Source organism: Ceratotherium simum, chromosome 22 (genome assembly GCF_057802395.1).
Source record: "Ceratotherium simum simum isolate JZ-2026a chromosome 22, ASM5780239v1, whole genome shotgun sequence".
In the NCBI taxonomy this organism is placed as follows: domain Eukaryota; kingdom Metazoa; phylum Chordata; class Mammalia; order Perissodactyla; family Rhinocerotidae; genus Ceratotherium; species Ceratotherium simum.
In genome coordinates this window covers 50,527,852-50,647,612 of record NC_141921.1, presented here as the reverse complement: position 1 = coordinate 50,647,612, position 119,761 = coordinate 50,527,852, and the positions used below count along the sequence as shown (strand labels likewise).

General features: G+C 62.5%; 11 protein-coding genes across 32 annotated transcripts; 4 read left to right on the top strand and 7 right to left on the bottom strand.

Moving 5' to 3' along the window:
- Positions 1–5,025: 5,025 nt before the first annotated feature.
- C1QTNF12 (C1q and TNF related 12) lies at positions 5,026–10,093 on the bottom strand. Of its 2 annotated transcripts, XM_004426049.3 has the most exons (8): positions 9,564–10,093; positions 7,208–7,324; positions 7,018–7,129; positions 6,752–6,903; positions 6,138–6,246; positions 5,780–5,870; positions 5,484–5,562; positions 5,026–5,255 (listed from the first exon to the last, which is right to left on the bottom strand). In XM_004426049.3, the coding sequence occupies exons 1-8, from the start codon at positions 9,729–9,731 to the stop codon at positions 5,157–5,159; spliced, it is 927 nt and encodes a 308-aa protein (XP_004426106.1). In that variant the 5' UTR covers positions 9,732–10,093; the 3' UTR covers positions 5,026–5,156. The 2 variants fall into 2 exon arrangements, with proteins under 2 accessions (XP_004426106.1, XP_087303170.1); XM_087447044.1 differs by having other exon boundaries at positions 7,018–7,324.
- Positions 10,094–12,287: 2,194 nt separating this feature from the next.
- On the bottom strand, positions 12,288–28,998 carry UBE2J2 (ubiquitin conjugating enzyme E2 J2). Of its 4 annotated transcripts, none has more exons than XM_087447039.1 (7): positions 28,849–28,998; positions 24,420–24,550; positions 21,967–22,007; positions 15,755–15,857; positions 15,534–15,672; positions 15,003–15,083; positions 12,288–14,347 (listed from the first exon to the last, which is right to left on the bottom strand). In XM_087447039.1, exons 2-7 carry the CDS (start codon positions 24,548–24,550, stop codon positions 14,063–14,065), a joined length of 780 nt encoding a protein of 259 aa, XP_087303165.1. In that variant the 5' UTR covers positions 28,849–28,998; the 3' UTR covers positions 12,288–14,062. The 4 variants fall into 4 exon arrangements, with proteins under 4 accessions (XP_087303165.1, XP_087303166.1, XP_087303167.1 ...); XM_087447040.1 differs by lacking the exon at positions 28,849–28,998 and adding an exon at positions 28,509–28,670; XM_087447041.1 differs by lacking the exon at positions 28,849–28,998 and adding an exon at positions 24,641–28,115.
- Positions 28,999–35,870: 6,872 nt separating this feature from the next.
- Positions 35,871–40,175, top strand: SCNN1D (sodium channel epithelial 1 subunit delta). The gene is made up of 12 exons (XM_014783720.2): positions 35,871–36,421; positions 37,336–37,543; positions 37,636–37,826; positions 37,973–38,061; positions 38,136–38,299; positions 38,407–38,505; positions 38,684–38,801; positions 38,908–38,986; positions 39,067–39,124; positions 39,269–39,327; positions 39,444–39,519; positions 39,637–40,175. The coding sequence occupies exons 1-12, from the start codon at positions 36,051–36,053 to the stop codon at positions 39,952–39,954; spliced, it is 1,830 nt and encodes a 609-aa protein (XP_014639206.1). The 5' UTR covers positions 35,871–36,050; the 3' UTR covers positions 39,955–40,175.
- A 420-nt stretch (positions 40,176–40,595) lies between these two features.
- ACAP3 (ArfGAP with coiled-coil, ankyrin repeat and PH domains 3) lies at positions 40,596–56,733 on the bottom strand. Of its 10 annotated transcripts, none has more exons than XM_004425476.3 (24): positions 55,575–55,737; positions 51,738–51,795; positions 50,855–50,974; positions 50,603–50,656; positions 49,403–49,461; positions 48,509–48,692; positions 47,979–48,023; positions 47,765–47,860; positions 47,616–47,690; positions 47,120–47,131; positions 46,364–46,476; positions 46,225–46,276; positions 45,916–46,016; positions 45,734–45,845; positions 45,252–45,460; positions 45,096–45,165; positions 44,881–44,975; positions 44,600–44,802; positions 44,284–44,391; positions 43,020–43,118; positions 42,700–42,926; positions 42,399–42,508; positions 42,201–42,311; positions 40,596–42,064 (listed from the first exon to the last, which is right to left on the bottom strand). In XM_004425476.3, the coding sequence occupies exons 1-24, from the start codon at positions 55,619–55,621 to the stop codon at positions 41,917–41,919; spliced, it is 2,508 nt and encodes an 835-aa protein (XP_004425533.1). In that variant the 5' UTR covers positions 55,622–55,737; the 3' UTR covers positions 40,596–41,916. The 10 variants fall into 10 exon arrangements, with proteins under 10 accessions (XP_004425533.1, XP_087303149.1, XP_087303151.1 ...); XM_087447023.1 differs by having other exon boundaries at positions 42,670–42,926; positions 44,284–44,388; XM_087447025.1 differs by having other exon boundaries at positions 44,284–44,388.
- PUSL1 (pseudouridine synthase like 1) lies at positions 56,402–59,668 on the top strand. Of its 2 annotated transcripts, XM_087447036.1 has the most exons (8): positions 56,403–56,532; positions 56,776–56,833; positions 56,990–57,177; positions 57,351–57,500; positions 57,588–57,758; positions 58,607–58,661; positions 58,744–59,109; positions 59,333–59,668. In XM_087447036.1, exons 1-8 carry the CDS (start codon positions 56,456–56,458, stop codon positions 59,666–59,668), a joined length of 1,401 nt encoding a protein of 466 aa, XP_087303162.1. In that variant the 5' UTR covers positions 56,403–56,455. The 2 variants fall into 2 exon arrangements, with proteins under 2 accessions (XP_087303161.1, XP_087303162.1); XM_087447035.1 differs by having other exon boundaries at positions 56,402–56,532; positions 56,776–57,177.
- Positions 59,638–72,162, bottom strand: INTS11 (integrator complex subunit 11). The gene is made up of 17 exons (XM_004425477.3): positions 72,044–72,162; positions 69,120–69,217; positions 68,572–68,645; positions 67,082–67,310; positions 63,927–64,025; positions 63,795–63,829; positions 63,367–63,505; positions 62,766–62,830; positions 62,073–62,262; positions 61,729–61,812; positions 61,194–61,283; positions 60,924–61,086; positions 60,692–60,799; positions 60,541–60,602; positions 60,321–60,463; positions 60,115–60,244; positions 59,638–59,987 (listed from the first exon to the last, which is right to left on the bottom strand). Exons 1-17 carry the CDS (start codon positions 72,069–72,071, stop codon positions 59,922–59,924), a joined length of 1,803 nt encoding a protein of 600 aa, XP_004425534.1. The 5' UTR covers positions 72,072–72,162; the 3' UTR covers positions 59,638–59,921.
- Positions 72,163–72,367: 205 nt separating this feature from the next.
- CPTP (ceramide-1-phosphate transfer protein) lies at positions 72,368–76,491 on the top strand. Of its 3 annotated transcripts, none has more exons than XM_087447038.1 (3): positions 72,368–72,386; positions 74,453–74,587; positions 74,827–76,491. In XM_087447038.1, the coding sequence occupies exons 2-3, from the start codon at positions 74,466–74,468 to the stop codon at positions 75,347–75,349; spliced, it is 645 nt and encodes a 214-aa protein (XP_087303164.1). In that variant the 5' UTR covers positions 72,368–72,386; positions 74,453–74,465; the 3' UTR covers positions 75,350–76,491. The 3 variants fall into 3 exon arrangements, with proteins under 3 accessions (XP_087303164.1, XP_087303163.1, XP_004425536.1); XM_087447037.1 differs by lacking the exon at positions 72,368–72,386 and adding an exon at positions 72,407–74,236; XM_004425479.3 differs by lacking the exon at positions 72,368–72,386 and having other exon boundaries at positions 72,407–74,587.
- A 156-nt stretch (positions 76,492–76,647) lies between these two features.
- Positions 76,648–82,688, top strand: TAS1R3 (taste 1 receptor member 3). The gene is made up of 6 exons (XM_087447031.1): positions 76,648–78,427; positions 78,542–78,842; positions 78,931–79,713; positions 79,856–80,059; positions 80,207–80,327; positions 80,815–82,688. The coding sequence occupies exons 1-6, from the start codon at positions 78,243–78,245 to the stop codon at positions 81,777–81,779; spliced, it is 2,559 nt and encodes an 852-aa protein (XP_087303157.1). The 5' UTR covers positions 76,648–78,242; the 3' UTR covers positions 81,780–82,688.
- DVL1 (dishevelled segment polarity protein 1) lies at positions 82,653–95,363 on the bottom strand. 4 transcript variants are annotated; one of them, XM_014783783.2, is made up of 16 exons: positions 95,108–95,362; positions 89,489–89,558; positions 89,195–89,316; positions 88,816–88,919; positions 88,430–88,568; positions 87,669–87,762; positions 87,509–87,578; positions 87,152–87,291; positions 86,996–87,072; positions 86,851–86,918; positions 86,547–86,699; positions 85,737–85,868; positions 85,494–85,661; positions 85,210–85,416; positions 82,948–83,959; positions 82,653–82,816 (listed from the first exon to the last, which is right to left on the bottom strand). In XM_014783783.2, exons 1-15 carry the CDS (start codon positions 95,275–95,277, stop codon positions 83,571–83,573), a joined length of 2,103 nt encoding a protein of 700 aa, XP_014639269.1. In that variant the 5' UTR covers positions 95,278–95,362; the 3' UTR covers positions 82,653–82,816; positions 82,948–83,570. The 4 variants fall into 4 exon arrangements, with proteins under 4 accessions (XP_014639269.1, XP_014639271.1, XP_087303159.1 ...); XM_014783785.2 differs by having other exon boundaries at positions 86,622–86,699; positions 95,108–95,361; XM_087447033.1 differs by lacking the exon at positions 86,547–86,699.
- Positions 95,364–98,374: 3,011 nt separating this feature from the next.
- Positions 98,375–102,997, bottom strand: MXRA8 (matrix remodeling associated 8). The gene is made up of 10 exons (XM_087447020.1): positions 102,845–102,997; positions 101,675–101,698; positions 101,252–101,557; positions 101,048–101,149; positions 100,445–100,915; positions 100,033–100,191; positions 99,799–99,838; positions 99,643–99,715; positions 99,456–99,540; positions 98,375–99,238 (listed from the first exon to the last, which is right to left on the bottom strand). Exons 1-10 carry the CDS (start codon positions 102,891–102,893, stop codon positions 99,213–99,215), a joined length of 1,335 nt encoding a protein of 444 aa, XP_087303146.1. The 5' UTR covers positions 102,894–102,997; the 3' UTR covers positions 98,375–99,212.
- A 14,913-nt stretch (positions 102,998–117,910) lies between these two features.
- AURKAIP1 (aurora kinase A interacting protein 1) lies at positions 117,911–119,467 on the bottom strand. 3 transcript variants are annotated; one of them, XM_087447017.1, is made up of 4 exons: positions 119,346–119,467; positions 118,943–119,023; positions 118,177–118,622; positions 117,911–118,081 (listed from the first exon to the last, which is right to left on the bottom strand). In XM_087447017.1, the coding sequence occupies exons 2-4, from the start codon at positions 118,992–118,994 to the stop codon at positions 117,980–117,982; spliced, it is 600 nt and encodes a 199-aa protein (XP_087303143.1). In that variant the 5' UTR covers positions 118,995–119,023; positions 119,346–119,467; the 3' UTR covers positions 117,911–117,979. The 3 variants fall into 3 exon arrangements, with proteins under 3 accessions (XP_087303143.1, XP_004425537.1, XP_087303145.1); XM_004425480.3 differs by having other exon boundaries at positions 119,326–119,452; XM_087447019.1 differs by having other exon boundaries at positions 119,360–119,421.
- Between the last annotated feature and the right edge of the window lie 294 nt (positions 119,468–119,761).

Genomic DNA, 119,761 nt, shown 5'->3' with positions numbered 1-119,761 from the left:
CTCCTGCTGACCCAGGGCCTGACCCAGCCCGGTGACCCGAGGAGAAGGAAACCAGTCCGGCCCCTCCCTCCGGTGGCGTCTGAGGGTCTCGGCAGCCCTGAGGGGCCCCTGCACCCCCTGCTGCAGCCACCCACCTGACCCCGTGCAGGGAGTGATGGATGGATGGCCAGAGCCAGGCTCAAGTGTCCGGCCCTCCAACCAAGTTCCCAGAGAGGCCCCCGCCCTGTTCTCCGACCCCCAAGAAGCCATCAGGCAGTCTCCACAGCGATTGCCTGGAAGTGCCTTCTCGGGTCTGGCCTTGGTGCAACCTGCTGTGAGGGCCTCCCGCAGGGCCTGGCGTGGGCACCAGTGCAGGACGGCTGTGGGGCTGCAGCAGGGGGCCGGGGGGCGGTCGGGAGGTGGGCCAGGGGCTGCTGGGAGCTGAGGGGCTGCTTCTGGAGAGTTCACTTGAGCGGTGGAGTCTGGCTTGGCTCTTTGACACCCTTTCCTGTTTACTCCTGTTCTCGCCGCCACCCCCGCACATACCCAGGTTCCGACAGAGCAGCCTGGAGGGGCTGTGGGCACAGGTGGGGGTCCCTCCTGCCCTCGCCACTGCCCTAGGTGTGTGTGACATGCCGACTGTTGCAAAACTGATGTTATCACAGCAGAGGAACCTGTGAGTCACTGCCCCAGAGCAGGGGCTGCACCCCAAATCCTCCCAAACAAAGGCCCTTTGTCCCCGAGCCCCCCAGGGCCAGGCCCAGTGTGCACACCGTCAGACATGCAGGCAGGCAGACATGCCGATGGTGACGGCAGGCACAGACACGGGTCAGGGGTGTGTTCCCAACACCCAGACATGCTTCCCAGCCCGCCTCGACCCAGCTCCAGGGGCCAGGCCTTGGGAGACCCCAGGCTGCTGGAGGCCTCAGCTCCCAGGTCAGCTCAGGTGCCCAGGGCTAGAGATCCAGCACCTCGTTGACCCTGGGGCAGGGCCCTGAGGTTTTGCAGAGCTGGGAGCAGCCTGAACTTGGCCCAGAGGGCACACTGGCCAAGCCCAGCGAGTGAGCGAAGGCCCCAGGATGCAGCACCCCACCCTGCCCCCCAGCTCATCTCATGAGGGCCTCCTGGCCACAGCCCGGGCCTAGGTCAGTGCTCTGTGTGCAGGACGGAGGCCTCGGAGGAGACAGGCTCCCTGCCCCCAGGGAGCTTCTGCCCCAGAATAGGGTGTTGATACGCCTCTCCTTTGACCCCATCACTCAGAGTCCCTGGCTCTCACAGAGTCCAGCTTGAGGCCCCAGAGAGCAGCACTTCCCCACCCCCAGGTCCAGGGGTTTTGTGGCCCCCGCCCCAACCGTCTAGCATAACGGGCTCCCTGGCTGGACCAACGCCAGCAGGTCTCCCTGATGCCAAGGACCCCGACCACAGCTATTCCTGAGCTCAGCAACTGGCCAGCCAGGGACTCCGGCCACCTGCCCTGTGTTTGCTCCCGAGGGGCCTAGCAATTCCAGCTCAGCAAACAGACCCCTGGTCCCAGGGCAGAGACAGAGGAGACACGGACTCCACATGCACCACACACCCAGGGGTACAGGTGCAGCTGCACTCTGACCACATCGGAGTCAGAGACACCATCAGCTACCACAAGGACCCTCGGGGTCAGCAAAGGGAGCCCAGGAACATGCAGACCCAGAGGAGCACAGACACGTCCCCCCCACCCCCATGTCCCAGGCTACTCTGGTCCTTGACCCCGGTCACAGGAGTCAGGATGTCTGGTCTGGATGTGAGAACCTCCCAGGTGTGCAGGGAGGGCCCTAGCTGGGGACAGGCAGCCCAAGGGCCTTTAGAGCAGACCCCCTCCCAGCCCAGGCCCAACGTGAGGAGGGCCAAGTCAGACCCAAAGCTGGGCCCTGGCCACCAAGGGCCAACCTGTCCCAGCTACACCCCAAGATGCACACTCCACCCAGGTACCTCAGGCCCAGGCCAGACGGGCGGGCCTCCTCTGCAAGCCTCACCCCTACCCTGTCCCATCCCGCAGCCCCCAGAGGGAACCATGGTGAGCAGGCCCAGGCAGCCCCCTACCCTGGCCCCCCCGCTCTCCAGCTCCTGCCATGGGCGGGGTGGGGCCCAGCTGCCGAGCTGGCGGCTGCTCCTGCCCCGAGAGGACTTTCCAGCTGCCCTGAGCCAGACGCCCACATTCCTATCTGCACTCAAACCGGACACACGCAGAGGGCGTTGGGGGAGCAGGCCCTGACCCAACATGGAGACAGCCGCTCCCAGAGCCCCAGGGCCCGCCTGGGGGCTGGGAGTGGCCGGTCAGGGGCAGCCAGGCTGCGGCCCCAAGACCAAGGCTTGGGAAGCATGGGGATGGGGGACACTGGAGGAAGGTCCCCCTCCCAGGAGCCCCCAGAACAGCAGGTCCCCCAGCCCCAGCTGGCAGGCGGCAGAGTCAGATGGAGGTTCTGAGAAGTGAACCCTAGACGGAGTCACCAAGGTCAGCTGGGCACCTCCTGCCGCTGCATGGCAGGGCTCGAGGTCAGGGGTCAACCCCGGGCCATCCAGCGCCTTGCCAGCCATTGTGGCTCTGGCCCCAGCCAGACATTCGGGGTACCCCAAAGCCACATCCAAAACCAGAAAGGCCAGGCCAGGAAAAGAGCCCCAGTGACCCCAGGAAGCCCCTGCCCTGAACAGCAGCCCTACCTGGCATGCACCCCACGGCAGGACCCCCTGCTCAGGCTGGGAGGCGTGACCACAGGGCCCACGGCCCCTTGGGGCTCCAGACCCCCCAAGGCCCTGTGGAGCTTCCCAAACACCCAGTTTGGGTCAGGCTCAGGGACAGTGGGACTGAGAGAGATGCAGCTGGGTCTGGGGGGGGGGGCCTTTGGGGGCCTCACCTGCACTAGCCCCTTGTGCACACTGAGGGGCCAGCCTGTGTCCTTGAGGGTCGGTCTGGGCCTGGGGCCTAAATCCCAGGCCACCCCAACTCACGCCCCTGGACCCTCCTATGGCAGCCTCCGCCATCCACTGGCCTCCCATTTCTTTCTCCTGCACCCCCAGCCCTGGGGGCTCAGCTCAAGACAGCACATTCCAGGGGACTTGTGTCATTAGCTAAGCGGCTAATGACCTACGATTAGGGGGCAGAAAACGGAGGAAGACGAGACACACCAGGAGGCAGGTGGAGTCGGGCGCCGGGATGCGGGCCCTCCCCGGCCCTGGCCACCTGCCCACTGTGAGCTCCACGGAGCTGGCCCGGTTCATCCTTCCTCTCCTGTCTCTCGTCTCCTTGTCTCCTCGTCTCTTGTCTGTCACTTTCTGAGGGGCCCTGGCCCGGCCTCTGGGTCTGGGTCTCCATCTCTGTCATCACAGCTCCTGCAGCAGCTCAGAGGGAGGTGAGAGCTGGCCCTCCTGGGCCAGGCGAGGCAGGGGGATTGGCTGGTGTTGAAGGACTGTCAAGAAGGCCCCGGATGCAGTGGGGCCCAGGCACGGCTGAGAGGGTCTGGCTGGGTGCCGGCTGTTGTTGCTCAGCATCCCTCCCGACTGCGCCCTGGGCAGCCCCGCCACTGCACAGCCTCGGTCTCCCCCTCTGTAAACAGGCGAGCACTGACCCATGCCTACGGCCAAGCCAAGCTGGAGCTCCAGACCGGGGCCCCAGAAGGCCGCGCACGAGAACTCTGTGATGTAAAGCGGGGACAGTGACCTTACCGAGCCCCTGCCTCCCGTGCCTGCCTCTCGTCTCCTAACCTCCATGGGGACCCCAGCGACCCGTGCCCACCCTCAGACTGCCTGAACGTCGCCCTCGACCTGGCTGGCGCCTGCAGCCGCTGTGAAGCACAGACCTCCTCTTGGCCCCTGACGCCACCCTGGGGGGACCAGGGAGAGATGAGGACAGGTCAGTAGCCAAGCATGCCGCCACACGGACCTGCGCCCACCTGGCACCAGTGCTCTCCTGCCTCATTACCCAGCAGGCTGCAGGGAGGGGCCCGCCTGTGGCCCCTCAGGCAGGTCAGAGTCCGGCAGAGGGGATGGGTAACGGCCCTCAGGCTCCAGCCTCCACCTGCCCCCCTCCCACCCTTGCCCTGAGCCTGCAGGCAGACCCCACCTGCAGGATGGAGACCCTGCCCTGCTCAGCCCTGGAAGCAGGGTCTCCAGGCCCTGCTGCTGCGGAGCTGAGCCCCACCCAACCCCTGTGCGTCTGCGGAGGGGTCAGGGGCCGGGGATCCAGCTGGGGCCACCTGCTGAGGGCCCAGGTGCCAACCAGAGATGGTATCTCAGTGGCTCTGCAGAGGCCCGGACAGCCCAGGACCAATTTACATTCTTTGGTCTGGGTTTGCCGGAGCCAAAATGGAGTGGGGGAAGGGGGCCCTGAATCCACAGGTCTGACCCCGTCTTTGGGGTGAGTTGTTTACACCGCCTGGTGGGGCAGCAGCCAAGGGGAAAGTGGCGAGAGTGAGGTGCCTGCCGGCCTAGGCCTGGACAACCTTCGCCCAGCCCCACAGGAAACGTGTGCCTCAGCGCACCTGGGCAGCAGGGACACTCTCCAGTTCATATGCAGTCCTGTGTGTGGCTCGCCCACGTCTGCTCCCCGCACCTACCCCGCAGGTGAGGCCCTCCTGAGGGCTCCCCACCTCGTCCTCTGCGCCCCAGACACGCACAGCACACGGCATCAGGGCACTGTCCCGCTCACCAACCTCTGAGTCTTCTAGTTCCCCAGACTGAATGGGTCTGGGCCCCTGGCCCTGCAGGGGACCAAAGGCTGCTGCCCTCCAAGGCTGGACTGGCCCTGGGTGAGCAGAGGGGCAGTCCCAGGCCGTGGGCAGAGCCAAGCAGGGACCAGGATGGACACCTGTCCTTGTACTCAGCAGGCACAGGGGCTGTGGGGCTGCACCCGGCGCTGCCAGGACGCTTGGCTGGAACCTCCACGTCCAGAGCAAAGCCCACCAGCCTGCCCCCGCCCTGGCCCAAGGAGTGAGTCCTAAGGCCACACATCCCTCCATGGCTGCACTTCTGGCCCTGCCCTCACCTCCACGACGATGACACAGTGACCAGGTGACAGAGAGGGCTCGGGGTGCTTTATTGCCGTGACCACAGATAACAGAGGGCAGTGGGGGGTGGGCTGGGCAGCCCCTCCACAGCCTCAGCGAGTCCTCTTTGACGGCAGCTTCTCCCAGCCCTGGCCGGTGCTCTCACATGCCCAGGAGCAGGCCAGAGAAGCTAGAGCTGCTCTGGACGGTGAGGGCTGCCCCAGAGCCATTGTCCACGAAGACGGAGGCGTATTGTCCAGCCTGCAGATACCCACAGTGGACGTCAGCCCCCAGAGGGCCTCCGCGCCCTGGAGTTTGTGGAGCGACAGAGCCCCAGCCCCACCGGGCGGCACGCAGCCCAGGCCATGCGGGGCCAGGAGTCCTGAGTGGCCACTGTGGCCAACCTCCACTCACTCACTGGGCTGGGTGGTGTCCAGGTGAGGCTCGGCGGCCCCAGAACCCCCTGCCCTGCCGCCCCTCCAGCCTCACCTGCAGCTCCAGCAGCCCCTGCACCTGCACCGTGAAGACCCTGCCGTTGCTCTCCAGGCCCGAGACGGCCTCCAGGGACCTGGACACAGTGCCGTAGGGCAAAGGTGAGGGCAGGGCTGGCCCGTGGACAGGACCCTGGTGCCAAGACCCCACGACCCACCCCAGTGCTCACTGCAGGCTTCTGTGCTTGGGACAGCCCCTCCCCTCTCCAATAGCAAGATGGTCCACACTCAGGCACCCACCCCTGTCCCCTGCAACCTCCTGGCGCCAAGGGTGGCCCAGGAGGGCCCACTCACGTGTGGCGATGGCACAGGGACTCGATGCAGATGAGCACCCGCACGGTGTCCCGGACCCGCAGCCGAGCCCTGCCCTGCAGCTCCCTGTGGTCTGCAGAGACAGGCTAGGTCTGCAGTGGTCCTCGGGGAGGACGGAGCAGAGAGGGGCAGGGGCAGGGGCTGGGGTCTTCAAGCCCAGGAGCGGCTGTGGGCTGGGGGAGGGTGGGCGTGAGGCCCCATCCAGGCCCACCGTGGGAGCTGGGGTTGGAGCAGCAGCACCTCTGCAATGGGACCCAGGCCTGGGGCCTGCAATGTCCTGTGCCCACCCGGGAAAGCCAGTTCCCAGCCCACCACACGCACCCGGGCCTGGCCCACTCACCCACGTGCAGGCTGGCGGAGAACTGGAAGATGGCGCTCACCGGGGCTGTGAACCGGCCCGAGGCCAGGCTCAGGCCAGACCCCCGCAGGAAGGCGCCCTGGGCTGTGGGCTGGAGGGGCAGCAGGTGTACCATAGGGCCTGGACTCTCACCGTGCACACCAGCCTGGGGCAGGAGGCTGCGACCAACAGCCCCCAATCCCAAGCAGGCCCCCAGGACAGACGGGACGACATGTGTGCCTACATCCCTGAGCCTCTGGGCACAGGCTCCAGGCCCCAAAGGGTGATGAGGCCCCGAGACCCCACATAGGGGAGGGTGTCCCTGCCTCCTGGCCACTTCAGACCCCACCTGAAGTCTTGGTGCACACAAGTCCTCCCAACCCGGACCCAGGCTGCTCCCCCGTGCCCACTCCCCCAGGCCCCACTGCATGTGTGTACTGAGTGGTCACCCCATGGTGGCTGTGGGCCCGCTCACCTGTGGGGGGCTGACCCAGCATCCTGCCCCCCAGCTGGTCCCCGTTAGTGCATGAGCGCCTACGGGGATGCCCCTAGAGACAACCAGGGCTTACTGGGCCCCTCAGCCCCGCCCCCCGGGCCCACCCCCCATGCCCACTCACAGCCTGGAAGCCGTGTAGCTCCACCAGAGTCTTCTTGTCCACCAGCACAGGGCCCTTCAGCCGGCAGTGGAAGGCCTCAGCCACCAGCCGCCTGCCTGTCCCCTCAGGCAGCAACGGGCCCAGCAGCCCTGAGAACCGACGCTCGGTGGCCTCTGTGGGGACACGGGCAGGGGCAGCAGCTTGGAGTCAGCATGGGGTCACCCCCAGGCTCAGGTGGGGCCCTCCTGAGCCTCTGGGAGGAGTGGGGTGGGGGGTGGGCGACTCACCTTTCAGCATCTCCTGAAACTCCCTCAGCAGGGCCTCCTGGGTGACTTCCACACCAGGGGGGCCTGGGGGGCCAGGGGGCCCAGGAGGCCCTGGAGGGCCAGAGAGGCCTCGCTGGGGGGAGGCAGGAGAAAGTGAGAATCCCCGGGCAGCCACAGCCACCCCTCCCTGGGCACAGACCCCGGCGCTCACCAACTTTTTGTTCTGGCCTCGGCACCGTTTCTTCGAGGCCCCATCATCCGGCCGCCGGACAAAGTTCAGCCATGTCATGTGGGCATCTGAGAACTCAGGCCCCAAGGCCTCAGGCGGCTGAAGGGCCAGGGGACAGGGCTAGTGAGCTGACTGCCGGGCCTGCTAGGTCCTGCCCCGCTGCCCCCGTGGAGAGCAGGAAGCCTCAGGGTCCAGGTCACCTCAAGCAGGACTCAGAAAGGACATGAGAAAGATGCCGACAGGGCACTGCAGGCCACCCCCGGGGACTCAGACCAGATGACAGCAGGGCCAGGGCTTGGGCCCCTGCGGGTGCTAGTTCTGTGTCAGAGCAACCGGGTCCCCTCCCGTGGCGCCCTGTTCCCACGTAGACGGGCACACCCATGTGCACTCGGAGCCAGTCCCACGTGTCCTGACAGGGTTTGGCCCTGGCGGAGGCCGGCGATGCAGGGCAGGAACGTTTCCAGAGCCACGCTAGGCAGGGAGGGGGTGGGCGCAGGCCCTGCTCTGTGCTGGGCATCGGGTGTGCGAGCTGGCAGCTTCAGTGCTCCGGCGGGCCCTGCTCCTCAGGCTCAGACCCATGCCACAGCAGCTGGCCCACCTTGCTGTTGGAGCAAGGGCCGGGAGGGGTGGAGCAGAGCGGCCTTGACGGAGTCCCCCAGCCCTCCAGCCACCCCCTCCTAAGCCCAGGTTCTGCACCAGGCAGGTGGGAGAGGCCAGAGCACCCCCAGTTCCAAAGTCAGAGAAGGAGACATGGTACTAAGTAAGGGGCCGTGGGCCCGGGAGGGAGTTAGCCATCTGAGGAGGTGTGTGCCAGGCTCAAACAGGAAGCCCATAAAACAGGCAGGAGCGTAGCAGACACGGCCTGCCTGGGAGAGAGCCACCATCACGAGGCCAGCGGAGCTCTGGCCACTCCCGGAGAGCCGTCCCAGGCAGGGCAGGCTGAGCGGTCGGCCCTCAGCCCCAAAGAGAGTGGGAACTAGGCTCCGGGGGCAGGTGCAGCCTCCTGACCAGGGGAGGCCGGGGCTCCTTCCCAGTGGACAGGCCTCCATCCTGGGGGGCTAGGAGGAGCAGGTCCCCTGATGCCTCGCACATCTGCTGTCTGCCTGTTCCCCTGGCTGCCAACGACCCTAGCTGCACCTGAGGAACTTAGGGGTTCTGGAGGGCCAAGTGCATCAGTGGTGTCTGGGGGCAAGGGCTGCGGGAGCAGGCAGGTGGAGGACGAGCCCACCCCCGGCAGGAAGGGCAGGGGTCCCGCCATCTGGGGAGGGCAGTCCTGGAGCACAGGCCAAACGTCCCCGTCCGGGATGGAGGTCCACCTGCCTGTCCCCAGACTGCTCTGTGCCCTTGCTCCAGAGGGGCAACCCCAGGCAGGGGGGCCGGGCAGGGCGGGGAACCGCCACCAAGGACCCCTCCCCTGGGTAACTGGCTGGGATTGCTCAAGACTCTCTGGCCGGCCCCAGAACCTGCCGGCAGCCCACTCTTCCCTGGCTGGCCAGGCCCAAGCACTCCCTTCTCCTCAGCCTGCCCATCTGGAAAACGGGGCTTCAGGCTCCAATGGGGCCACGTGGGCCAGGAGCAGCCAGGCTGGCCGCCACGGAGACGCCCTTGGGAGGCGGGAGGCCAGGATCAAAAGCCTGAGGGCTGGCAGGGGGCCTGCCCCAGCAACTGCTGCTCCCCTCCCAGTCCTGCGGCCCCTAGATGGGCAGCTGCAAGAAGCCACCAGGCCTGCACTCCAGGCCCCTCAGGAGACCCTCAGCCCAAGAGGGTGAGGCCCAGGGCTGAGGTGGGTGCAGGGGTCTCCTGTCTCAGAAGGGACTCTGGCGGCAGGCTGGGGCTGGAGGGACTCTGAGGACAGGAGCACGTCCCATGCCAGAGGCCACAGGAGGTGCTGGCTACACAGTGCAGAGTCAGGGCAAGGACCTCCAGGAAGCACATGGTCCAATCTGGCCACAGAATTGTGGGGCACCTGGTTACCAACAGGGAGTCTGCTGGGCAGCCATGGAGCAGGCTGCCTGAGTTCCCCCACCCCTCCTGAATTAGCAATTACACCTAATGCAGCAGGTTTTCCGGGCACGGTGGGCTTCAAAGGGTTCAATGGAACGCTGCTGGGGAGCTCCTCCCCTCCCCCAACCCCATCCCAGGCTGAGGGTGGGGGGTGGAGGGGGTGGGGGGTGCCGAGGCCGGTTCCCATCCAGCTGCTGCGGATCCTGCCCAAAGCACCACCCCACCCAGACGGGCTGGGGTCCTGGAGAACCCCGCAGGGCAGAGCCTGCCAACAGGAGGGCGACACCCCTGCAAGCCCCAAAGTGGCGCCCACGTGCGCCTGGCCCAGGCGTACCTTGCGGGAGGCCGGCAGCCCCTCGCTGTTGGACACGGTGGCGTTGGGGGGCTCGGTGCGCTGACCCGGCTGCCGCGGCCTCTTGGGCTCCTGCTGGGCCCTGACGTCCCCGAGGAGCGCGAGCTGCGGCCAGAGGAGAGCCACAGCCATGGCCCAAGCCCAGCGCATGGCGACCCACGGCTCCGGACCTCGGCGGCTCAGCGCTGTGAGCGGGGGCGCCCGGGCACGCTCATGGGGGCGGCGGCACAGCCGGCACTCAGGGCCCCCATGCGGGGACGCAGCCCCGGGGGGCGCCTGGCTGGTGCATCTCCACGCGGGCGAGCGGGGCGACAGCACCACGGGCGGGCAGGATGCACTCTGTCTCCGCAGGCTCGCCAGCTCCCCGCGCGCAGTGCCCTCGCCGCCTGCGCCGCCGCCAGATAAACCCTCCCCTTCCCCAGAGCCGCGGGGTCCAAGGGGGAGGGCTCGCACGCGGAGGACCGTCCGCCGGGCGCCCAGGCCGTCGGGGGCGTGCACGGGGCGGGAACCCACTGACCACGCGCCGCCGCGCTTCTACTGAGGAGCCGGTGCCGGGCTGTCCGAGAGGCTGTGCCTCCCCAGGGCCCCCAGGTCCTAGGAAACAGCCCCAGGCTGGCCTTCCCTGGGGGGAACCTGGGAACCGCTATGCGGATTCGCCCCGCCCCGCCCGGCATCTCGCAGGCAGCCCTTCCAGGGTAGTGGCCAGGGAGCACCCCCCTGCGCCGCGGGGGGCACACACGCCATCAGGAGTTCACAGCCCCCTCAGCCCCTTCCTAGGACCACCTCACTCAGCTCTCCCAGGTTCTTCCGGCCCTGCCCCAGGTGCCCCAGCCCCAGGGTCCTGCTGGCACCAGGAAGCAGGACAGATGACCCCCTGGGGTCCCCAGCTTTGTCCCAGCCTTGGTGATCACGGGTTCTACTCCTCCACTGGGGTGAGCATGGCCAGCAGGGGAGGGGCTGGCTGACCTCGAGCAAAGGCGTGGCAGGTGGCCGAGGCTGCCCCAGAGCCCTGCCCCCTCCTCTTATGGGGCATAGGGCCACCCCTCACTGCCTGAGGGGCTGCCCTCCCCCAGCTGGCATCCCACAGTCCTGAGCCAGCAAGGTAAAGGGAGTTCCCAGGCCCATCCTCTGGGAGGGCAGTGCAAGAGCGAGCCCCCAGGTGGCTGTGCACTGCCAGATGAGCCCATTCACTCCACAGCCATCGGCCCCAGGAGAACAAGCACATTTCCTTCCAGTTGGACCTGAGTGACAGTGGGCAGGTCCCCAGGGAGACTTGAGGTCCTTCCTTAACTACCTCCAGATGTGGGGCAGCAGGACGGCTGGGGCCAGGTCAAGTCGACAGGCCCCACAGGCACGGTGGGGGACCCTGCTGCCAGCCACCCTTCAGCTGGTGTGGACCGAAGCTGAGAACAGTCAGAGCCATGGCTGGCTCCCAAAGGAGCCACTGCTTGCAGTCCAGCCTCAAGGAAGGTGGGGCACAGTAGTCCCAGGGCAAGCAAGAAGAACCCTCCAGACCCTCCCCAATTTCCAGATGTGCACGGGGAATGATGCAGGCAGCCAGGCAGGAGACCTCAGCCCCGGGCCACATCCATGGTCACCGCCCCAGAGACAAGCTGGACAGGGAAGATGTAAGGAGCATCCACCCAGGACACCCGTCTTCCCTCCTAGCTCAGGCAGAGGTCACCTCCAGGGACAAGAGCGGCCAGTTCTGGTGAACCCGGGTGAACCCGCCGCAGCTCCCTTGTGTGTCCGACGGTGAGCCAGCTCCTGATGCCTGCATCCTGAGGAGGGCCACAGTGAAGACCCCTTTGCGCCCCGCCCAGCTGGAACCCTAGGCGTGACCTGCGCCCAGCACCGGCTCAGGAAAGGCCGCCCAGGAGCCTCCTGCCAAGCTGCCTAACCCCTCCTCACAAGCTGGGCAGTTGCTTCCTTGTGTCACCTGCATCCTGACAGCATGCCGGCAGAGTGCTGCTGGCAATGTGCCGACTGGCTGCTGTGTGGACACTGCCAGCTGTGCCAGCCTCCAGCATGTTCCTACAAGGTCGATGACAGGAGTGGGCTCCCTAGGGTGCGCTGTCCACACGACACCCATGAAGCCGGTTCTCTGCTCCCCAGGGCCCCTCCCCCACACCCCGGGGGTCCTTCTGGGCCAGCTCCCCCGCGAGCACTGGAGCCACTGGAAAACACATCCGCACCTTCCCACCACAGCTGCCAACCACCCCCCGAGAGAGGCTCAGGCCAGCTGCTGGTTCTTACCCACCCAGCCCACAAGACACTGGACGCCCCTACTCCCTGGGACAGGCCGTCCGCCTGCTGCCCTCGCAGGCGGAGCTGCTCCAGCCTCTCGGACCAAGACCTCTGGGCTGCATCTGCCAGTACTGAAGCCTTAGACTCTGGCCTGGGGGACCCTTCTTCGGGGAGAAACACAGGAAATACTCTTCTCCAAGACCGCCGTCCATCCATACCACCAAGACTGCTTTACACGTGTCTGCGGAGCATCGACGATCAGGGGTTCTTCTCCCTTGATTGGGACAGACTTCACTACACAGTCCGAGTCACAAAGGGTTCGGCTGTGCCAGCCGGGGGGACACACACATTCAAGGGGTAGTCTAAGGATGCCCGACGGCCCTCCACCAGAGACTCCACACAAGAACGAGGCGCCCGTGATCCCCTCAAGGGAGAGCAACATGGACACGGGGTCAGACGCATAGTCCAACAGGACAAGATCATCTTTTATTTCAGGTCACTCGAGACAGCATGCCGCCTCGGGCACTGGCGAAGGCTCTGTACAGCACAGATCAATTCCCAACACTGACTAAGGGTTTTTAAAGGTTGAGATTTCACGTAGAGAAAAGAAATAACACATGTTAAGTAAACTCTCTATCTGCTAAACATTCTGCCTCCCAGAGCCTCAGGAAACATCGAGCGTGTGGAACAGACGCTGGCCTCCAGACGTGCCCTCGAGCCGGCTGCGGGCGCAGGGTGAGGCCTGGCAGGGCATGCTCCTGCTCCCACTGCATGCAGGGGTCTGGGCCCAGCAGCATGGCAGATACAGCAGCTCCGGCTCCTCCACAGGCCAAGCCAGCGGCCTGCCCATGGGCTACCCCAGCACGGGGCTGAGATGGACTCAAATTTCCACCAGCACAGACTCAAACAGCACAGAATGTAGGAACAAAGCTATAATGAAAGATTTTTTTCACAAGAGTGGGTTAAATACACACAAGTGGTAAATTATAGAACAATTTTAAATAAACTGATCAACAAAGTCAGATAGATGCACAAGTGCACGGCTGCACTTGGGTTCCCCGTCCTCTGAGTGCAGGCACAGCGTCTCCTCTGGGGCTCACACAGGTGCCTTCCACACCGCGTGCAGGGGAGATGATGAAACAGACATCAAGGGGGAAGACGCTGGCGATCCGGGGAGTCCTCGGTCCCAAAACTGAGGCACTGCCCACTCTGCCCCTGACCTTGAAGTGTCTTTCCAGGGCAGCCTGTCCCCTCCTGTAATGCCCAATCTTGCTATGTTGTCTCCCGGGAAGAGCCGACACCTGACATGGACCAACTATGAAAAGGAGCGTGTGAGCCTCTCTAAGGTAAACCAGACATGGAGCGCAGAGCCTGCCTGTCGGGTGGGGACCCCTGTGGTGCTGCTGGGGTTCCACCCTCCACCAGCACAGGAGGGGCTTCTGGACCACGGGACACGAGGGATTCAGAGGAAAGGCTCTGGGATACTGAGGACCACCCTCCGAAGCAGCAGCCTGGAGGCGACTGTGGGGGCTGCTCTGCAGCCTCCATCCTCAGCCATGGCTTCAAGTAAAGGACGACCCCTAGTGGTCAAGAATGAGCAGATGCTTAACTTCAACTTCAGCAAAACAAAGACCACACACTTTCCTAGGAGGAATCTGCTTCACTCTAAGTGAACACAAGCACATTTTAAAATGCTGAGGCCAAATCCCACGTCTCCTGGATCCCGGTCCACTGTTGTCTCTGGCCAGCCGGCCCCTGGGCCCCACCGCCAGGACCCTCGCCCACGCCAGCCGAGCGCAGTCACGGGACTGGCTCCTGTCTGCTGAGTCAGAGCTGCGCTGGACTAAGAACGCACGCAGAGTACTGATAAGCATCGAGTTTTATATTTTAAGTGACCAAATCTAATAAAATGAAAAACAGGTTTACTAAAACAGGTCCAAAGACAATACAGGAGATGAGCTATAAAACCAAAGCGTGAGGCCCCTCCTCCTCAACACCTGAGCCCCACAGCCCCCGACAGACCCAGGGTGAGAACAGGGCATGAGAATCTCGAGTCTCCTCCAGACCCAAACCACACACTTTGGTTTCTGTTTTCCTTTTAAAGGTTTTTAAAAAGCTTAACCCCAGGAGTCAGGCGGGTCCGCCCTGTGCTCGGAGGCACGTCCAGCCAGCCCGCTTCAAGCTTAGGCCCAGCATCCCCATTTCCAACGACCTGTGCAGCCATGGCGCACAGCTCACTCCTGCGCTATGCTTCTCAGCACGTACTTGACCGTGTAGGCGAAGGCTGCAAACCCAACTATAACAAACAAGTTCGCCAGGGCACCGCCCAGGAGTCCATGGTGCCGGTTGGCCTGCTGGAGCCCCGCGAGGTGCGGCCCGGCCCCCGGTGCATGCCCATTGAGCAGCTGAAGCCCATGCTGGCCAAGGTGCGTCTCCCCATCAGGAACCACGTCCGGTAGGGGGAGAGCCTGGGGTCGGCTACTGAGGTCATCTTGTGCTTTCTGTTTCTGTTTAATTTCCTAAGAGAAAAACAGCAAGAAACAACGGCTGGTCTAAACAAGCCGGTTCCTTTAGGACCAGGGAGGGTAAAGGGTCAAGGCTGCTAAAAGTGTTCAATCCCGACACCCGCCCTGGGAGGTGGGCGCTGCTTATGTTAACCCTGTTTTACAGATGTATGGGCCAAGTGACCTGCCAGAATCACCAAGCCTGCACCTCACAGGCCCTGGATGGACCAAGTCCCAGCGACACAGAATCGCCACAGCCTCGATCTCCGTGCGGTCTAGCCACCCCTGTGCACAGCAACATTCTCTGCTCTAGTGCCAAGACCAGAGAGCATTCCAGTCCCTCATGGCAGGGCCCCCCCCTAGAACCTCAGCAGCCCACCCAGAACCTCTCCACCCCTTGCTCCCCGGTGGAGACAGGCCCAGTCTCCACTTTCCCCAATCTCTCCCCAGCTCCAACCCTACTGTCCAAGCCCCCAGGTTTCCGGGTGCCTTGAGAGAGGCAGGTGTGTTTGCACCTAAAAGCACATGTGGGGCCAGTCGCCCCTCGGTGCTCTGTTTCTGCGGTACAGGGACACACAGGCATGCACGTTTTCTCTCTGGAGAGAATTGAATCTGAAAGTGTTTCTGACATGGGGAAAGCAAACCTGATTGCCAACTTCTGCTTTCTTACCTCCACGACTTCAGGAAATAATTCACAAAAGACTTTGTCTTTTAAATTAAACGCTAAACTCTGTGCAGCCAGTTGTCTCTTCTAGGAAGAGAGAGAAGGGACACATCAGCCCAAAGGCTAATTTCAATTCTTTCAAATTCTAAAAAAAGATTATTTTGTGGTCAAGAGCTGCTGTTACGTTGTTGAAAACACTCCGTAAGCTGGCTCTTCACGACAGACTAATTTACAGTCTTATAAAGGTGTATCTTCCCATTGTCATCAATTAATGCCATCAATTAATGACGTTCAACTTGATTCTGACTTAAACACTAGAAAACTAAAACCAGCTAACAAGAAGGAGGAGCCACCGTGCCCATGTGCGACACCCTCGCTGTCCACAGAGGAGCTGCATGCTGCCCACCCCTCCACGGTCCCGAAGAAGTGCGGCCTGCTGTCCCCACTACTGAGAACAAGGAACTCCAGAGTGGCGGGTCTCTCTAGTGGTGCCTGGGGGGCAGGGACACAAGCGGAGCAACGCTCTCCACCCCTCACCGTGAAGTCCGAGGTCTCTATACTGCCCAGGGTGGGGCCCTTCTCCACCATGAAGCTAAGGAGCCCAGTCAGGATGGTGGAGACGGACCAGGCCGGGTTCCACGTGTCTGGGTGGAAATCCGTGATGGAAAGACACAGCCTGCAAAAAAGGGACCACTCAACAGAGCACACACTTGTCACGACCACAAGCACACGTAAGAAGCACCACAAAAACGCCTTACCTTGTATTGCACTTAAACCTTCCATTGGGAGTTATCATATAAATACTAGGAGGTTTAAAAGGAAATTCTCTGGGGAAAATTAGTTTTCCATGATAATAGCCACCTATATCAAAACAGAGAAAAAGCCTCATCATCATCCACAGCACGATTCCTCGCCGTCTCGACCCCCAGCACCCACCCCCACACCGCTGCCATCACTACCTGTCGCCTACCGTCTGCCGTGCCCCCACCCAGCTAGGTCTCCCCACCTCCGTGCCCATCCCCCAGACCATCCCTGGAACTCACAAGTCTTGCTAGCAATCTCACTGTGGGCTCATGACCATCGGAGCAGGCCCTTGCCCACCATGGCCACTGTAAGCCCCTCCTCGACCCTCCTGTCCCCCACTCACCAAGAGCAGAGCATCAGAAGAGAACTCTTCTTCTCTTCTGATAGGGCTCCCCCCACCCCAGGCCCCTTCTCTCCCACACCAGCCATTTCTCCCTCTTCACCAAACTACACCCAGCAGCAAGCACACCTGCCATCATTCCTCCCATCTTAAAAACCACAAACAAAACACACAACTCTGACCACCTCCCAGTTCCTGCCCACTGTTCCCTTCTCCTTCAGGTAAAACCCCTGGAGAACTATGTCCACGACTGCCATGCTCTCAAGTCCACCCTGACAAGGCTCTTCTCACCCCAATCCCCCACACCTGACCTCGAGGTCACCAGACCTCCCCACTGGGGTGTCTGACTGCATCTCAAGCCTCACGACCACTCCTGACCCCTCCTCCTTGAAGCCCCACCCTGGCTTGGCTCCCTCTTCCCGTCTTCATCCCCTCCTGCCCAGCACAGGCCACCCAGCTCCACCTGGTGCTCTCCCCACCACCTGCACTTCTGGGGTCACAAGGGTCTTACGTGACATGGAGAGTACCGTAATGACTCCAACCAGCACCTCCACCTGGACCTCTGGACTCCTCCCCAAACTCCAGACCCAGGTACTGACCAGGCAACACTGCCCCAGACGGGTCCAAGACATAATTCCTGCTATTTTCCCCAAACAGCAACTCCATCCTCTCAATGGTTGTTCAGACTGAAATCTGGGAGGCTCCCTAACCCCGTATCACATCTACTCCATCGGCAAATCCTGTTGGCCCCAACTTCCACCAGATGCAGAGCCCAACACTTTGATGACCTTGCTGGCCTCACTGCGTCCACCCCTGCCTGCTCAGCTCAAGGTCCCACCAGGCCAGTCCCTGCTCGAGGCCTCACAGCCTTGCTCTCAGGGAGGCAGCTGGGAGCCTGTGGGAAATGCAGAGCCTCAGGCCCACCCTAGACCGGCTGAGTGGAAGGTGCATTTGACGAGATCCTGGTGATGCGTGTGTACTTGTGTGTGCATGTACAGTGAGGTTTGAGGAACACTGCCCACCCGGGCTCCTTGCTGCCCCCCAGCAACTTGAGGATGATCCTACCTCAAGGACTGGGACACACTAGTCCCAGACTGCCACAGGTCTCTGCTCCAATCACTCTCGGGTAAGGCCTCCCACCACCTCACATGGGCTGCCGCACCCTGGCCGCCTCACATGAAGGCTAGAGGGATGACCTGAGCGAGGCCTGCTGGACAAGCAGACAGGCGCACCAGAGACAGACTAACAGGAGACATGACATGCAGAGTAGACGCACACTCAAAGTCACCAAGAAAAGCCAAACTGGAAAATAAACAAGAGATATAAACAGGCGATTTCCCAAGAGGAAGCAGGAACAGCCACCATGCATGTCTGGCTCAGTACTAACCAGGAAGTGACTTAAACAGCAGGAAACGCGCCATTTTTAGCTTCGTGGAGGGTGGTGGGAAGGTGGGCCCTGCCTTGTTGTGCAAGTATAAGCCTGCTTGTACCCCTGAGGGCACTGGCCAGGAAACAGAATTCTAAACACACGCAGACCCAGCGGTTCCAGCTCGTTATCTACCCGAGACGCTGACCAGTGCACGGAGAACAACACAAAGTTGTTCACGGCCAGTGAAAACCAGCAAACGCCCGCCTGTCCTCAGAGGGAAGGGCTCCGTGAACCACTCGTGCGCACTGTGGAGTCGGTGCAGGAGCTAGACAATGCAGGAGCCGGCGGAGCGAGAATCCTACAGGGGCAAACGACCAGCAACACAAACTGAAGGAGAAACTGCAAGTTGCAGGACATGCACAGTAAGCTGCTTCCCTCAAACCACAGCAGCATGCCGTTCTCCACGTCCAAAGACGTGCACTCTGAACTGCAGAAAAGTTTTGGGAGAAGTCATGTTTCAGGGGAGCCCAGGAGGTCTCATCCTGAGAGAGGCAATGCAGGGCACACGGGAGGGCGGAGCCTCACCCAGACGTCAAAGTGCTGAGCCCGGCCCCTGGGACCGCACAGAAGTCAGTGCGTGAACCCCTGTGCCAGCAGCTCCCACCCTCTTCCAAGGGTCCCCAGGGGACCGAGCCATGAGCACCGCCTTGGCCAAGACCAGGCGACAGAAACCGCAGAGAGCGCCACGGCCCTAGCACAGCACTGCGCTTCCTCCACTGAACTGTTTTTGCAACTTGGTCAAAAAGCTGTCGGCCACGGCTGTGCGGGACTGTTCCTGGATTCTCTACTCATTCTGTGGATCCGCATCTCCCCCCACAGACACCACACCATCTGATCACTGGAGTTACACCACAAGTCTCAAAATCAGGTGGAGTGACTCCTCCCATTTTATCCTCTTTAAAAATTGTTTCGGGGCTGGCCCAGTGGCATAATGGTTAAGTTCACACGCTCCGCTTTGGCGGCCCAGGGTTCACAGGTTTGGATCCCGGGCGTGAACCTACACAACGCTTATCAAGCCATGCTGTGGCAGGCATCCCACATATAAAGTAGAGGAGATGGGCACGGATGTCAGCCCAGGGCCAATCTTCCTCAGCAAAAAGAGGAGGATTGGCAACAGATGCTAGCTCAGGGCTAGTCTTCCTCACAGAAAAAAAAATTGTTTTAGCTATTCTAGGTTCTTGCCTTTCCACACACATTTCAGGATAAAAATTTTAGAATATGCTTCTGTATGTCTACAAAAACCATGCTAGAGGGCTGGCCCCATGGCTTAGCAGTTAAGTGCGCGCACTCCGCTGCTGGCGGCCCGGGTTCGGATCCCGGGCGCGCACCGATGCACCACTTCTCCGGCCATGCGGAGGCCGTGTCCCACATACAGCAACTAGAAGGATGTGCAGCTGTGGCGTGCAACTATCTACTGGGGCTTTGGGGGAAAAAAATAAATAAATAAAAAATTAAAAAAAAAAAAAAAAACGTGCTAGGGTTTTGATGGAATTATATAAAACCAACAGATCAACTTAGAGACAGGAAGCCAATTTTGAACTGTCTGGACTGTTGTGCCTGGAGAACACCAGGAGCAGCAAAGCCATAGAGCCCAGAGCAAGGACAGGGTCAATGGCCAACCAACACTGAGCCAGACAGATGTGGATGTGGGAGAGGAGCCATGAGGGACTGGGAAGGGTCAGAACATCCAGAAGCCAGAGGAGGACCAAGTGAGGAGGAAGCCAGAGTCACCACCACCATCAGAGTCTGCAAAGGCCCAGACACTGAGGCCTGAGAGCCATTCCTTGGATATGGCAATTCAGAGGGGTTCCATGGACACCCTGATGAGGGCAGTCAGCAGAGGATGGGGCTGCAGACAGCAGAAGGTGGCCCTGAGCTGAAGAAGGGGAGAAGGGCAGCAGAAGGAGGGGAGAGGAGGGGAGCAGAGGGAGGAGGGCAGCAGGGGGGAGGGGCAGCAGAGGGAGGAGGGCAGTGGAGGGAGAGGGAGGAGGGCAGCAGAGGGAGAAAGGGAGGAGGGCAGCAGCAGCAGGAGGGAAGAGGGCAGAGGAGGGAGAAAGGCAGTAGAAGGAGGAGGGGAGGAGGGCCGTGGAGGGAGGAGGGCAGTGGAGAGGGGAGGAGGGCAGTGGAGGGAGGAGAGAGGAAGGGCAGTGGAGGGCGGGGAGAGGAGGGCAGTGGAGGGAGAGAGGAGGAGGACAGTGGAGGGAGGAGGAGGGAGGAGGGCAGCAGAGGGAGGAGGGGAAGGGCAGCGGAGGGAGGAGGGGAGGAGCGCAGTGGAGGGAGGAGGGGAGGAGGGCAGCGGGGGGAGGAGGGCAGCGGAGGGAGGAGGGCAGCTGAGGAGGGGAGGAGGGCAGCGGAGGGAGGATGGGGAGGGCAGTGGAGGGAGGAGGGCAGCAGAGGGAGGAGGGCAAGGGCAGTGGAGGGAGGAGGAGGGAGGAAGGCAGCGGAGGGAGAGGGGAGGAAGGCAGCGGAGGGAGGAGGGCGGCGGAGGGAGGAGGAGGAAGGGCAGCAGAGGGAGGAGGGGAGGAGGGCAGCGGAGGGAGGAGGGCAGCGGAGGGAGGAGGGGAGGAGGGCAGCGGAGGGAGGAGGGGAGGAGGGCAGCGGAGGGAGGAGGGGAGGAGAGCAGCAGAAGGAGGAGGGAAGGAGGGCAGCGGAGGGAGGATGGGAAGGGCAGTGGAGGGCGGGGAGAGGAGGGCAGTGGAGGGTGAAGGGAGGAGGGCAGTGGAGGGAGGAGGGCAGTGGAGGGAGGAGAGGAGGGCAGTGGAGGGAGGGGAGGAGGAGGGCAGGGGGAAAAGCTTTTTGTCTCTGAAGAGAATATTCACAGGAGGGTGGGCATATTTGCAGCCTGCGGGCCAGGACCAGCAGAGAAGTACAAAGGAGAGAGAATAGGACAGCCAAAAGCAGGAGTGGGTCTAGAAAGGGAGCACGCCTTTCTGCAGTCAGCCGATACCAGGCTCGCAGGGGCTGGGGGGACACGGGGTCTCCTGCAGTCCCAGCCCCTGCACACCTCCACTCAGGGCCTGCCCTCCCCCCTCTGCCACCTCCACCCGTCCAGAGGTCAGGCTCATTTCAGCCAGCAACAGTCCTGGCCCGTCTTGGGGGTGGGAGGGTGTGGGGTCTGGTTACAAAATTAATACATGTTCACTATTTATTTGGAAAGTCTAAAACCACAAAGTATAAAAAAACTTAAAAGAGAACACTGCTCATTCTTGGTGTCCATGCTTCAAGTTTGTTAAAAACATACATGTATTTAATAAGCATTTTAATATGAGCTGCACAGACCGTTCTGAAGCCCATCTTTCTAGGAACCCACCACAAGGTGTCATCAAGCCCATACCCTGCTGCTGGGCATTTGGGCGGTCCCCAAAGTAACGTTCTAATAATACGCCCACCCTACAGATGGATGCTTCTGCACACTTGTTTCCCCAGGGCAGATCATCCCAGAATGGGGATTCCTGGGCCAAAGGAGAGTCCCCATAAGACTAGCGACACATCTGCCAAACCACCTTCCAGAGAGCTGGGCCTTTTCCATTCTAACTACCCAGCTCTCCTCTGAAGATCCAGAGCAGTGGTTTTCAAACTTTCTCGTCTAGCAGCAGAACTAGTTTCTAGTGAAATCTTATGCAAAACCCGGACACGAACGCAGACCAAACTGCTGCTTTGGCCACCTGAAGTCACGACCCAGTGGCTAAAGAGCTGAAGGCACTGCCCACCTGGCCTGGCTCTGCCCACCTGGCCTGGCTCTGCCCACCTGGCCTGGCTCTGCCCTGGGCTTTCCTGCCACAGCTCATCTCTCGACCTGGCATAAAGCCCAAGGCTCCCCGCAGGCCCCCAGAGGCTTGCTGATTGACAGCTCCCAGGCCTACCTTGTAAACGACACCAGAGGACCCTACGAGGCGTCACAGATCAGCCTCGGCAGCAGTAAGGAGAGCGGAGGTACTCAGCCGCCCCAGGTGGGTCCTACAGCCTCCGTAGGCCTCAGTGCCCCGCCCACACAGGGGGCCACCACTTAGCTCAGAGGACTGGGCACTGCGTGAGCAAGCACTCCATAAACACACTTTTCTCTCCTTTAACGACACTCGTCCCGGTCTTACGAAACGGGAGGAGCACCTGGCAGGGTTTTACTGTTTACCCCAGTCTGCGTCCCAGCTCTGAGCCCAGTGACATTGGACACCTACAATGGTCCCTGAAGACTGAGACACGTCTGCAAAACAAAATTTTCAGCAAACGCCTCTAGGACTTGGAGAAATAATAGGATAAGTTCCCAATAAGTCCAATCTAACTAACCCACATCCAAAACAGAAAGCGTGCTATTTACAAATGAAAGGTGTTTAACAGGCAAGGTCTATTCACAATAGAAAAACTGCCTCTTGTTCTTCCCACTCAGAGCAAAGACTTACCTTCATAAGGAGTCATCTCAGGGCCTCGGACCACATAGTGCCTGAGGGAGAGAAGAAAATCAGGTGGCTTTGGGAATGGCAAATTCTCCAAAATCTGAAGCACTCCAAGGCTGGGGTTTGTAGGGCCCGGCCCAAGCTGGACGTTCAGACTCTCAGTAAGTGAACAACGGAAGGTTAAACTCCGACCAGCAAGGCAGCTTCAAAGCCCCGCAGTCTTTGTGCTGTAGGTGCGTTAGTCACTTTGTAAGAGGATCTTAGAAGTTGAACTAAGTTTTCCACAAAGTACTTTTGTGTCCACAATACAATATACAAGAAGTTAATCCTCTCTAACCACCACCATCAACTGAAAATTTTTAACATTTTAATTTCACAATACATTCTTGAGATGTACTTGAAAATTCATATTTTTCAGTATGTCCAAATATCACGCAGCAGGCTAAACAGGGAACAGCTGGTGACAGGAGGTGCCTCTGTGTCCCCCAGCGCTGATGTCCTGGAAGAACCAGACACAACCTCAGAGCAGCCGTCCTCAAGCAGGAGGAACAAGAACAGCCCGTAACTGTCACCAAAGCCTCACACGGAACCCAAGCCCAGGTGGGCCCGTGTGCCTCAGAACAAGAACAGTGGTGCCCAGAGGCTCCGCTCTCCCACGCAAATAAAGGAGGCTTCAGCTCTATGTCGAGGTATGTGGGCTTACGGATTTTCAAACACAACAGAGAAGCACAAAGAAGAAAGCAGAACTACCAGAATTGCCAGACCAGACACAACTGCCCACATCTTGACGACTATCCCTCCCCCCAGGATACACACATACCTCATTTTGACACAGTGGATCACACAACACCTGCCATCTGCTATGTTTGACTCAAAAAATCCTCTCACCTGTCAGTGGACCAGGAACAACCCTCAGAGCTAAGCACGTGACACACCTAGGAACGTGGCCTTCATCATCCGTTACTGCTCCCAGTCTGAGAACACTGGGAAGGGACAGTGAGCAAGCGCCCTGTGAGTGCCCAGCAGCCCTGAGGGGGCAGAGTGAGGACAGGCCTTTTCTAGAAAGGTGCTTCTCTTCTCTCAGCCAGGGGGAGAGACACCCATGGCTGGGCAGAAGAGCTCACACATGAGCCCCACTGCTCTCCTCAGCTGCTATCCGAGAACTGGACTGGGGGGACGGGGTCTCACCACCCCAGTGATGCCTAAACTGTGCAAACAATGTGGATATTATGCTGAAAGGAAACCTGTTTTCCTGCTGGAGTCTGGAATATTGGTAGGCACCAGCAGAGGTGCCTACGCCACCTGCCCACATTGACAACCCTGGGCACTTGGTCTCTCATGGGCTTCCCCAGTAGACAGCACCTCACATGGTTGTCACAGCTCACTGCAGGGGAACTTGGGGGGATGGGAAGCTCAGGCCTGGTCTCTTGTAGACTCTGCCCCTGTGCCTTCTCCCTTTACTGATTTTGCTGTCTTTTCACCATAATAAAACTTAGTGGTGGGTCTTCCTAGCCAGTGATCAAACCTGGAGACCCTGACTTGCACGCAGGGAGGAGTTCCCCACACAATGAGGATGTTCCCCCAATTGCTGTGGAACCCGGCCCTCCATCTGCCAACCACGTCCTGGGGGCCCCACAGGGTTTATGTCGTTTGGGGACAGGGAGAGCTCTGCTGTGACACCGACTCTCACTCACACATGAGGCCCACTTCACCCTGAGAATCCTCCACTCTCCGCCAGAGGTGGCCCTTCTCTGTAAACCAAGAAAAGTGGACGCAGAATCCTTGAACACCTGTCCGATCTGGAAACTACTTCTTGTTAACTCAGATCTCTTTTCTCTAGATTTAAAAAAATTAAAAAGTACTTTTTAAAATCAAACCATAAAATACCCTCCAAACAAAGAGAAAATGCTTCTTAATATCTCAGCTCTATTTCATCTCTCACAAAATCACCAGCAAAGCTGACAACGGAAGCATTTCTGTCAAGGCATGCAGCCTTGTAACAACACTTAAACACAACGAAGAAGCTACTATGAAACGAATGTTCACAAGGCACAGATCCTCCCAGGGAAGTGCCCGGGCCACTGCCAGGAGGTGGAGTATCAGGACCCCTGTGCCCCCATCACGAACTCTCCAAGGGAGGACAGGCCACTTTACAGCGCCAAGAGGCAAAGTGCACAGAAGAAGAGTCTAGAAATGCAGCTTCTCCTCCAACAGCTGTGAGACCTGACCAGCCCATAGCACCCCCTACAAACCCTGCAGACCTATCCACCTCCAGGAAGGACTCTCCAGGCCCAGCGTGCAGGGGTCAAGGAGGACCTGTTGTGTCCCCAGCTGCTGCCCGTTATAAAGATGACCAGAGCGTGTCTGTGGGCCTCACAGTCTGCTCACACCTGGAGCTCACACCCCACCCAGCCCAGCCAGCAGAGAGCCCAGGAAACAGTGAGTGACGCAGGCCTTACCATTCAAGAATGTTGGAAGGGAGGGGCTCAGCGCAGATGTAAGGCACTGGGTCTTTCTTAATTCGCAGGTAGTCCTGCTTCAGTCGCTGGGTGGCTGTTGTCGGAGCTCTCTTATTGCTGTTGTTGCTCATCTGTCAAAAACACACATTTACATTTACAAAGGACAAGGGGTAGCCCACCACCGCCTTCCCCACCCACACACAGCTTTAGAAGCCACGCACCTCTGCAGCCCATCGTGGGTGCACATTTCACCCCAGTCACCCAAATCGAGGCGCGGGGGTTGTCCGACTTGCCCACCCATTCAGATGCCCGCAGGCCTCGCAGATCCTCCTTCTCTACCTGCCGTGCCGCAAGCTTCACTTATGCAGTGTCAGGCGCAAAGATGAAAAAAAACCCTGAAGTCTCACTCCTGACCTCAAAGAACCCAAACAGAGAGAAAGACGCCTAAGTTCAAAGGGCCATAAGCAGAGGTGTGCTGGAGTCAGCGTGGGGCAGCACCCAAGTGGCTGTGCTCATCCCCCCAATCCCATGCTTGGCGATGCCACGACGACAGAGTGTCTACACCACAGAAACCAGGATGCACCCCCAAACCAGCCCCCGCGAAAGGCCATGGTTAAACACTGTCCAGCACGTCCACCACTGGTCCCAAGTGGGTGGAAGGAACAGGGGAGCAGAGAAGAGCCTCTCTCTGAGACTGGAGAGAGAAATGGGGACCCTTGAAAGACTCAGATGCATGTGCTGGGCAGAGGGGAAGGAGCGCCTACCAGGCAGAAGGAGCTACAGGTGGACAGGCAGAGGCCTAAGAAAGCGTGGTGTCCAGGGTACAGCACTCAGTCACTGCGTCAGGAGTCAAAGCACAATGAATGGTGGCTGATAAGACTGGCCAGGGAGGCAAGTGGCCAAGCAGCACCCCAGAAAAGTTTTAGACCCAAGTCTTGAGGTAAATCAGATCTTAGGTCACTCCAGTGGTTCAGTGTGAACGGCAAGGACAATATGGGACACACAAGATGGCATGGCAGGGACAGCACCAAAGGCTGGGGACCGGGAGTGAAGCAGTGACCATCACTCAAAAGAAGAGACACGGGCGGGATGAGGGGACCCTGGACACCTCAGCTATGCTCTGGGGAGGTGGGGGTGGGTGGTGATGGGAGAGACAGGGCTCCCCACTCTCACAGGCACCAGAACAGCTCCAACTTGATCTGCTTTATATACTGGAGTTTCTCATAATGTAAGATGGAAAAGCAAAAAGTTCTACTAATAAAAATAAAGTGTGGGGGTCAGACCAGTGGCGTAGTGGTTAGGTTCACGTGCTCCACTTCAGCGGCCTGGGGTTCACGGGTTCGGATCCCAGACGTGGACTTAAACACTGCTCATCAAGCCGTGCTGTGGTGGCGTCCCACACACAAAATAAAGGAAGTTGGGCAAAGCTCTTAGCTCAGGGACAATCTTCCTCAGGCAAAAAGAGGAAGAGCGGCAACAGATGTTAGCTGAGGGCCAATCTTCCTCACCAAAAGATAAATAAATCAAGTGTGAACGCCACTGGTCTAAAATCTGACAGAGAACATGCAGGGGCGGAGAGGAGCATCCAGGCTACAGTGGTGGCAGGTTGGCTACAGGCCTTGAGAGAGGAGACACAGCCGTCCCCCTCACCTCCACACCACATACACTGCCACTCAGGGTCCCCAACCTGCCTTGCCACAGCACTGGACACCAGTGGCCAGGATCTCCACCCTGACCTCGTGGCCAGCACAAACCTGAAGTCACTCCACCCGCCACTGTGCTTGTTCTCCTCCCTCAGCCTCAGGTCCCTTGCACTTTCAGTTCCCCGGGGACAGCCACACACACTCACTCCTTCCCTCCCTTCACTCTCTGCCTACACCTTACCTCATCAGTGGGCTCTATGGACTCCTGGCCCCTTTGCTGGTTGTATGCTGCTCAGAGCACTATCCCCATCAGACTATGACCGGGCTTGGGGGGCTCACTCCATACCCCCAGGGCCTGCAGAGTGAGGTTCAGTCAGGGCACCCGCAGGGGCCCTACTGTGTGCACCACTGCCCACCTCTGCTTCTTGCCCTGGGGTCCCTGAACCTCAGGATCCTCGTTCCCCTCCTCTTTCCAATTCCCACCCACCTAATGCAGCGTCTCATTACTTTTCCCATCAACTACCACAACAGTCTCCCCACCTCAGTCCATCTTGCACACTTAAGTCAGATTAACTTTCTCAATGCACAGTTCCGATCACAGCCCTTCAAGATTCCCCAATAGCCCAGCAAAACCTCCCTCTACGTGCCAAGCCCTCTACAAAGCAGCCACCGCCAGCCCTCCTAGTTCCCGACTCCCAAGGCCCCTGATTCGCCGAAGTGCCAAACCCCCTTCTCATCCTAATCATGTGGCTGCTTCCCAGCCCAGTCTCTGCTGGCAGAAGATTCACCTAGGCCCTTTCCGGGCTAGCTCCAGAGCCAAGTCCCTCAAACGCCTTCCTGATTTCCCTGGTCAAGTCTCCACACACACATGCAATGGCCTCCCTGCGACCCAGCTCCGCACCACACAGGCGCCTGTCAGGCCCCAGCAGAGACGGCTGGTGCGCCTGCAGCAGAAGCAGGCCACAGACAGCCTGGGAAGGGAGTGCTTCCTGCCCAGCACTGCCCCCAAGCTCCTGGCCCAAGAACCAAATGGCCAGGTAGCTCACCTTGGGCCAATACCTAGTAACAAACACAGCAACAGCCCAAAACAGAACCACCACAGAAAACTCGTTCTGTTTCTTTTAAACGTTCACCCTAAAGTTAACACTGTCATGCACAAAACATCTCACTGGTTAACTCAAATACAGATATGTTTGGACTCAGTTAAGTGTCCAGGCTGGATGCTGAATGAAAGTCAGCCGAGAGCCACACAAAATAAAATAAAACAGACTCTGCCTGACCCATCACAAACAAACATCTCTCGTTCTTGCTTTCAAAGGTATAATCTCTAAAATCGTATTTATGATTCCACCACTCAGTTCACAAACAGAAAGGGTGCCCTCAGAGCAGGCTCTCAAGGCCTTGCAGGAGATTTCAGGTGAGACAGTCTCTCCCAATTTCCCACCTACATACAGTCCACCACACTTGCAGACCATGAAGCATGTCCCAGGTTCCCTCCACACCAAGTCCCCACAGACAGAGCACATGAGGCGTATTACACTGAAGGAAATAGAACGTAGACATATGAGAAAATGACATGGATAAAAAATTTTAGTACAAGAGCTGAGAGAGAGCAGCTGACCCAACATCACAAAGCACGGGTCCTCCAGCCTCACACTGAGACAGATTGGTGCGCCCAGCATCCGTTCACCCTGCTCCCTTTTCCCTGGACATCTGTCCCACTCTGCATAGGAGAACTTAGGTGATGGTGTGGCATGAGACCTTGGCCCGACTGGCCAGATGGGCACGTGACACACTCGCGCCCGGGACTTTCGCGGAAGTCTCTCCCTTCCCCACCAGGATTGCTTCATAGGCTAGATGGACGGCCAGGGCTGAGGGAGGCAGTCCCAGCACCACTCACGCACCTGCCCGAGAATGCAGCTCACAGAGGTCAGTACTGCCCACAACTGCGCATCACTGACGGCAAGTTCCAGGCACCACGATGCAACCGTGCCTGAGGTCTACACACGGGCCTCTCCAAGCAATGAGACCCTCAGGGTCCTTTCTGCTGAAGCCCGATGACGCCAACTCGCACTCACCTGGAGCGAACGGAGCGCTGCACCATGTGCGGGCACTTTCACGCACCCGTTACACCTACTCCCGCCGGCTGCGGCCTTACCTCTCTTTAGCCGTTCCTGTTTGCGCCCGCCAAGGCGGTGAGAACCGGATTTGAAGTAAACACAGATCAGCTAAGTGGTGTTAACCGAAAGAAAGGCTACAAGTTTACCCCCGACCGGCGGCGGAGACGGCGCGGGCACTCAGCAGGCGCGGAGAGCGGGGCCGCCACAGCCGGAGAAGCGGCCCAGGCCCACTCTCCCCCAGGGCCACGGAGCCTCCCGACGCCGGCCCCGCTCTCGGCGCCCGATTTTCCCTCATCGCCCCGGGGCGCAGTCCCCGGCACACTCACTCCTGCTGGCCCTCAGGACCCAGTCGGGGTGCGGAAAGCAGCGGCGGGCAGAGGGCCCCGCCCAGCGCGGACTCCCGGCACATCACACACCCCGGTCGCGGCCGGCTCGTCCCGGAGGCGCCCGCGGGGCCGCTCCCACGAGGCCCTTCCGCAGGACTCCGCTGTGCGCCCGCCCGGCCCGGAGCCCGGGCGCCCCGCCGTAACCGACCCCGGCTCCGCGCACAGAAGCAGGGGCCGCGCCGCGAGCGGCGGACCGGGCCGTGGGAGGCCCGGTGTCCCGCGCCCTGCTAGGGCCGGCTCCGGCGGGGCGGACGCGCGGCGAGGCCCGGCGCGCGCTCACCTCTCCCCGTCGCCGCGCGTGGGCCGCCGCCGCGCTCGGGCTCGCCGTGGTCGAGGCCGGAGCAGGGAGCGGGGAGTAGGGCCCGCGCCGGAGAGCCACACCGCGCCGGGACGGAGCCCACCGACGGCCGCCGCCGCCGCCTCAGCTTCCAAAATGGCCGCTCGCGGGGCGGAGCCGTCCTCGCTTCCGATTCCGGTGTGCGGCTCGCTGGGGCGGCCGCTCTAGGCGGCCGGGAGGACGTTGCCTGCATCTCGTTGGGCGGTGGGAACCGTCAGCGCGTGCGCACTGGCGAGCAGCTGCGCGGGGCGGGGCCCGAAGCGGGGACGGTTGGCGCGTGCGCACTGGCAGACAGCTCCGTAGGTTTGGACTCTGAGCTCTTCTGCCGGCGGTGACGTCGCCACGGCTTTGCCGGCCATCCGTCAGCCCGGGCGCTGTCCGGGACGCCGGGAGCAGTCAGCGGCCACAGGCGTCCCGGACCTCCACCCCGCACACTCCCCTCCCCACGACCCAGGGCAGAGGGGGTCCGGCCGAGTGCGGGGCGCCTTTCCCGGATGAGAGGCCCAGTTCAGGAGTGACCCGGGTGGTGCTGCCGTGACTCCCACCCTGAGCTCCCCGGGACCCCGACTCTCCCGCCGGCCACCTTCCAAAGGACCAGCCCAGTCCGGCCTCGGGGGCCTAGTTCTCCTGCCCCCTTAACAGAGCACGGGAGGCCCTCGAGGCCCCGGGCTCCCGATACTCCAGTCCTGGGTCGCTTTGTCTGGCCGCCAGTGAGGCGTGGGGACGGGGAGCCCTGGCGGAACCTGTGCCAGGTGGGGTCTGCCGTGGGCAAGCCTGCCCAGTCCTGGCCCATGAGGAAAGCCGTCCTCATAAAAATAGTTCTACTGTTTCCCGACCGAATTTTCCACCCAGCCCATGAATAGGGTCATTATGCACCAGTGGCCGCTGCACGGAGGATTGCTTTCCCCTCCCACGGTCCCCTCCTGGCCCTGGGGGAGGGGGAGGCAGAGCTTGGCCACCTGGCCATGTGAGTGGGGCTGTAGCAGGCAGGTGGGGCTGGCCGGGGACAGCATGGAGAGAGCCCTGACCAGCGGCCTGGAGCTGGTCCTCTCCACCTCCTCACGTCTGCCTTGGGGGACGGTTTGGAGGGACATGAGAATGGCAGACAGGTGGGGGTGGCACGGTTGGTGTCTGAATGAGAGAAGGGCTGGGTGGCTGGGCAGGCCAGCACCCTGACCACTGCCCTCCCTTGAGAGGCAGCCCAGGACAGGGCCAAGTGGGATGTCCCCCCACATGTTCCACCAGGGGTATGTTGCATATTGACTGAGGCAGGTGGTGGTCATAAGCCTGGACAGGTCTGGAGGAGCCATCGCTGTGCATGGCTGTGGGCTCTGTGCGGCACAGTGGGGGTCCAAACCTTGAGTCCTCACCCTTCTCCACAACCCTGACTGCCTCTCAGGATAGACCACTGGTCAACAAGGTGATTGACCACACAACTGACAGTGGACATTAGGCACTGGCGCCTCCAGGCGTGGCCACTGGTTGAGGGCAGGCAGGTGGCCACCCTTATCCCTGAGTCTGACCCACCCAGGGCACCATAGGCAGGTCTGAGTGGCCATTGCAGGGCTGGCCCTGGACCCCGGGCAGAACACAGAAAGAGCATCCTTCGTTCCATCACTCCGCAGTCAAGCAAGTCAGCCTGTGGGAATCCAGCCTGCTTCCGCTCCCGCTGGTCACCCAGCCCTGGCCCTCCTTCCTTCTGGGGAGGCCTCTTTCCTTCTGGTGGTCCCCCTGCTGCAGCCCTCAGAAGATATCTCAGCATCACACCTTCTCTCTACCTTCTCAGAGGGCTCTGCCGCCCCACGCAGGGCGGGCCCAGCTGTTTTTACCACGTGGAGAATTATGTAAGGAAAGTCACCTGGGGGTTCACGCACAGGCGTGTCTGGAGCACACCTGCAGAGCATGGGCAGTGACATGCAGGGCTGGGGTCTTGGGCAGATAGAGACCTTTCTGCCTCAGTTTGTCCCTGTGTAAAAGGGGGATGCCAGCCTACGTGGAGCCTCTCGATGAGAAGGCTGTAGAGGGAGGCTCAGCTCACAGCCCTCCTGCTCGCGAAGCACCCCTGAGTCACACCCCGAGGAAGAAGGTGCCCGAGACCTCACAGCCCTCACCCCACCAGCCCCACCTATGCTGCCTTCCAGTCAGCAGGACCCAGGCTGCCCCGCCCTCTGGCCGTGGAGCTGGCGGCTGCTGCAGTCGGGATGGGAGTGGGCAGCTAGGCTGGCGGTGGGTGGTGACTGGGACCTTCATAAACCCCAAAGCTGCCCTTCTGGAGCAGGAGAGGCTGGGACTGGCCCTTGGGAGGGACTTCCTGCCAGCAAGCTCTGCAGATGGCCAAGCTGCAGGAAGGAGACAGTGGCATTCGCTTCTGAGCATCTTGGATGAGGGGCCACCCTCCGTGTCGTAGGAGCTGCGAGGAAACTGAGAAGGATTAGAACCGAGAACCACCTCCACCAATTGCTGCTACCCCCTCCCCAGTAGGACCTGAGACCTCCTCTGACCAGAATGGACTATCTGGCCAGGGCTCAAGGGAGGGCACCATCGAGCCAGCCTGGAGGTGACCGTGGAGCAAGTGCACACACACCCCACCCCTTGCAGCAGGAGATACCTGGCCAGACCCTGAGCCCCACACAGGCAGCATCACACACTCTGCCCACCCCAGCAGCTGGGGGCACCTGCCTGACGCTGTGGGCAGTGCTTGGGCGGGGGAGGCTCTGCAGTTGCACTGAGGAGGCCCCTCACCCACCTAGGGGCAGAGCTCCAGATGGGCCAGCCTCCAGGCCCAGGAAGGACGACCCCAGCCTGCCTGTGCCCACCAGAAACCCAGCAAGCAAGCGGAGCCTGTGGGCTCAGACTTCACATCTGTTGCCCCAGAATCCCTGCAAGGCCAACTCTGAGCTGCCCCTGAGTTTCCTTGGGGACGCCCAAGGAAACTGAGCCGGGGGGTCCCAGGAGACGCCAGGCACCTGCAGTCTCCAGGGCAGCCCCGGCCTGGAAGGGGACACCTTGTACTCCTCAGCCCGGCCTCAGTGAAGGCCACCACTCGAAGGCCCGATGGGCTGTGCTCAGCAGGGTGGGCCAGCCGTCCTTCCGGGAGCCGACGGAGGACATGGGCCATCGCCTGTGCCTTCCCTCTGGCATTCTCACGTTGGTACCACATACAGCTATTGAGGAGTGAGCACATGGGGCCACATTGTGCCAGGAGCTGGGGATGTCCTGTCCTGCCCCAGCCTCCACTGCCAGCTCCTCCAGGGGCCAGCGAGGCCTGGGAGGCAGGCAAGAGGACAGGCCGGAAGGGAGGAGGGGGCTGCCGGCCTCACTGCCGCTGGACATGGTCTCTGTGTCCTGGCGAGGCCCCCGGAGCCCCCCTCTGCCATCCTAAAGGCAGGCTCTGAAGTGGCCTGCTTCCCTCCCACTGGCCCGGGCACGGGCACAGACCCTGATGCTGACCCGCAGCCCCCGAGCCTTCTGTTGGCGCCTTGGTGGTCCTCACATGTTCCTCCAGAAGGAGGGAAGGAGAGTTTGTACTCCTGTGTGGACAAGCCGTGACTCGAGTCCCGAGGACAGGGTCCTCGCAGGCTAGCCCTCGCCCTGGCCAGGGCTCCATCTCCCACAAGAAGGCGGGGGCTCCTGCTCCCGGCAAGCTGCCCTTGGCTGGCTGGGACCCACCAGCCAGACCTGGGCTCCTATGGCCCCTCTTTCTAGACGGCTCCTTTTGCAACCTCTGTGACGCTAAGGATACAGGTCGCTCCGGTTCTGATTACCCAGAGCGCCTGGGGCCTTCCTCCTCTGAGGGGCTTCCCCAGGGTGGCGTGGCCTCGTCCCCTTGATAACATGGCCCTCCCCCTCCAAAGGAAAACCACTCGGGGGTGGAGAGCCTGAGACGCCCCAGGCCTGTACTGAATCTGGGGCTCTGCCACTGGCCCAGAGAGGGGTCTGTGCACCAGTGACATCAACTGGTCCCACCTCTGAGCCTCGAGCATGAAGAGGAAACTCCATTTTGCACTTGAGGAAACAGGCTCAGAGAGGTTGAGTAACTCGGGCAAGGTCACACAGCTGGTGAGTGACAGAGTCGTGATTCGCACCCACACCTGGGTGAGTCCAGGGCCAGCTCTTCCCCAAGCCTGACTTCCCTCTCCCAACATCACCAGTGACCATCTACCTCCTTCCCAAGGCATGAAGCCAGTGACCTCATCCTCCTCAGAGCCAAGGCCTCCCGGCAGGGCCTAGCAGGATGTAGGCTCCCTTCGTCATCCCAGCCCAGGTCCTCAGCACTGATTTAGGGTGGGATGTCAGGAACCCAGAGCTGGCCCTGAGGATGGGGCGGCAGGGCCTGAGCCAACCCCTCAAACCTGGGCTAGGCTGAGGGTCTGGTCATCTGGGATGGTGAGGCCCCTGGGTCATCCTGGAGACATGTTAGGTCCCCCAGTGGGCCGAGATGGGGGGATCTCCCTGGGCCAGGGGGCTGGGTGCCTGTCTTCAGCACACCGTCCACCTCACACCCGAGTGTGGTGTGTGTTCTTAGCGTGTGTGTGGCCATGACATGTGGTGTCATCTTCATGGGTGGTGTGTCATCTTGGTGGGTGCTGTGGTCAGTGGTGGCCTTCATGTCCGGCGGGGAGGCTGAGCCACATGCCACAGGCCCCAGGTGCCGTCTCCACACCCAGGCCCCAGGTGGCTCCCACAATGAGCGCCCATCCCAGTGGCTGGGTGGCTGGCCCTGAGGAGACCTGGATTCTGGGAGTGGAGGCCCCTGTCCAGTGTCCCTTGGCCACAAACATCTGTGGTCAGAGCTGGCAGTGTGGGCCAGGCAGGTAGTGGCAAGCAGGTGTCCCTCCCAGGCCTGGCAGGACAGCGGGCAGGGAGGTGAGGGGCCAGGGCCTGCTGGGAGCAGGAAGGGCAGGCGTCTGACCCGTGGGAGATCCGGGCATCAGGAGCAGGGAGGGTCTGCTCGGGAAGGGGCGGATCTGGCATCCAAGGGGGCTCGGCCCACAAGGGCCTCTCCTCTCCCTCCAGAAACCGCGAGCCCCTCACCCTCAGCCAGGGAAGAGGCCCAGGCCTTGCTCCTGGGCCCCAGGCAAAAAGGGCTCACCCAGGGGTGAGGGGAGAGCCCCCGGTGTCTGCCTCCAAAGATTTCCTCTTCTGGGTCCAGAGCGGGCGTGGCTGCCCCGCTGGCAAGGCCCCTCCCCACAGCCTTGCCCCACACCCAGCCGGCCTGTCATAAATAGGAGGCTGCCCAGCCAGTGTCAGCCACATCCCGCCTTGTCGCCTGCTGGAGCCACCACCGTTGCGGCCGCCCACCACGGGGGAATGGAGGCGCCTGCACAGGGAGGCTCCAGCCTCGAGGTACCGAGGGGGCGTGATGCGCTCCTCCTCCCATGCGGGGCCGTCAGGCAGGTCATCTCCTGGGGACCCCCTCGCCTGAAGCGGAGGGGCTGTGTCCCACACGTGACCGCAAGCGGACACACACAGGGCGAGGGCAGGAGGCTCACGTGGCCCCCACTGACTGACGGCTTGGTGCGTGTGAAAGCAGTGTGTGTGCATGCACACACCCCTGCTCCTGCCATGTCTGAGTGCCCACATTCACCCCGGGCATCTTGGGGCCTCTTTCCCAGGTGTGTGGACCCCACCCCATCTCGGGAAGCCCTGGAGGCTCTGAGCTCGCCCTCAGGCCCTGGCAGCCCCAGCTAGCAGGGAGGGGGCTCACCTGTGCTACACGTCTGGGGAGGGGAAACGTGGTTACTGGAGTCAGAAAGAACCTTCCGGAGCCCCTTTGCCTCACCTGTAACACACAGCTGAGGGTCTTGCCTTACCTGCGAGGGGTCACCGTGGTTATGGGGACATACGTGGGCAGAGATCTGTGCCGTGTGGGACCCACCATCAGCACCCCGTGCTGGCACACGTTCCTGGCCAGGCAACCGCCAGGCATGTGGGGGGCCCATAAACCCGAGGCTGGGGCAGGGGAGCTTGACCCACCCCCACTTCATACCTGGGGCCCCATGAGCCAGCTAGCTTGCTCCAACATGTGTGTTCCCAGAGCACATGGAAGCAGCCTGCTCGGGCACACCTGGCCGGGCACCTGCGGCTGAGATGCAGCAGATGCTTCCCCTGGCTCAGGCCCCCAAGGTGCCGGCCCGGGCCCAGTCGCCGGAGCCCAGGAGGCTGCGCCCCAGGCGCAAGAGGCCTAATGATTCAGACCAAGATGGGAACAGTGTGGGGAGTCCACAGGAAGCCTGTGCAGTGACTCAGTGCGTGTCTGGAGCCAGCAGGCCTGGCCTGGTCAGGGCCCCATGTCTGGTGCACTCGGGGAGCTGAAGGTCTGGGGGCCCTGGGTCCTGGGACACTGGAGCCTCCAGAGCTCGACTAGGGGTCAGGCAGGCCGTGGCTCCACTTCCCTGAGGCCCTCAGGTCCCCACCACTGGCTGGCCCACCAGTCCCCTACCCACTTTTCCTGAAGCCCTAGGTCCATGAACAGGGATTCCCCAGGGGCTCAGCTGGGTAGACGATGCTGCACCCTGGGCCCACAGCACTGAACAACCCTCAGGCCTGACCCTTGGCCCAGACACGGCTGGACCAGCCTGGCTCTGGCAGTCCTAATCAAACATGGCCGTGCTGGCCGCCGATGGTTGGTGGAGGCCTTTGAGGCTGGTAGTTGAGTCTTCCCAGGGCCTCCAGACCCCCAAGAGTGGGCTCTGAGGACACAGACACAACGGTCTCCACCCCGAGCAGGTCACCTGGCCTGCACCTCCCCAGAGGCCCCTGTCCCACTCGGGAGACGGCAGCAGAGACCCACCCAGCCTCAAGCCAGCCTGCAAACAGGGTCAGGTGGAGCCCGGATGCCACATCCCCTGCTGTCCCTGCCCCCACCACCCAGGCTTAGCTCTAGCCATGATAGGACATGCCAGAGGAGGCGGGGGGTGGCGCAGGGTTGGTCCCAAGCATGGACAAGCCTCTGACGGGGCCTCTTTCGAGCGTCAGCAGGCTGGGCCGAGCCGTTGGTGGCCAAGGAACACGACTCTCCCGGGAGTTCCCGAGGACAGAGAAGGGAAATCCAACCAGCCTGAGGTGGGAGACCTGGGCGGGGGTCAGGCGGGCAGCAGGCTGGGGCCCTGCTGAAGCTCACTTCTCAGACGCAGGCTGGAACCATGGTCCAAGCAACCGGTGGGGGACTCGGGACCTGGAAGTACCCCCAGGCCCAGCCTCCACCGCCACCATCGCCCGAGGACAGGCGAGGGGAGAGGCTGCTGGAGCTGCACGCCTCCTTCAGGGAGCTGTTCACCTTCTTCTGCACCAACGCCACCATCCACGGCGCCATCCGCCTCGTCTGCTCCAGCGGGAACCGCCTGAAGACAGCGTCCTGGGGGCTGCTGTTGGTGGGCGCCCTGGGCGCACTGTACTGGCAGTTCGGGCTCCTCTTCGAGCAGTACTGGAGCTACCCGGTCATCACAACTGTGTCCGTGCACTCAGAGCGGAAGCTCTTCCCGTCGGTCACTCTGTGTGACATGAACCCACACCGGTGAGGGCGTGGGCCTGGCTGAGGGACAGGGTGTGGGGACGAGGGGTGGGGTGTGGGGACGAGGGGTGGGGGGCCCGGATGAGGGGTGGGGAGTGGGGGCTGGGGGTGGGGACCAGGGGTGGGGTGAGGGTGGGGGCGGGGGTGAGGGGCAGGGTATGGGGACGAGGGGCAGGGTGTGGGGATGAGGGGTGGGGGGCCCGGATGAGGGGCGGGGTGTGGGGTGAGGGGTGGGGGGCCGGGGTGAGGGACAGGGTGTGGGGTGAGGAGTAGGGGTGGGGATGAGGGGTAGGGGGCCGGGGTGAGGGGCAGGGCGCCAGCTTGAGGGTTCCCGACTCTTCACCTCTGTGGCCTGCAGGCATCTCCCCAGCTGTGGTCACAGAGGAAGCCCCACTGGCTCAGGAAACCCCGGTCATTCATGACCCCACCTCACCCCACCCCTGTGCCCAGTCGGAACCTCTGAGACCTCTGCCCCTGGGGTGGGTGTTAAAGGACAAAGAAGAGCCCGTTGGGGCTTGGTGTGATCGGTGCTGCCCTGGAGGGACACCAGGCGCTGGGCACCTGGGGAGGGTGAGGGAGGTAAGGGTGCGCTTTCCAGAAGTGCAGCCTGGAGCTGGGCTTCACCATGGGGGCCCAGGAGAAGGTGGCAGGGCAACAGCCCAGGTGGGGAGGCAGCAGGAGGACGGTGGGGTCCACAAGGGTGGCCAGGCCAGGCTAGGCTAGGGGGCCTGACTTCTCCCTGCAGCCCTACTGCAATTCCAGGCGTGCGAGGAGGCGACGGGGCTGCTGTCCGCTGACCTTTGGGGTCAGCACCACGGGGGCCAGCGCGGCTCTCCCCAGCAGTGCCCTGTGACTGATGTGGGGACCTTGGGGGTGTCGCTCTGACTCAACGACCCCCTCCCTCACCGGCCCCTCAGGCCCAGCCCTGTCCACCGCCATCTGCAGGCGCTTGATGAGTTTGCCCAGGAGACTCTCTACGCCCTGTACACGTTCAACTTCAGCGAGAGCCAGGAAGTCCCTGGTGCCGCGGACCTGGACCCCGAGCCCGCCTTCCAGCTGGACCGCAGGATTCACCTGCAGCGGCTGAGCCGCCCGGGGGGTCAGAACAAAGTGGGTTTCAGACTGGTGAGTGCCCCTAGCCCGAAGGGTCCCCCTGCAGGTGAGTCGGGTGTGGGCGGCCTGGGGGCTGTGTGGACCTGATCCCGCCCCCCCGCCAGTGTAACAGCACCGGCGGCGACTGCTTCTACCGGGTCTACTCATCGGGCGTGACGGCTGCCAGAGAGTGGTACCGCTTCCACTACATCAACATCCTGGCCCTGCTGCCACCTACCCATGAGGACAGCCACCGGAGCCACGGCAGCCACTTCGTCTACTCCTGCCGCTACGACGGCCGGCACTGCGAGGCCCCGTGAGTGGGGGTGGGGCAGGTGGGTGCCACCCCGAGGGTCCAGCTAACAGCTCCCTCCAGAGATGAGGAGGGTCGTGGGCCCACAGGTCGCACCGTGGGTGATGGTGGAAGGCATGTGCTGGTCTGAGTGTGGCCCCTGGTTCCAGGCACTTCCAGACATTCCACCACCCCACCTATGGCAGCTGCTACACCTTCAATGGTGCCTGGGCTGCACAGCACCCAGGTATCACCCACGGTGAGTGCCCGCCCCGGGCCAGGCGTGGGCAGGGGCGTGCGGGCCATCCAGGCCTTACCCTTGGCCTCCCCCAGGGATCAGCCTGGTCCTCAGGACTGAGCAGCAGGACCACCTCCCTCTGCTGTCCACGGAGAATGGCATCAAGGTCATGATTCACTCGCGGGACCACACGCCCTTCCTAGAGCATCGTGGCTTCAGCATCCGGCCAGGGACCGAGACCACCATCGGCATCCGAGAGGTGGGCCAGCCCAGAGGTGGGGCAGAGGAGGGAGCCCAACCTCTCTGCTTAACTGAGGGGCCTCAAGGGTGGGGCTGGCGCATCTGAAGCAGCCCCCCTCCCCCCAGGACGAGGTGCACAGGCTCGGGAGCCCCTATGGCCACTGTTCGGACGGCGGGGAGGGCGTGGATGTGCCACTGCTGTACAACGCCTCGTACACCATGCAGGTGAGTCTGGGGCCATTGGGGGGTAGGGGTGGGGTGTGAGTAAGGGGGCGGGCAGAATGGGGGAGAGCCCAAGGAGGGCGGGCAGGCCGTGAGGGAGGTGAACTGGTGGCAGGCAGGCCCTTGGAGAGGGATAGCCACCCACGGCACCCCCAGCTCCAGTCCCCTGCTGTCCCCCCAGGCCTGCCTGGTTTCCTGCTTCCAGCAGCTGATGGTGGAGACCTGCTCCTGTGGCTACTACCTCTACCCCCTGCCGGTGGGGACTGAGTACTGCAGCTACACTCGGCACCCAGCCTGGGGTGAGCCCCCGACCTGCTCACCACAGCCCGCGGGCCCTGTCAACCTGCAAAACTCCTGCCACCCCTGGGTCACTCCTAACGGGCTCACCTGTGACCCCCTCCCCAGGACACTGCTTCTACCGCCTCTACAGGGACCTGGAGACCCACCGGCTTCCCTGCGCCTCCCGCTGCCCCAGGCCCTGCAGGTGAGTGGGGAGTGTTGGGGTCGGGATCCAGGCACCGCCCTGGGCACCACAGCAGGGTGTGACGGGATCTATCTCTCCAGGGAGTCTTCATACAAGCTGTCTGCTGGGACCTCCAGGTGGCCTTCCTCCAAGTCGGCCGTGAGTGCCCTGAAGGGGTGGGTGAGGGGTGGACAAGCAGAGCCCACTCTAGACCAGCCTCTGCCCCTGTGGTCCCTGCTTTACACTTGCCCATGCACCGAGCGCTGGGATGAGCAGCGGCCACAGCGAACCTTCTGTGCATAGGACTGGACCCTGGCTGTGCTGGGCAAGCGGGGCCGCTGGATCCCTAGCCGGAGCCCCAGGTGGGTGCAGCCCTCCTCCTCCTGAGGCCCGTCCTGGCCGCCCCCGCCAACCTCGCCCTTCAGTGCCCGGCCATGCAGGTCCAGGGCCTGGCCCCTCACACCTCTGCCTCCCCCAGGAGCAGCGTCGCCAAGATGAACATCTTGTACCAGGAGCTCAACTACCGCACAGTGGACGAGACGCCCGTGTACTCAGTGAGCTGGCCAGGGACCACGGCCTGGGGTGGGAGCAGGGCCTGTGGCTGGCCAGACCTGCTGGGCGCTGCCCCGGCAGGGACCTTGGCACCCACTCACTGCCCACTGATGCCACAGGTGCCGCGGCTGCTTTCGGCCATGGGCAGCCTCTGGAGCCTGTGGTTCGGCTCGTCCGTGCTCTCTGTCCTGGAGCTGCTGGAGCTGCTGCTGGATGCCGTGGCCCTTGCCCTGCTGCTGGGCTGCCGCCGGCTCCGCAGCGCCGGGGGTGCCCAGCCGGGGGCGGCCAGAAGGGCATCCCACCTTGGGCCAGAGGCCACCCAGTTGCCCAGTGACTGCAGGCCTGATGTTGAACGTCCAGGGGCCCGGCTGGCCTCATCTCCTGCGACGCTTCCAGGGGCTCCGGCAGGGGCCTCGGCTAAGGAGTCTCGGCTGTGAGAGTGTGCATGTCTCCACAGGGGAGCGTGTCAGTGTCTTGTATCTGCACGTGTGTTTCTGAGCGTATTGATGACGTGTGTCTACACCTGTGTGTAGGTGTGTGGGTATCAGGCCGAGGCTCCCGAGGCTCAGGGCAAGTGGGAGGGCCAAGCCGAGGCGCTTGGTGACTTTGGGCTGCTCTGTAATAAAATCACAATTCCACCTGGAGATTGGCATGTTTCTCCCCAGTCACCCTTCCCTGAGGAAGCCGAAAACCTCAGGCTGCACTCCACACTCCTTGGAGCCACAGACATGTCGTTGGGGCTGGGGGACAGGAGGACACTTGCCCAGGGGACAAGCCCAGCCCAGAGCATCCTTGCCAGTTGGCGTCCATCCCCACTCCCACCAGAGGCCACAGTCTAGGCCAGAGAAGGGCAGGGGCCAGAGAAAGGGGCCTGGGGTGTCAGGAGCCAGTTTTCATCAAAGAAGCCCCTGCCTCCCCGCAGGCCCCCGGCAGGCGGCAGCTGCGTCCTGGCTGGTGGCATCTCTTTGGGCAGTGGTGCTACCCCACTCAGGACCACCCCTCGGGGAAGGCAGGGGACCCAGAGACCCCCCTCCCCAGCTGAGACAGAGCGAGTGAGGCAGGTGAGCCGATGACAGGCTGCAGGTGCAAGCAGTTTATTAACATGATCTGGAGCAGGGGCAGTCCCGCCAACCCGAGGCCCAGGGGTGAGGCCCTGATGCAGGCAGCAGAGTGGGAGCTGGGGGCAGAGCTCAAGCAGGGAGAGAGAAGGAGTTATTCTGCTCTTTAGGAGTTACAGCCAGCAGGCGAGGGAGCGGGCGCCGGCCAGTGCTCACCCTGCCACACATGGAGCCTCCCCGGGCAGCCTTTGCATAGTGATCAGCCGACTGGCCTTGGCCTGACCAAGGGCCCAAGTTGGGGAGAGGCCCGGCCCTGCCCTTGGGCTTCAGGAAAGGGGAACGCATAAGGCATCGGTGGGCCCTGGGGACTGAGCTGAGGGACCCCTGGACCCATCTGAGGGCCCCGCCAAGGGGCGAGGCTGGCGAGGGGGCAGGGCAAGGGGGCAGGACAGGGCTACAGGGGCTGCCCCTGCAGCAGGCAGAGCCGGGGTCACGGTGGTCCTTGCAAGTCCACAGAGAAAGGACGTGAGACAGAGAACGAGGTTGTGGTAGAAAATCCACTCACTTGGTGACAAAGAACACCGGATGTGCGGGTAGAAAGTGCCAAGGTCCTTTATGCACCGGCTCTGGGCCAAGTGCCTCTGCAGGAGGCAGGGACAGGTTTGGCTGCCCAGACAGGGGCCTGTGTGGCCAGCCATGTGGCCTCGGACGCCCGCGTCCAGCCAGGGCCAAGGCTCCAGGCCAGAGCCCCAACCAGCACCCGAGAAGCCCAGCCTGGACACTGGTCACTAAGTGAGGTACACAGGTTGATTCCCTGGATGGGCGGCCCCCCACCCTTGCCTGGTGGCCAGCCACCAGCCCCGGTGCCTAGTGGAGGGGCTCTGGGGGTGTAGGAGGGACCCAGCTAGCAGGTCTGTGTTCTGGGGCAGTAAAGGCGGGTGCACAAGGTGACACAGGCCCTGAGGGCAGGGAGGGGCACAAAGTGACATGGGCCCTGGGGAGGGGGTCACAAGGTGACATGGGGCCTTGAGAGTGGTTTGTGACATGAGTGACCTAGGCCCCCCGAGGAAGGGGTCACCTGAAAACATGAGGTGAAGGGCACCATCCCCAGGGAAACATGGGGCTTGAAAAGACTCAGTGCTGGGGTCCCTCTCCTGGCCCTGGGGTCGGGGCAGCTCTGAGGAGGGTGGACAGGCAGCAGGGGCTCCAGGAGCACCCCACATCACGGCTCTCGGGAAATGGGCCCATGGTCGTCCGGGCAGGGCCGTGGCGGCCAGGCAGGGCGAGCGGGGCCGGGCAGGGATCCCCAGCGGGGTCATGCAGGTGCCCGGCCCCCCCGCCCTAGCTCTCCTCCAGGTGGAGGCTGATGAACTCCTGGATGCACCTGCGGTACTGGAGCTCCGTGGGGCTGCTGCCCGCCAGGGGGCCTGGCTGGCCTGGGGGCGCCTCGGCCTCACGCATCTCCTCAGTCATGCGCGCCAGACGGAGCCTGGGGGAGGGACAGAGTGAGGCGCCCCCGGCCCCCCCCACGACACACCACCTGACCCCCCAGGTGCCCCCTGCATGCCCCCAGTGGCGTGTCATCGTCTACCCCGCGGCCCCCTGGTGCCCCCACCCTCGCTCACAGCGTGACGATGTCAGCGTTCGCCTCCTGGACCGCAATGCTCAGCGGGTCCCGCTGCTCATGGTCCAAGGCGTGCTGGTCTGCCCCACGCTTCAGGAACAGGCAGACCTGGCTGAGGGTGGAGGGAACGTGTCGGGGCAGGTGGGGGCACTGGTGAGAGGGAGACCCTGGTCCGCAGTGGAGGGGCGCCGTGACTCACCCAGTGTGGCCCAGGAGCGTGGCGTGGTGCAGGGGTGCCCGGCCCCGGCTGTCTCTTTGGTTCACGTCTGCTCCATTTTGCAGGAGGAATTCACAGACGATCAGGGAGCCCTGGGGAACAGGGGCAGTTCAGACTGAGCCTGAGAGATGGCCCCTCGCAGGGCCCCTCGGCGTCCCCAGCCAGCACGGAGCCCGGTCTCCAGGGGAGAACAAGGGGCCCTCGTGTGCGCGCCCCAAAAGAGCAGGCCCTGCAGATGCAGTGCCAAGTGCACCTGTGCCTTGCGCAGCCCCACGCCGCTCACCCCCAGCACGGCCTGCACCAATGGCGTCTTGCCCTCGTCCTCCGTGTCGGGCCAGTTGACCTCGGCCCCGTGGGCCAGCGCCGCGGCCAGTGTGGGGAGGTCGCGGGTGCGTGCTGCGCGGTGCGCCAGGAGCCCAGGGTGCAGCTCGCGCACATCCGCCAAGCCCCAGGCCTCGGCCTCGGCCTCCCCATCTGCCTCGCCGCTGGACTCCTCCGAGTCTGCGCGCTCTGCGGGAAGGGGGTTGGTCAGGGGCTGCGACCTGGGCCGGAGTAGGGGAGGTGGCAGAGCGGCTGCGGCGAGGTGGGGAGATGCACACCCACCCTCCTCAGTGACGCTGTCCACCACAGAGCTGGTGCTGAAGGCCAGGACGTCCGAACTGCCATCGGAGCTGCCCCCTAAGCCGCTGTCGCTGCTCAGACCTGTGGGGTCAGTGGGCAGAGGGGGTCCTGAGTGTCCTTGACTCCTCCCAGAGCCCTGGGGAAAGGCTGGACCCCCACCCATCCTCCAGGGATGCCCCAGGGCAGAAGCAGCCCCTACAAGGGGGCCCAGGGGGGCCCTGCTCAGGATGGGAGGAAGCAGGGGGAAAACCAAGTAACAGCTCAAAGGACCACAGTTGCCCCCCGGGAGCACTGTCCTGCATGGAGGTCCACTCTCTGGCCGGTCAGACCTAGCAGGATGGGCAATTTGCAGGCATTCAGCCCTGACTGTGGCCAGGGCATGCTGGAAGGTCACTGCGCAGCCGTGGGGTCTTCGCGGAGCCCTGGAGATACCGGCCCCAGGCAGCAGGAGCGAACTCTTGCCCAGCTCACCCAGCAGGCCTTGTAGAAGAGCCCCAGGCTTAGGGACCATAAGGCAGCGCCCTCTGCTGCCCGCGGTCGCCCCTTTGTCAACCCCATCAGCCCTGCCAGTTCTTGGCCCTGGTCCATGCCTTCTGCCCACACTGCCCAGGAAGGCTCAGCATGTGCCCCAGGCTGATGAGTGGTGTGAACCGTCAACAGGCAGCCTTCGGAGGAGAGCCCTGACTTGCAGCGTCTGCCCCCCAACACCAAGGGGGGTTGGGCAAGATGCCCACAACCGTCTCTCAGGAGCTGGCTCCAGCACACAGCTGTCCAGACCCCAGCACGCACATGCACACACACGGGCCCCTCAGCACACACGTGCACACGCACATTCACACACCCATACTCATACAGCTGTGTGCACATTCACTCACACACATTTATAGCCACGTGTACGGTCACACACCCACACATGTACTCCTGTGTGCACTGCTGACGGTCGCTGTTGACGGTCATGGCCATGGTCTCCAAGTCAGCGGCCTGGTTACCCCAGCCCCTCGAGAAACTGTCCCAGCTTTAGCCCTGCTGGACCCCCAAATTCTCCCACCCCCAGACCAGCCCCCTGTGACACCACCTCTCTAGCCCAGTCCCTCCTGCAAGGAATGCCTGTCCTCCCATTCCCGGAGCAAGTGGCATGGCTGTCCACACTCGTCCACCCTCCAGGTGAGCCACGCCTGGCCCCTGCTCTGCCGCCCTGGCAGGCTGGGGGGTAGACAGAGGGGGCTGGGGCCCTCATGGCACTCACTGCGTGGACCGGCCGCTGCAGCCGCTGTATCAAAGTAGGAGAAGAGGGAGTCCAGCTCGTCCGGGCAGAAGAGGGAATCCCTGTGGAACCTGCGCTCCACAGCGCCTGCTGCAGGGGGACAGGGGCCCCAAATCATGATGGGTGTTGAGCAGCGCTCGGAGGTGCCCCTGTGAGCCCCTGCCTCCCTCCCTCTGTCCTACCCTCCTTGACCTCCCTGGGGCCCAGGGTTTGGTGGCTCATCCCCCCCGCTGGAGCCCTCTGCCCACCCCTGCCCAGGTATGTGGCTGAGGGTGCAGCCTGCAGGCAGCCCTCCCACCTGAGGACAGAGTAGCCACGGAGGGCAGGATGGGCTCCAGCCGGACCTTGCGGCGGGCAGTGGGGGCGCGGGAGGAGCTGTGGTGGCGCTGGCACTTCTGTGCACGCCAGCGCCGCGGGGCCTCCCGGGCCGGTGCTGAGGGCAGCTTCCGCAGAAACTTCTTTTCCACATATTTGTCCTTGATCCAGGCCTCCTTGTCCTGCCTGGAGCAGGGGCGGACGTGAGGCTGCACTCACAGGCTGGGGCTCCCCAGGCCCTATCTAGGCTGCCCCCCACCTCACCTGGGGCTGCTGGCCGTGGGCTTCCTGCTGCCCAGCCCCTCGCACTGGGCCTCATAGATGTGGTTCACGGTGCTGTTTCCAAGCTCGCACATCAGCTAGCAGGGGACAGGGCATGCGGGCATTAGTCCAGCTCACAAACCCCCCAGCTTGCAGACCCGGCTCCTACCCCCACTTCGCCCCAGCAGCCCGATGGCCTGAGACGGCGCCCCACGCACCTTTAGCAGCTCTGGCTCCCACGAGTCCAGAGTCAGGGACCGCACCTTGGAGCAGTGGACACCCAGGCTCCTGGACGGCAGGGGGCAGGGGTGAGTCAGGGCAGGCGTCAGGTGCGGACCCACCCCTGTGCCCCGTCTGCCCGCCTGGTGGGCCACCTGTGGATGCCTGAGCACTCAATGCAGAGCAGCACCCCCAGGTTGATGCTGGCCCAGCGGGGGTCCAGCTGGCCGCAGTCGCTGCACTGGCTGTTGCCAGCCACGCTCTGCACGCGCTGCAGCACGCTCTCGCCCTTGACGCTGCGCTCCCGAGAGTCTGTGGCTGAGTCGATGCTGCTTGTGGACGGGGATGCCGTGCGGTCCAGCCTCTGGGGACGGTGTGAGGGGCCACTCAGCCTGACAGGAGCTCCAGCCTCAGTTTCCCCGGGGACCCCTCTTCCTCCCCAGCCAGAGATGCCAGCACAGGCTAGGGCCCCGAAGCACACGCTGCACATGCGTGTGTGCGCACACACACGCATGCACACGCATGCACACATGCATGCTTGCACTGCACGCACACGCTCGCATGCAGCCTGCAGGGGCTGTCTCCCTGTGGCACATAGGTGTGTGCACGCATGTGGAGGGTGCTGGGAGGGCCACACCTCGCTGTAGCAGCTGTCTGGGCTCTCCCAGTAGGCAGAGGCGATGCTGGCCTGCACGGCGTGAACCCAGGCCTGCCGTAGCTTCTCGGAGTCGGCCTGCAGCATGCAGCTCCTGGGGGGAGGGGCCGTCAGGCTGGGCGGCAGGGCCCCTCCCCACCCCTCCCCAGGCTGGTCCTCCTCACTTGGTGGGTGACACGACCTCAAAGCAGAACCTCCGCTCAATGTCCTCACACGGCTTCACTGAGCACAGGCGGAGGTCATCCACCACCACGGTCAGCACGTCCTGCGGGCGGGACACCACGGCCCTTGTGGTCAGCACCCAGCCCTGACTGCCCGTTTATTGCATTGCCTTAGAGACACAGACCATCTGAGACCCAAGGGGTCTCTGTCCCCTGACCACTCAGGCTTTGGTGCCCATCAGCATCCTCTGCTCCACGGACCAGCCCGCCCCAGGGTTCCAGTGGGCACAGGTCCAGCAGCCTTCAGCGCACCTTGAGTTTCTTCTGGTAGACCAGCTGGCTGTTCTGGATGGAGAACCAGCGCCTGGGCAGGTGGATGGGCCAGGAGGGGTCAGGCAGAGCCAGCCCCCACGGCCGCCCTGCAGCCCCCAGAGGAAGGCCCCTCCCTCACCGGTTCCACGTCTTGAAGGCGTTGCTGGCCCTCTTGAAGAGGTACCCCTCCATCACCACGCCGCTGGGCGCGTCCACATCAAACTCTGCTTTAGGCTCATCATAGGAGAAGTCCTGGGAGCGGTTGGAGCCCGGTCCCAGTGAGCGCCCACCCCTGGCTGTGAGGACATTGCCGCCCTCCCAGGGCCCCCAAGCCAAGGCTGAGGTGGGGCACTGCTCTTCACAGCCACTTCCTGACCCCAGCAAGGCACCTGCCCCAAAACCCCCACAGGGGCAGATGCCTCACATCACAGCTGGGGCCCCGAGAGCTCCAGCCCACCCCAGCCTTGTAGGGAAAGCAGGCTCTGGGATCAGGAAGGAAACTGCCTCCCCCTGTCCTGAGTCCCCATTCATGTCGCCAGCTGGGCCTGCTCCGCGGCCTGACAGAGCTCCATTCACACGGGCTGGGGAGACACTGAGTGTTGTCCTGTGTGTCAGGCGGCAGGAGAGGAGGCCCAGCCACCTGCTCCCCTGGCTGAGCGGGGGCAGGAAGGGACAGCTGCTGCCACTTCCATGGGGGACGCAGTCCCAGCTCAGCTCAGGTCCTGCTGGTGCCAGCCACCGCTTACAGGGAAGCGCGCACAGGTGCCAGGGGAGCTCTGAGGCTGGTGGGAGGTGTCCTTGGTGCTGAAGCTCCGTGGGGCGGGAGAGGGCAGAGGCCCCGCCGCCTGGTCCTCCCCCTCCCCACACCCTTCCCCCAGGGTGGACGCCTCCTCACCTGCAGCAGCGTCTGAGGGGCCGAGCAGGGGCGGGTGGGAGGAGGGAGAGACAGCCAGTGAGCGACGGCCCCCCGCCCCACCCCCAGGCTCCCTGTGGTCCTGCGGAGGCAACTGTCTGGCGGGCAAGCAATGGGGCTCCAGTAGGAGGCCAGTGACTGAGGCCCTGCAGGCCACCAGTGGCCTTGAAGGAAGGAGACCCTGGGTCGCAGCTGCAGCCCCAGCATCTGTCCGCCGAGGGGTTGGCCCCTCTGCCCACCCAGCCCTGGCCTCTAAGTGACCACAGGGCCGCTCCCCGACTCCATCACGTCGAGGCCCCTAACGTGTTCTGAAGAGAAGCAGTGTCAGCCCTGCAGAGGGGGCCGGCCTAGAGGAAGGGGCGGAGCATGTGTGTGAGCAGGTGGGCCTCCCGGGTCAGCTGCACGGAGAGAGGGTGAGGGGTGGCGGCCTTTTGGGGTCTCCCTCCACACAGGGAGGTCAGGGGCTGCAGGGCCTCACCCGCTGCTGGATGGCAGCGTGCTTGCGTTCCATCTCGCGCTTCTCCACCGCTGAGTCGATCACCAGCTGGTCCAGCTGTGGGGGCGGGGCGTCATGGAGGGAGGTGACCCCCGCCCCCTGACCCAGCCCTAGCCCTCCCGCAGGCGCACCTCGGCAGCCAGCCTCTTCATGTAGGGGTCCAGCTGGTGCAGCAGGCTGTAGCCCTGCTGGAAGAAGCTGTGCTGGGCGAGCATGAAGGTCAGCATCTGTGGGGCAGGAGCCCGCCCTCAGCAGCAGCGGCCGCACGCACACCTCACTCAGCACCCGCTGCACACGCCTGGACTCAAGGGCAAGCCCCTGGCCCGGCCCTCACCAAGCACTCACAGAATCCAGGATCTCAAACTTCTTCTTGGCTTGGAGGACGTTGATCTGCCAGGGGAGTGAACAGGCGAAGGGTGTCAGGGCCAAGGCAGCCCATGCCTATACCTTGTCACGGCCTCCACTCAGGCTGCTTGTGGTACCCTAAGACTCCCAGCTCATCTTCACCTCCCTGAACTTGTGCCAGCCCCACCCTCCCATGGTCCTGGAGTACTTCCCCATGTCAAGACATAAGGTCCCTCCCCTGGGCAAAGCCAAGAATTCTCATCCCTGCTCCAACTCCCTCCAAGCCCTCCCTCAGCAAGGTCTTTGAGGCCTCTGCCCCCTGCAGCCCACAGCCCCAGGCTTGTCCCAGCCCATCTCTGCCTCCGGGCCTTTGCCTGGGCACCTCCCCCACATCCCTTCCCAAGATCTGGCATCTCAGATTTTCTAGAGCCAGAGGGGCCCTCCAGACGCGGGCTCCACCTGTCTGCAGGAACACAGGAACAGCTCCCACCCCACTCCAGGACCCGACCACTCCAAGCCCAGTGGCTGACCTGCAGCACATAGTCTAATGCCAGGTGGCGGAAGCACTTCCGGGTGAGGCTCAGCGCACCCGTGGCCTCCTCCACCTCATGGGGCCGGTGCCGTGGGGCCTGGGCGTTCCTCACCAGGGACAGCTCCATGTCCTCTCGCACTTTGTCAAACTGCTTCTTGGTCTCCTTGAACTTCCGCACGTCCCTGGGGCCGGCGGGTGTCAGGTCAGGGTTTGAGAAAGGGCTCACACAGGGTTTCCCACCTTCATAAAATGCCCTCCCTCTGGGACCAGCCACTCTCTGTGCTCCTGGGCAGGGCCTCCCCATCCTGGCCCCCTCCCCCACGTCCTGCAACCATCACCCCCCCACCCCCTCCTCCTCCCCTCCAGCCAGGCCCCTTCCCTGATTCAAGGCCTCCCTTTACCCTTCACCACCTCACTCCCAGGGTCAGTCCAGCCCAGAGTGACCTCCAGCCTCACCCCGAACTCCAGACTCATGTACCCAACTCAACTTGACATCTGCACTTGGGGGTCCCTAGGCACCCCAAATGCACACACAGGCGCCCAGCTCAGACCCCTGTGCAGCCCCACCTCCTCCCACCACGACCCTGACTCCCTCCATGGTCCTGCCCTCATCCCTGGCCTGAGGCCCTCCTGGCTGTCCTCTGCTCCCTGACCCCTGCCCTGCCCTCCAGGCACGCTGTGTTTGCTCAGCCCCAGCCCTGTCCCACCTCCAAACCTTCGCTCTTGCTGAGTCCCCCCTCCCCAAGCCTTGAGGCCTCAGCCCCAGGACCCCTCCAGATCAAGCACAGCTGCGTCTGCTCCCTACTCCCGCACAGGTGTCACTGCTGACCCCTCCCAGGGCCAGGAGAGCCCAGGCCTCCCTCGGGGGTCTGAGGGTTGCGGGGCCACTCACTCTTTGATGAAATTGTGGAGTTGCTGCCGCACAGACCTCTGGGCCTGGTCAAACAGGATCTGGGGGCCGAGGGAGGGTGGGGTGTTGGGTTCCAGACCCTATCCCCCAGGTGAGAACCAGGGAAAGCCCTGCCCACCCTGCCTGGGCCCCAGCTGGTCCCTCGAGCAGAACCAGTCTCGCAGGGTCCAGGGGAGTGGGTGCCGCCCCCAGGCCTGGGTTGGTGCCCAGAGGCAACAGCTGTGACCACCTGCCCACCTCCCCCACGTGGCTCTTGGACTAGAGGCCCAGGTGTCCCAGATGGCCCCTCCTATTGCTGCACCCAACGTCGGCCTGAACGGCCTCCATCGCCTCCTGGCCCTGGGAGGTCACCTCGAGGATGACCAGCCCCGCAGTGGAAGGATGGGTCAGAGCCTGGCTCTCGAGGGATCTGGCCTGGGAGAGGGTACAGTGGTTGTCAGGAGCTGGAGGGGCCCCCCAACAGCACTGACTGGACCCAGAATCAGATCCTCCTTCATGCGGGTAGGGCTGGGCCCTAACCGAGAGCAGAAAGACAGACAGACAGGGCAGGACGAGCTGTCCTGAGCGGGTTTATTTCTGAACTTATTTCTGAACAAGGAGCGGGGCCCCTTGTTTAGTCTGGGGCTCTGGTTCCAGGCCACTGGCCAACGTGTGCTTCAGGCCCTGTTCTGCGTGTCCACACTGGGGGCCCCCGAAGGGCTCAAGGTGACCCAGACCCAACCCAGGTAGCAGTGAGGTCAGGAGTCATCCAGGGGCTATGCGGTCAGGCTGGAAGATGCTTCTGCCACCTGGCTGAAGACCCCTGCCTAGTTGGGGGACACTGATGAACCTCTAAGGCCTCCCCCACCTCGAGACCCCACTGCCTGCAGCCCTGGGCTGTGTTGCCACCTCCCTCCACCCCCAGGATCCAAGCACCTCCCCACTATCTGGCCCTCACCTGGGACATCGCAGAGCACCTCACTGACGGCCCCCCACTCCCACTAAGACCACGGAGCAGAGACATGGCCTCCTCCCACAGCCATCCGCCAGCTCAGCTCCCTCTGAGCCAGCCCAGTGAGAGCATTCCAGGCTGGGCAGGGCCTGTGGGGAGCCGGTGGGGGGGGCTGCCTGGGACAGGCTGACAGCAATGAGGAAGCCGGATGGACGTGCCCTTGGACAGGCCCCCACCCAGCCAGGGCTTACCATGTGGTAGTTGACCATCTCCTGCAGGCTGTCTCCAAACCTCTGCAGACACTCCTGGGGGAGGTGGGCAGATCCCTCACTCAGATAGGGCAGCCATGACCCAGAGCGCCCAGCACCTCCCCACCCACAGGCCACAGAGCCACCCCTGCAGCCCAGTGCAGACGCCCACCGGCTCCCAGGGCCTGGGCACCCTTGAGGGGCTGCCTGCCCATGCTGCCCCTGACTAGAGGTCAGAGGTCAGCTGCCCCTCACCGAGATGGCGGTGTCGCCCTGGCACTGCTGGGACAGGTCGCGGACGCCACTCACGAAGAGCCTGTTGGTTGCAACATAGGCCTTGCCAGCCTCAATCATGCCGCTGCACAGCTTGACCAGCTACGGACGGGACAGAGGGAATAACACTTGTGTCTCCTGCGAGCACCAGCACTTACCACACAGAGGCCAGACCACAGAGACGGAGACCCACCAGGGTGGCCAGAATTCAGCTCAGAGCCTGTCAGTGCCCAGAACACAGCTGCCCCTGAGCAGCCCAGGGCTGGAGAAGGGCTGCCACGGCCCGCCCGCACCTGCCTGATGCTGGAGGACAGCGTGGTGCTGCCCAGGCCTCGGCTCCAGAGCAGGGGGTTGGAGCAGGACAGGGAAGCCCCAAGCAGGGAACCCAGGGCTGGGGTGGGCGTGTGGTCCTAGCCAATGGTCAGCAGGAGCAGCCCGTAAGGGGGCTCAGGGATGCTGCCCCTCCTTCCTTCCTCTGGCTTTGAAGCCTCTTCCCTCCTCCCCTGCCCTGCTTCCACCCTCGGACCCCAACCGAGTCACTCAGAGGCACAGCCCCCCCGCCCCCAGCAGCAGCCCTCACCCCAAAGACAGCTGAGGGGACTCTCCAAGGCCCACCCCCGTTAACTCGAGGAGACCCAGGGCAGACATGTGTGCGTGTGGCACGTGCACCCCGAGACAGGTGGGACAGGCTACAGCTGGGGTGAACGAGAGACAGACTCATGTCCTGTGCACGACACACGCAGGCTGCAAACCCACGTAGAATACACGCATGCTCACGTGCACACACACGGGTGACTGCATGAATTGAGCACAAATCAGGAGGCAGAGCAGGACCCTCTGTGCACACCCAGTCCCTTCCTCTCACCTTGTCCAGCTTGGCCTCGATCTCAACTACATCCGTTTCCACCTCGTCGATAGTTGCCCTGCAATAAGAGTGAAGATGACTAAAGATCAACTGGGTCAGGCTGGGGCTTCATCTCCCCAGGCATCTCCCCGAAGGGGTCCGCAGTGGGAGGGGGCTGCTCGGACGATGGCTACTTGTTCCTGTTGGCCCACCTGCCGTCCACACCCCTCAGACAGGCCAGGAGATGGAGGCTGGGAGAGGCAGATGCTGCCCTGGGAGGAGGGGCAGGACTGGGACCCAGGTCCAGCTGACTCCAGAGCCGCCCAGGCCCACCACCACCCCAAGCAGGAAGAGGCCCAGTTGGCTGTGATGCCCCCATCTGGGGTCTGGCTACTGTGTCCCGGGGGAGAGAAGGTCAGACAAGCCCCTGAGGACAGAGGGAGGGGCCGGAGCCCCAGTGGAGGTGCACATGCAGGGCCGGGGCCAAGCCTTGCTGGCCACCCCCTTGGCCTGGCCCCCACCCCTCTCCAGGACTCAGAGTTGACCCCAGACCCCATCTGGACCCCAACCCTTGACCCTTCTGCTCCTGCTGCAGCCCACCCCGGCCTCGGCCCAGGGGACCCTAGAGCAGACCTGTCTCAGCCGGAACCCATGAGATCCCCACAGCTGCGGAGGGGTGACACCTGACTGCCCCCACCTCAAAACACCAAACAGCACAGTCTGCCTGGAAGGAGGGGTGTGTCAGCCTCAGAGGAGCCTATTCCCACCTGGGCAGCCTGACAACGGGGTTGCCTCGGGGACAGAAGAGTTAATGTATGACATCACCAGAGAAGCCACTGGCCGGAGAATCCCCAGAAGGCGAGAGGCAGATGGATCAGGCACGTGACCACCCCGCACTCCCCCCCCCCCCCCCGGAATAGGAAATAGGGAAACAGGGCCAGGATCCCAGCGCCCCCCCGCAACCCACTCAACTGGCTGGGAGCTGGGCCCATCTGGCCTCCTGGGGACAAGGGACGATGGGGATGGGGCTCAGGCCAGGCAAGGGCAGGCCGCCAGGGACAGGTCTTGGGCAGGGTCGGCGACGGGAAGCCTCCCAGTTCTAGTGGCCCCTTGCTGTCCCCGTGGCTGGCAGGGGAGGGGTGTGTTCCAGGGTTTCCCAGGCCTGGGGAGAGGGACCTGGTCCCTCACGTGGGGTGTAACTCAGTGTGCCCTCAATTAGGAGCTGTGGGGAGAGCCCCAGGTGGAAGGTTCCCACTGTCCTCCCTGGCAGGACATGAGCCCCTCTTTGAGCAGCCCTGAAGGGGACTCTGAGTCCCCAAGCACAGAGGAGTGGAAGGGACATCTGCCCAGGCCCCAGAAGGATGCCCTGCAGCCCACCCAGGACTGTCCTTCAGCTGCCCAGCCCAAACCGCGTGGAGGAGTGGCCTGAAGTGTAGCCAACTGCGGGAGGCTCGGACCCCAGTGCGCCTGACCACTCCTCTCCCACTCCGAGGGTCCCAAGGCAGGGAAGGACCACCCACCCAGGAGACGATGCTGCAGAGGGAGACACAGTCCCCGGAGCCCCAGCCACTCCAACAGCCCTGCAGGAGAGACGCCGTCCTTGGCGGGGGCGGGGGGCGCTGCTCCCTGAAAACCAGCAAGGAGGTGCTGCACCGGATGCTGACAGATGTACTCAAGGAGGCAAAGTGAGTGCTCAGCAGAGAGCCAGCCCCCTGTCCTGGGGGCCCCACGCCACTCAGCTCTGCCCTCCACCTCCTCTTCTGCCCTCCCTCCAGGATTTCCTCAGCAGTTTGGAGGGTGGGGAGAAGAGAGGTTGGCTCCCCTACCCAAGCTGTGACTCAGCGCCTGAAGCCCCACCCAGGTGAGGGGGCAAAAGAACAAGGGGCGGGCAGCTACAGGCCTGTCTGGGAGAGTCTGGAACCCCCCAGCCACATGCATCCCGGAGCTCTGGGGCTCTCCCCAGGCCAAGAGCATAGAGGCAGAGTCCCCCTTCTCAAGGCTGGGGCCACCTGGCCTAACATCACTGACCACATCCTCCAGCCTGGCCCCACGGGGGCCGGCCCCAGGCTGGCTGCCAGGAAGTCCAGGTTACACCCTCAGCAGCACCTGAGGGTGAGGGGACGGGGAACCTCAGGACAGCCTCAAACCCCTTAAATCTGAGCCCAACCCCAAAACCACCCAGTGCAGCTTCTGTGGCCCAGGGTCTGGGTGAATCTCTTCAGCCTCCACCCCAGGCCCGGCTGGCACTTTCCCGGGCAGCCCCTCCCTGCTGGAAGAAGCATGGCAAAGCCCAGGCAGCCGCCACCCCCATTGCGGGTGCCACAGGCGGAGCAGGCTGGTGTGGGAGGAAAAGTCCAGAGGGGAACCGGGTGCCGGTGCCGCCAATCTGACAGGGCAAGGGGGGCCTGGACCCCTCCACGCAGGAGGAGGAGGAGCATGAGACTTCTGAGTGAGGGTCCAGGGCGAGGATAGGGTGGCTCAGCCAGAACCAAGCCCCCAGCTGGGGCCCTGGAGGACAGTGGGCAGTGCTGGGGCCAGGACCGTGGGTGTCTGAGTTGCTCACGTCCCCTCCCTCAATCAGTGAGCAGCAGAAGATGGGAGAACAAAGAGGACCGCCCCCAGCCCCTCTGCTCAAGGCCTGGGGCCACTCTCTTGACCTCGCACCCCCAGCTGCCCCAGGCCTTTGTTGCTGACTCCCTTGTGAGGCAGTTGTGCAAGGGGCTGGCCCTAGGGATTCAGAGGTGGGAGCAGTGATGCTAAGGCCCACAGGAGCACCCACACATGGGTCCTCTTGCCGGCATGCCCCCAGAGACCCAGCACACGCGCGCGCGCACACACGACCACAGAGGCACTGTAGACATGCTCATGTGCAATCAAGCGTACATGCATGCAGTGGCACAGCACACACGCAGACGTGTGTACTCATGGATACTGTGCACACGTGCCTAGATGTGTACCACGGCTGGGATGCACAAGAACAAGAACAAACTAATAAGTGTGTTTAGTGCCGAAACTCATACGTTCACAATGAACACACAGTACGTACACAATGAACACACAGTCCGTGTACGTATCCACAGCAAGAGGCGACGCGTACACACGCTTGCAGGCACCCATCACTAGTCTACAGGCAGGCACCAAGCACCCCAGGGCAGGGGTGCAGCTCACCCACACATTCACACAGGGTCTGGCATCTCAAGGAAGGGTGCAGAGGGGCAGAGCTCACACGTGTACACCTGGCACACGGGAGGTGCTCTGTGAGGGGAGATGCACATGCATGGAAACATAGTGGACATGGATAAGCACTCCGGCACTCCCAGGAAGGTCAGAACACAAGCCCAGAGCTGAGCTCCCACCGGTCTGCTCAGCCCAGCCCCCACCCCTCCCAGCCCCCAGGTAGCCCCTGTCAGGCAGCCGGCCCCAGGCCCTAAATGTGGCTGCCGCTGCCTGTTCCCCCAGCACTGCTCTGGGCACACGGACCAAGGCAGATTCCAGGGACAAACGCCCCACGCACGCGGACAACCCCGGCCGGAGCCGAACTCCGGGCCCAGGAGGATGTCAGCCCCGCAAGTGGCCAGCGCGAAGGTGCAGACACAAAGCAGGGTGGACGCTCCGCGGGGAGGGGGCCGGCCGCCCCGCCCCCACGCACGCCCTGCGCGGTGCCCGGCACAGGGGCATCTTTTGTTCGGGTCCCGGGGCCGCGGCGCTGCGGGCGTTGTCCGGGCGGGTCCTCCAGCTCCCGTCTCCAGCTCCCGCGCCCCACAAAGGCGGCCCCGACGCTCCCGCCCGCGCCCGTCCCCAGCGGCCCGAGGAGTGGCCACTCCGCCGACCACAAAGGCCGCGGCGCCGCGGGCGCACCTGAAGCGCGGCGAGTCCTTGATGCACTCCTCGAACTCCACCGTCATGGCTGCGGCGGCGCGGCGCTCAGGGGCACAAGGACCGCGGCGCCCCGAGCTGCATCCCCGGCGGCCGGCCCGCTCCGCGTCCGCTCGCGCTGGACGCCCGCCCGCCCCGGAATGAGGCCGCCGCGCCGCTGCCCCGCCCCGCCCCGCCTGTCACCGCCGGGGAGCGTCGCCAAAGTCCGCCGCCCGCGCGCGCCGCCCGCTGTCACCGCCGGGGAGCGTCGCCAAAGTCCGCCGCCCGCGCGCGCCGCCCGGGAACGTCGCCAAAGTCCGCCGCCCGCGCGCGCCACCCGCCGTCACTGCCGGGGAGCGTCGCCAAACGCCCCTGCCTGCGGCCGCCCCAACATCCCCCCAGCCCGGGTCGGGAAGCTGGCAGGCTCGCAACAATCGGGCTTCGGAAGCCGTCGGGCGGGCCGCGGGGCGCCGGGAGGACGCGGGCCCTCCCGCTCCAGCGATCCTGCCGTTGCGCAACTCGGGGCGTTTGCAAAATCCGCTTGTCCGGAACGCGGCGGACGGAGACGCTCCGGGAGGACGGGGGTGAGCGGTGGGCGAGTGGCTGAGTGCACGCGGGAGCCCGCGGGCCAGCGCGAGGTTGTGAGACCGTCTCCGCGCGCGCCGTCCCGGGATCCGGCCGACGCGCTCCGCAGCAGGCCGGCACTTTGCACGCGCTCCCTAAGTCTGCCCCCGCCCCCGGCTCCCCTGCCCTTGGGGGCCTTGCCGGGGCGGGGCGAACGCAAAGGCGCAGGCGCGGGGGTGACCGGGGGCGTGGCCAGGCTGCGTGCGCGCGCAGGCAGCTGCGCTCCAACCGGGTCCCGCTCCGCCCGGTCCGGCCCCGACATGAGCTCGGGCGCGGCGGCGGGTTCGGTGCGGGTGCGCTACCTCGTGTACTTCCAGTACTTGGGCACAGACTTTAAGTACGTACCCGGACCTCCCGCCGTCCCCGCGCCCCGACGGGTAGCCCGGCGCCGCGGGAAGCCCCGGAGCTTGACCCGGAGAGCAGCGGCCTGGCGCCCGGGGGTAGAGCGAGAGCCAAATTCAGGGCCCGCCCCGCCCGCCTCGGGCCGACACGGGGAAGTGATGGCCGCGTTGGGCGCAGAGGGCGGGGCAGGCCTGAGGCGGTGGCCGCGCGCGCTCACCTGCCCTGCCTCTGCCCGCAGCGGGGTCGCGGCCGTGAGGGGCGCCCAGCGCGCCGTCGGGGTCCAGAACTACCTGGAGGTGAGCTCCGCCGGCGGCCGCCGGGATGAAGGAGGGCGACCCCGGGGAGGAGCATATGGGAGCCCCCGTGCCTGGGGGCTCGGGGAGCCGTCCTCCGCGGCTCCGGGTCTTCGCCCCGCGCTGCCCGCCCCGCCCCTGGCGGCTCTGTCCCCGCAGGAGGCCGCAGAGCGGCTGAACTCGGTCGTGCCGGTGAAGTTCACTATCTCCAGCCGCACGGATGCCGGGGTCCACGCCCTGAGCAACGCGGCGCACCTGGACGTCCAGCGCCGCTCAGGCCAGCCACCCTTCTCTCCTGAGGTCCTGGCCAAGGCCCTCAACACCCACCTGAAGCACCCGGCCATCCGGTGAGCACCGCTCTGCTCTCCACCCCACCCCTCATTTGTCCACTGCACATGGAGGCCGCAGGTTGGGAAAGACTTTGTGTCCGGAGAGAACTTCCCAGGGTTGATGGGGAGGATACCAAGGTGTCACTTGGGCTGACACAGTCACAGTCGCATGCCTGACCTCGCTCCCGCAGGGTACTCCAGGCCTTCCGCGTGCCCAGCGACTTCCATGCCCGCTACGCAGCCACTTCCAGGACCTACCTGTACCGCCTGGCCACCGGCTGCCCCTGGCCTGACCAGCTGTCTGTGTTTGAACAAAACCGGTGCTGGGCACTGCGGGCAGAGTGAGTGTGGGTGTCAGGGTGAGCGGGAGGGGTGCCAGGCCCACCTGCTGGCCATTCCCTCCTGACCACTCACCTGGCTCCCTGCAGCTGCTTGGATGTGGCTGCCATGCAGGAGGCTGCCCAGCACCTCCTGGGGACGCATGACTTCAGCGCCTTCCAGTCAGCCGGCAGCCCAGCCACGAGCTCGGTGCGCACGCTGCGCCGAGCCTCAGTGTCCCCTGAGCTGTCCAGCCCCTTTGTCCTCCCCCAGGAGAGCAGGTGAGGAGGGGTGGCCTGCACGCTCATCTGGAGGCTGCAGGACTGGATTGATGTCCAGCATCTTCCTTGGCGAGGGCAGTGCAGAGACAGGACATGGCTGGACTTGGGGATCCCTGGGCACCCGTCAGGCCTTGTTGGGGGTGTGCTGGGCAGTTGAGTGGCACCCATGAACCTGCAGCTGTGCCCCGCCCCTGGGCTGGGGTCCCTGCCAGGCTGGGAAGAGGACAGAATGCTGCCTTTCTCCGAGGGCACCCTGCCCTGCCCAGAGCGCACTGCCTAGCGGATGGATCTTGGCAGCCACTGAAAAGGCCCCACTGGGGAGAAGCCCCAGGCTAGTGGTTTCGGCCCAGCCTGGCAGAGGGTTGGTTCCACTGCCCCCAGCACTGTCCGGGGGGGCCTCTCGCCAGATGGTAGCTACTGACTTCCAGAACCTTTCCAGTTTGGGCCAGCACTGAAAGGAGGGACTTCTGCATGGCCAACCTTAGACTCACCAAAGAGCCTCTGGCCTGAACTTGGGGTCTCTAGCAGATGAGCTGGCTGTGCTCCCTCTCCTCAGCTGCCCCAGAGGCTGGACTAGGACCTCAGCCTCAGCAACATCTCCACCTGAGGGCCCAGTCCCCACAGCCAAGGCCCCCAAAAAGCCCTGTTCTCAAAAGCATTCGTTGTCTGGTTTTAATCTTCCTGCTGGTTTCGTTTAGGGGTGGGGTGGTCAGTGCAGGCCCCTGGGGTGGAAAAGAGGGTGGCAACCAATCTTCCCCTGCCCCCTGCCCAGCCTCCTCCCTGTCAGAGGGTATACTGTGGGCTGGTGTTGGCCTTGGCCCGGATGTCACAGGCGCCTGTGTTTCCAGGAGGTTGCGGTTCTGGAGCCTGGAATTTGAAAGCCAGTCCTTTCTGTACAGACAGGTGGGCTCCGTCCTGGGGCCTCCCAGGGGCGGGGTGTGGCGGGAGCTCAGGCCACCATGGCATTCTGGGCCTTGGGTTGCAGGTGCGGAGGATGACAGCTGTGCTGGTGGCCGTGGGGCTAGGGGCTCTGACGCCTGCTCAGGTGAAGATGATTCTGGAGAGCCGGGATCCCCTGGGCAGGCACCAGACACGTGTGGCCCCAGCCCACGGCTTGTTCCTGAAGTCAGTGCTTTACGGGGGCCTTGGAGACCTTGGTAAGCCCTGCCTGCACCTACTGATTGATCCCCTCTCAGTGCTGACTCCTCGCTGGGGTAGGGGGCTCTTGGTGGCAGTGCCATCACAGCCCTCATCTGTCGTCTTAGCAACTGGAAATCCAGCCAGGGCCCAGTGCGAAAGCCAGGGGCCAGGGAGGCCCGATGACCTCAGGCCAGAGACCAGCAGCCCAAAGGCAGGCAGCCTGGAGTGAGGTGCCCACTTCCCCCGCAGCCACAACCCCTCGGCCCAAGCCCCACTCCTGACCTGGTCCCTCTAAGCAAGTTCTCAGTGGGGGAGGGTACCTGACAGGGGGCTCCAGGAGGCAGGGGGCAGGGGCTTGAACCCTGGGGCAAAGGCGGGGCCCAACCCCTGCAGAGAGCACCCTGTCCCCAAGCTGACCTAGCGTCTGTCTACAGCTCCTGCGGCCCCAAAGCTCCTGGCCTTCTATGTCCTGCAGGGTCCACAGCATGGAAGCCACAGCTGACCCTCAGATGCCCAGCACAGGTCAGGGTAGCCATGGCACGCTGGACCCTGCCCAGCTCTGCCCACCACTGTGCCCGGCAGGGACCAGCCCTGAATTGTCATACACTCTGCCACCTGGGGCTGCAGTGGGCCTCCTGCCTCTCATAGGCCTGTACCTGCCTGAAGTCCCCACCACCTGGGTGCCCTGGGTGGGCTGCCATGGGGGCAGGGGGCAAGCACTAAGAAAGGGACACCCAAGCAGCCTTGGTTCTGTCTTTACTGCAAATTAATACTCTGGGAGCCCCCACCCAGAAGTAGAAATAAAAGGTGAAGAGGCCCCCAGACTCTTTCATTTCTTCAGCCAAAAACAGCCACTCGGGCAGGGACGTGACACTGTGATCTTGTCCCCGAAGACAAGGGCTGTGGTTCACACTGGGACACACAGGGAAAACCCAGGGCACAGACATGGTCCTGGAGCGGAAGCCCAGGTTCCTCCCCCAGCTGAGCAAAAGGCAGAGGTGGCCGACTAGCGGTCAGCTGGCCTCAGCTGGGGGCCTGGGGCAGGCCTTTCTTGAGTAGTGCCGTGAGGTAGCTCCCCAGCTCTTCGTCCTACGGAGGCAAGAGGGCTGTCGTCCATCCTCCCCATCCCGCCTCACCCAGGCAGCCCAGGGCGACGGGCTGACCCCACTTGTCCCAACCCACTGCCGGATGCAGGACCCCTGGTCATGTCTCTTACCTGGTATGTCCAGGAGACCAACAGCACCTTGGTGCCTGGGTCCTCCGAGTGGGCTGCAGCCTGGACGAGGATGGACTCCACAGTCACGGAGCCGTCAGGAAGGTGCTGCACGCAGTGGTCCTTGAGGATGCTGTGGGAGGCACGGTGAGACCCCGCCTCCCGCCCTCCCTCATGCCCGGCCCCCAGGGCGGGGACAGGGTGCCCACCTCTTGAGGTGGCTGTAGACGCGCGTAGCCGTCTCCTGCTCCTTGCGTGAGTCATGCAGCTGCACGCGGCAGGTGAAGCGCAGCTGGTGTTCCGCCAGGCCCAGCTCCTTGAGGGCTTGCTCTGAAGACACAAGCCGGAAGCTCTGCGGGGCAGGGGCGGGGACAGGTCAGGGAGTGCGGGAGAGCCCCCCACCCCCAGCGACCATCCATACACACTCACACTGTCTTTCACGATCAGGGTGCCGTGCAGGAGCCGGGGCTTTCTGGTGTCGGGGAGCAGCCCTGAGGGGAAGGGGGCAGGGATCGGAGCTGTCAAGGGGGCCTGGCTCTGCCACTGCCCTGCCCCCAGTGCAAGTACCTGCCCAGCGTACCCTGAGCCATCTCCCGCTTCAGCAGCCCCAGCGAGATGCCCACGGGGATGCTGGGGCTCGTGGGCAGCGTCACTGTCTCACCGTTGGCCGGCATGTAGCAGTTGACCCCTAAACCAGGGGGCAAAGAGAGCTTCAGTCCTCCAGCTGGCCCTGCCCCCTCTGACCTTGTGGGTGGGCCCTGCCCGCAGCCCCTCTGCATTGGCCGAGCCCACCCTCTGCCTGGGCTGCCTACGGAATTCCTGCTCGATCTTCTGCTTCAGGAACTCCATCTTCTTGGCCTCGCCATGCACCAGCAGCACGCTCTCAGGCTCTGCCTGGCCCACTAGCTGCATGATGCCCTTGGCGTCTGCGTGGGCACTGAAGGACATGTACTCCACCTGCATCTTGACCTCCAGCTGCAGCGTCACAGCGCACACGGGCCGTCAGCACAGGCGGCAGGCATGGAGGCCCCACCACCACCGAAGAGGGGGTCCAGAGCTGGTGGGGAGAGGTGGGGACTCACCACCTGCCGTCCCTCCATCTCCAGCTTGCGCTGCCCGCTGAGGATCTTGTGGCCCACAGTGCCCTGCACACAGTAGCCGGGCATGATGACCTGCGGGGGGAGGGGAATGGAGCTGGTGGCTGCCCGTACCCCGCATGGCCTCCCACCTCGGGGCTTCCTCCCAGGATGTCCCCCCACACCACCCTTCCTGCCTACCTGAAGCTAAACCCTTGGTGGAGGCCCCTTCCCCTGGCCAGCAGCAACCCCTTCCAGGCCCTGCTGCAGACCTGGGCAGGCTCAGGCATCCTCACACAAGCCCGCCCAGGCCTGACCACCAAGTTGGCTGCTCACGAGGCCGAGGGGCCTTCCTGCCTGGCACAGACAGGCCGAGACATAGTGCGAGTCTGAGCTGCCTGGGTCAGATACCAGACCCCAGGGTACTGAGCCCTTCCTGACAGTGGTAGTGTCCCCAAGCCCAGGGGAGCCCCCACTCTCCAACCTCTGCCCAACCTCATAGGCCCTCCTGGCAGCCAGCCCCGGGGCCCAGACCCCTCACCATGTTCTTCTCATTGCCTGCCCACTTCCGGAAGATCTGCAGAGACTGGCCAGCATGCAGCATCCCTGGTGTGGCAAACACGACCTGCGGGATGTGGGGAGGCAGTCAGAGCAGCAGGGGCCCCGCTCCTCCTGTCCTCAGAGCCCTGACCCTGTCCCTGCCACAGGTCCCACTCTCTGCCCTCCTGTCTTCTCCCCAGCATGGTGCACCCCACTCTCCCCGGCAGACCTGCAGGACCCCTCGTGTGCTCCAGACAGGGGATGCGTGTACACGTGCACACCCAGCACCAGCCCTGGGCACCCCAGCACAGGACAGCCGTCACGCCCCTCTCGGCCCAGGCTCACCATGGGACCTGGGTTGTCGGCAAATGCACGGTCGAAGGCCTTGATGTGCTTGAACTCGAACATGTTCCTCTGGACAAAGGTCTTCCGGATCTTCTGGTTGGTCCAGGTAATGAAGAGCTTGTAGTAGTGGTTGGCCTTCTCCGTCAGGCCCGTGGAGAAGTAGATGGGAGCCTTCAGGTTCATGCGCTCCCTGTAGACAGTGCAGGGGCCATCGTGGAGGGCAGGACTGGGGCAGGACCGCCCGGGGCCCACCCACACCTTCTGCCTGGGTTGACTCCAGTGGAAGGAACTGAGCTCCCTGCCGTCTCACCCCCCACAGCCTGGGCGGTGGCAGGCTCAGCCCGCTTCCTCCTGTAAAACGTTGGGGCTGACAGAGGGGACATAGCACGTGTGTGCAGGGCTCGGTGCAGGATGACGGTGCCTGCATGTTATCACAGGACTCAGGCCCGGGGGTCACGTGGCAGACAGGCGGGCTCCCCCAGGCGCAGGGCATCCTGACCTCGGGGTGCTGCACTGCACTCAACAGCTGCCAGTGCTGCCTTGACTTTCCTGCAGCCTGTGCTCTGCCTGGAGCCGAGCTGAGGCCCCCCCGGACATGGCTGTGTGGACAGCCCAGCTCTGACAGGCACAGGCGTCCGATCTCTACTGCCCACTCAGGCCGGGGCTCCTGGAAGCTGTCCAGGCCGCACCTACCAGAAGGTCTCTAGCAGGATGCAGAGCTCCTGAGCGCGGCCCAGCGCGAACACAGGTATCAGCACCTGCAGGGGAGGCCAAGGCTGGTTCCCAGGAGCCCCAGCCACGCCGCTCACCCTGGTCAAGCCCACGTCTGAGCACAGCGGGTAGGCAGCTGCTCCCTGTGGCCACCTTTGCAGGGAGCAGCTGCTGCAAGACTGGCACCTCTAATGGCCAGAGGCTGTGTCCACTGAGAGGTCATGGCCAGGTATCCCCGAAAGCCAGAGGCCCAGCGTGGACTGTAGGCAGGCCCCCCCACATTCTGCCCCCCAGTCTTGCGCCCAGCCACTGTCCAGAAGTGACCATGGGGGACACTCTAGCTAGCGCTTCATTGGGATCTGAGATATGAGGGGCAAACAAGCACCCACCAAAGGGTCTTCAGAGGGAATTTTTCCTCCCAATGCTGAGCAAACCTTCCACCCTCCAAGCCCAGAACACACAGCACCCCTGTCCTGACAACATATCAGGGGCAGCCCACGCTACCAGAAGGACCCGTGCCACGTGGTCAGGGTAGGCACGTGGCCCAGAGCCCTGCCTGGGGCCCCTGCCCACAGCTGGCTACCTTCCCACCACGCTCCACGGTCTCGTGGACCTTCTTTAGGAAGTCTCGCTCCCGGCAGCGCTTGGAGTCCCGAATGGTTGTGGCGTACGTGGACTCTGTGATGAGCAGGTTGGGGCGGCATTTGTCAATCCAGGCAGCTCTAGAATAGAGGTGGGTGGGGCCCAAGGTGGACCATCCACACGGCTGCAAGGTTGGGAGCAACAAACAGGACCCCATCCCCATAAGCAGCCATGGCCTCCTGCACAAGCCCAGCTGCCAAACATCACGGGCAGCACTTGAGAGACAAGAAGAGGGAATCCGCCTCGCTTGGGAGGACACATGGGGGACACTGACATGCTGACCACTTGCTCAGGTGCCCAGCACACCCTCGAGGGTCCCTGCGCTCCTGGGCAACCCTAAGGATGAAACAGATACATCGGCCTACTTACCCCAAATGCCGGTCTGGGGTCATGTTATAATCACCCTGGCAAAGAAGGTGGCAGTAAGGAGGGTGCTCCCTCTCCCCGGCTAGGCAGTCCCTGCCCCCTCCTCGCCCCTGTGCCCCAAGTCCCTCCACTGACCGTGTAGACCACAGACTCTGAGCCCACTTTAATCTGGAACATGGCTGCCCCCAGCACGTGGCCCGCATAGTAGGCCTTGATTTCCAGTTCATCATCCACCTACAGAGGAGAGGGCTGAACTCAGGCCTCAGGCTGTGCTGGGCAGGAGGTCAGTGGAGGAGGACAACAGAGGGGGAGGGAGGTGGAGACTGGAGAGGTGGTGGGCAGAAGTAGGTGACATTGGTCTCAGCCTTCCCTTATTTCCTGCTTTTCACACATGACATCTAGTTCTCAATAAAAAGCAACCAGACAAGAGATGACACACTACGAATAGGAAATAAGAGCAACAACAGTCCAGAAAAGCAGATGCAAGTTTCCTGGAGCTCAGACACGGGCCTTCAAAAGACTGGGATTAATATATTCAAAGAGATGAGAGATAGGATTAACAATGTTGGCAAACTATTAAAAAAAGTGGAGGGGCCGGCCCCGTGGCGTAGCCGTTAAGTGCGCCCGCTCCGCTGCTGGCAGCCTGGGTTCGGATCCAGGGCTCGCACCAACACACTGCTTGTCAGGCCATGCTGTGGCGGCATCCCATATAAAGTAGAGGAAGATGGGCACGGATGTTAGCTCAGGGCCAGTCTTCCTCAGCAAAAAGGGGAGGACTGGCATGGATGTTAGCTCAGGGCCCATCTTCCTCACACACACTAGATAAAAAAAAAGAAAGCATACTATATTTAAAAAAAAAAACAGGAAATTCTAAAACCAGAAACTGTACTAACCCAAACTAAGAATTCAATGGATGAGTTCACCAGCATATTATATATAAGCAAAAAGAGTATTAATGAACTAAAATATAGGAGGGAGGGCCGGCCCAGTGGTGTAGTGGTTAAGTTCATGTGCTCCGCTTTAGTGGCCCAGGGTTCACGGGTTCAGATTCCAGGTGTGGACCTACACACTGCTTATCGAGCCATGCTGTAGCCGCGTCCCATATAAAGTAGAGGAAGATGGGCACGAATGTTAGCCCAAGGCCAATCTTCCTCAGCAAAAAGAGAAGGATTGGCATCGGATGTTAGCTCAGGGCTAATCTTCCTCATACACAAAAATAATAAAATATAGGAGGGAATATCCAGCATGAAGCACAGAGAGACGAGAATGAGGGAGGGTCTAGAGTGAGAAGATGGAGCACTCAGCACTCCAGAGCCCAATGTGGAGGAGAACAAGAACAGACAGAAGCAGCATTGGAGGAACCCGACAGGAGATCCGAGGGGCCTCACACCCTGAGCTGAATAAGGAGGGCACACCATGTAGGTCACCATAGCACACTCGCCAAAACCCAGAGAAAAAGACGTAATCCTACAAGCAGTGCAAGAGAAAAGATTCTCTTCCAAACAGCAGATGGGAAGACATATTCAAAGTACTGAGAGAACCTACAATTCTATTTCAATGAAAAAGCCCTACAAGAATGAGGTAAGGGGCTGGCCCAGTGGCGCAGTGGTTAAGTGTGCACGCTCCGCTGCGGTGGCCCGGGGTTCACAGGTTCAGATCCTGGGTGCGGACCGACGCACCACTTACCGAGCCATGCTGTCGCGGCGTCCCATATAAAGTGGGGGAAGATGGGCATGGATGTTAGCCCAGGGCCAGTCTTCCTCAGCAAAAAGGGGAGGACTGACAACAGATTTAGCTCAGGGCTGATCTTCCTCACCAAAAAAAAAAGAATGAGGTGAAACAAGCCCATGGGAGAAAATTCATCACCAGCAGATCCACACTGGTGTTCTTCAGTCAGAAAGTAAATTATCCAAAATAATAAGTGGAGAACACAGGAATTAGAGAGGGGTGACGAGAAGGGCAGACACAGCAATGACTTCAGCAGCACGGGTGATGGCATCCTGCTGGGTCCCCAGATACGGAGGGGATTAAAATACATGGAACAGCAGCCTGTAAGTCAGGGGAGGGGTACACATGTTTAAAATGTCCCGAGACTCTTGCATCGTCCAGGAAAGAGGCGAAGTCCCAAGTACTACCTTAGATTTTTGTTGTCATGGATGCATTTTGTAATTTCCACCACCAAAAGAATTAAAAAGTATATAGTTACCAAGCAAACAAAAGAAGAAATGGAACTTTAAAAAATCAACCCCAAAAAGGCAATAAAAAAAAAGAAAAAAACACAGACCAGGAAGACAAATAGGAGGCAAATAGGAAGAGGGTACAGCTCAGCCCAAAGTCATCTTACTGAACGTGGAGTCCAAATGCTCCATCTACAGGACAGGTAATCAGGCTGAATTAAAAAACCCAAACTACATGCTGCTTAAAAAAGCCACATTTAAAATACGACGCACAGGGGCCGGCTCCGTGGCTTAGCGGTTAAGTGCGCGCGCTCTGATGCTGGTGGCCCGGGTTCGGATCCCGGGAGCGCCCTGAGGCACCACTTCTCCGTCCAACGTGAGGCCGAGTCCCACGTACAGCAACTAGAAGGATGTGAACCTATGACATACAACTATCTACTGGGGCTTTGGGGGGAAAAAACTGAATAAATAAAATCTTTAAAATACGACGCACAAGGTTGAGAGTAAAAGACAGAAAAAGATACACCACGAAACACTAACCGAAGGTGGGGGTGGGAATGGTGTAACGATGTCACCAGAAAAAGACTTCGAGGTAACAAGCGTGATTCAAGATAAACATGTACACTTCATGTTGACAAAAGGTTCAACCAGGACGAAATGACCCAAAATGTGGGGGCACCTAACATTTTGGCAGCAAACCCACAGACTCAGAGGAGGAAGACAAGTCCACAAGCTTTGTGATGACTTTTACCAATTCGGTATCACCTGCCTGCTTAAAACCCTCTGCTTCCTCCCTGACCTGCACTCAAGTTATCGAGACGAAGCCCGAACTCCACAGCCCGCACTGGGCGCCCTGCAGGTCTCGCCCATCTCCCCACCCGGCTGGCATGCCCAGACCCCATGGTGCTCAGGCGGCACAGATGTCCCTCTCCAGCCTCTTCAATGGGCTCGGGCACAGAGCTGGGTGAGGGGCAGCCTCGACAGGCGCTCGGCTCACAGCCACCCAAGGGCTGGATCTGGGCTGGGACCCTGGGTGCTTGCCCCCCGCCGCTGCCTGGCGGCCCACAGTGCTGGACAGAAGAGCACGTGAGCTGGGTCTGTGCAGGCCCTGACCTGGACCGTCTGGTGGAGGCGGACGGCCACCACTTTCTTCATGCAGTCCTTGATCATCTGGGAGGTGAAGAAGTTGGCCTCGCCCTTCTTGTCAACGGCGATCTTGCGGTAGTCCTCCAGCAGGATGGGGCAGATGGCCTGGGTGGGGTGGGTCATGTAGATGGGCCCATCGTAGCCCACCATCTCGCTGAAGTAGGGGAGCGCCCCACAGTGGTCCAGGTGGAAGTGGCTGGGGGTGCAGCACTGGTCAGCCCAGGGCAGCTGCTTCCCCACTGAGCCCCACCCCTCCACAGCCACTCCACACCAGCCCTGCGCTCATGGTCATTCACTGAGTGCCCGCTGCGTGTCACTGTCCTAAGCACAAGAGCGAGGAATAAGCAGAAGACACAAAACCTACCATCTTCCCGGAACTTACAGTCTAAATAGCTAGTAAAGCAAGAAGCAAACACTTAAAACGTGTACCACATGGTGACATTCCGTGAAGACAGAAAGCAGCTAAGGAGAGCGTTATCAGGAGAGTCGCCATCTTTGGGAGGGTGGTTGGGAAGACCCGTGTGGCCCCTGAACTGAGGCAGGAAGGAGCTGGGACAGCACCAGGATGAGGCCTGGAAAGGCACCACAGCAGGGGGAATGGCAGTGCTGTGCCCGTCCACGGATAAAGAGTACCTTCAGGCATGACCCCATGCCCGAGAAGGAACTGACCCAGAGGAGCCTCAGAGCAGCTGAGGATGCAGCTGCCTGGGGTTAGCAGATCCTCTGGCGGTTGGGGGGGGGGGGCACTGTGGTCATGCAGGCAAGGCTAGAGTGGTCATCTAAGCCATATGGTAAAGATCAGGGTTGTGACAGGGGCTGGATCCCATAAACGTTTGTGGACTGTGTGGGCAGAGTGTAAAGTGAGAGGAGGGAAAGAAGGAAGCCAGGTCGGGAGGTCGACTGTCACCAGGGAGGCCTGGAGGTCACGGACAGGGTGGACGAGGACATCTGGGAAGGCCCGTGAGGACTGAGGACCAGCAGGGAGGGTGCGGTCACTGCTCCCAAACACTGTTGAGAGGCCTGAGTAAGCGGAGTCCTGAGAAGCGGCCCCGGGGCTCAGCAGGTGACACTCGCCATCTCTGCGCTGGGAGGGACAGCCTCCCAACCACAGGCTTGCTGCCCTGACGCAGCCTCATCTTCCTGGGGCACCTGGGGCTCTCGCCCATGACTCGGGGGGCACAGCCAACAGACACACACAGCTTCTCCGGGCTGACTGTGAACACCTGTGACCTCACACAAAGATGCCACCTCCAGGACCAGCGTCCAGAGGCAGAGAGGGCCAGCCCTGGGGTAAGCCACGCAGGTGACCTGGGACAGAACCCAAGCTGGCAACATCCCACGGCCTGTAGCCTCCACAGGCCCCAAGCGGCTCTCCTGGGCTCCTGAGGGTCCTCAAGGTGGGGAAGGCATGAGCTGGCTCAATGCGGCACTCTCGCCAGCTGCCGACGGATGCCCACCTGATGATCACGCAGTCCAAGAAGTCGGTCAGCCGGCCATTGCGGGTGATGTAGGAAAAGTCGGGGAAGCGCCTCTGAGAAGCCAAGAGAAAGAGTCAGAATGCAGCAGGCTGCCCAGGTCTCCAGGTCGCAGCCCTGGAGGAAGGGATCAGGGCACAGGCAGAGCCTGGACACCGGCACCCCCACCCTGGTGGGCTGCTCTGACTACTCATGACCTCCCAGACCACAGGGAGGGGGGTCAAGCTGCCAGAACCAGTAACTGAGCCAGAAGCCCAGCCTGGGGTGCACCAAATGCGCCCCACGTGACCCTGCAGAAGCCTGCGAGCCCCTACTTTGTTTCAGACTGAGCCCCCATGCAGGGCGCCCCATCTGTCAAGTGATGGTGGGGGGCTGCCCAGGAATACCGTGACCTTAGACCCACCTGCCTCCTACCACCGCCCCCGTGCTCACTGTCCCCACTCCATGGGTCAGAGCCAGAGGCTCCAAGGCCTGGAATCCTGCTGCAGATGGCAACAAAGAGCTGTGGGCTGCCCGCCCGCTGGACTCACGTCGTCGTTAAAGCCCATGTGCATCCCACAGTCCAGCATGACGTTCTTGCCCGCAATGGAGACCAGGATGCAGCTTCGGCCCACATCCTGGCCGGCCCCTGCACAGAAGAGTGAGGTAAGAGGCGCTGCCTGCCCTTCTCCCTTCCCCCCGGCCCCTCCCCTGCTCCTGCAAGCAATGGCCCCAGCCCCAAGGCCAAGGCCCAGCCACCCGCCCCAGACTCCACGGGGCGCCCTGGGTCCCTGGCCCAGTAGAGCCCTCAGGAGACTGGGGAAATGGCCCCAGGGATGCAGTGTGGACGACGTGTGAGCCAAGAAGCATCACCACCTCCACATGCGGGCAGGCAAGGGACAAAGCGTCAAGGCCACCAAGTGAGCTCTAGCCCACATGCGCCTCTGCCACTACTGCCCAGGGTCAGGTAGAAGAAGCCCCTGACCTCTCAAGGTCACCGCCTTGAGACTGAGTCGTGGGTGCTAGACTGTGGTCTCAGCACCAACAGAGGCAAGCCGGTGCTCTGTGGAAACTTACCATCCCTCCTGAAACCTCGGCTGGGGTCACATCTGGGCTGTGATGCCCCCTCTCCCAGGACCTGTCCCCAAGAGGGGTCAGGTGCCTCCTGGTGGTGCCACTGCAGAGGGACACCTGTGTGGCTTTAGCCCTCAGCCCAGGGGAAACATGGCCCCAGCTGTCCAGCAATGGCCACAATGCAGACACCTCACCCCAGGGCACATGGGCGACACGAGCTCACCACTGTGCCCCTCACGGCGCCCCCCCAGCCCAGACCGTGACTTAAGTCCCATCCACGTTCCTGACCTCCAAGCCCTGCCCAGATGCTCCAGGCAGTGAAACCTCCCCCTGGCAGGGCACATCCTGGCCACCTCATATGGCCATCGGTCACCTCCTCTGGAGTCTGGGGACCCAGAAGGAAAGGGACACGGTCTTGCAAGCCCTGATGACACCAAATCACCTGGTCTCCATCTTGAACCCTACCAGCCTCCCTCTGCCGGCCACCTGAACCTTCAGGTAGCACCACACACACCAGGGTGACCAGGCCACGGCCCAGAGTGGGACACAGGCTGGTCCTCGAGAAGCTTCAGTCACCTGTGAAAACAGCAGATGACACCAGCCAAGAGCTTCGCCTGCCTGCCTCAAGCAGCCCAGCCACAGGTGGCAGCCTCCAGGTCTCTGACAGGCCTGCTGCTGTGCCCACTAGGACGTGCCTCCCTGAGGGCAGGATCTCAGCTGTCTGCCACCTGCTGCACCTCCAGCCCAGGAGTCATGCCTGGCTCAGAGGCCCTCCAAACATTTGTGAGAGGGGAAGGGCCACTCCTCTTTACAGATGACGTGGAGCCACAGAAGACACAGGATTGACCCACAGGCACATGGCTCCTAAGCATGGGGCCAGGGACCGCGTTCTAGATTTCAGAGCCCAGCTCTTAGGCGCTGGCTGCCTGGTCCCAACAGCACCCACAACAATCCCAGGGAAGAGAGAGAGTGGCTGAACTGGGCAAAAGACATGGGGGACAGAGTCGAGGGCACACAAGAGGAGACAGGACTCAGGAGAAGACAAGGGAGACACTCTGTCTGCGGGGAGCTGACGATCCAGGGCAAGGAGACAGATGACGACCACGTAGGTAGGACACACGCTGAGGGCGTCAGGTGGAGATCAGCACCATGGAGAAAAGTAACGCAGGAAAGGGGACACAGAAACTTCCAAGACCACGACAGGCAACTCCTCCCTGAGAAGACAACTTCCGAGCAGAGTGGAGAGAGACAGCCAAGATGGGAGGAGCAGCTGTGCAAAGGCCCCGGGAGTGACCCGGCAAGACTCTCCAAATCTGGCCCAGGTGACCAGGGAGCCCTCAAGGCAGAAACTGGTGAAGGGAGAGAGTGGAGCAGAAGTGTTTCTGCTTTGATGGCGCTGTGGCTGAGCGACCTTCGGGGTGCACCTAAATGCAGATTTGGGGTAAGAGGACAGTAAGACAATAGGACTGTTTAAGGACAGTGAGTGGCGAGAAGAGGGGCCACATGGGAAAGGGGCTGGTAGGAGGGTCCCACAGAAGCCCCTGGAGAGGAGCCAGGGGCAGGGGAGGGCACGGGGCGGTGGTGACCCCGTGCCAACAGTTAGGAGAGGCCATGGGGGTGATGATGCATATAGCAGCATGGGACGTGCAATCTGACGCAGCAGGCCAGGGGCAAGGGCATTCACCACGGTTGTCAACAGCTCAATGTCCACACCAAGGGCAGGGTGGGCTATTCCAGGGAAGACCTCACACCCTGAGAAAGCACGTGGAACTGTGTGGGACATCTGTACCGGAAGATGCTGGCAACACAGGGCCCAGTGAAGGAAGCAGGCTCCCAACCAGCGCATGCCATGCATGCACCAACAACGCCCAGAGACGCCGGGAGGGCTGGCGACCTACACGATCACCCTAGTTGTTACTAGGACCCTGGATTCTGAGTGGTCTTTCCTCCTTTGTACTGTCTTGTACTGCTCGGGCTTTTAAAAGTGCGCATCTATACCTTTTACAAAATGCAAAACAATTTTTTTAACGTGGCAAAAATCAAGTAAAACAAGGACTGAACCGAGGGTGGGTCTCCAGACTGCGCACGTGGGAGGCTGCAGGTGACCGGGCGGGGACGGACGGAGCGGGTGGCAGGAGAGCGAGCGGTGAGGGCAGAGGCGCCAAGGGGCCTGGCGCGCCAGCCGCGCGCGAAGTAAGGCGAGCGCGGGCGCGGCGAAGACGGAGACCCTGTGCCTCCACGGCACGCCGTCCAGGGGCTAGGCCCGGGGAGGGCTGCTCGGGCGATCCCGTCCTCCCTTCACGGCCGGGAAGCGGGCCGGGTCGGCCCGACCCCGAGCCCACCCGGCGCGCTCCCCGGCCCCTCCACCGGCCGGCCCCCGCCCGCCCCGCGCCCCACTCACCCAGGGGTGTGACCCTGATGTCGGGCATCCTGCCGTCCGCGCCCCCGGCCCCTCGCCTCTGCGTTCCCGGGCAGCCCCACGAACCCAGCGGCCGAGCGCGACCCGCGACGACGCACTGCGCAGGCGCAGTCCCAAGGCGCTGGCTTCCGGTGTGCCCGCCGGAAACACGGGCCCGCGCAACCCGGGCGGCCGGCAACCAATCCCGGGAGGCGGGGCGGAGGCCGGGGGCGGGGCGTTGGGTCCCCTGGCGGCGGCGGCGGCGGCGGCGGCGGCGGCGGCGGCGGCGGCGGCGGCGGCGGCGGCGGCGGCGGCGGCGGCGGCGGCGGCGGCGGCGGCGGCACACGTGAGCGGGGGCGGGGGAACCGAGCTCAACCGAACCGGCCGGGCGGGCCTGGGCATGTCCGAGGAGCTAGGCGCGGGACCCCGGGGCGGGAGGGGGTGGCCGAGGACCTGGCTCCCGCGCTGACCCGGACCCCGGGCCCCTGCCCGGTCCCCGGGCCTCCAGCTGGAGCAGGACCCGCTCAGGACTGGGGACCTGCCCAGTGCCGCTTGGAGCCCCCTTCCCGGAAGAGACTTGAAGGACTTCCTGGGCAGGGCTCCGTTCCCACCCCCTAATCCTGGGGTGCCGGGGTGGGTGTCCCCTTCTCTTGGGGGTCTCCAGTCTGCTGGCAGCACAGGGTTCGGATGCTCAGGCCACCCTCGCGCCGAACCCTGACCTTGGGGCCGTGAATTAGCCCCTGGGAGAGGCTCGGCGGTGCCCTGCATTCTCACCTTCCCAGAGCTGGCCAGCTGCCAGTGCCCAGCCGCAGGGTCACTGCCCTTCCTGTTGTTTCCAAGCTCTGAAAGGCCCCTGGCAGCCCCTGTTGGCTGCTGGCTCTGCGCAGAAACTCCAGGCCCACAGGATGTCTGGCGGCTAGGAAGGTAGCCCTGAGGGCCTCAGAGACCATCTGCTTGGTGGACGCAGAACCGAGGCCCAGAGCAAGGGGAGGGGTGTGCCAGAAGTGTCCATAGCACCATCTTCCTGAGGCCAGGCACAGCTGACTCACGTACCTGAAGACAGGGTGAGCTTGCTCTGGGGTCTCCGCCTGATGCCAGACATGCAGCCCAGCCTGTGGGGCCTGCAGGGCCTCAGCACCTGCCAGGCCCCACCAGACACTCCCAGCAGCCTGAGCGGTGGGCAGGACAGGGTGTGCTGGCCCATTTCCCCCAGAGATGAAGGACCAGGTGTTAGGATGGCAAGTGACCTGCCCACAGAGCAGAAGGCAGAAGCTGCCCAGGTACCAGGTGTCCTGCTCCTGGCTGGGGCTCTCGCCACAGCTTGGGCGGCCTCCCTCCCTTGCCAGGTGTCCCGCAGGGCTCCAGGCACCAAGGGCACAGGAGCACCCGGGCCCAGTGGGGTGAGAGCTCATCCTGGACGCCAGGTGCCCTGGGCCCGTCGCGTGCTGGCCCCGGGAGCTCAGGGAGGCAGGGGCTGGGGTGCCCAATGGCACCCACTGAACACAGCACTTGGATGTTTGTGGAGTGAGTGTATGAATGTGAGCAGAATTCAGAGCAGGACTCTAGCCTGGGGCACTTCCGGAAGGTTCTCTGGGGCTAAGGGAGGACCTTGTGGATGTTTTCAGAGTGTGGAAAGATCTTTGGTCCATCCGCCCTTCTGTGTGGGACATGTACGGTTTCAGTAAGAGTGAAAAGACTGGTGTCTGTCCATCCATCCAGCAAATGCTGACCTTGCAGCCTCTGCTCTGGCTTTCAGGATGCAGCAGTGAGCAAGGAATGGTGTGGCCCGCCCCACCACCCTCCCCGGCCCTCCCACCTCACTCCACTGTCTTTTTTTCCATAGTGTTTACCTTCTGTTACCTACCCTGCTGGAATTTCCTGTCTTTGTTATTGTCTCACACCCACCACACTAGAATGTCACCCTGACAAGACAGGGCTGTTTGTCTCACTCATGGTGCACCTCAGTGCCTGGAAGAGGGCCTGGCTCTAGGCAGGGACCAAGCAAATATCTTCCAGCTAGTAAAAACAGACACACTCTAGTGAGAGAGACAAACGATAAACAAATAAGCAAGAAACCGTGAGTTGGGATGCTACAAGCAAGATGCAACCGAGTGGTGTGGCAAAGCCTGCGTGACAAGGAGAGGCCTTGCTAAGCTCTCTAGGCACGTGTTCCGGGCAAAGGGTCTGCGGAGTCAGGTTGGTGTGTCTGAGACCATGTGGCCCAAGCAAGATGAGCTCCTGGGGAGGAGGGGCTGACCTGGGGATGGGGCTCACTGTGGGCTTCCTGTGGGGAGCAAGAGGATCCCAGCTGGTTCTTTCCACCGGCACCTGCTTCCACCCTCGAGATAACAATCTGAGGAGTGAGATGACTCAGTGAGAAACTCCCTCAGCCTGGCTCCCCGTGTGTTTCAGTTCGTATTGAAAAATGGACGACTTGGAGTCGGACTTCAATCTGAAAGTTGTCTTGGTGAGTTTCAAGCAGTGTCTCGACGAGAAAGAAGAGGTGCTGCTGGACCACTACCTCGCAGGCTGGAGGGGGCTGGTCAGGTGCGTGCAAGGGGCCACTGCCCTGCAGGGCCAGCCCAAAGGCGGGGCTTTCCTGGCCACACTTCCCATGTGCGAGACCTGCAGTCTGCACGGCACGTGGATGCACCAGGCTCCTGCCTGCCCAGGGCCGGTCAGCTGTTCTCACTTGCTGCCTCTGCCTCCAGGTGGACATGTGCCCCAGGAGGCAGGAGGTGGTCTTCCCTGCACCCCAGGCTGAGCTCCTGCTTCCCTTCTTGCAGGTTCCTGAACAGTCTGGGCACCATCTTCTCGTTCGTCTCCAAGGACGTGGTGACGAAGCTGCAGATCATGGAGCGCCTGTGCAGCAGCCCCCAGCGGGAGCACTACAGAAGCCTGCAGTCCATGGTGGCCTATGAGGTGGGCAACCAGCTGGTGGACCTGGAGCGGCGCTCGCACCATGCCGACTCAGGCTGCCGGACGGTGCTCCGGCTGCACCGCGCCCTGCGCTGGCTGCAGCTCTTCCTGGAAGGTCTGCGCACCAGCCCCGAGGACGCGCGCACTGCCACGCTCTGCACTGACTCCTACAATGCCTCGCTGGCTGCCTACCACCCCTGGATCATCCGCCGGGCTGTCACTGTGGCTTTCTGCACGCTTCCCACACGCAAGGTCTTCCTGGAGGCCATGAACGTGGGGTCCCCCGAGCAGGCTGTGGAGATGCTAGGGGAGGCCCTGCCCTTCATTGAGCATGTCTACAACATCTGCCAGAAGCTCTACGCCGAGCACGCTCTGCTGGACCTGCCCTAGGGCCGGCGGGCCCGGCAGGGCAGGCTTCCCCTCCTCCAGAGCTGGGCTGGGGCAACCAGGGCCCGTGAGTCCCACCATGGGCTTTTCTGGGTGCCCCAAGAACAGGAAAACCACTGTCCCCGCGAGCCAAGCCTGTTGGGAACCACGGACCAAGTGTGGCCTGTTCTGGTCAGAGGAGGCAGGCGCTGGCCGTCTGCTCCACGCCCGTCCTCTCGCTCTGCCCAATGGCATCTTAGCTTTACCCTCTGCCAGGTGACGTGAGTGTCTACACAGGCCTCACCTGGTGCGTGAAGTGCAGAGAGCAGGATCAGTGTGTGTGCAAAGGCCAGAGAAGCTGCCCCCACCTGTGAGTCAAGTCTGTGAGATGGTGTGAGGTCACAGGTCCCTGGAGTACACAGACTCTGTCCTGGTCGCCAGCCGATGATGCTGGTGCATGTCCTTCCCAGGCCCGGGATGTGGTGTCTGTGCCTAGGTGGGCTGCCTCAGGCCCCTCCACACCGGGCTGGCTTCCCCAGGGCAGGGAGAGAATCCCTGGGCAGCAGTTGGCACTGCAGGCTCCCTCCCTACCCCTCACCTACTTGTTACTAGGGGCACATGTGTCCTCGGCAGTGACAGTGGGAGCTGAGGCCCTGAGTCAAGGCCTCCCTGCCTTTGTAGCCCTCTACACACGTCAGCTGTCCTCTGCAGCCACGCTGTGGCCCCGAGCTCCTCCAGGCAGCTGCCTGTGAGTCTGCACAGCATAGGCCCGAAGCCCCCGGGAGCCCATGACTCCACTGGGCCAATGCCGACCTCTCCCCCTCCCAGCGTCCAGCTAGGTACTGTGTTCCCCTTCCTGCCCCTTGCTGCCCCCTCCCCACAGAGCTCAGGAGACCCAGGATGACATGGCACAGGGAGGGGGCCTGGACTCTTTTGCCTAGCTGAGAGGCTGGTGGACAGCCACACCCAGCCCGGCCATCACTCAGCGTTCAGGGGCCGGCCTCTACCTTTGGCTCTTCACTCTGAGCCCAGGACCTTGGGTGCCATAGAGACAGTGCCCACCGGGCAGCAGTTGTGCTTGAGTGCAAGCTTTCAGGGACCCTTGGGACCTGTATCACTGGCGATGGCTTTTCCAGTGTAAATAAATCACACTTACAGAGCCAGGAGCTGTGCTTCAGGACGCAGACTGGGTGTGCCGGGCATCTGCCTACCGAGGCTCGCAGGGTAGTGCCAACCACGGGGCGTGAGGCACACCCAAGCCAGCGTGGGGCAGGGGCTGCTGCCTGCCTGCCCTGTGCTGGCTTTAGCTTGGTGCTCCCGACCCCTGCCGAGGTCCATGCTGTGACCCCCGTTTACAGGTGAGAGAACAGACATGGCTCCACCCACAGGGCTGTGTTGAGAGGACAGATCTGAGGCGAGCCGCACAGGGACACCCTGTGGGGAGAAGAGACCTGCCCGGCTGCGGCCAGTGGAGGGGCTGCTCTGGGCCAGGACGGGCCCAGACAGAAAGAGAACACGTTAGGTCCTCTCAAGCACTCTACCCAATGTCAGACCCAAATAGTGTCCAACGCCAGGCCACCTCCAGGGTCTGCCACTGCACCCTGCCCAGTTGTGCCCACACCCAGCAGGGACAAGAGCCCTCTGTGGTGCCAGCAAAGGCTGATGACTATGAGGGACTGGCATGGGAGAAGAGCCTGGGGTCCACACGGGCCAGAGAGCGAGGGCTGCACGTGTGTGTGCGTGCATGCCTGCAGATGTAAAGGTGCAGTGCACCGCGTGTGTGCTATGCCTATGCGTGTGCGTGTCCTGAGTGTGCTGTGCAGCATGGGCCCCCCCATGGGGCAGTGGGGTCAGGCAAGGGCCAGGTCCCTATGACACCTTCTGTAGGCCCAGAGCCCCCACCCCTGGGCTGTTGCTAGCCTCCCCAGCTCCTCTGGGTGCATGGGGCCTGATCTGCACCTCTACCCCCAAGCCTAGTGTCAGAGGCCGGCAGACCCAGGCTACAGGAAGCTGGTCCCCAGGCACCCAGAGGCTAAGTGTGAACTGCCGCCCCGCCCATCGGGGCCTCTGTACACCTGGTGCTGACCCAGTTGCAGCAGCCCATTTGGTTACAGCCTCTCCTCTCATTTGCATGTGCCCTTCTGCAGGCCCAGCTGTGAGCCCTGTCCCCAGGAGGAGGCACCTGCCATATTGAGTGCTCAGGGCTGGTGTGGGCACAGCCGGCCACAGGGCTCCTGAAGCTTCCAGGCCTCAGACCCCAGGGGAGGAATGGCCCAGACCCTCAAGGTGCACTGTTCCCATGCAAGCTGAGAGGCCATAGCCCTGACCCCAGCCACAGGGTGGAGGCCACGCTGGCCGACTGTCCACTGGCCTCCTGGCTGGTCTGCAGGGCTGTGGGACACTTCCCTTCAGGCTGCCCCTTGGGCTTGCGGATGGAGCCAGCCCTGCGACGTCCCCAGCTGCTGACAGTGCTTCTCCAGGGTTGGAGAGAGAAGGTGTTTGTGTGCCTACACACTGGGGCACTGGCACCTCCAACCCCTCCCACAGGCAGCTAGAGATCCCAGGACCCTCTGGCAGAGAAGTTCTGGGTGTCCCTCTCCTCCAGGAATGGGGTGGGTGCTGAGGGTTTGGGCACAGGCAGCCAATGGGTCATGGTCTGGCTGCTTAGAGCCTAGCTGTCCAGGTCACTCTTGGCCAGAGAGCCTGGTGGTGTCATCAGGATAAGAGCATCTGACGTGCAAACCTGCAGGGCCCAGGAGAGGGAGGATGGCCCTCCCGAAGGGACCCCGAGGCTGGCAGATGAGGACCGGCAAGGGTTTTGCTAAACAAATCCTGCCCCGCCCCCGCCCCAACTCACTTTATCTGGGGCCTGCCCAAATCACCCACTTGCCATCCCTGCCAGAAGCTGCCACCTGCCATGTCAGGCCTGGCTCTCCTGGGCCTCATGGCTCTCCTGGGCCTCCGGGTGGGGGCCCCGTTGTGCCTGACCCAGCAGTTCCAGATGCCGGGGGACTACGTGCTGGGCGGGCTCTTCCCCGTGGGCTTGGCTGAGGGTGCCAGTCTCACCAACAGGACACAGCCCAACACAACGATGTGCACCAGGTAGGGAGCCCAGGGGTGGGGGACAGGGGGTGGCCAGGCTGCGGGTGGCTCAGGTCTGGGGTGCTCCCAAGTGAGGGTGAGGTGCTGGCCACCTGCAGCCCTGCGTGGCCCCAGGTTCTCGTCCGTCGGCCTGCTCTGGGCGCTGGCTGTGCAGATGGCTGTGGAGGAGATCAACAACGGGTCCACCCTGCTTCCCGGGCTGCACCTGGGCTACGACTTCTTCGACTCGTGCACAGAGCCCCTGGTCGCCATGAAGCCCAGCCTCCTGTTCATGGCCAAGGCGGGCAGCCGCAGCATCGCCGCCTACTGTGACTACGCACAGTACCAGCCCCGCGTGGTGGCCGTCATCGGGCCCCACTCGTCCGAGCTCGCCCTTGTCACCGGCAAGTTCTTCAGCTTCTTTCTCATGCCTCAGGTGTGCTCCCACCTCTCCTTGTGTTCCCCACCCCCACCACCCTGCCCATGGGGGCCCTGTGTCAGAAGGCCCCTCCCGGCCACTGCAGGTCAGCTATGGCGCCACCACGGAACGGCTGAGCAACCGGGAGGAGTTCCCGTCCTTCTTCCGCACAGTGCCCAGCGACCGCGTGCAGGCGGCAGCCATGGTGGAGCTGCTGCAGGAATTCCGCTGGAACTGGGTGGCTGCCATGGGCAGCGATGACGAGTACGGCCGGCAGGGCCTGAGCCTCTTCTCTGGCCTGGCCACTGCGCAGGGCATCTGCATCGCGCACGAGGGCCTGGTGCCGCTGCTTGGCGCCGACAGCCGGAAGCTGGGCTCCCTGCAGAGCCTGCTCCAGCAGGTGAACCAGAGCCACGTGCAGGTGGTGGTGCTGTTCTCCTCCGCCCTCGCCGCCCGCACCTTCTTCAGCCTCAGCATCCGCTGCGGGCTCTCGCCCAAGGTGTGGGTGGCCAGCGAGGCCTGGATAACCTCAGAACTGGTCATGATGCTGCCCGGCATGGCCCAGGTGGGCACCGTGCTCGGCTTCCTGCATCGGGGCGCCCTGATGCCCGACTTCTCATCATACGTGCAGACTCGCCTGGCCCTGGCTGCTGACCCTGCCTTCTGCGCCTCACTGAACGCTGAGCAGCCGCCCCTGGGGGGGCGTGTGGTGGGGCCGCGCTGCCCCCAGTGCGACCACATCACACTGAAGAATGTGTCCACCCTGCTGCCGCACCACCGGACCTTCGCTGCCTACGCAGCCGTGTATGGCGTGGCCCAGGCCCTCCACAACACGCTGCTCTGTAACGCCTCTGGCTGCCCCACACGGGAGCCTGTGCGGCCCTGGCAGGTGAGGGCATGGGAGCTGTGCCGGCCCCTGCACATGCCCTGGGCCACTGGGAACCCCCAAGGAGAAGGATGGCAGTGGGGGGGTCTGGGCTGGAGGCAGCTTCTGGCCCAGCCTGTCCCATCTGCTCCAACCCACCTGCCAGCTCCTGGAGAACATGTACAACATGACCTTCCGAGTACGTGGCACAGTGCTGCGGTTTGACGCCAGGGGGAATGTAGACATGGATTATAACGTGAAGCTGTGGGTGTGGCAGGACCTGATGCCCACGTTGCTCACCGTGGGCACCTTCAGTGGCCGCCTGCAGCTCCAGCACTCCCGGATACGCTGGCACACGCCGGGAAACAAGGTGAGTGCCCAGCTGTATCCCCAGCCACACAGCAGCTCCTCCAAAGCCAAGAGAGAGCTCTGGCCCCACGAGGGAGGTAGCGGGGGGCCATCCCCAGGTCTCAGGCAGGTGCACTTAGCCGCCTAAGCCCTGAGGCCCCCGTACCAGGAGCCTGTGTCCCAGTGCTCACGGCAGTGCAAAGAGGGCCAGGTGCGCCGCGTGAAAGGCTTCCACTCCTGCTGCTACGACTGTGTGGACTGCAAGGCGGGCAGCTACCGGCGCAACCCAGGTGAGCCACCTTCCCAGTGAGCCAGCTTTCCGGCGGGCCCAGGTGAGCCACCTTCCCAGTGAGCCAGCTTCCCAGTGAGCCACCTTCCCAGTGAGCCAGCTTCCCAGTGAGCCACCTTCCCAGTGAGCCAGCTTCCCGGCGGGCCCAGGTGAGCCACCTTCCCAGTGAGCCACCTTCCCAGTGAGCCAGCTTCCCAGTGAGCCACCTTCCCAGTGAGCCAGCTTCCCGGCGGGCCCAGGTGAGCCACCTTCCCAGTGAGCCAGCTTCCCAGTGAGCCACCTTCCCAGTGAGCCAGCTTCCCGGCGGGCCTGCACAAGCTGAGGCAGGAGTGGGAGAGAGGACCCGCAGGGCCGGGAACACATGGCCTGGAGGCGATCCCAGTGTGTCCCAGCTCTGAAGCTGACTCCGCGGCCAGAGGCGGTGGTAGGGGCGAGGCCAGAGGGAAGCCCCTGCACCTCAGTGCCTGCTCTCTCCTCCCACACCACAGATGACCTCCTCTGCACCCTGTGTGACCAGGACCAGTGGTCCCCAGATAGGAGCACGCGCTGTTTCCCCCGCAGGCCCAAGTTCCTGGCGTGGGGGGAGCCGGCCGTGCTGGTGCTGCTCATGCTGCTGGGCCTGGCTCTGTGCCTGGCACTGGCAGCCCTGGGGCTCTTCATCCAGCACAGGGACAGCCCGCTGGTTTGGGCCTCGGGGGGACCACGGGCCTGCTTTGGCCTGGCCTGCCTGAGCCTTGTCTGCCTCAGCGTCCTCCTGTACCCCGGCTGGCCCAGCCCCACCAGCTGCCTGGCTCAGCAGCTGCTGCTCCACCTCCCACTCACCGGCTGCCTGAGCACCCTCTTCCTGCAGGCGGCCGAGATCTTTGTGAGGGCAGAGCTGCCAATAAGCTGGGCGGATTGGCTGCATGGCCGCCTTCGGGGGCCCTGGGCCTGGCTGGCGGTGCTGCTCGCCATGCTGGCCGAAGCAGCACTGTGCACCTGGTACCTGGTGGCCTTCCCACCGGAGGTGATGACAGACTGGCGGGTGCTGCCCACAGAGGCACTGGTGCACTGCCGTGTGCACTCCTGGGTCAGCTTCGGCCTGGTGCACACCACCAATGCCACGCTGGCCTTCCTCTGCTTCCTGGGCACCTTCCTGGTACAGAGCCAGCCCGGCCGCTACAACGGCGCTCGTGGCCTCACCTTTGCCACGCTGGCCTACTTCATCACGTGGATCTCCTTTGTGCCCCTCTTTGCCAACGTGCACGTGGCCTACCAGCCCGCTGTGCAGATGGGCGCCATCCTCCTCTGTGCCCTGGGCATCCTGGCCACCTTCCACCTGCCCAAGTGCTACCTGCTGCTGTGGCGGCCGGAGCTCAACACCCCCGAGTTCTTCCTGGGAGGGGGTCCAGGCGATGCCAAAGGACAGGATGGCAGTGGGGGTGGGGAGGAGACTCAGGGCAAAAACAAGTGATTCCTGACCAGGTGACCTTACCCCCATGAACCCAGACCTAGTTGAGATGCCCCCAAACCAAGTCTCCATGCAGGAACCGGCAAACTGTGCCCCGACTCTGCTGAGACCCCCCAGCTCTAGATTCTGGCCCCAGGCTGACTGCTGACAGTGCATGAGGGGCCTCAGCCCCGTGGGTCTCACCACCTGGGACCCCAGGGAGTCAGGCTCTATCCCCATCCCAGCCAAGCCCTGGCCAAGGCCTGCCCAGGTGACCCAGCCCCACTGTTCTGGAAAGAGGCCCATGGAGGGTTCCTCAGCCCCCCGCAGCCCGTGCTGAAAGCTCAGAAAGCCCCCTGAAAGCCGAGCTGGGCGTCACTTGGCTGAGCCTGGAGCCACCACCCAGTACCCCCTCCAAGTGTCACAGAAATGGAACGCTAGTGGGTGGGCTGCCCTGACCCCTCTGTAGGGTGTGTGCCTGACCATGGGCTCCAGCGCAGGACAGACGCTTGCTCAGGCGGAGACCAGCACCCAGCTTCCTTCTCGCTCCCTGGCCCTGCCGGGTGGGTAGAATGGGGTCAGCCTGCCACCAGCACCGTGGACAGAGCCCAGGCCGGCGTGGGGCGGGGTGGGGGGGTGGTCAGCACCAAGGCCAGTGCCAGCCACCAGGACCCCTGGAGCCGGGAGCCAGCACCACGGACAGAAGACAGCCCAGCAGGACCCTGCTAGCAGCCAGCACCGGGACAGAGCCTTGTGGCTGAGCTGGGACCCCCGAGGAGACCACCTGTCCTAAATCAGCTCTTGGCCAGGCCCTGGGGAGGCTGGACCAACCCCCACGCCCCAGTCTCCTAAGGCAGCCCAGCTGGAGAGAGAGAAAGGACACAAACCACACCTCAGTCCCATAAAATTAAATGCTTTTTAGTGTTTAAAATAGCATTTACACAGAAGCAGCTCTATTAACTATCCGAACAGATGTTCCGACTCGATACAGGATCTACAGCGCAGATGTGTGCAGGCCAGAGATGCCGAGAAGGAAGTGGCGTGCGCGGGTGGGCAGTCACCTAAGGACAGCGAGGAAGGGCGGGCTGGCTGCCCCCTCTCCCCCAGGCCCTGCCCCTGTAGCAGCTGTGTGCATCCCTGCCCCTCACCCCTCAGGGTCACGTTCCCCCCCTCCCATCTCCCCCTCACCGACCTTCCCCAACACTTTCAGACACGACCTGTGTCCCTGCATTTGCTCTGAGACCCAGCGTGGGGGGACATGCAAACTCTGCTCCAGCCAGGTGGGGGGTCGGCTGACTTGGCTGCCATCTCCCCCAGAGCACAGATGCAGGCAATAAATAAATAAATTAGATCCTACCCTGGGCAGCCACCGAGGAGCCTGGGGGCTCTGATTCCACCCTGAAGAGGGCCCCCTAGCCTGGGCAAGATGGGCAGGGCCTGTGAACTGGGTGAAGAGGGGCCCCAGGCCCAGCAGCCACCTCTCAGCTCTGTGCACAGCTCTGTGGGCAAGTAGGGGTCCCTGAGGCGCACGTCAAGGGGGGCAGGTCAGACCTGCCTGAGCACAGGGCGATGGAGGCTCCCCACTAGGGTCTGCATGGACACAAGCTGCTCCAACTGGGAGTGGACGGGCTGCCCTCAGCCCCTCCCCTCCAGCCTGCTCCCACGCTCTCCAGGCCCGGACCCCACGGCACGGCCTCTTGTGCAAGTGGAAGCACTGGCTGGCCTGACCCAGGACGGCCACCACTAAGGCAAGCCCACACAAGCTCCAGGTGCAGCGCCCTCCTGCAGGGCCGGCTGAAGGCACTCTCTCCTCGGTCACATGATGTCGACGAAGAACTCACAGGGGTTCCCCATGGCCTTCTGGAAAGACTGGCGGCTGCCCGTCAGCTCTGGGGGAACAGCAGCCAGCTCCCGAACGGGCGGCCCCCCAGGTGGCCCGCCCACCACCGAGTAGGCCTTCGTCAGGGGGTACAGTGGGGGGAGCCCCGGGGCAGCGGCTGAGGCCTGGCTGCGTGGGCTGCTGCCACGGCTGAGCTGGCTAGCCGGACGCTCCCGCCAGCCACTGCCACCCGCCCCACTTGGCGCTGTGTGGTCCGACTCGCTGCCGCTGCCCCCGGCTCCAGCCGCCCGGCGCTCCTTCTCACGGCCCAGTGCCCGCCGGCTGCTCCCGCCGGCGCTCCGGGTAGACCCACTGCTTTTGCTTCCTGAAGTTGAGAAGGGGGAAGAAGATGGTCAGTGCCAGGCCCTGCCTCTTCCAGGACAACTGGCCATTGCCAGAGCAACCAGGGCCAGAACCTGGCGGCTCTGAGCTGGGGTGGGGCTGGAAGGGGGTCAGCCATGCAGACATGAGGGCAGGGCCAGCCCTGCCCAGAGAAGCAGGAGCAGCTGCAGCAGGTGAGGCAGGGGCAGTAGCAGACAGGCAGCGATGTTCCGGGGCCAGCTTGATGCCCCCACACCTCACCCCAATGCCTGAACCGAGGGCCTGGTCTTGCAGCTGAGAAACCGAGGCACAGCGACAGGCCTGTGTGCCCAGCGCTCCCGTCCGCCATCCTGGGCTCCCCAGCCAAAGACCCACCTTCCATCCCACCCCGGGGCCCTGGCCAGCTACTCAGCTCAGCCCCTGTCCTGGGTTCCCAGGAAGCGCTGGGAACCTGAGGACGCTGGCTGGCTGGGGACATGCTGAGAGGGACGCTGGGAAGGACCCTGGCTTACCGGCCCCAAGGGTCCATTCCGCTAGTCCTTCAGTCTAAGGCTTGCTCAGCACAAAGCAAGGGATAGCATGAGTTACACACCAGGCCCAGCCTGAGCACCACACTCGCCTGCCAGGGCACGCTGCCACCAGTGGGGCCTGCCCAGGGTCTCAGGCGCCCAACGCAGCTTCCTCTCGGGCACTGCTGCCCTCCAGCCCATTCTCCCGTCTCTTCCGTGCCTTTCTGGGTCACTGGGCTGGCCACCTGGTCTCTCCCCAGACCATACAGGCAGCGCTCACTGGCCACACAGACCCCCATGCAGCCCCGGGCCATTGTTCCAACAAGTCCCCTCCTCAGGGACACCCCCCGATCTTCCCCCTCACATCCCAGCATGAGAACATGGTTGTCTGTGGAACTGTCCACTTCTGTCTCCCTGCCAGGCTATAGGTGCCAGAGGGAGGTGTCTGTCCCCCACTGTGTCCTGGGGCCCCTCTGCCACACACCCCCACACCCTCACACCCATCACGCCGCCCTCTCCCACACCATCTCCTGGCCTCTTGCCTCAGCCACAAACGGAACATCGCCCCCCACCCCACAACCACCAAAGCCTCCAAGCTCCTTCTCCATCCCCTCAACACTCACCCCTTCCAGAAGGACCCCACCCCGGGCCTCAGCACAGCAGGCAGGAGCGCACAAGGCGGGGGGCGGGCACACTGGGGCCAGGCGGCGGGGCTGCAGGGGCCGGGCGCCCGGTGGGCTCTCACCTTCACTCTGCTGACTCCCAGCACTGCCACTGCCGTAGCTGAAGCTGGGGTCCTGGTACGCGGGCGGGAAGCAGGGCGGGGGCCCCGGGTACTGGTAGGGGTAGCTCTGACCCAGGGGCCAGGGGGCAGCCGGGTGGGGCAGCGGGGCCAGCGTGTCCTGATCCGAGGCCCCGCTGGAGCCGCTGTTGAGGTTCAGGGCTGCGAGGTCTGGCAGGAGGGGAGGGTGGGTGAGGGCGGAGTGGGTGGGCCCTCTGGGGACCGCCGCCCCGCAGCCCCCCACTTACTGCTACACAGGTCCCCGAAGACGTAGTAGCACTGCTCAGAGAAGGTGACCTTGTTCACGGTGTGCCGCAGGAAGCCGCGCTTCAGCATGCTGCTCGCATACCTGCGTGCCTCCCGCCGCTCCTTGAAGCCCTCCACGTGTGCATACAGCCAGTCCACCACGTCCGCCCCTGGCCAGCAGCACCAGGTGTCAGCGCGGGGCCGGGACACACCGCCCCGCCCCACCCCGAGGAGCGCCCACTCACCGATGACGGCGTTGGCGATGGTGATCTTGAGCCACATGCGGTCGCGGATCTCCAGGCCCGAGTCGGGCAGCTGCATGACCCGGACGACGGCGCCCATGTCACTCTTCACCGTCAGCGGCGCCTCCTCCAGCTCTGAAAGGCACGGCCCCTCCTCAGCCCCGAGCGCTGACGGGCAGGGGGAGGGCTTGGGAAGGACCCCAGGCCCTGCCTGCCGTACCCCCTCTCAGAGGCCGGGCTCTGGGCAGTGTGCAGCGGGGAGCCCAGCCCTGAGGCTGAGCGACTGCGGGGCCCGCCCCCACCACTTGACAGACACCTCAGGGGTGGGGGTGGGGGGGCTGGTGTTGGGGAATTGGACCATCGTTTCCTATCCCTGCATATGCTTCATCAGGATCTTGGGCCCAAACCAGGGCGAGGCCGCCCCACCCTTGGACCAGACCCCACGGGGGATCAGGCCTCTTGCACTGCCCTCCTTCACCAGCTTGGGGCTGTTAGTTGTGTTAGCGGCAGGAAAGCAGGTGCTACGTGCACACACCCACCTCGCCCCACCCCTGCAGAGGCAGACCGCCAGGCAGGGACCCTGGGGTTGGCCCGGGCCCTCCAGGCATCTTTCATTCTCGCCACACAGACAGTGAGCTGGGAGGAACGTGTGCGTGAGAGTGCACACGCATGTCAGCACCACGTCTGTCCGAGTGGGCCTGGCACAACGCCAGAGGCTGGGACGGCCGGCGGGTGGGACTGCGCTGGCGGGCGCCTCTGCTGGGCCCCTCGCCCCAGTGCCTCAGTTCCCTGATCTCGTGAGCTGCCACTTACGTGCAGCGCCGGGCACAGAGCTGGTTAGTGAGGAGGAGCTGGTGCGCGTGACGGCGCTGGAGCAGGGGCTCGTACCGTAGCGGGGCAGGGCTCCAGTCAGCGCCGCCGTGTGGGACAGCCAGGCGGCTGGGTCAATGGGCCGAACCGGGTCAGCTGGGTGGCCACCGTGTGGCAGCAGACGGACAGATGAATGGACGGACAGACAGTGGGGGAGAAGCAGAGCACAGGGGCACAGAGGAGAGAGACCCTTCAGGCTGGGCTGGCGCCCCCACCCCAGCCCCGCCAGCCCCGCGGGCTCACTCACCTCTCGGGATGGTGAAGTAGCTCCGAGGGGTCGGGTCCCAGCACTTGGCCACCGTGAGGCTGATAGGTCTGCGGGGCGGGGTGTGGCGGTCACACAGGTGAGGCCCCCCGTGCCCCACCCCCGTCCCGTGTCCCCTGCGCCTCACCCCGTCTGGGACACGATCTCCCGCAGCACGCGCACAGCATCGTCGTTGCTCATGTTCTCAAAGTTGACGTCGTTCACCTGGGGGGTGAGGGGTTTAGCGCGGTGGGGTGGGGGTGCTGACCTCTGGGCCCCCCGGTAGCTCCCTGCAGCCCCGCACCTGCAGCAGCATGTCACCCGGCTCGATGCGGCCATCGGCAGCCACGGCCCCACCTTTCATGATGGAACCGATGTAGATGCCTCCGTCGCCCCGGTCGTTGCTCTGGCCCACGATGCTGATGCCCAGGAAATGGTGCCTCTCTGCAGGGGGTGGGGGGTGTGAGTAGGCGCCCCACCCAGGGACCCTGTGCCCAAGGACCCCAAACCCAGGGACCCCTGCCCAGGGACTCCATGCATAGGGATCCCCCCCCACCCAGGGAGCCCCCACCCAGGGACCCCACAACCAGGGAGCCCCCACCCAGGGACCCCCGCCCAGGGACACCCCCTGCCCTGCCGAGTGGCCCCTGCAAGGCCTCACCCATGTTGAGTGTGACAGTGATGATGTTCAGGGACATGGTGGAGTCCGTGATGCTGCTGAAGGATGAGGTCTGTGGAGGGCACCAGGAGGTGGGGAAAGGGCTGTGAACAGGGGCTGTGGGCGAAGGACAGACCCCTCCCGGTGCCCAGCCACCACCTACACGGTCCGTCTGCCGCATGCGCTGCTTCCGCCGCCGGCGCTTGTGCTTCCGGATAAGCCGGGAGGAGGTGCTCTGCTCCGTGGAGCTGCTCAGCCTGGGGGGGGCAGGCAGGTGAGGGGCTGGGCGGGGGGCTGCAGGGCTGAGGAGGGGCAGAGAACAGGGTGCCCCCACCCCCTTCACACCATTGAGGACACTGAGGAGGAGGAGCCAGGGTGGGACAGGAGGTGGCAGGGTCTGGCCAGGCCGAAACCAGGAGACACAGGGCCTGGGTGAGGTTTGCTCAGAAGGCTCAGCTCCTGGTTGGACACACCGCCACCGTGCACACATGACACACACAAACCCCACACCTACGTGGATCGCTATGCCCTGGCAAACATGGAGATACGAACACCAAGTAAGCCAGCACGGCCACCTGCACATGCACACACTCGTGTGCACAAAGTGCACTTGGCCAGACACACGCACACACACATGCACACACATGGACACACGTCTACGTGCACACACCTGTGGATGCACATGTGGGCACCCACCTATGCATGCACACCCATGCGCCCACATGCCCACACCTGTGCGCACACAGACCCGTGCACACATCTATACGTGCACACACCCATACACACACACACCCCATGCTCACACAAACGTACACACATGCACACACACACCTGTGACACCCACGCATGCACACACACACGTGCTCGTGTGCACGCACACACATGCACACTCCTACACACACACACACACACACGCCTGCACACCGGCTTGTGTTGTCGTCCTCGTCCGAGTCAATGAAGCTGCTGGACTCGAGTTCGCTGCTCAGCATGGTAGATGTGCTGTCAGGGGGCAGCCCCAGGTCCCGCCGCCGGTCCCCCCTCGGGTGCCCATTGGTCCGAGCAGCTGTGGGGACAGCAGGGAGGGGAGCTGGCCGTAGGATCCCCTGGAGGTCACGGCAGCCTGTGTGGCCTCGAGCATTGTTGACCTGGGAGCTGGCAGGGTCACTATGGGGGTGCTGAGGGGACACTGGGGTCCCAGGCAGTTGGTCCTGGGACCTCTACCCAGGACCCCACTGGTGGGGGGCAGTAACCAGGGGTCGGCAGGGACCTGGGGTGCACCATGGGGGCCCAGGGAGGTCTGGGGTTGTTACCCTCCTCGCGGTTCCGGCGTCGGAGTCGCTCCCGCCGGTGGCTGACCATGGACTCTGTGCTGGTCTCGTTGTCCATCCCGTCACGGCTGCTGGCCACATTTGGGCTGTGCCAAAGAGGGGGGTGGGCTGGGGCAGGCGGGCGACCAACGCCTCAGATGCCATTGGCTCCTCGCCTCCCCTCACCTGGTGGGACCCTGAATCTGGCAGGGGCCCTTGCCCAGCCAACCACCAGGTCTGGGCCTCTCTGCCTGCCCCTCCTCTGCTGACCAGCTCCTACTGACCGTGGGTCCTTGCTCAGCTGCCCCTCCTCCCCACCACAGGCCTGGCAGGCAGCAGGCCCCTTAGGACTACCAGGCTCAGCGCCCCCCAGGGTCCTTACTGGAAGGAGGGGGGCCGGGAGTCCCCGATGCCGCCTGTCCGCTCAAGAGGCGGGGGCAGGTCTGCGTGACCGTCAGTGCCCTGAGACCCTGCGTCTGAGTGTGTGCCCTCGGCCAGCACCAGCTGTGAAGGAGAACGAGGGCTCAGGGAGGCCCCGCCCAGCAGGGTGCCCAGGCACAGGTGACCAGCCTCTTCCCACCCCACACCCGCTCGCCCACGCCCAGCTCCCATCTTGCAACACAGGGGCCACCCCCACTCTGGCTGAGCACCCTCTGCCAACGTCCCACAGACTCACCCAGGAGACCACGCGGCCATTGAAGCAGGGCAGCTTGGCATTATCATCAGAAATCTCCTCCTTCACCACCCTGTGGGCAGACACGGCCGTGAGACCACCCGAACCGGGGCCAGCTACCACCAGTGGGCTCTGGAGGTAAGACTCCCCACCCTTGCCCAGGGCACATGTCACATGCCCAGACATCAGTCTGTGTGGATGCCCCTGCCCAGCACATTCTCTTCCTGGGGACCCTCTTCCTCCTCCTGAGGACCCTTCCCAGGAGCCAGGTCCAAGGGGGTCCAGACCCCTGACCCTCCGCCACTGGGGGGGTCACTGCCTGTAGCACTCTATAACATCTACCTGTCTGTGTGCCCCACGGAGTGTGGGTCTGTGAGGGCGGGGCTCTGTCTGGCTCACTCTCTGCATCCCCCTGGGCCCAAAACAGGGCCTTGTCCACAGCAGGCCTCAGCACAGATGTGAGGGCGGTCAGACCCCCACAGACACAGGTAGGTCAAGACGGCACGGCATGCAGACCCCCCCACACACACACACACACACTCCGAGGGCAGGCCACCACCCTCCAGGGCCGTCTGCTCAGCCAGGGAGACAAGCAGATCCCCACTTGCAGCACCAGCCCAACTCAAGAACTGAAAGGGCACAAAGCCAGCTGGGCCTACTGAGAAGTCTTAGCCCCCCAAGGTCAGCGAGCTCCATGGGCCATACCCACCGCCCAGCAACCAGTCCCCTGGCCTGTGTCTTCATGCTGCCCCCAGTCAGGTGGGCTTGGGCGGTAGGGAAGGCAGGACACAGAGAGCCAAGGCAATGATGAGCCTGAGGTGGGGGGTCTAGGTGTCAGGCTCAAAGAGGTGAGGAGGGCAGCAGCCAGCATGGCTCACAGGGGAGAGGCAGCGGGGCAGGGCAGGCAGTGGCTGTGGCCCAGACACACCCCACACCCTGGCCTCCTGGAGGCCCAGGGAGCAGGGCGGGCACTGCAGCAGGAGCAGCCCCGACAGCCCGCCTCCTGGAGCCCAGCCCTGCCTAGCACAGCGTGATTTCCACGCCCAGGCCTTGGGCCCAGTGGAGAAACAGGAGCCGACAGACCAGGCAAGAAGCAGCCTCATGGCCTGCTGGGCCCGGATGCCTTGATTCGGCCAGTCCCGGGCAGCAGCACATGGCAGGAGGCCCTCCACAGAGCTAGCAGCCCACACTCCTACCCAGAGAGCAAGGCCCCGCTCCACGCCATCCACCAGGAGGGGACCCCAGACCTGGGGGCAGAGTGGAGAGAGAAGACAGGGCCAGCCTGGGAGGGAGGGGGCACCCAGCCCGGGTCCTGTGACGGCCCCCCAGACACCTCCCAGGGCCAGCCATACACACACCAATGAGGTGGACGCTCCCAAAGGGCAGAAAGGGTCATTTCTCAGGACCCCCCTCTCTCCAGCGAGGAGCAGACCCATGTCTGCTGCCCCTATTCATGCACCACAGCCCTGTAGAGCTGAGCTTCCAGGGGAGGCTATGACTTGGCCCAGGACTTGGGTAAGGAGGCCACATGAGAGGTTGTCACCACAGGAAGACCTGGGGTGGTCCAGAGACACCTGGGGCTCTGCCAGCTGCAGCCAAGAGACAGGGCTGCAGCAAGCCCTCCCAGGGGCCCAGCAGACTGAGAGCACCATCTCTGAGTGGCTGCAGCAACAGAGACCAGGGAAGGACCTGGTGGTTCCCACCTCACAGCCCAGGTAGCCTGGCCAACAGCCTCCCCCGCCACACCCAAGCCCCAGCCCTTTCTGACTCACCCATGGGGAGGCAGAAGAGCACCCGCGGCCCCACACTGCAGGGCCCACCTGGCTCCCCCAAAGGCAGACGCCCCAGGCAAGGGGGCCTGGGAGCACCCAGAGCCCCCACTACCCACCCAGCCACGGCCTCGATGACCCACCACCCAGGGCTGCCCAAGGCCTCTGTATCCCTCACCCTGCATGGACGTCCCTCCTTGGGCTCAGAGGCCCTGCTTCCCTGGCCCTCCCCAGCTTGAGGAACCCAAGTTCTCCAACCTGCACGACAGAGCAGCCTGCCTTCCACCTGGGGGTCGGGGCACCGGGGAGCACCACAGGCCCCAGCGCAGCCTGGCCAGGACAGCAGGGAGGGAAGGGGCAGATGCCAAAGCTCCCAGGACAAAGGGCATGGGTGCTCTCCTCGAGGTGTGGTGCTGTCCACCGGCGGTCAGCACAATCTCCCAGGAGCCCCAGGGTAGGGACAAAGTCGGGGTGGGGGAGAAGCCTCTGCCAAGCATGGAAACGCCTCCAAACAACCCTAGGGGCCCCCTCCTGGGTCAGGCCTCGCTGGGTGGGAGAGCAGACCTCAGGAGCAGTCTCCACCGGCCTTGGGGGCACCCCCGTTGGCATCGTGCCCCCAACCTCAGAATTCCTAGCAAGATCCGGGTTAACCTCGAACTTGTGGCTGCCCAGCTCCGCCCGCCGCCCCCGCGGACTCGCCCAGACGAGGAATCTGCTCAGAGCAGGGCCCTTAGAGCGAGCACAGCCACGGGCCAAGGAGGACCCGCCACAGCATGCCACAGGCCAGCCCTTCCCAGTGCAACGGCTCCAACTATGTCCCCAGAGGCACAGGATCCCCCCACCCGTTCTCTCGCCATGGAGCAGGAAGTTGGCAGAGTGAGCTGGCGCACGACAGGGGAGGAAGAGCTGTCCCCGAGCCCTCAGAGCCTCCTGCGTGTCCCCGCAAGTCAGGGGTCCTCAGCTCCCACTGAGCCTTCACCCGTCACCTCACTGCCTCCTGACCCCAGAGCTGGCCACTCCTCGCCCAGCCCGTCCATAGGCGGTACTGAGCCCCCCACCCCCCTAGGCTCAGGCTCCGCAGACTCCAGGGTGAGGGGGGTCCCCGTCCTCCAGGTTGTGCCACAAGCTCCAGGGCGTGGCCTGTCTGGACTCTCCCAACACGGCAGGGGCACTGGCCCCAGATGGCACCTGCGGAGGGCAGAGCGGGAGCTCACCCAGGCAGTTGAGGCCAGGCCAAGCGCCCACCCCTGCCCCGCAGCCCCCACACCACGCCACCCAGGGCCCACAGGCAGGTGGCCCCAGAGACCGGAGCTCCTGGCCCAGAGATGGGTGGCCTGGGGCCACCACCAGGCAGACAAGCTCAGTGCCAAGTCCAGCCAGGCCTGGAAGCAGCGAGGTGGTCCTGGCAGTGGGGAGACTGCAGGCCAAACCCCCTCAACCTCTGCCTCACAGCCCAGAGGCCGGGCCAGGCCCTCCCACACTGCTCCCACCAAACCACCACAGGCCCAGAGACCTCCCCTGCTTTGCTGGGTCAGAACAGCCGTGACCCATACGGGGAAAAGTGGGAGGTGAAGGTAGGAACCCCCACATTCAGCCAAAGACGCCTGTGGGCCACAGCCACACCTCAGACTCCCCCTTCTCTTACTCTGTCGCCAGCTGTGGCCAGAAACAGAGGCTCGGGGAACTCAGGGCCCGGCCCACAGTGGGATGGGGGGTTGGGGCAGGAGGCCCCCAAGCTGAGGCCACCCCTCTCATGGGGGAGACCACTGCCTCCGCCCCGCCAGGACCTGCTCTCCCTTCCCCCAACTTCCAGCTACATCCCTCAGTAGCCAGGGTGAGCCTCAAGCTCACGTTCACACTAACGTTGAGTGACTGATCAGCCCCTTCGAGAAGGAATTTATTCCACTGAATAAATGATTCTATACAATAAATAGAGCTTGGATCTCTCCACATAGGTCTCAGGGGAGGGAGAAATGAGACAGCTGATGGGGGTCCTCTCCCAGGACCCTGAGGCCACCAGGCCACCAGCCCAGAGGTCCAGGGAGGAAGTAAGGTGAGCCTCCCTGTTCTGTCTGCCCACTGCACCTTCCAGCGTCACCTCAATCCATCCCCCTTTCCCGGCCCAGCCTCAGCCTCTGAAGCTGCTCTCTGCCCAGTCCTGTTCCCTCCCCCATCTCAGCCATTCCCAAGCCTGCCCAGACAACCTAAGGAACTCCTACTCCTGCTTCAACACCCAGATTTGCCTGCCCACTCACCTCCTAGGCCAAGGCACGCATGGATCCTACAAATCCCCCAAAAAGCGCGGCTTCTGCTGGGAGTGCACGTGGGGTGGGGGTTTCTGCAGCTCATGGGCAGCCCGCAGTGGCCATCAGACACAGGAGCGGGTGGCAGGCCCCTCAGGACGCACCCACAGCATGGTTGGAGGGCAGCAACCTGCGGGGCCAGGCAGATGCCTTGCCACATATGCCCTGCTGGCTTGAGTTTGTGACAGCGAGCATGTGTGACTTTGGTAATTTTTGTTAATATAATAAACTAAGTTAAAAACAAAAACACCCTTTCACATACCCGATGCTCACAGCCAAAGCAGCGTGAAGCCAGAGGAGTTGAGACTGAGACCACCCAGCGAGGGCAGGCGACGCGGCCAGACCAGACTACAATACCCACCTGAGAAGCCTGGCCCCATGGCGGCTCCTAAGCTGAGCCAGCAGGAAGGCCAGCCAGGCAGGGCTGGGGACATCCAGCCTTCTGAGGCTGCCAAGGACACATCCTCCTCTCTATGCCTCTCCCTGGTGGTGGTGGGGCCCAAGAGAGTCTCAGGTCCCCCTGAGAGCTGCAGAATGGCCCTAGCTTGACCTGACCTGGGGCTGCCCAGGGCCCGTGCAAACTACAGAATCCAGGAAACGCCTCAATGTCAAAGTCCCAAGACGCAGCCACACACAAGGACGCGGCTGCCTGAGGGTGGCCAGACACACCTGCTCGGCCCACAAGGCCTCTGGGTATCCCCCCCCAGCATTGCTGAGCCAGGGACTCAGGTTACCTGAGGCTGTGCCCGGTCAGGCCTCGAGCAGACAGCCAGCCTCCCGCTCACCGTCCCACAGGTCCAGCCCAGTGCAAGTGGGAAGTCCCCTCAGCCGAGATGGCCACCACTAAGGCTGGACACGGGGACACTGAACCAGAGGCTGCCCTGAGCCAGCAGATGGACTGGACTGTTCCCAAGAATCCCAATGCTGTGTGGCTCAGCAGGGACACAGGCCCAACGGCCAGCAACCCCAGGGCAAGGGTGGGTGGAATGATATCTCACAGTCCCCAGTGACCCTTGACCTCTGCCCTGTCCTCAGGACTCTGGTGGAGGGGACCAGGGAGAGGCCATCTTGAGCCTCTGGAAACCTCTGCAGACCCCAGCAGACAGATTTCCCCCAGGCTTCCTAGGGGACCCTGCCCCCACCCTTTCCCCTGGACACCCCGACACTCCTCTGACCGCAGGCCCCCTTAATCACAAGCCCTCCAGGCCAGCCTTGAGCACCTGCTTGCCACAGAAGGAGGGCAGCGGGACCCTGAGTCTGACAGGTGCCACGGTGGGACTTCGGGGTCCCCCTGGCCTGGGCAACGGACCTTGACCCACAGCTCACATACACTCAGGCACACAAGACTGGGCCCAGGGTGGGTGGAGAAGCCAGGACGCTCCCCTGCCCACCGTCCAGAGCTCTCAGGCTCCTGGGCAGGCAGCTCAGGGCACAGACAGGTGGGAAACACACCACACCGGGGCGCGGAGGCACCCAGGATCCCCAGGGCCCTGCCCGGGCGCAGACAGGTGCCGACCCATACCCGCGCACAGGCCCCACGGCCCACTGACCCGAAGTCCTGGTCCATGGACTTGAAGAAGAATTTGTAGGCGTGCACGGGCCGGTTGCTGAGCACGTTCTTGAAGTCGGCCAGCGTGACGCGCTCGGGCGCCACGGGCAGCTTGACCAGGTACGGCGTCTCCTCCTCGTCCATGTGGTAGATGATCTTGGTCTCCGCCATGGCGCGGTGCTCAGGCCCGGCCCGGGGCTCGGACGCGGGCGCCTCCCCGCCGCCGGCCTGCGCCCCGCCCGCCAGCCGCTCCTGGCCCGGCCGCGACCAGGCCCCCGGCGCCCCCGCCCGGCCGCCCCGGCCCTGTCCGCCCCGCCGCCCCGGCTCCGCTCGCGCCCCGGCTGCTGCCCCGCGGCCCGCGGCCGCCCATCCGCTCCGGCCGGGGACGCAGACAGGGAGGGCGCGCGAGGCCGGGCCGCGTCCGTGCGCCCCGCCGCCGCCGCCGCCGCCGCCGCCGCCCCCTCGGGCCGCGCAGTTAAAGGGACCGCCTGGCCCCGGGCTGAGCGCGCAGCCCGCCGGGGGGCGCCCGAGAGCGCGGCGGGGCCTGACGTCACCCGGCCCCCGCGGCGCGCGGCGGGCGGGGCTGCGCACGCGCGGGCGCGCGGGCCGGCGGGCGGGGGCGGGGCGCGCCCGCGCGCGCCCCCCGACCCACTCTCGGGACCCCGCACTCGGCCCCCCGCCCCTCGCCGGGACCCCTCCGGCCGGGCCGCAGGGGCGCGCACAAGACGCGCTGGGCCTGGGCTCTCGGCCGGTGGGCGGACAGGGGCGCGACCCCGGGGCAAGAGGTGGGTGGGGACCCTCAGGAAGCTTCGCCCTCCACCTGCACGTCGCGCCCCCAACTGTCAGAAGGGAAACCTCGCCCCAGGCCACGCCACGCGCCCGCTGGGAGCCCTGTGGATCGGCTGCAGCCCCCAGGAGAGTCGCTCGGCCAGGTTCCAGTCCTCCGCCCCCTCGCGAGGGCTCGTAGGTCCGTGGGTGCTCACAGTCCGGAGGCGCCCTGGTCACTTCGGCGGGCTGAGGGGGGCCCCGCGGGAAGCTGAGGATACTCGGTCGCTTTGCGCCCCCGCGCTAGCTCCAAGCTCGCGCGCCCTCTGCCGGGTGCCACTGAGGCTCCGAGAAACTCCGAGCCAAGTGAATGCAAGTGCTCGCGTGGACGCGGGAGTGCAAGTGTGAGCACGTGTGTGTGAAGCTCCAGACGACAGCGAGGGTCAGCGCGGGCAGCTGTGCGCACGCACGTGTGCACAGAGGTGCCCAGGCACCGTGCTTCTGGCAGCAGGTGAAGGGATTCCGGCCGCTGTCCACTGAACCAGCCTAGAGTCTACCGCGGGGCAAGGGAGACTCGGAGCAGCGCCCCTCGGGCTGTGAAGGGTCCAGTCACATGCTGCTCCCGCTGTGGGGAGCGGCTCTCTCTCCCTCCACCCCTGGAGGAACACTCGAGGCCACTAGAGAGAGTCCCACGCTGGCGAGAGTGAAGAGAGGAGAGACCCTAGGATGGGGCGTTAAAGTGATGGGAGTGGGCAGTATCTGACGCCCCTGTGACCTGACCCCAGGACCCTCCTTGAAGCTGGTTGGAGCCTAGGACTCTGCCATCTGCTTGGTCCTGACCATCCGTGGGCAGTGGGCCAACACAGGAAAAGACCCCATCAGTCCATTAGTGACTGGAGGAGCCAGAGCTTGGACCTAAGTCCCTAAGCCCAGGCTGGGGACCACCCCCAGGTCAACCTAGGCCAGGGGTCCTGACCTCCATACCCCTAGGCTCGGATGGGGAGGGCAGGCAGGGCTCTGTGAGGTTGGCACCCACTCAGCAAAGCCTGGGCCTTCTCCCCTTGGGTCTCGCTTTCCCCAGAGGTAAGCTGAGGAGCCAGGCAGGATGGCCTTCGAGGAAGAATCCGTGGCTCTCCACTGGGTGTCCAGGGAAGGAGGAAGACAGTCCCTGCCCTGAGAACCCACCAGGGGACCAGCATCCCCTACACCAGACACAAATGGCTGACGGTCACACAGATGCAGGGGGTCCGACGTCCCAGCTGCACTCCAGCCTCTCCCCCAGCCTCCCTCTCCAACCTGACCCTCAGCCCAAGTCATAGGAGAGAGACCAGTAAACCAAAGACCAGAGAACAGTCAAGTGCTGATGCTGATGTAGTCTGGCTGGGGCCCTGCAAGGAGGGCTGAGTGGCCAGCCAGCGCCTGAGCCCTTACAGGAGGGGCCTCATCCAGTGGCAGTGCAGCCACTGTTGGGCCAGGGGTCACTGGGCTGGGAAGGAGGCACACTCTCAAGCAAGCCACAGCTCCCCGGCCCAGTCTCCCTCCCTGCCTTTGCCACTGTGGGGTCCGTGTGGGTGTGTGATGAGAAAACAGCCATTGTGAGTCGCTGCCTCAGCATTTCACAGTATGACAACCTGCTCACACCGAGTCTGGAAATTAAGATAAGGACCTGAGCTTAGGATTCCCACCACAAGTTCCCCTCCGCTTTTCCACTCAGAGTTGAGCCTGCAAAAAATTAGTGACCTTCGCCCCCAACACCTTCTACATAACAGGTGCCATCCTGCTCTGTCTCCTGTTGGTTCATGACCTGGGACGGAGGCGTCCCTGGCTTGTTGCACCCCGTTTCTGGGATCTGTAAGTAATAAACCTTGTGACGACCTCCTGTGTGTGGCTGTATTGCAGCTGCACCTTCAGGCGAAATGAGCCCGGGGTCTCCACCTCCCCAGAGGGGGAGCTCAGATGCTGAGGGCGTGCGGGGGGCTTGTGCCTCCTCACTCAGCCATCATAACCTGCATATTCTTTCCTGTCCCTGCTGTCCTGGGAGGGCTCCAAAGGATGGGGTCAGGGCTGGGGAGACACACAGGTTTCTTCCTACCGCAGCACCCTCTCCCTTCACCAGTGTCATGCCCACTCTGTCTGAAGGCTTCCTGCCTCTCCCGCCTCCTCCCCCTTCATCCTGCTGGCTAACCATCTCAGCGTCTGCTTCTCAGAGGACTGAACTAACATAACACAGTGCCCCTCTCTGTCCTCATGTCCACCAACATGCTCCCTCTCCCATATCCAAATAAATAAACCCAGGAGTCTGAAACTGCTTCACAACCAAGTGCTGTAGAATTGGCTCCAATGTCCCCTTTCCCAGGATACCTGGACCCAGAACTTCCACTCAAATGGAATGGGCGATGACAGGAGGACTTCAGATGAAGGAAAGCACTTGGGAGTTCCTGAGGCCCAGACTCTGCCCCCAGGAGATGCAGGGGGTGCTGCAGAGGCATACATGGGCCAGGTCTAAAAATCAAATGTGGTCTTTATTGCAATGGCGGCAGTTTCCCCGGAGGAGCAAACGTAGGGTGTCGGCAGTGGCAGCACGCCACTCTAGAACCCTCTTCACCCCCACCCCTGTCTTTAGCCAAAACAGAAGCCAAACGAGGCCTCAGAGCCAGACTCCAGCCCAGCGAGGGGCCGTGGGAGGGGGGGTCAGGGTCTAAAGTCACATGGAGCCCAGTGACTGTCAAGGCAGCTGGTCGGAAACAAGGCTGGAGCAGAGGGAAGCAGAGAAGGGACCCATGGCAGCCCCAGGTGGCCTGATGCAGCGCACAGGGGCATCAGTGGGGCCTGGAGTGCGCACTCCTCAGGTCCCCATAGCAGCCTGGCTGGGTAGCGCACGGGGAGCCAGCAGGCAGCTCCCCCAAGGAAGGGGTGGGAGTGCCAGCCCTGAGGCTGACCACAGCTCCGAGTCCCAGCTGAGCCCCCTCCAAGACAGAGGCCGGGAGAGCCTGAGGGCTTGGTGAACATCAGAGGGGTCTTGCTGTGCAGTGTGGGGGGTACACCAGGACACCAGTGAGCATGGGAGCCAGTGGGCACATGCCCAGGGCTGCTGAAGGGGCGCAGCCACAGCCTGCAGAGTCCCAAGGAGCCCACTGCTGCTCGTGAGGGTTAGGGTGCTCCTGGGAGAGGGGTCTGGAGGCAGCCTCACTCTGCACCAGTCCAGGCCAAGTTCCAGGACAGCGGGACCAGCCGCTGGAAGGGGGGCCGGGTGAGCTGCATGAGGATCAGGAGGACGTCCTCCAAGACGGACAGACAGGAGATGGCAGAGCTGCTGGCCCAGCCAGGAGCCCAGGATCACCTTATTTGCAGTACTCCTTCCTGAACTCTGGAAGCCAAGGGAACAGGTGGGCGTCTGCCCTCTGCTCCTCCGCCACAGGGGGAAATGCAGGGAGACATCCAGCAGGACTGTCCAGGGACTTCTGGAGCCCACAGACTGCTGCCTGTGGGGCTGGCTGGTGCCTTCGGGGTTCTGCGAGTGGGTGGGGTGGGGTATGGGCCTGGCTGTGAGATGGGCAGAGGAGGTCTCCCTCCCAGCCACTCACCTTTGTCCAAGTCCACGTACTTGGCAGGCACAGGGCCGTGGGCCAGCCCAGCCCTCTCCTTCAGGATGTTGTTTTTGTAATCTAGGTAGGGAGAGGCAGGGTGAGGGGCCTCCCTGAGATGTGCCTCCCCCAGCTCAGGCCTGGGAGCCACAGTCTCTGCCTTGGTGTCCAGGGCCCCCTCACCTAGTTGGATGTCCTCACTCCTGTAAAGAACCTGGTCTCCTGTGGCCACAGCAAACTCCACCATGTTCACGTCCTTCCTGGATGGGGGAGGGTGGTGGCAGGTTAGCGTGGCCGGTGGGGCGGGGCCTGGTCTCCAGGAGATCCGGGAGGGGTCACTCACCCCTTTGATTTCCCCGACTTCTTGACCGAGTATTCGTAGCCTGGGGAGGGAGACTCGTGTTGGGGACAGTGTTGCCCCCTCCCCAGCTCCCCCAGCCGCGAGGAACCCTCCCAGCGCCCGCACCAAGCTCCCCCTCTGCTTAGGCCACCGCACGAAAAGTCCCGCCTCTGGTCGGGAAAGGCTTCCCGGTTCCGGCTTCCCCTGGCTCCCCCCGCGCCCCGAGCCCCGGCTCACCTCCGCGGCGGCGCTGACGGGTGGCCAAGATGACAGTGATCAGCAGCAGGATGAAGAGCAGCAGAGTGGCCAGCACATAGCCCAGCTGCTGGAAGAAGTGGGCCCGGCCCTCGGGGACGATGACGTTGATGACGCTGCGGCCGCGCGCCAGCGTGGGATCTGCAGGGGCCGGGCGGGGGCGAAGTCAGGGTGCGCGCTGCAGACCGACCGCGCGGTGGGTGCGCCCCGACCCAGGCCGCCCCGGCTGCGCTGCGTGGGTCTCGGGAAGGGACAGGCGGCCGCAGTCCATGGGGCCTTCCCTTGGCTAACACCCAGGTCCCTTATTCTGGACAGGAGTGGGAGGGGCCTGGGTGTCTCCTGCCGTTCTCAGCCTCCAAGACGTTCCCCGGGCGCCCAGGGCGGCCTCCTGCACCTGGCCTGGGGGCGCCGCTGTGGCTCGAGCCGTTGCCCGGCGAGTCCCGCGGGGGCGGCTCTGCGGCGGGCTCGGTCACCCTCAGGTGGAAGACGCGGCGCTCGTGCAGGCCACAGTAGTGGTGGTGCAGGTGGCAGGAGTACGTGCCCTCGTCGGCCGGCTCCAGTGGGTCGATGCGCAGCGAGAAGTCGCCGCGCGCAAAGGCGTCCGTCGCCACCGCCACGCGGTCGCGCAGGAAGGGCGGCCCGTAGGCGCGGCGCTCTCCCGACGCGTACAGGTCGAGCAGGCGGTCTGCGCGGTCGTGCGGCACCCCAGGCGGCTGCCGGTCCCAGTGCACCACCTGCTGCGCCTCCTCCAGGTGCCGGTCGGTCCACACGTGCGCGCGGTTCACGCACGTCAGCAGCGCGGGCGCGCCGCGCTCCGCCACCAGCACCTCCTTCTCGCCGTCCCAGTGCGCGCCAGCGGCCCGGGCTGGGGGCGCAAGGCGGTCAGGGATCCCGGACCGAGGAGGGGAGAGGAGAGGGAGGGGCCGGGAGGGGGCGTCCAGGGGGACAGGGGTGCGTGAGGACCGGGTCGGGGGCCTGCGGGGGCGGGCACACTCACGGTTGTCGGTGACCTCGAGGCGGACGGCCAGGCTTTCGTAGAGGTGGCAGTAGTGGTGGTGCAGGTTACAGGTGTACAGGCCCTCGTCTGTCTCCTCCACCGCTACGCACCCAGGAGAAAACCCAGCCGTGAGCTCCGCCGCGGCCCGAGCCCCGCGCGCCCCGGATCCCCCAAGGCGCCCCCTGCGGCTCCGAGGCCCCGTACCGCGGATGAGCAGCGAGAAGTTGCCGTCGTGGAAGGCGGAGGGTGGCAGCAGGAGGCGGTCGCGGTCGCGCGTCTCGTACACGCGCTGCTCGCCCGCCGAGTACATGTCCACGAGTCGGCGCGGCGAGCCGCCGGCCGGGCCGTCGCTGAGGTCCCAGTGGATCACGCGCTGGCGGTCGTGCAGCCGGTCCTGGGTCCACACCATGCGCGGGCTCTGGCAGCGCAGCATGGCCCGGGCGCCGGCCGCCCAGCTCACGGCTGACTCGGACACTACGGAGCTGCCGGCCGTCTGGGGCCCAGACAGCCCTGGTGGGGAGGGGGAGTCCGTTGAGGGAGGGGTGGGACCCAAGGGAACAGGTACTGGGTGGGGCTGGCGAGAAGGGAGGCGACTGTCGTGGTTTCAGGGGCAGGGTGGTCACTAACCTGAGGACAGAAGGACAGCAAAGCCTGGAAGGAGAGCAAGAGCGAGTCATACTGGGGAGGGGACGACCTGAGCCTTTGCATCTGGGCACCCCACTTGGCTGCCTGGGTCTCTTCTATAGCCCTGGCTGAGGTGGATGCTCATGACACCTGCTTACAGGTGTCATGGGTAAAGGCAGAGAAGCCAGGAGGACACAGATGGGGGTCTCCTTTGGCCCCAGAGGGGTGGACACTGTGCCCATGGCCCCCATTTAATCCTCACGGCCACCTGCCTGTGCTGCATGGACAGCGCCTGCCCTGTGGGGGTGAGTGGTGGGGCCAGGGTTAGACCCGGCACAGGCCGGCTCTGGAGTGTGTGCTTGTCACCAAGGGCCACCCTCACCTTCACTGCAGCAAGACCACCAAAGCACCAAAGCCTGACGCGCTGACGCCCGTTCTGGGGGCCCCTGCACATGCGTATCCTGGATAGCACGTGCACCTGCCGACGGCCACACCACACAAGCCCCGGAGGGTCCTCAGACCGCTGGGAGCCCTGTCCCACACTCAGTGCTCGGGGCCAGGGCCCCCTCGGCCTTCCTAAAGGGCAGAGGTCTGAAGTATGAGGAGGTGGAGAGTGACCCCACCATCCGCCACCCCACAAGCCAAGTTTCTGCTCCAGAGATGTGGCTGAGCGCCCGGGATGGGAGGAATGCGCAGGATCAGCAGGCCAGCCCTGAGGGCGGGCTCAGGGGGCCTGGGAGCTGAGGGAGGCTAGAACAGACCCTGCAAGCCCCATGGTTCCCAGGCCTCCCTCAATCCCACAACCCACTCCCCTCCTGACAACTAGGAGAAGCACAGGCCTGAAGGGCCTCCCCGAGAAGCGAGGTGCGTGAGGGACCCCCGTGGGAGGCACCCGCCACCTCGGCCTCCCTGCCCTCTGAGCCCTCTGGCCCCGGGTCTGTGCGAGGGAAGTTCTGGGGGGACAGAGATTTAAGTGAGACCTCACACCCTCCTGGGTCCTGGGGGGCCCTTATCGTGGTGAGCCGCTCCCTCTGAGGCCCCCAGACCCATCCCCTTCCTGAGGGTGTGCCACCCCTCCGGCTTGAGCTCAAACAGGCAGCTTTGCCCAGGATGCGAACTCACTCAGACCCACTCCCCGCTTCCGCCTCCTGCCCCCCACCCGCCTGCACTCACTCTGAAGAAGCACAAGTTTCCAGAGCAGGACTCGGGACCGCAGCTCCATGGCGCTGCCCGGCCAGCCGGCCTGCTTTGTCTCACTCCAGCTCTAACTCTCCAGAAAAACAGCCCGGCCCCCTCCCCCTCCTTAGCACCCGCCATGACATCACGGAGCCCTGGGCTGTGTCCACAGTCTGCAGACCGCCCCCTCTGGCTCCTGCCCGGCCCCTTGTCCTCCCCCCACCCTTGGCTGGCCTGGGGAGGGGTACGGCTGCGGCCACTTGTCCGGTCGGTGAGGGGAGGGCGGGCAGACTCGGCCCCCTCTCTGGGTTGGGTCCTGGAGAGGGGGGCAGTAGCCCAGCCTCTGGAGGGGCAGGAGGGCCTGAAGGCATGGCCCCAGCTGCTGTTTGGGTGTCTGGGACACATGGGGCTACTGCAGGGCTGGGATTCTGGGGTGGGCATCCCCTGGCCCCACCTCTGAGGGGGACACTGGCCCAGGGCATTCCCCCACGTGGGCAGCCTGGCCACAACGCTGGGCAGGGTCCTCCTCTCCCTGCCTGCTGAGGAGCATGAAGCATTCCTCCACTGTGGGCCAGCAGAAAGGCATCCTGGGGCTGACCCCCCCCCAGGAGCCCAGGCTGTGAGACCACCAGCCCCTCCCCTTAGCAGTGCGATGCCCCGGGCACACCCTTCTCCTCTGGCGGCTGCATTTCCTCTCTGTGAAATGAAGATCAGGGTAGCACCAGCTCTGGGGGGTCCAGAGGGGCTGTTCCTCAGTCATCTTTACCATCCAGAGGAGCCAGCCAGGGAGATGAGGGATGGAGACCTTGAGCGCCGAGGGGGGCCAGCTGGGTGAGCCGCCCCCTCCCCTCTGGCCTGGCGCCGCCCCCCCCCCCCCCCGCCATTCTTCCCACCATCAAAGGCTGAGTCTGGTGTCCCTGAAATCAAACCTGGGGTTCCAGTGCTCCCAGGAGCACCCCCACCCCACCCAGAGGGGAGGTGAGGAAGGGGGGTATGGGAGACTCCCCCGCGGAAGGCACAAATTTGAAGCTCTGGGAAAGCTTACAAAATCATCTAAACAAATGCGAAATAACAGAGCACACACTGTGTACCAAACCCACTCTTTCTAGTTAAGCAAACCTCAAAAAAAAAAAAAAAAAAAAATCCAAACGACCACAAAAACCCACAGTGCATTTTTTAGACCGCCCATTTGGACTGAATTATGGTCACAGGCCCCAGTCCCAGGTGGGCCAGGGTCTCACCCTGGAACCCAGCCCTGGCTTCAAGTCTTCAGATGACCGAGAAGCCCAGCCCAGCCGGACTCGGGCTCCGGGCACAAGGAGGAGGCCGCTGCTGCTGCAGCGAGAGAGACTGAGGGAAGACAACAGGGAGGACCGGCTGTGAGGACACAGAGAGGCCCCCACTCCTGACCCAACCGACCCACTTCCTCAGCAGGATCAGGCCCTGGGTGGGGGAGCCCTTTTTCCAAATCAGAACTTGTCACCTCCCCCCCAGCTCCTCCCTGGGCCTTTCATTCTGGAAAAACAAGCCCCGCCTGGCTGGCCTTGAGGCCTGGCCTCTCCTCTTGTTTTTCTAACTGGTTTATATTAGCACTGGTGGCCTCCCTCCAGGCCCTCCTCCCTCTTCTGCGTCCCCGCCCGTGTTTCTCTCTCCATCGGCCTTTACTGCTCCTCTCTCCATCCCTATCCTCTGTTCCCGCCTCTGTCTGCTGGGCTGTCTCTCCTCCATGAAGGGAAGATGTCCAAGCAGTGCTGGAAGGAGGCAGAGATGGCCCAGGACCGGCCCCTCAGTCTGGAAGGGGGCCAGGGTCAGCTCCCAGGCCTGAACTAGGAGCCGAGGGGTGCCCGGTCCATACCCTAAACTCCTTGCAAAGCCCTCTGTCTCCCAGAGGGTTGCCTGGCCTCAGGCCCTGCATGCTGAGGTCCAGCGGGGCCCTCGAGCTGCAGACCCGGCCCTTAGCTCAGCCCAAACGCAGACATCTGAGGGGGTGCCAGGGGGGGAAGCTGACACCGCTGGGCAAGGATGGACAGAGGCAGTGGAGGGTTGCTGTGACTTCCTCTTCCTTGCCCCATCATGTTCTCTCTGCTTGAGAACAGAGGAGCCAAGATGAGCACCAAAGGGCTGCGGCTCCCCCCCAGTCCTTGTCAGGAAATAGCCACAAATGAGAGCAGAGGCTCAGCTGGAGGCCTGGGCTGCCAACCAGGCCACCTGCCCCTCCCACGGCCAGGGCCTGAGCCCCCTGCTCTTCCCCAAGTGCCTGTGGCTGCTCATTTCCCAGCCTTGCCTGGCACCTCTGTTCCTTGGGAAGAGACCAGACCAGGTCAAAACAAAGCCACTGACATCACCATGGTCCCACCCTGAGCTCTGGCCGAACCCTGGCCAAACCAGAGCCCAGACCCACCTCCCCTCTCTTAGGAGGCTGAACAAGGGGGGTCAGCCAGCCAGCCCACTGAGAATCAGACTCTGGCTCCCACTCCTGGGGATTCGGACATTCCAGGCAGCCTGGCTCATTGCAAGGAAAAACCGCAGGCACTCAGAGACACAAGCAGACACACAGACACAACCAGATACAGATACACAGACACACAGATACGCAGACACAGAGACAGACACAGAGACACACAGACTCACAGACACGCACTCACATGGGCCGTTCTGTCTCTCAGCAAGCATCTGCTGAGCACCGACAGTGTGCCAAGCACTGGGGTTCAGCGCAGAACAGGACGCCTGCCCCTGGCGCTATTAGAGAGGAGACACACAGACCTGCTCGCTGACCAATAAGATCACGTACGACAAGGAGAGGTCCAGTCGAGAGGATAAAACACGACGGGGGTCCCTCCTCCAGACTGACCAGGACAGCCTCTGAGGAGCAACACCCACAAGTCCACGGCCAGGCCAGGGCCCAGGGAAGCCGCCTCCCAGGAGGGAGAGCAGCACTGGGTGAAAAGAGGAGGTCTGGGGGCCCCGGTCCGGCTTTCACGCGAGCGAGATGGAGTCCTGGTAGGGTTTCAATGCCGGGGGCATGTGGTCTGCTGATGCAGGAAACTCGAGAGCCCTCGGGATTTACAGGAACACACAAGGAAAGCAGCCGTCCAAGGACCAGGGAATGGGCACAATTCTAAGATGCTCCCCAGGGCTCCTGGCCGCTGTGTCCACACCCTGCATCCTCCCCTCGAGTGTGGGCAGCAGCGGGGACTGTGGTGGGATATTCCTTCGCGCCCACATAGCGAAGGTGCGGGGATGTCACTCCCTGATGGAGTCTCCATCATTGCTGGGTGGAGCCAGCTTCTCCCGCTGGCCATGCTGTGTGTGATAAGGCACACGGAGGGGACCACGTGGCAAGAAGCTGAGGGTAGCCAACTGCCCACAGCCAAGAAGAAGATGGACCTCAGTCCTACAACCGGAGGGAGCTGGATTCTGCCAACCACTTGGGCGAGCATGGAAGTAGACCCGTGCCTCAGGTGAGGACGTAGCCCCGGCTGACGCCGATTTCGCCTGGTGAGACCCTGAGCGGAGGACCCAGCAAACTCGTGTCCAGACGCCTGACCCACGGAAGCTGTGTGATAATGTGTTGTGTTAAGCTGCTAAATTTGTGGTGCGTTGTTTCAGCAATAGAAGACAAATACAACTGCCTCCCAGAACAAAGCAAGGGACGGACTCCAAAAGGCAAAAGCCACGAGTGTCACAAGGGAAGTGGTTGGTTTCTTTGTTGGGGATTGGCGGCTGGGAGTGGAGTGTGGTGTGGGCGGACTGCTGAGCCACAGGGTCCTCTGGGGCTTCCTTAGGAACTGCGTTGATCCATCCTCAGCCTGAGGTTGGGGCCAGAGCCTAGAGCTGTGTCACAGACCACAGGCACTCGCAACTGCGCCTCGGAATATTTTCCCCTGGTTCTGACTGGTGTTCCTGCAGCAGTCACTTGCATGCATGTTGGTCCTTCTTCTGGAGTCCTGATGGTTTGCCATGTTGCCGTGTCTCAGACCATGAGGTAGGGAGCTCTGCAGATCCCGTGTCTGAAGACGTGGGTGTGTCCCACAGGAGGGCTGTTGACCACGAGGGCTCTCGTCTCCTCCTGGTGGAGAACCACAAGTCGGATGACCTGTCCAGATGGGCTGAGAGATCACTGATGCATTGAGACACTGTGATTCAAAAATTTGGAAACATGGACCAGCAAACCCTTTCATCCTGAGAAAATGTCAAGGAACCAAGACCAAAGATCTGAGCAGTCCTGGTCAGACCCCAGGCAGTGGGTTCTGCCGTGGCGTCACTAGTGGGGGCTTGCCTCCGTTTGACTTGTTCTGTTTGTGGAGGTATAGCAAGGCCAGCCGACTGACACACAGAAACCTGCTCACTGTACATCCAGAATAGAGCCCGACCTCAGGCTCCAGGGTCAGCATTGTATTTTAGTCTCTCCAATCCCGCCAGAAATGTCTATTTTAAAGTCAGGAACCGAGAACCATCAATTGACTTCTACCAGATTCCACCCGCAGTGCCTCTGACCGTGGGAGTAGCCTCTGCCCGAGAGATCCCCACCCCCACTCACATTCCTGGCAGGTCGGGAAGAGAAGGCCTGTCCTTCCAGAAAGCAGGGGCTGACGAGCTGTGGAGCAGCTGCCGCACCAGCGTCCTGGGAGGACCACGAGTGCTGCTCCCACACGTGACACGCGTCCCGGTGCCTTAGCAGCAGCTTCCCACGCCTAACCAAGGGAGATCTACCTTCAAATGTGGCATTCCAGCATGGTTATGGTGGCAGATTTGGTTTGTCCAATCGTACCCTGATGGAGAAGAGACAGGTTTGTATGGATCCTGTTGCACCAGGTGTCAAGTCACTGCCTCTCAGCTCCCGCCACCCTTCGAGTCGGGCTCTGCGGCACTGCGCCAGCTTTCCTGAAGCCATCTCCGCTTTACAGTGGGCATGAGGTTGTGCTCTCCCAGCAGAGGGCGCTGGGGACGCTGCGGGAAGAAGGGGTTCTCCTGGGTGTCTGGCTGTGGCTGGGTGGGTCAGTGGTGTCATGCCCATGACACACAGTCCCTCGGCCGTCTTGAAGCCCTGGCCTGAACGCAGTGATCTTCCTGCAGCCTCTCAAGATGGACCAGTGCCTGGTTCTCTCTGCATTGCCCCTCGGCTCACCTGCGCCTGGAGGCTTCCCACCTCTTCTGCATACCCAGCACCGCCCCCACACCCCAGCAGGTGCAGACCAGCCCCCGCCTAGGCGAACCAGGGACTTCTCTACTGTGGGGGGTGGTGCTGAACCACACCATCAGACGCCCGGTGGTTTCTGTCTTCCGACTGGACCCAGCCGGCCACAGACAAAACAAATGTAAGAGAACTTGGTGAAGGCCCTGGGCATAATAGTTCACCTCTGACACCACCGTCCTGAGTGGTTTGCTGGATAAGTCCAGAGAATCTCTCTCAAAACTTCCTACAGAATTTTAAGTTTCCCTGAAGGTTCACTGGCTTTCCATCTATACTGAGTCTCATATGATATTTTCTCCTGAATTCTGAGGGCAAGCTGAGATGAGACACCATTTACAGAACGTGTCATTTCAGCCTGCTCGAGGAGTCCCGCTGAGCTGAGGGTGAAGGAGAACAAGGTTTCTCCCGTGCCTACTCCGTCGCAGCTGCAGCAGTCTGTTTACTCTGCCTCATTTTGTGGATCAGCCGAATGTGTTCCCAGGTCGTCTGCTTCTGGCACAAAAGGGCCCAGGAGCCCTGACTTGGTCCCTGGGGACAGTGTGGCAGGTGTCAGGGAGTGGTCCCATGTCAGCTTGTCCAGTGAGGCTGTTTCCTGTAGTATCAAGTCAAGAATACCTGAAACAGACCCTCGTATAGAGGCCCTTTTTTTAAAAAAATTTATTATTATTTTTTAATTTTATTTATTTATTTTTCCCCCAAAGCCCCAGTAGATAGTTGTATGTCATAGATGCACATCCTTCTAGTTGCTGTATGTGGGACACGGCCTCAGCATGGCCGGAGAAGCGGTGCATCAGTGTGCGCCCGGGATGTGAACCCAGGCCACCAGCAGCGGAGCGCACGCACTTAACCGCTAAGCCATGGGGCCGGCCCATATAGAGGCCCTTTTGATCTTTCTTCCAGAAGAGTCCATTTCTGGTCTGTGGTTTGTAGCAGGTAAACGTGGGGAAAGCAGAAACCACCACCGCTGGCCAGGCCGACAGATCTTCCAAAGTCAGAGAGCAGACTCTCTGTTAAGGTGCAAGACATTTTCTGAGGATTTGGTCAACGGCCACTCTGAGAGGACGCTGAAGGCCGCCAGGGGCTCTCCGTTCTTCTCATGCTGTCTGTTCTTTTTTCTTTTTGTGAGGAAGATCAGCCCTGAGCTAACATCATGCTAATCCTCCTCTTTTTACTGAGGAAGACCGGCTCTGAGCTAACATCTATTGCCAATCCTCCTCGTTTTTTTTCCCCCAAAGCCCCAGTAGATAGTTGTATGTCATAGTTGCACATCCTTCTAGTTGCTGTATGTGGGACGCAGCCTCAGCATGGCCAGAGAAGCGGTGTGTCGGTGCACGCCCGGGATCCGAACCCGGGCCGCCAGTAGTGAAGTGCGCGCACTTAACCACTAAGCCATGGGGCCGGCCCTATACAGTTGTTTTAAATCAAAATTAGGAACCAGTCTGGGCCAGCCCGGTGGCGCAGTGGTTAAGTGCACATGCTCCGCTTTGGCGGTCCGGGGTTCACAGGCTCGGATCCCGGACGTGGACCAACGCACCGCTTGTCAAACCACGCCGTGGCGGCATCCCATATAAAGTAGAGGAAGATGGACACGGATGTTAGCCCAGGGCCAATCTTCCTCAGCAAAAACAAGAGGATTGGCATCGGATGTTAGCTCAGGGCTAATCTTCCTGACACACACACACAAAAAAATCAGGAACCAGTCTAACTTGTCCGAGAATTCATCTTGCTTAAAAATATTACCTGAAGTTTTTTTTTTTGTGAGATCAGCCCTGTGCTAACATCTGCCAATCCTCCTCTTTTTATTTTTCTTTTGCTGAGAAAGACTGGCCCTGGGCCAACACCCATGCCCATCTTCCTCCACTTTATATGGGACGCCGCCACAGCATGGCCTGCCAAGCAGTGCACCGGTGCACGCCTGGGATATGAACCGGCGAACCCCAGGCCGCCACAGCGGAGCACGTGCACCCAACCGCTTGTGCCACCAGGCCGGCCCCTACCTGAACTTGTTCTAATACAAATTGTTAAACTCCACATTTTCCAGCCCCACATTTAAACACCACTGAAGTGATGTTTACATGAAGTAAAGGCTCCTTGGCAATATTTGCTCTCTGCATGAATTTACATCTCTGTGCTTCTTACCCAATGATCAACCATTGTCACGGCTTCTTTTTTTTTTCTTTCCAGCTGCTGATTCTGCAAAAAAATGACTTTTCTTAAAGGGTGAACACTCCTAAGGCATTAGAAGTTCAATTTCCGTTTTCTTTCTGGAATTCTCATATTCTCTATTTTACTTTTTTTTATGCTTTATTTTTATTTAGTTAGTTTTTGCTGAGGAAGATTCGTCCTGACCTAACATCTGTGCCAATCTTCCTCTATTTTGTATGTGGGTAGCTGCCACCCCATGGCTGATGAGTGGTGTAGGTCTGCACTCGAGATCTGAACCCGCAAACCTGGGCCAGCGAAGCGGAGCGCACGAACTTAACCTCTAGGCCATGGGGCTGGCCCCTCACTTCTCTATTTTAAATCTACACAAGCATATATTAGGCTATTTAAGCCAATCAGAATGGGGGCTCCATCAAACTTAAGAGACTTTATAATCACGTACATCATTTTTGTTTCCAGTAAGATAGGGAAAATTATACTAATATGCTCAGAAAATGTTCCCATTCATACACTCGAAGAATCTAATCAAACTCGCAGGTGAGCTAGAGACCTTGGGACTTGGGTCTCTATCAGCCTTCAAAGCTGCCCAATGGATTTCAACATGCTTTGTGTTTCAACTCAACACGGTTATTCTTTTTGATGCTCATATTGTCCCATCTGTGGCCAGTAACAGCCCTTCAAGTTGGCTCCCAAGTCCTTCTGACACGCCTCCAGTGGCCTTGACCCTCGCCCACCATCTGGGGTGAAGACACACAGGCTCTCGCACACTTCCTACCAGACCTGGCATTAGGCTGCCAGGTTAAATACTGCACAGAACATGCTCATATTGACAAATTATTTGTTGTTTACCTGAAATTCAAATTTAACTAGGGGTCTTGTATTTTTATTTGTAAAGTTTGCAACCTCACCTGGAATCAGCCCTGTCTCCAAAGTTTCCTGGCTCCTGCTAAAAGTGGGAACAATAGAGACCACTGCTGGGCGCCTTGGACACTTCCTGCTGCTGGTCAGCAGAGCACACTCTTAGAGATGAGCAGACAACCAAGCACTACAGAGGAAACCCACTCACACGGGAATCAGACCAAAGTCAACAAACAGAAAATCAACTGAGAAAAAACAAGAAACTAGACCAGGGAGGGCGTGTTACAGAAAATACATTATCAATAATATCCTCACAGAAGAGACCATATCACATCCATGAAACATAATCAGGGTGCTATTAAAAATATTCAAAAAACAAAAAGTCTCTTAGAAATTAAAAATGAAGGAACACAAATGAAAAAAATCATTAAATAGATTAGAAGAAAATATTGAAGATAGAAAATAGAAGAGAAAATAATCCAAATAACAGGAGTTTCAGAAAGAGAGAAGAAATAGAAAGGCGGACATGACAGCACAGTAGTTCAAGGGAATCTCCCAGAAGGGAAGGTTCTCAGTTTCCAGACTGAACCAGCTTCTGTAGGGTGAATACGGATCCACGCTAAAGTGCGTGACTGTGAACGTTTACAACAGCGAAGGAAAAGAGAAGCTTCAAGAGAAAAGAATTGGTCACTTACAGAGGCTCTGGACTCAAAACGGGTTTACTTTTCTCAATAGCAACACTGGGAAAGACAATGGAGCAAATGCCTGCAAAGCTCTGTAGACATAATTCCCAACTGAGAATTCTATATCCAGCCAATATAGTATACACAATATACCAGTAACAGGATACAAAAGGATACTTGCAGGTACGCAAGGTTTCAAAATGGTCTCTCTCGTGTCTCTTTCTGCAGGAAACCATGGAAAATGTGCTCTTTCAAAGCAAGGGAAAAAAACGGAAGACAAGGGATCAGGGAGGCAGGAGAGAGTCTGAGAGAATTCCCTGGAAAGTATGAAGGGAGATCCCAGGGTGACAGCTGTGCACCACATGCGGTGGGCAAGCTGCCCTGCTGCAGCGAGTCAGAAGTCCAGGAGAGACCTCCTCAGTGAGAGGAAAGGATGGAACCTCGGATGCATCTGGGAGCTGGGCTGAGAACCTGGTGTTGACATTGTGATGAGGGCATCAGAAACTAAAGCAATTGAAAAAAAAGAAAAAGAAGACAATTACTGACTGCAGGGAAAACAAGAGCTCACAGCAGGAGGAAAAGCAGCCATAGCCTGTGACAGTTAGTCGCACGAACACGGAGAGTGCACACACCACAACTTCCAGTGTCACGGGGAGGGGCGAGGTGGGTGGTACAAGAAGCCGACAGAGAGCATCTAAACGGAAACAAAACGCAGCAACAGGGGATTACATTTAGTGCAGTGTTTCTCAAACTGCAGGTTATACCCCATCAGTGAGTGCACGCTCAAGTCAGTGGATCATAAACAGCACTTTTAATGAAATCGACTAGAAGAGAACATGTCTGAGATTACTGCATTTAGGGGAGAACGATTGTTTTTAAAATTTTCCAGGTGTGTGTGTGTCTGCGTACCAAGTAGTGATATAAAATGTACTTCTTATTTTGAGTTTTGGGTCAAAAAAGTCTGAAAGCCACTAATTCAGAGCTATGACAATAAATACCAAAAGACTGAGACTGCTTCTGGGAAAGGTGGTGTGGCAACAGGGAGAGACTTCTGTTTTTCTTAAGCATTATTGAACTATTAAACTATTTAGCCATGTACAGGCATAACTTTTATAAAAAATTAAGTTTTGGAGTCAAACGGACTTAGACCCGAATCATGGCTTCTTAGGTGTGTGACTGTGGGCAAGTGAATCTCTGTACTTGAGGGTCCTAACTCATAAAACAGGGCTAATGGCAGATTTGTTGTGAAACGAACTAACTCCTATAAAGAACCCAGCACAATGCCTGTGGTGGAAGGAAGCCACTCATACGTGTCAATTACTACTATTAATTTTTTTTAAACATAGTTCTTATTCTATGATCTATCTCCCTTGCACCCTTTCTCAAAAAGCTACTATGGGATGTATTCCGCGGAAAAAAGAGAGTAAATCACAAAAGAGGAGAATATGGCATTCCAGAAACAGGGGATCCAGTTGATAGGGCAAAGGGCATCCCAAGGAAGACCCTGCTGGCACCAGAGAAGGCCCAGGGCAGCCCACACAGGCGGCGCCAGGAGGGTGGCTCCATGTGAACAAGAATTACTTGAAGAGTTGGACTGAGAGTTTAAAATTCTGTCAGCAAGTTTGGGGCTGAATTAGTGATACATAGAAAAATATGCAAAAGGAAAAATAAAATAGGAAAACCAATAGTCGTACGAGAAAGGAAACGTAATCTTGCTAAGCCATGAGGCCTGTGTGAACGCTGTGCACTGTGACGTGGCCACACCAGAAGGCCAAGCAGAGGACTCTGAGCAGGAGCCGAGGCTGCCGCCTGGACTCAGCGGGAGCGGGGGCGGTGGGGACATGACGACGACGGATGGACGGACACGTTGGTGGGTGGGCAGGAGCGGCTGTTTTGTTACTAGCCTTGCAGAAGAACTTCACCTTGAGCTATACACAAGCCTACTTAGCTGGAATAATAAAAAATAAAAACTATAAATACAAAGGAATGAAACCAACAAGACCAATCGAAGTCACTGGGCTCCTCTTGGAGAGGAGGGGCCCCTGGCCTGGGCTGGAGAGGAGGCCCATGTCTGACCCGGAGAACCCAGTGGGTGACAGACCCACCTCGGCTGGGACAGGCGGTGGCAGGAGGAAGAGACACTGTTCACGTGAGGGTTTTGGTGTCCGGGCCAACCCCCCCGTTTTGGTGGCCTCTGGGGCCCCCTCTACCCATAGCAGGGCCTAGAGGTCGGCCAGCTCCACTCAACAGGACTCCAAGCTGGACTGGTCTCCTCCCCACACTGTACAGTCCACACGGGGACGAGGCTGGCCCAGGTGGCAAGGTCGCAGGGTGCCGGGTCACAGAGCAGGAGCCCCCATCCAGTTGTAGCTGACCTCTGGGTTCCCAAATGTGCTGGGCCAATTTCACTCCACAACGCACGTGCACAGTTAGTGCCGCCTGGTGCCCAGCTCGACCCCTGAGCCACCCCTGCCCCAGCCACGTTTTGGAGGCTCCCAAGGAGCTACCATGAGCTCGCACCTGGCCTGAGGGCTGAGGCCTCCCCTCCCCTTGGCCTTGGGGAGCCCCACCAGCCCTGCTGCTGCCACAGCTAAGGAGAGTAGGGCTGTGGGCCTGCTGTGGCCCCCCACGCTCCCAGAGCCACCCCTGCTCCACTGGTCACCTAGGAGTCTGCAGCACTTCCCCTCCCTACTCATCCAGGATCAGTCCTCAAAACATACCCCCACAGACGTGCCCACAAAAGCCACCCTACACCGAGGACCCCAAACCTCCAGACACCGTTCAGACCACCGCCCCCTGAAGCGGCAAAGTCTCAGCCACCCTGGACTCCTGCCCCAGCCCTGCCACTTGGCTGCCATGTGACCCCGGGTGAGGGACTCAATGCTGCAGGACTGTTTCCTCACCTGAACACGGCCCGGTAGTGCCCTGCAAGGCTGAGGTCAGCACTGGACACGTGGGGGGGTACTACAGCCCGGGGAGCATGGGCTGGCCTCTGGTGCCCAGCCAAGTAGGGGGGCGCTGTTACCCCGAGGCTAACTTCAGACCCAAGTCTGGACCTCTTGGCCACTCCCCGGGGCTGCATCTCAAAAGCCCTTCCTGGGTTTTTTCCACAACTCAGACAGCCTGAGAGAGGATTCCCTCCTACCTCTGTCCACCCAGGGTCCAGCGTCCTTCCTGGGTGAACTCAGCAGGCCATGGCCAGGCTAGGGGAGCGGATTCTTCTCCAGCCTCTGCTCCCTTCGAGGCTCTCTCTGCCACTCTGGCCAGCCTGCACGCTCCTCTGACAGCTGAGCACAGCTATTCATAGCACGAGGCCCCCACACGTAAGCATGCTGTGTTCCGGCCCTGTGCATCTGAGGTGGGCAGGGCCCCAGTGCCCAGCGTCAGTGTCCTCCCGCACAGCCTGAGCCTGCCCAGTCCTTCCTCGGCCCACCATGGGGGCGGGAACACCCAGGCCAGAAGACACTGCCCGTGCCCCAGACGTGGAGCAGCAGAGTGACAAGCATGGGGGGTGGAGGCTGAGCTCACTGAGGTCTCCCACACTAGGCCCAAGAGGCAGGGTCCTCAACAAGTGTCCAAGACCACCCCATCCGCTCTGGCCCTGGCTGGGGCCTTCCTTGGCTAGAACCCAAGCCCGGGGCACTGCTAGTGGAGGCTGGGTAAGGGCCCATCACAGGCCAGAACCACATCACAAGGCAGCTCGCAGGCCCCCACTCTGTCCCCCCACCTTTGCCCTCTCCCTCAAGGGGTGCCCAGGCCACAACAGGGAGAGAGAGCAGGGTGGAGTGCCCACAGGGAAGGGGGGGAGCCTCTTGTGGCCTGGGAGGAACTGCAAAGATAAAAATAAAACCCCAAAATTGCCTCTTGAGGTGGTGGTTGGGCCCCGAAGGAATCCAAGCCACACGCAGGATGAGCTCTGCACACGCGCAGCCAGGAGCAGGGAGAGAAGGGCTACTGGGGTCCAGGCTGCAGGGGGGTGGAGGGCTGCAGGTCCAAAGGGGACAGGGGTCCGGGGGTGGGGGGGCTGGGCTGGCTCAGGAGCTGACCCGACACGACCAGTGACATCTGGAGCGGGGATCCTGCCGGTACCGCCACTGAAGTCTGGGGCCAATTATTCCCAGGCAGAGGCCACCCTGTACATCGGAGGGCGTTTGGAGCACCCCTGGCCTCCACCCATTGTTCTCAGCAGTACCCCTGAACTATGACAACCAAAAACATCTCCAGATGTGGCCGAATACCACAATTGCTCTGGAAGATCTGTGAAGCCGAGTGTCCTGGAGCAGCCTGGACCCCACGGGCAGCCTGCCTCCTGGGGGCCCCTCAGTCAGCACCCACCCGAGGGAGGAGGCTGGAACAGGTGCCCAGGCCCTCTGACACTCTGCCAGCTGCAGCCTCCAGGCGTCTGGCTCTGCAGCCCCCTGTACAGACCGGCCAGTCGCACCCCCAGAACTCACGGCCCAGCCGAGCTCCTGACAGGCTTTGTCTCCAGATGGTAACGACTCAGCGTCCATTTTCCCCACAGCCAGGGATGGGGAGGTGAGTCAGGGGCAGCTACTGCAGCGGGGCTGGAAGAAACACCGGAGCAGCTGCTCAGCAGCCAGGGTGCCAGCCAAGTGCTCCCCTGGCAGGCAGAAGCCCAGATAGAAAGCCTGGCAGAGCTGAGGCCAGAGGTGGCACCAAGAGGTCATGGTCCACTCCACCCTAGGGAGGGTCCACCGCTGAGGCCCTGGCCCTGGGACCCCTGCCCCACTCACAGCACGGGCAACTGAGACCCGAGAAGGATGCCTATGATCTCAGTGGGGGCTCTCTCAAGCAACTAAGTGGTAGGGTGCTCTACTGTGCTGGTCCTCACCCCAGACCCCAGGGGCTGCCAGAGACAGACTGCTGCTCCCTGACGGCCGCCAGCGAGAGCAAGCCTGCACCCTCAATGGCCTCAGGGCCCCTCCAGGTCAAGGCCAGCTTCATCCTCCTCACAGGCCACCATACTTAGCTCCTCTGTGAGCAGGTCCCCCTGAGGGCCCAGCTGTTAGAAGCCACTGGCACGCACAGGACAGGGGCCTGCCTGCTCACTGAAGCAATGTGGGGTAACCAACACAACACAGGGGCTCCGTTCCAGGGAAACCGCTGCGACACCATGCTCAAGCCCTCCCCGGGATCTGCCTAATTTGCAGGGAGCTCAAACCCAGGCCCCAAATGTATTTCCATGACCACAGGCGAGAAGCCCCCACAGCCCTGGTGAGCAGCAGCGTGGGGTGGGGGGACTGTGGCAGGGTGCCGAAACACGAGAGCCTCCACAGGACAGCTCAGGAAAGACGCACCGTCTTCCTCTCTTTTCCCTTAGCCGTTGGGGCAGGGCAGGCGCTGAGCATGAGAACAAGCCTCACTCGCCTTCGTGGCACTCCAACTGTGCTCCCCTGCCTGCAGCCCAGCACCCCCAGCCTGGATGCAGAGGCCTACAAGCCCCTCCAGAACCCCACTATTAGGAATAACAAGTTTTTCTCCGTCTAGGAGAAATCTGGACTCGCTGGGGGCCCCTGGCTCACGCTATAGCCCCAGGGCTTCCACAGCTCCATAAACAGCACCCCTTCCTCAGCCAGCCGCAACTCAAAACCTGTCGGAGCACACTCTCCAAGCCATCCCTTCCTGCTTAGCCCCCACACCACCCCCACTCAGCGCCCCAAGAAGTGACAGAAGCCAAGGGGTCCCCAGCCCCAGGTGAGCAGAACTGCTCAGGGGCCCATGGGGCCTGCAGGACACCGTCTATTGCCTCTGGAGGCATGGGCCCTTTCCTGCCTCCTCTCTTACCTCTCCCAGTCTCCCCAGTGATGCCCTCCCTGATCCCATTCATAAAACATAACCTAATCACACCCCCACCTCAGTCTGGGCACTCTGTCCACCTGTGTGTTCACTACAAGTTAGCCTCCCCCAGAGGAATGCAGATGCCTTCAGGGCGGTGCTGGGGCTCTACTCACAGCTACTCCCACAGCCCACACTCACAGCGAGACTGTCATTCCCACAGGCCGGCCCCCGCCAGGCCGAGATGAGAGACTGCCACCCTGCCACCCTGGGGCCGTTGTGCTTCCTGTCACACCAGAGGCTGGCAACAACCTCAATCTCAAGATAGCTCACGCCAGGCACAAGAAGGTCTAGGCTGACAGACACAGCTGAGCTCTCGAGACATTTATTACAAGATACCATGGGCACTAACAGGGGTGACAAAGAGAAACACTAGACTCATTTGCTCTTCAGGTAGATCTTGGGGGTCTGCCAGCCAGGAGGGGCTTCCTTCAGGCCTGCCTTCAGCCAGATGCGCCTCAGGTCTCTCTCGAACTTGATCTATGATGGCAGAGGGAGGGCCACCGGCTGATTGGTGGCACAACCATGTGTTGTCAGCCACCTTGCCCCACCCTGGGCCAATGGGCCACACTCACCTGTTTCCGCTTCAAGCGGCCTTCACGGACCTTCCGCCGCAGGAACCGGGTCCTCTTGACCAGCTTGCGGTACTTGTGATGATTCATCTTCCGGCGCCGGATCTTCAGTACGTTTTTGCACTGCATCTGGGATGCATCCCAGACCTCCTCGACCCCCTGCCCAGCCCCTTCTGCTACCTGGCTAGGCCGACACTCATAGAGTTGGGCTGGAGCCACGGCCCCTGGGGCCCCAGCATCCAGTCCGGGCAGGAGGTAGCGAGTGGTCAGCCAGCTCTCCAAGAGGCTGATGGACATCTTCCTGGGGACCAGCATCTCCTCAAGCTCCAGCTGGACCCCCTGGCCAGGGAGGGAGGCAACCCCACTTGGACCTGCTGGCTGGGTGCTGTAGCGGGACCTGCAGGCGTGGCGGCCCAGCACCCCTGAGACAGGGGGGGGCCGACGGCAGGCTGCAGGAAACACGAGGACCCAGTTACCCACGGGGCCAGGCGGCCGAGGGCACGACCAGGGGGCCTGACCAGGCTGGGCAGCAGAGCCTCCACGCAGGCTGGCACGGCCCGCACCCCACTCCTGGCCTGAACCTCGCTCCTCCCAGGCCCAGGCTCCCTGGCGGCGCTCGGGTGTTTACAGCGGAGGCTGTGGGCCGGGCTCCTGCCTCCCGCCAGGGAGGCGCAGCAGCCGGGGCAGGAGGGCCGGTGGGGCCGGTGGGCCGCTTGGCCGGCATTCCCGACCCAGGCGCGCACCCCGCCCGCCCGCCCGAGGGCCTCACCTGCCCGGGGAGCAGCCTGGAGCAGCCGAACGGTCACGCGCCCCAACAGCATAGTCGCGGCGGCCCCAGGCGCTCGGGCAGCTGCAACGCAGGCGCTGAGGTCACGCAGGGCGGCGGCGGGGGCTCGGGTCCTGCCCGCCCCCGGCCCACGCCTGCCCCCCGCGCCCCCCGTCCCACCCCGCCCCCATCCCCTACCCCGCGCCCCCCGGCCCACCCCCGATCCCCACCCCCCGCTCCCGGCGCGACGCCCGCGCCGCACACACGGCTGCCTCCCCGGATGACCCGGCTCGGCCGCCCCGCCCCTCCGGCCACGTCGCCGCTCCCCCGGGGCCTCAGCCTCCCCCGAGGAACCCAGCGCGGGGCAGGGTCGACGCTCCCCGCACCTCCCCAGACCCGACCCGACCGGGAGACTCGAACCAGCCGCCGCACTCAGGTACTTCCGGTCCGTCCTTCACCACTCCGCGTCGGCGCACGCTCCGCAGGACCGAAACAGCGACGGCTTCCGCCGAGGAGCCGCGGGTCCCGCCCTCCCCTGACGTTTCCCCAGTCCCGGGTGCTGCCGTCTGCGCCTGCGCGGCCCGGCCCTCCGCGGCGGGCGGAAGCGATTGTCCCGGCGACGGAAGTGGCGTTTTCGGCGCGACGGAAGCGGCAGAGCCTGGCCTCTCCGGCCGCCGCTCCCGGGCCGGCCGCCGTCTCCCCGCCGTTCCGCGTCGAGGGCGGAGACCACTGCACTCTTTACTGGGTGGACTGTTCCAGTTCTAAAGCAAAATCGCTCCCACCCTGTGCCTGCGGGAAGGGAAATCCGAGACTGGTTCTCCT

Excerpts from the sequence above, each read along its gene's own strand:
- DVL1 (XM_014783783.2), bottom strand. The coding sequence starts at position 95,277 with ATGGCGGAGACCAAGATCATCTACCACATGGACGAGGAGGAGACGCCG. Across the intron at positions 89,317-89,488 it reads ATGGCCGCGTGGTCTCCTGG|CTGGTGCTGGCCGAGGGCAC; the intron begins GTGAGTCTGTGG and ends TCTCCTTCACAG. Across the intron at positions 87,073-87,151 it reads CGGGTGACATGCTGCTGCAG|GTGAACGACGTCAACTTTGA; the intron begins GTGCGGGGCTGC and ends CTCACCCCCCAG.
- PUSL1 (XM_087447035.1), top strand. The coding sequence starts at position 56,456 with ATGAGCTCGGGCGCGGCGGCGGGTTCGGTGCGGGTGCGCTACCTCGTG. Across the intron at positions 57,501-57,587 it reads TGCTGGGCACTGCGGGCAGA|CTGCTTGGATGTGGCTGCCA; the intron begins GTGAGTGTGGGT and ends GGCTCCCTGCAG. Across the intron at positions 58,662-58,743 it reads AGTCCTTTCTGTACAGACAG|GTGCGGAGGATGACAGCTGT; the intron begins GTGGGCTCCGTC and ends CTTGGGTTGCAG.
- MXRA8 (XM_087447020.1), bottom strand. The coding sequence starts at position 102,893 with ATGGAGCTGCGGTCCCGAGTCCTGCTCTGGAAACTTGTGCTTCTTCAG. Across the intron at positions 99,716-99,798 it reads AAGTCGGGGAAATCAAAGGG|GAAGGACGTGAACATGGTGG; the intron begins GTGAGTGACCCC and ends TCCCCCATCCAG. Across the intron at positions 99,239-99,455 it reads GTACGTGGACTTGGACAAAG|AGTTCAGGAAGGAGTACTGC; the intron begins GTGAGTGGCTGG and ends CTTGGCTTCCAG.
- UBE2J2 (XM_087447039.1), bottom strand. The coding sequence starts at position 24,550 with ATGAGCAACAACAGCAATAAGAGAGCTCCGACAACAGCCACCCAGCGA. Across the intron at positions 15,858-21,966 it reads TGAGATGACTCCTTATGAAG|GTGGCTATTATCATGGAAAA; the intron begins GTAAGTCTTTGC and ends GTTTTGATATAG. Across the intron at positions 15,673-15,754 it reads AGGTTTAAGTGCAATACAAG|GCTGTGTCTTTCCATCACGG; the intron begins GTAAGGCGTTTT and ends CCTTTTTTGCAG.
- CPTP (XM_087447038.1), top strand. The coding sequence starts at position 74,466 with ATGGACGACTTGGAGTCGGACTTCAATCTGAAAGTTGTCTTGGTGAGT. Across the intron at positions 74,588-74,826 it reads GGCTGGAGGGGGCTGGTCAG|GTTCCTGAACAGTCTGGGCA; the intron begins GTGCGTGCAAGG and ends CCCTTCTTGCAG.
- SCNN1D (XM_014783720.2), top strand. The coding sequence starts at position 36,051 with ATGGTCCAAGCAACCGGTGGGGGACTCGGGACCTGGAAGTACCCCCAG. Across the intron at positions 38,300-38,406 it reads CCACCATCGGCATCCGAGAG|GACGAGGTGCACAGGCTCGG; the intron begins GTGGGCCAGCCC and ends CCCTCCCCCCAG. Across the intron at positions 38,802-38,907 it reads CACTCGGCACCCAGCCTGGG|GACACTGCTTCTACCGCCTC; the intron begins GTGAGCCCCCGA and ends CCCCCTCCCCAG.
- C1QTNF12 (XM_087447044.1), bottom strand. The coding sequence starts at position 9,731 with ATGCGCTGGGCTTGGGCCATGGCTGTGGCTCTCCTCTGGCCGCAGCTC. Across the intron at positions 7,325-9,563 it reads GGCTGCCGGCCTCCCGCAAG|CCGCCTGAGGCCTTGGGGCC; the intron begins GTACGCCTGGGC and ends CTGGCCCTTCAG. Across the intron at positions 6,247-6,751 it reads AGCTACACGGCTTCCAGGCT|CCCACAGCCCAGGGCGCCTT; the intron begins GTGAGTGGGCAT and ends CTGCCCCTCCAG.
- AURKAIP1 (XM_087447017.1), bottom strand. The coding sequence starts at position 118,994 with ATGCTGTTGGGGCGCGTGACCGTTCGGCTGCTCCAGGCTGCTCCCCGG. Across the intron at positions 118,623-118,942 it reads CCAGGCTGCTCCCCGGGCAG|CCTGCCGTCGGCCCCCCCCT; the intron begins GTGAGGCCCTCG and ends TGTTTCCTGCAG. Across the intron at positions 118,082-118,176 it reads GCCGCTTGAAGCGGAAACAG|ATCAAGTTCGAGAGAGACCT; the intron begins GTGAGTGTGGCC and ends CTGCCATCATAG.
- ACAP3 (XM_087447021.1), bottom strand. The coding sequence starts at position 52,095 with ATGGGGGCATCACAGCCAACTGGGCCTCTTCCTGCTTGGGGTGGTGGT. Across the intron at positions 48,693-49,402 it reads CTCCACAATTTCATCAAAGA|GGACGTGCGGAAGTTCAAGG; the intron begins GTGAGTGGCCCC and ends CGCCGGCCCCAG. Across the intron at positions 46,017-46,224 it reads TCTACCAGAAGAAACTCAAG|GACGTGCTGACCGTGGTGGT; the intron begins GTGCGCTGAAGG and ends TCCCGCCCGCAG.
- TAS1R3 (XM_087447031.1), top strand. The coding sequence starts at position 78,243 with ATGTCAGGCCTGGCTCTCCTGGGCCTCATGGCTCTCCTGGGCCTCCGG. Across the intron at positions 78,428-78,541 it reads AACACAACGATGTGCACCAG|GTTCTCGTCCGTCGGCCTGC; the intron begins GTAGGGAGCCCA and ends GCGTGGCCCCAG. Across the intron at positions 80,060-80,206 it reads GGCACACGCCGGGAAACAAG|GAGCCTGTGTCCCAGTGCTC; the intron begins GTGAGTGCCCAG and ends CCCCCGTACCAG.
- INTS11 (XM_004425477.3), bottom strand. The coding sequence starts at position 72,071 with ATGCCCGACATCAGGGTCACACCCCTGG. Across the intron at positions 62,831-63,366 it reads CCGTGGAGCGTGGTGGGAAG|GTGCTGATACCTGTGTTCGC; the intron begins GTAGCCAGCTGT and ends CCTCCCCTGCAG. Across the intron at positions 61,284-61,728 it reads CAGGCAATGAGAAGAACATG|GTCATCATGCCCGGCTACTG; the intron begins GTGAGGGGTCTG and ends CTCCCCCCGCAG.